The following is a 144,179-nucleotide window of genomic DNA, read 5'->3' on the forward strand; positions in this document are numbered from 1 at the left end:
ATCCTAGTAACTATAGGCCAGTGAGTCTCACTTCTGTTGTGGGCAAAGTCTTAGAGAGAATTGTAAGGGATAGGATTTATGCACATCTGGATAAGAATGATGTGATCAAGGATAGTCAGCATGGTTTTGTGAAGGGCAGGTCGTGCCTCACAAACCTTATTGAATTCTTTGAGAAGGTGACTAAGGAGGTGGATGAGGTGAAAGCGGTAGATGTGGTATATATGGATTTTAGTAAGGCGTTTGATAAGGTCCCCCATGGTAGGCTACTGCAGAAAATACAGAGATATGGCATTGAGGGTGAGTTGGAGGTTTGGATTAGGAATTGGCTCTCTGGAAGAAGACAGAGGGTAGTAGTTGATGGCAAAGGTTCATCTTGGAGTGCCGTCACTAGCGGTGTTCCGCAAGGATCTGTTTTGGGACCATTGCTGTTTGTCATTTTTATAAATGACCTGGAGGAAGGGTTAGAAGGTTGGGTGAGCAAGTTTGCGGATGATACGAAAGTCAGAGGAGTTGTAGACAGTGAGGAAGGATATGGCAGGTTACAGCGGGATATAGAGAAGCTGCAGAGCTGGGCAGAAAGGTGGCAAATGGAGTTCAATGTAGCTAAGTGTGAAGTGATTCACTTTGGTAAGAGTAATAAAAAGATGGATTACTGTGCTAATGGTAGACTACTTGGTAGTGTGGAAGAGCAGAGGGATCTTGGTGTCCATGTACACAGATCTCTGAAAGTTGCCACCCAGGTAAATAGTGCAGTGAAGAAGGCATATGGCGTACTGGCTTTTATTGGTAGAGGAATTGAGTTCCGGAGTCCTGAGGTCATGCTGCAGTTGTATAAGACTCTGGTGCGGCCGCATCTGGAATATTGTGTGCAGTTTTGGTCGCCATACTATAGGAAGGATGTGGAGGCACTGGAACGGGTGCAGAGGAAGTTTACCAGGATGTTGCCTGGTATGGTAGGAAAATCCTATGAGGAAAGGCTGAGGCACTTGGGGTTGTTTTTCATTGGAGAAAAGAAGGTTTAGGGGTGATTTGATAGAGGTGTACAAGATGATTAGGGGGTTAGATAGGGTTGACAGTGAGAACCTTTTTCCACGTATGGAGTCAGCTATTACAAGGGGGCATAGCTTTAAATTAAGGGGGGGTAGATATAGGACTGATGTTAGGGGTAGGTTCTTCACTCAGCGAGTCGTAAGTTCATGGAATGCCCTGCCAGTAGCAGTAGTGGACTCTCCCTCTTTATGGGTATTTAAGCGGGCATTGGATAGGTATATGGAGGATAGTGGGTTAGTGTAGGTTAGGTGGGCTTTGATCGGCGCAACATCGAGGGCTGAAGGGCCTGTACTGCGCTGTATTCTTCTATGTTCTATGTTCTATGTTCTATCAGTCTCTCTCTCCTTTTTTTTGGTTAGAGGTGGAGGCAAGGATGGAGACAATAATATATGGGCTTAACATTCCTTGAAACTGGGTTTTTCCTCACTCCATTTATCGGTGAGTGAGCCAACTTCTCCCAGAATGGTCTTCAGCGAAGTAACTCAGCCTTCCTCTATTAGAATTATGACCCTAATTCCAGATTCTCCAAGTAGGGGAAACATAATTTCCACTCAGGTCAAGGCCACTCAGGATCTTTCCTTATCAAGTAAGTCTTACCTGACCTTTTTAAACTCTGCAGGATAACCTGCTGATCCTTTCCCCATAAGGCAATCTGCTCATTCCAAGCTTGAGTCCAGTAAACTTACTCTGTTTCCAACACATTAATGTAAGTGTGATGCTCGGTACTAATACACAGCACTCCATATGTGGCCTTACCAAAATCCTGTATAATTGAAGCATAACCTCCACACTTTTGCATTTAATTCTTCTCCCAATAAAACATAACACTCTATTAACCTTCTTGATTACTTGCTGTGCCTTTACATTAAACTGCTGTATTTTGTGCACTAGGACACTCATATTTCTCTCCATGCCTGAGCTCTACAACCTCAACATTTAGATAATATGTCACTTCATTATTCCTTCAGCCCAAAATGGACCATTGCACCCTTTGCTACTATATACTGCATTTGCCAAATATTTCCTTTACACTTTCCTACCTACCTGTACTTCACCAACCTGATTCTTAACTGCCCTCTGGTTAATTAGGGGTGGGAAATAAATGTTGACATAGCCAGTGATGACCACATCCTGCAAATGAATGAGTTTTAAAAATTAGCAACAAAACAGGAGGACAGGAGCAGAGGGACCTCATGGTTCATATGTATGATTCTTTGAAGGTGGCCAGGCAAATTAAAACAGTTCTAACTTGTTACTAGCGTATTCATTGACTTTGATAACTCTCTGTTGTCATCATTAATTAATTAAGGAAAATTGTGGATTTAACAAATATAAGCATTAAGAGTGATGTTCACAAGCTGTTAGTTTGCTTGTGCATCTACCTTTGGAGAACAAGTGGACCAAATGGATTCTAATTCTATCATGATGGTCTGCTGCCCAAAACATAAATCAAATGTGGTCACCCTCTGAGAGAAAAAAAAATGTTCCCACCTCTCATTTCTGTCTGAAATGAGCAATACCTTATTTTTAAATTATAACCCTTTATTCTAGATCCTTCAACTAGAGGTAACATCTTTTCTACCTAAACCTGGTCAAGTTCCCTCAGAATCTTATCTGCTACTCTTTGAAACTCTATAGTATACAGGCCTAGCCTGACTAGACTTTCCTCCAAAGGTAATCTACTCATTCCAAGTATTAGTCTAGTAATCCTACGCTGCTTCCAAGATATTATCAGAAGTATGGTGACTGTACCTTATACAGTGCACCTTATACAGTCTTACCAACACGCTGTGTAATTGAAGCATAATCTCTCCAGTCTTTCTTTCAATTCCCCTTAGTTGGGTACAGCACAGGTCTGGTCAGGGTAACTCACCAGTTCCAGAGCAGAATGATCAGTAATGCATGCACTATTTCTAGGGCCACTTCCTTATGTACTCTGGGATGTAGACTGTATATTTATCATTCTGTGATCCCAACAGTTTCCCTAACGTATTTTCCCAAATAGTACTGATTTTCTTCAGTTCCTCCAATTCACTAGCCACTTATCCTGTTTTACTTTTGTGCTAAACTCAAATGAACAATTGTCAAAATTTAGCCATATGCCATTTAAATATTTGCCATTGTCTATCCACCATCCTACTCATCCGTTAAAGTAACATTTCCCAATTTATCATAGCCAGCTCATCCTTTAGATCATTGTAGTTTTATGGTTTTTAAGGTCTATGGAACAAAGGCCCTTGACTAATTAATATTATTTGATTTTTGGGAAATCTAAGGAATTGATTTAAAGAGACAAGGCATGGCAGTAGGGCTCAAGCTGTGATGTATGTTTCCTCCCCTGTGCAGATGGTTGGGCAGTGTCCAGGACCTAATGTGTGCAGATGGTGTCTCTCGGAAGCTTGTAATTTGGAACGGGAGCAGTCATTGCAGACACTGTTGAGCACCTACAAGACTGAGAGTCTCATGGGTAGCATGTACAGTGAAGTAGTCACTCAGCAGACTAAAATTCCACAGGCAGAGAGGAAATTGATGACTCCCAGGCAGGATAAGAGAGCTAGGCAGGTATTGTAGGAGTATTCTGTACACAAAGCCATACTATAGCGGAGGATATCCTGTCAGAGGAATGTAGCAAATGTGAAATTTGGTGCACCACAGCTGGCTCTGCTGCATGTGAGAGGAGATATAAATGTGGGAATGCTATTGTAATTTATAAGATGGTTGATTGTAGGGGAAATAGATAGACATTTCTTTGGCTACAAGTAAGATTCTAGGATAATATTTCACCTCTTGGGTGCTAGGATCAAGGATGTCTCAGAGTGCTACAGGACTTTCTGGAGTGGGAGGGTAAACAGCCAGTTATTGGTATACATACCAGTACCAGGTCATTAAAAAAAGGATTCTGAAAGGGGAGGATGAGCAGCCAGAAATTGTGGTACATGATATAGCCAGGAAAGGGATTAAGAATCTGAAAAGTGACTACAGAAAGCTAGGTTAGAAGCTGAAGAGCAGGTGATCTCGGGTTTGCTACCGGTGCTACAAGATAGTGAGGTGAGGAACAGTCAGCGAATGCAGTTTTAACACATGGCTGTGAGGCTGGTGCAGGAGGGAGGGCTTCAGATACCTAGACCATTGGTATACCTTATGGGGAAGGTAGGACCCGTACATGAAGGACGGGTTACACCTGAACTGGAGGGGCACAAATATCCTGGGTGGTTCAGGACAATTTAAACTCATTTGGAAGGGGGTTGGGAATCAGAGCTACATATCTGAAAGGAGGGCAGATGTAGATGGGGTTATGACAGGATGTAGTGAATCTATCGGGAATGTTTCTCACATGATGAAACAAAGGGATCCGTTAAAAGTGTGTCTGCCTTAACATCAGAAATAAGAGTGACGAACTTAGAGCATGGATCAGTACTTGGGGCTATGGTTTTGTGGCCATAACAGAGACGTCACAGGGGCAGGAATGGTTGCTTGACATTCCAGGGTTTAGAATGTTTAAAAAGAACAGGGAGGGTGGAAACAGAGGAGTGAGTATAGCATTGCTAATCAGAGAGTGCATCACAGCTACAGAAACAAAGGTTGTTGAGGAGGGTTTGTCTACTGAGTCAGTATGGGTGGAAGTTAGGAAGTTAGGAACAGCAAGGAGATTTTCTACAGAGTCCCTAATAGCAGTAGAGCAATTGAAGAACTCAGGCCAGCAGTTTTTGGAAAAATGCAGATGTAGCAGGGTTGTTGTTATGGATGATTTCAATTTTCCCAATATCGACTGGATCCTCCTAAGTGCAGATGCTTTGAATGGAGCCATTTTTGTCAGGTGTGTTCAGGAGGGTTTCCTCACTCAGTATGTAGACAGACCAATGAGGGGAGAAGCCATTTTAGATTTGGTGCTAGGCCAGGACAGGTGTCAGATCTTGTGATTTGAGAACACTTTGGTGACAGTGATCACAACTGCCTCACACTTACCATTTCCTTGGAGAGGGAAAGGAGCAGTTACCAAGGGAAGATACTTAATTGTGGAAAAGGACTTTATGATGCTATCAGACAGGTGTTGGGAAGTACAGACTGGGAGCAATTGTTCCACAGAAAGGGCACTGCAGACATGTGGAGACTGTTTAAGGAGCAGTTGTTGCAAGAGATGCATGGATTTGTTCAAGACAGGTAAGAAGGGGCAAGATTAAGGAACCTTGGATGATGAGAACAGAGGAGCTCCTCATGAAAACGAAGAAGGCAGTTTACGTACGGTGGAAGAAGCAAGCACAGCTTTAAAGGATTACAGGCTTGCTAGAAAGGAGTTCAGAAATGGAGAACCAGGTGGGTGCACAACAAAGGCTTGGCTGGAAGGATTAGGAAAAACCCAAAGGCATTTTACTCATAAGTGAGGAATAAGAGAATCATCAGGGAGAAGGTAGGGCCAAACATGTGTATTGTAGGGAACTTGTGCGTGGAGTCTGAGCAGATAGGGGAAGCCCTAAATGAGTTTTTTGCTTCAGTGATCACTAAGGAAAGGGACCTTGTTGTGAATGAAAACTTTGAGGAGCTGGTGTACAGGCTTGACCAAATCAAGATTGATGAAGTTTATGTGCTGGACATTTTGGAAAACATTAAGATTGATAAGTCCCCAGGGCCAGACCAGATTTATCCTAGGGTGCTCCAGCAAGCAAGAAAGGAGGTTGCTAAGCCGTTGGCAAAGATCTTTGCTTCCTCACTCTCCACGGGAGTCATACCAGAGGATTGGAAGGAGGTGAATGTTGTTCCTCTCTTCAAGAAGGATGATAAGGAAATCCATGGCAATTACAGATCAGTCAGTCTTACATCTGTGGTCAGTGAAGTTTTGGAAAGAATTCTGAGGGATAGGACTTATGACTATTTAGCAAAGCATAGTATGCTTAAAGGTAGTTCGCATGGCTCTGTGAGGGGGAAGGTCATGCCTCACAAATCTTATTGAGTTCTTTGAGGAGGTGACAAGCAGGATGAAAGTTGAGCAGTGGATGTGGTGCATATGGATTTCAACAAGGCATTTGATAAGGTTCCTCATGGTAGGCTCATTCATAAAGTCAGGAAGTATGGGATACAGGGAGATTTGGCTATCTGGATTCAGAATTGGTTGGTTGACAGAAGGCAGAGAGTGGTTGTATATGAAATGTATTCTGCCTGTAGGTCAGTGTTGAGTGGGGTCCCGCAGGGCTCTGTTCTTGGGCCTCTGCTCTTTGTAGTTTTTATAAATGACTTGGATGAGGAGGTTGAGGGGTGGGTTAGCAAATTTGCAGATGACACAAAGGTGTCATTGATAGTATAGAGGGCTATTGCAGGTTGCAGCGCAATATAGACAGGATGCAGAGCTGGGTTGAGAAATGACAGATGGAATTCAACCTGGATAAATGCGAAGTGATGCATTTTGGAAGGTTGAACTCGAATGCTGAATATAGGAGTAAAGACAGGATTCTTGGCACAGAGGGATCTTGGTGTTCCAGTACATAGATCCCTTAAAGTAGGTACACAAGTGGATAGGGTTGTTAAGCAAGCATATGGTGTTTTGGGCAAGCATATGGTATTAACAGGGGGATCAAGTTTAAGAGCCGCAAGGTTTTGCTGAAGCTCTACAAGACCCTGGTGAGACCACACTTGGAATATTGTGTCCAGTTCTGGTCACCCTACTATAGGAAAAATGCAGAGACTTGGAGAGGTTGCAAAGAAGGTTTACCAGGATGCTGCCTCATAAGTGCTTGCTTTTGAAGAGAGGTTGACTAAGCTTGGACCTTTCTCTCTGGAGAGAAGGAGGAAGAGAGGTGACCTAATTGAGGCATACAAGATAATGAGAGACATGGATAGAGCCAATAACAAGAGACATTTCCCCAGGGCAGGATTGACTGGCATGAGGGGCCATAGTTTTCAGATATTAGGAGAAAGAACGTCAGAGGAAGGTACTTTACGCAGACAGTTGTGAATGCCTGGAATGCGTTGCCATGGGTGGTGGTGGAAGCAGAGTCATTAGGGACATTTACGTGACTGCTGGATATGCACATGGATAGCAGTGAATTGAGGAGTGTGTACTTTAAGTTATTTTATTTTACATTAGGATTAATTCTTGACATAACATCGTGGGCTATACTTTTCTATGTTCTATGTAAGATCTTAAAAACGGGATATAGAGAATTAAGATGTAAATTAAAAAGCATACTTCAAAGGTAGTCAAGAGCAGAAATCACAGTATTTAACAGAGAAGTACATGGTGGACAAGGGAGAAGAGTTTCAGATTTGTGGGACATGGTTCTTGAGAAGGTGGAACCAGAACAACCTGGACAAGCTGCACCTGGACAGCACTGGAACTGATATCCTCGGGGTGTATTTGACAGTGTGATTGGAAAGAGTTTACATGAAAATGGCAAGGTACTGGGTGTCACAAAGCTGGGTCCTTTCTTCCTAAAAAAATCTTTTCCTTTTATCAATGATACTATGTCCTTGTTTTTTTTTCTCCAGAGTGATCGTAAAACAGTGATGGTTAGATTGGTTTGGTACAGAGATTAAAGGGCATTGAGAGACCTTTTTGTTTATGTGTAAACAGATGAGACTTCAAGCCGAAGTGGTCATGTTTTAGAAGTAACCTGTGTAAAGAAATGGTGGTCAGGTCTCTAGTTGAGCAGTTCAGCCCAGAACTAGTTAAGAGTTCAATAGTGAACTGTGTGAAAATTCTCTCCCTCTCTTTCTGTCCTCCTAGCTTCAATCTGTAAGCATCTGTTCCAGTTTTTAATTGTGTTTTCAGGGGGTTTGCTTATTGGGACTGTTGTATGTATTTGTTTTAGTATAATTAAGTCTAATTTGGATAGACTGAGTTCTGTAGGGGTTCTTTATTCTGTTCTTTGCATTTTATTGTGTAATTTTGTGAATAAATTTCTGTCTGTTTTAAAACCAATCTAGCTAGCAATCAATCTAGCTAGGTAATTCTCACTGTACACCTACCAAAACAAATTGCAAAGTTATGGTCTGAGAAGGTGGAACCAGAACAATCTGGACAAGCTGCACCTGGACAGCACTGGAACTGATATCCTAGGGGTGTATTTGACAGGGTCAGAAGTTACAAGTCACCAGGTTATATTCCAACAGGTTTATTTGAGGTTTCTGAACACTGCTCCTTTGTCAGGTAAAGTCTCTCCAAATGCAGATTGATTCTGTTCTTCTGAATTTCTTTCAACAGTCTCCCGAACCACTGAGGTTAGAATGACTGGCCTTGAGTTTCCGAATTGATCCTTTGCTGAGTTCTTGAATAAATGTACCATAGGCCTCCAGCATCTTTTCAAGTGCAAATTATACTTCAACAATATTCTGTATGTAAATGAGAGAGGCCTGTACTGAGAAATGTTTCCAACTTGTGGTTAAAATGTAAAGCAGACATTCTGTTTGGATAATTTTATGCAAAATTATTCACTTTTTATCAGTGATGTAAATATATTTATTATTATTAACTTACTTTGATAACTCTCTGTTGTCATCATTAATTTTACAAAATAAAGCTATAGATTTGGAAATTATGATCATTAAAGGTCAGAGTTCTGGTCACAAGCAGTAGCATGCTTGTCCATTTGCCCCTAGAGAACCAGTGGTTCAAATAGATTCTAAATCTGTGATGGTGGGTATGATGGATAACCATCTGGGTCTGCTGCCCAGACATAAAGCAAAAGTGGTCATCCTCTGAGAGAAAAAAAGTCCTCAGCTTAAAGAACACCACATACCTTTAAATGATAATCCCTAATTCCAGATTCTCCAATGAGAGGAAACATCTTTTCCACCTACACTTGGCCAAGTGCCCTGGATTCTATGTGCTTTAATAAAGTCATCTCTGACTCTTACAAGTGCTACAGAATACAGGCCTACGCCTACCTAGACTTTCCTCCTAAGGTAATCTACTCATTCCAAGTATTATTACAGTAAACCTACTCTGCTTCCAACACATTAACATCAGTACAGTACACAGCACTCCATATGCAGTCTTACCAACATCCTATATAAATGAAGTAGAATATTCCTCCTGACACACGTATTCAACTCCACTCAGAATAAAACGTTACACTCTGTTAGGCTTTCTGATGACTTCCTATACCTATAGATTAACATTCTGTAATTTATGCACATAGACACGCAGATTTCTTTTTACATTTCAGAGCTCTACGACCTCCCCATTTCGATAACGTGTTTCTTTATTATTCATGTGTGCCAATGGGCTGAGGAATGGCAGATGGAGTTTAATTTAGATTAAACTCCATATTTGTTATAATCTCATATCTATTGCATGTTGGTAAGGCAAACCAGGGGAGTACTTATCCAGTTCATGGTATGGTCTTCATGGTGCTGCCAAATTAAGAGACGTTGAGTTGTAGGTGCATAGTTTTTTGAAGCTGGAGTCCCAGGTAGACAGGTAGACAGGTCCCAGGTGGATGAAGAAGGTGCTTGGCTCTTCCACTTCATTGGTCAGAACATTAGAAGTAGTATCAAAAGGTTGCAGTTGCATAGGACATTGTTGAGGTCACTTTTAGAATACTGCATATAATTCTGGTTGCCCTTCTATGGGAAAGATGTTATTAAACTCGAGAGGTTGCAGAAAGATTTACATGGATGTTGCAATGGCTGGAGGGTTTGAGTTATCATGACAGGCTGAAGAGGCTGGGACAATTTTCCCTGGCGGTTGAGGGTGACCTTACAGTGTTGCATCAAATCATGTGTGGTATGGGTAGGTTGAACAGCCAAGGCTTTTTTTCTGAGAGTGGGGTGAGTCTAAAACTAGAGGATATAGGTTTCAGGTTAGAAGGGAAAGAGTTAAAAAGGACCTGACAAACAACCTTTTCTTTCGGGGAGGGGGGGTGCACATTTAGAATGAACTACCAGAGGGAATGGTGGAGGCAAGTATAATTTCAACATTTAACAAACAGCTGGATTGGTATATGATTAAAGGGATATCAGCCAAATGCTGGCAAATGGGACTAGGTCAGATTGGGACATCTGCTCAGCACGGACAAGTTGGACCAAAAGGTCTGCTTTCACACTGTATGACTCTATGACTCAATGACTTGTACAAGTGTATCACCACTTCCTTGTTTTTATACACTATGCCTTGATTTATAAACTGAAGCATCCTACAAGCCTTTTGAAGAACAGTTTAAATTTGCCTTGCTGCCTACAGAGGTTCAATTCCAGCCTCAGGCAACTGTCTGTGTGGAGTTTGCACATTCTCCCCGTGTCTATGTAGGTTTCCTTCGGTGCTCCAGGTTCCCCCAGGTGGGTTCGGTGTAGGTTAGGTGAATTGGTCATGCTAAATTGCCCATGGAATTCAGCAATGTGTAGGTTAGGTTCATTAGTCAGGGGAAATGTAGTGTAATAGGGTAAGGGAATTAGTCTGGGTAGGTTACATTTCTGAGGGTCGGTGTGGACTTGTTGAGCTAAAATGGCCTGTTTCCATATTGTAAGGATTCTATGAATCCTGAGGTTTTCTCCTGAATTCTTCTTGTTATGAAGTTGAAGGTATGTATTGTACTTTTAAGAAAGAGTGAATGCTGTTTTGCACTGAGGTCTTACAAGTACATGTTATATGATTGGTCAGCTGTCTTACAGTGTACTTGAAAACTGAAAATATGTAACATTTGGCTGTGAATACCTAAGTTGTTTTGATAGCAATTCAAATCTAACCAATTAATTTAAAGTGTGCCACAGTATGCTAAAATCCAATCAGGTTTGAATTTATTGTTTTGCCAGCCTCAAACTAATGTTTGGAGAACAAAGAAGCAAGCATTTTGAAAGTTAGACAGAGAGTAAATTGCTACCCAGACAGACTGCAATTTTGAACACTCTCTATAAAGAGTTACCTATTTCATATGAAACATCTTGCTAGTAAAAGAGAGAAGACGACACAAATAAATCTTCAGGTGAAAGAAGGAAATCACCAGAGATGACAGCCACTGTGTGGTTATGAAACTAAGTTGACGTAATTTTAATATGAGGTTTTATTGGAACAGTGTATTGTTACAGAGTTGGAGGCAGATCCTCAAACCTTTAAGAGAAAGGAGGCTTTGAGTTGTAAATAATTATTGTTTAAGGTTCACTTTTAGATTTAAAGAATAAATTGATATTTGTTCTTTAAATAGTGGAATTTAGGAGATCTCTGTCACTCATATTTAAACAGATTATGAGACAATGTGAGCTTTTCTCGGTGTTTGGATTAATTTACAGAAGAATTCACTGCCGTGTCATAACAGTTTGGATGCTCAGGTCCATGATTTGGACAGGTTTAGACAGATCCAGTCTGAGATTTGGATAGACTTGAACAGATTTGGAGTGTGAAGGATCCCAAAGATTTAAACACTTGCTGATTAGTGTCCTAGATCTTGAAATAAAATGTAGTTTGTTTAATTTCGGTTACTTGTAGTTGGTTAAATTAAAAGTGAAAGAAATGGTTCTTCAGATCACTAAAGTGATCCTGGGGTCTGAAGATGATTCCCAAATTTGCTAAGCAGGGTTAGAAAGACAAGTAGATTAGCAAGTTGATTAGAATTAGATGTATCTAAGAACAAAAATAAAGCTGAAATTGTAAAGGAGTGAAGCATTTAGGTGTGCTAGAGAAACAGACAAATGCAGTGGAGTTAGAAAATCGAGTTAGCAGATAAAGAAAGGGAAAGAAGTGCTATGAGATAAGAAAAGGAGAGAGAGAAAAAGAAAGAGAGAGAAGGTTCTTAGTTGAGCAAAGAGAGAGAGAAGAAAGAAATAGGTAGAGAGAGAAAGACAGGAAGAATAAAGGAGAAAGAATTTGAACTTCAGAAGTTGTGAATTAGTCAGGAAAGTCAAGTTAATAGGATGGAGACAAAGCAAGAATGTAGTGATATATACAAATATGTTAAAACATTGCCACACTTTGATGAGAAAGCCTTTTTTATTTCATTTGAAAAATTGGCTAGGTAAATGGCTAGGTCATTGTGAGTAACACTAGTTCAGGCTAAACTGATAGGCAGAGCTAGTGAGTTATTTGCAGTGCTGTCAGATGAGGGATCAACAGATTGTGAAGATGTCAAATAGGGTATTTTAAGTGCTTATGAATTTGGTAGCATAAATATATAGACAGCAGTTCAGAAACATAAAGAAGGAACCAGGTCAGACTTATGTTGTTTTTCAAAGAATTAAGCTTGAAAGATGGGTGTGGGCCTTAAAAATAGATAAGACCCATGAGGTTGCAAGAGAGATTATTCTGCTGAAGGAGTTTAAAAACTCACTTCCAGAGATGATAAGAATTCATGTCGATGAACAGAAAGTTTAAGAAGTGAGAAGAGCGGCAGAGACGGCAAATGAATATACATTGGTACTTAAGGCAAACTTCAGATTCTGTCAAGAATTTCATCCTGTGAGAAATAGCAATTGGGAGAAGGGAGATCCTACATGACAAAACAAAGAGTAGAGCACATTGGTAATTGTTTACCATGGGTTAAAAGTGAAATCAAAGAGGGGGAAAGGGAGGTGAAAGGCCTCAGGTGTTTTCACTGTAATGGAGTGGGATATGGAAAATTACAGTGCCAGTGGTTTAAGAAGGGCATTGGGAAAAGGTGTTTTCACTGCCAGAAGGTGGGACACATAAAGTCACTGTGCGGGTTGTTAAAGTAAGGTACTGTGGGACAGATGTAGTAAAAAGAGGCTAAGCCAGTGCCATTAGTGAAAGAAGTAAAGGAAACCCCAAGAAAAGTAGAGGAGCTACAGGAGAGTGAACAGCCTAGGCAGGAACTGGGTATGGAGATAATGCTTGATTACTTCACCTCTGTGGCTAAAGCTTACTCAGAAAGAACAGGGGGAGAAGGGAAAGAAGTTATAATTTTGAGAAATACAGGATCTCAACAATTTCTAGTAGTAAGAGATGAACACATTTGCACTCTTCCTGACCTGTTACCCAAGAGAATGGTACTTTGTGAGATAGATGGAGATAGGTTTAACTATGTAAGATCAGGCTCGAATGCCAACTCAAGACTAGGGAAGTAACAGTGGCAGTGATTGACAGGGTGTCAGTTCCAGGAACATAGCTTGTTCTTGGGAATAATTTAGTAAAATCCATAGTGGGAGTGACACCCCTTGTTGAAAAAGCGTAAGGAAGACCAGGGAATTGAATTAAAAGAAAAAAATACCCTGGAATTTTCCAGACTGTGTATTAACAAGATCCCACTATCATAAGTCACAGCACAAAGCAAAAACTAAAGAGAAAGGCGAAGGAGTTGAGGCTCAGTTAGTGGACATCCTGTTTGATGTAATGCTGCAGGAAATACCTGAACAGGCAGTGGGTCAGACAGAAGTGTTTAGTCCTGAAAGACTAATGACTTGCAACAGAAATATTACACAATAAAATACATATGCATACTCAGAAAAGGAGTCAGAATGTATTCCTGATGATTATTAGGGTGGTACGGTGGCACAGTGGTTAGCGCTGCTGCCTCACAGCGCCAGGGACCTGGGTTCAATTCCCACCTCAGGCGACTGACTGTGTGGAGTTTGCATATCCTCCCCGTGTCTGTGTGGGTTTCCTCCGGGTGCTCCGGTTTCCTCCCACAGTCCAAAGATGTGCAGGTGAATTGGCCATGCTAAATTGCCCGTGGTGTTAGGTAAGGGGTAAATGTATGGGTGGGTTGCGCTTCGGCGGGTCGGTGTGGACTTGTTGGGCCGAAGGGCCTGTTTCCACACTGTAAGTAATCTAATCTAAAAATTATCTTAAAGATGGAATCTTAAGACAAGAAAGGAGACCAGGGAAGGTTAGTGCACAGGAGAAATAGGCAGAAGTGCACCAGATTGTGTGTGGCTGGTAGTGTAGAGACAGTGTTACAGTAGCACATGAACAACCAGTAGGATGTCATCTAGGTGTGAGGAAGATTCAGGCTAAGGTACAAGAGTAATTCTATTGGCCTGGGATGCACAAGGACGTGGTTAACTTTTGATGTACATGTCATACATGCCAAATGGTAAATAAGCCACAGGTAGAAATAACATCAGCTCCTTTGTTGCCAGTTGCTGCATTCAAAGAACTTTTGATGCAGATTATTGACTGTGATTTGGAGGAGCTGGTGTTGGATAAAGTTAAAATCACACAACACCAGGCTGCAACCACCTGGTGAAGAAGCAGTACTTTGAAAGCTAGTGCTTCCAAATAAACCTTTTGGACAATAACCTGGTGTTGTCTATTTTTAACTATGATTGACTGTGTAGGTTCCCTCCTGAAAACTAAAAGTAGAAACCAGTACTTGCTAACTAGAATGGATGTGTCTCCTGAATATCCGGAGGCACTTCCATTACGGAATATTAAGGTAAAAAGGGTGGTAGAGGGGTTAATAGCTTTCTTTACATGGTAAGGGCTACCCAGAGAGATTCAATCAGACCAAGAGTCCAATTTACTGCTGGGCTGTTTAAGGAAGTCATGGATAGCTTAGGCATACAACACTTTAAATCATCCTGAATCCTAGGGAGCTTTGGAAAGGTGGCATGAAGACCATGTTAAGGATCCTGACCATGTCAGGATTACCCAAATGATTGGGATAAAAGTATTCCACTCATATTGTTTGCCATGAGAGATGCCTCAGATGGATCTACTTACTTTACTTTACTTCCTTTGTGTTAATATTCAGACATGAATTGAAATTACCTTTGAAATTACTTGAAGAGAAATTAACAGGACAAAAGTCGGAGATCTCATAATTGGATCATGTATTGGAGGTGAGGGAGAGAGTAGATTGGGTAGGGGAATTATCTAAACATAACCTTAAGAGGGCACAGCATAGAATGAAGCAGGTGGCAGATAAAAACTCTAAAATTTTCCTGTGGATTTGATGTATTAGCATTGTAATCAGTGGTAAGAGATCCCTTCAAAACCAAGTTTATTGGTCCCTATCAAATTCAGAAAAAGTTGAGTCAGGTAAACTATCTGGTAAAGATGCCAGATAGAAAAAATTATATTGGATATGTCATGTGAATATGTTGAAATCTTATTATAATAGAGAGAGGGAACTGGAGAAACAGGTGTTCATTACTGCCCTGCAGCATGAGGAATCAATCCAGATGGTGTGAGGTTTGATGTGTCTCAAAATGGGCGGTACGGTGGCACAGTGGTTAGCACTGCTGCCTCACAGCGCCAGAGCCCCAGGTTCGATTCCAGCCTTGGGCGACTGACTGTGTGGAGTTTGCACATTCTCCCCGTGTCTGCATGGGTTTCCTCCGGGTGCTCCGGTTTCCTCCCACAATCCAAAAATGTGCAGGTTAGGTGAATTGACCATGCTAAATTGTCCGTAGTGTTGGGTGAAGGGGTATGGGTCTGGGTGGTATACACTTCGGCGGGTCGGTGTGGATTTGTTGGGCCAAAAGGCCTGTTTCCACACTGTAAGTGACCTAATCTAATCTAAAATATGTTAAACAATGAGGGAGTCCTTGAGGAGTGGAACAGGTTGGTGAACCTTCTGTCTCAGGAGCAAAAAACGCAGCTGAAAGGTTTGTTGCAGCAAGATGAGGACATACGTAGGAATAAGATGAGGAGGATTAATGCTATTGTGCATGAGGTTGAAATAGGGAATGCTTTTCCAATAAAACAACACCTCTACAGGCTTAATCCTTTCAAAGCCAGACGGGTCCAGAGGGAAGTGGATACGATGCTCAACAAAAATCATTTCAAACTGAATCAGAGTGAGTGGAGCTTACCAATCGTGTTAGCCCCCAAACCTGACAGGGCTCAACGATTTTGTGAACACAATAACAAAATCAGACTCATACCCAATACCGAGATTGGAGAACTGTATCAAGAAAGTTGGACAAGCCAGTTATATCACAAAGTTGGACTTACTACATGGTTATTGGCAGCTAACTTTATCAGAGAAAGTGAAAGAGGTTTCTGTGTTTGTAACAGCAAATGGGCTATATCAATTCACAGTGATGCCTTTTGGAATGAAGAAAGCACCAGCTATATTCCAAAAACTCATGAACAGGGTTGTAGCTGGGTTAACAAACTGCAGTGCATCTGTTTGATGGAGTGATCTTTAGTGAATTATGAAAAGATCATATAGTACAGTTGGCAGAGCTTTTTGAACGAGTATAAGAAGCAACACTGGTAATAAAATTAAAGAAAGTACAATTCGTGAAGGCAGAGGTGACATTCTTGGAACCTAACATTTGTCATAGAACATTGATCCCAAGAAACACAAAGACAATGGCCACCAAAGAATTTCCATGACCAACCTCAAAGAAAGAAGTGCTTCACTTTTTGGGACTAAACGGATTCTGCAGGAAGTTTTTCCAAATTTCGGCAGCACTGTGTCACCATGAACACATTTACTGAAGAAGAGCACAAAGTTTTGGCAGACAGAACAATGCCAGGAGGCAATTGACAATGTAAAAACAGTGTTGACCTGTTTAGCTACACCGAAGTTTTTGAAACCCTTCAAATATACATACTATAGAAGGTGCAAAACTTGACCTAATCTTGAGAAATAAGGCAGGGCAGATGACTGAGGTGTCAGTGGGTGAGCACTTTAGAGCCAGCAACCATAATTCTATTAGTTTTGAACAGGTGATGGAAAAAGATAGACCTGATCTAAAACTTGATTTCTAAACTGAAGGAAAGATCATTTTCATGGTATTAGGCAAGAATCTTCAAAAGCTGATTAGGGGCAGATGTTTGCAAGTAAACGGATGGCTGGAAAATGGAAAGCCTTCAGAAATGAGATAACGAGACTCCAGGGATGATATATTTCTGTTCGGGTGAAAGGAAAGGCTGGTAGGTGTACGAAATTCTGGATGACTCAAGAAATTGAGGGTTTATTTAGAAAAAGGCAGCATATGTCAGATATAGACAGGATAGATCAAGTGAATCCTTAGAATAGTATAAAGGCAGTAGGAGTATACTTAAGAGGGAAATCAGGAGGGCAAAAAGGGCTTATGAGATAGCTTTGACAAACAGAGTTAAGAAGAATCCAAAGGGTTATTATAAAAACAATAAGGACAAAATAGTTACAAGGGAGAGAATAGGGCCCCTCAAAGATCATCAAGGCAGCCATTATGTGGAGCCACAGGAGATGGGGGAGATACTAAATGAGTATTTTGCATCAGTGTTTATTGTGGAAAAGGACATGGAAGTATAGAATGTAGGGAAATAGATGGTGACATCTTGAAAATGTCCATATTACAGAAGAGAAAGTGCTGGATGTCTTGAAACACATAAAGGTAGATAATTCCCCAGGACCTGATCAGGTGTACCCTTGAACTCTGTGAGAAGTGAGGGAAGTTATTGCTGGGCCCTTTGCTGAGATATTTGTATCATTGATAGTGACAGATGAGGTGCCGGAGACTGGAGGTTGGCTAACATGTAGTGTAGAGGACAAGCACTGCTGTGGTGGATGAGTTGTTGGAGGGAATCCTGAGGGACAGGATGCACATACATGTGGAAAGACTAGGACTGATTAGGGATAGTCAACATGGTTTTGTGCATGGAAAAATGTCTCACAAAATTGATTGAGATTTTTCAAGTAACAGAGAGGATTGATGAAGGCAGAGTGGTAGATGTGACCTATGTGGACTTCAGTAAGGGGATTGACAAGGTTCCCCATGGGAGACGAGTTAGCAAGGTTAGATCTCATGGATTACAGGGAAAACTAACTATTAGGGTACAAAACTGGCTCAAAGGTAGAAGGCAGAGGGTGATAGTGTAGATTTGTTTTTCAGATTGGAGGCCTGTGACCAGTGGAATACCACTGTGATCAATTCTGGGTCCACTACTTTTCATAATTTATATAAATTATTTGGATGGGAACATAAGAGGTATTGTTAGTAAGTTTGCAGATGACACCAAAATTTGAAGTGTAGTGGACAGTGAAAAAAGTTACCTCAGATTACAATGGGATCTTGATCAAATGGGCCAATGGGCTGAGGAGTGGCAAATAGAGTTTAATTTAGATAAATGTGAGGTGCTTCATTTTGGGAAAGCAAACCTTAGCAGGATTTACACACTTAATGCCTGAACTGCTGTGCTCTTCCAGCACCACTAATCCAGAATCTGGTTTCCAGCGTCTGCAGTCATTGTTTTTACACACTTAATGGTAAGGTCCCGGGGAATGTTGCTGAACAAAGAGACCTTGGAGTGCAGGTTCATAGCTCCTTGAAAGTGAAGTCACAGGTGGATAGGTTAGTGAAGAAGGCATTTGTTATGCTTCCCTTTATTAGTCAGAGTATTGAGCACAGGAGTTGGCAGGTCATGTTACGGCTGTACAGGACATTGGTTAGGCCACTTTTGGAATATTGTGTGCAATTCTGGTATCTTTCCTAATGGAAAGATGTTGTGAAACTTGAAAAGCTTTAGAAAAAAATTACAAGGATGTTGCCAGGGTTGCAGGATTTGAGCTATAGGGAAAGATTGAATGGACTGAGGCTGTTTTCCCTGCAGTGTCAAAGACTGAGGGGTGACCTTATAGAGGTTTATAAAATCATAAGGGACATGGGTATGATAAAGAGACAAAATCCTTTTTGCGGGGCAGGGGGATTGTTCAGAACTAGATGGCATAGGTTTAGGGGAAAGATATAAAAAAGCCCTAAGAGGCAACTTTTTCATGCAGACAGTGGCATATGTATGGAATGAGCTGCTAGAGGAAGTGGTGGAGGCTAGTACGATTGCAACATTTAATGGGCATTTGGAAGGGTATATGAATAGGAGGGGTTTGGAGGGATATGGGCCAAGTGCTGGCAGGTGGGACTAGATTGGGTGGGCCAAGTGCTGGTAGGTGGGACTAGATTGGGTTGGCTTGGATGAGTTGGACTGAATGGTCTGTTTCCGTGCTGTGCATCCGTATGACTCGAAGTTGCAATCGATGCCAGCGCTAGAGGAGTTGGATGTGTACTGCTACAGGATGATGATGATGGAATTGAACAGCCAATTGAATACTTTTCAAAGAAAATCAACACACATTAGACGAAAAAATTCCACGATTGAAAAGGAATTATTGAGCTTGGTACTGGCCTTACAACATTTTACTGTTTATTTGATGAACAATTTGTCAGAATCAGTTGTGTACATGTATCACAATCTTCTTACATTTTTGGAACAATTAAAGGACAGGAATATGAGACCATTTCATTGCAGTCTTTTGTTACAGACTCTTAATTTACAAATTGTACATGTTGTGGGTTGTAAAAATGCGATAGCAGATATGTTATCGTGGAGATAAAGGATAAGGTATAGATAAGATTGAACAGATATAATGCTTTATGTATATGTGTGCAGAAAATAATATGAACTGAGATTAATGTCCCATGTATTTCATTGTAATCAGGTTATGAATTAGAAAAGAAAATGAAGCCATCTTTTCATTATGATGGTTCATTTTGTTTTCTTAATGGGAGAGGTGTAATGAAGTTGAAGAGAGACCTTTAAGAGAGACTGAATGCTGTTTTGCACTGAGAACTTACAAGCACATGTTATATGATTAGCAGTCTTGGTGTACTGGAAAATTGAAAATATATAATATTTGGCTGTGAGCTAGATACCTGAGTTGTTTTAACAACAAATTGAATCTAACCAATCAGTTTAAGTTATGCCCCAGGGTTGAAAAACCCAATCTAGATTGAATTTATTGCTTTGCCAACCTCAAATCAATGAGACGATCCGATGTTTGGAGTATAAAAAAGCAGGCATTTTGGAAATTGACAGAGAGTAAACTGCCATCTAGAGAGACTGGCAGTCAAACACTCTTTATCAAAGGTATGGTTTTCATATGAAACACCTTTGCAGTAAAACACAGATGAAAACTCAGGGAGATCTTCATCCAAAGGAAGGAGGGCACTGGAGATGTTAAGTTGATGTAATTTTAATATGGGCTTTCATTGGAACAGTATGTTGTTATAGAGTTGGAGACAGATAACAAACCTTTAAGAGAAACAAGGTTTGGAGTGTACAAAGTTGTTGTTTAAGATTCAATTTTAGAGTTAAAGAATATATTGATCTTTTTTTCTTTAAATATTGGAATTTGAGAGTTCTCTGTCACTCATATTTTAACAGATTATGAGGCAAGGTGAGCTTTTCTGGGAGTTTGGTTCAATTAACAGAAGGGTTCATCACTGTGTTGTAACACACTTTAGTAGCTAATTTATTTTTATTCACAGGATGTGTGTGTCACTAGCTAGACCAGCATTGATTGTCCATTGCTAATTGCTCAGACAGCAGTTACAAATAAATTTGCTGATGAGGTAAAGGTAGGTCGGAAAGTTAGTTGTAAAGAGGAGATAGAAAACCCATAAAGTGTCAGAAATAGAGTGACGAACTTAAAGCATGGATCAGTAATTGGGGCTATGATGTTGTGGCCATAACGGAGACATGGGTTTCACAGGGGCAGGAATGGTTGCTTGATGTTCCAGAGTTTAGAACATTTAAAAAGAACAGGGAGAGTGGAAAAAGAGGAGGGGGTGTAGCATTGCTAGTCAGAGAGTGCATCACAGCTACAGAAACAAAAGTTGTTGAGGAAGGTTTGTCTACTGAGTCAGTATGGGTGGAGAAGGAACAGCAAGGGAACAGCCACCCAATTGGGGGGTTTTCTACAGACCACCTAATAGTAGTAGAGAGATCGAAGAATAGGCGGGCATATTCTGCAAAAATGCAAATGTAGCAGGGTTGTTGTTATGGGTGATTTCAATTTTCCCAATATCGACTGGAACCTCCTAAGTACAGATGTTTTGGATGAAGCCGTTTTTCTCAGCTGTGTTCAGGTGGGTTTCCTTTCTCAGTATGTAGACAGACCGACGAGGGGAGAGGCCATTTTGGATTTGGTGCTTGGGCAATGAGCCAGGACAGGCGTCAGATCTCACGATGGGAGAATACTTTGGTGACAATGATCACAACTGAGTCACATTTACCATCGCCTTGGAGAGGGAAAGGAGCAGTTACCAAGGAAAGATATTTAATTGGGGCAAAGGAAATTATGACGCTATCAGACAGGAGTTGGGAAGTACAGACTGGGAGCAATTGTTCCACAGAAAGGGCACAGCAGACATATGGAGACTATTTAAGGAGCAGTTGCTGCAATTGATGCACAAATTTGTTCCTCTGAGACAGGTAAGAAAGGGTAAGATTAAGGAACCTTGGATGACAAGAACAGAGGAGTTTCTCGTTAAAAGGAAGAAGACAGCTTACATAAGGTGGAGGAAGTAAGGATCTAGCACAGCTTTAAAGGATTGCAGGCTTGCTAGAAAGGAGCTCAGAAATGGACTGAGGAGAGTATCAAGGACTGCAGCACGATTTGGAAAGGATGCAGAGCTGGGCTGAGAAATGGCAGATGGAGTTCAACCAGGATAAAAATGAAGTGATGTATTTTGGAAGGTCAGACCCGAATGCTGAATATAGGAGTAAAGACAGGATTCTTGGCAGTGTGAAGGAACAGAGGGATTTTAGTGTTCCAGTACATAAATCCCTCAAAGTTGCCACCCAAGTGGATAGGATTATTAAGAAAGTATATGGTGTTTTGGCTTTCATTAACAGAGGGATTGAGTTTAAGAGCCGTAGGGTTTTGCTGCAGCTCTACAAGACCCTGGTGAGACCACACTTAGAATATTGTGTCCAGTTCCGGTTGGCCTACTAGAGGAAAGATACGGAGGCTTTGGAGAGGTTGCAAAGAAGGTTTACCAGGATGCTGCCTCAACTGGAGGACTTGTCTTATGCAGAGAGGTTGAATAGGCTCAGACTTTTCTCTCTGGAGAGAAGGAGGAAGAGAGGACACCTGATCGAGGTGTACAAAATAATGAGAGGAATAGATAGAGTCAATAGCCAGAGACTTTTCCCCAGGGCAGGATTGACCTGGGGAAAAGTTTTAAGATATTAGGAGGAAGGTATGGAGGACACATCAGAGGATAGGTTCTTTATGCAGAGAGTTGTGAATGCATGGAATGCGTTGCCATGGGTGATAGTGGAAGCAGAGTCGTTCAGGACATTTAAGCGACTGCTAGACATACACATGTATAGCAGTGAGTTGAGGGATGCGTAGGTTATTATATTTTACATTAGGATTAAACCTTGGCACAACATTGTGAGCCAAAGAGCCTATTCTGTGCTGTACTTTTCTATGTTCTATGTTCTACATTCTAAAGTGACAGCAATAGGCAAATTCCTTTGGCAAAGAAGTGGCAAATGTGCGAAAGTGTGAAATGGCTCATTTTGGCAGAAAGCAACATATTAACTAAATGGAGAGGTTGTGGAGCTCTGTGGCGCAGAGAAATCTCCATGTCCTAGTGCAAAAATTGCAGAGAGTTAGGTGTAGCAAGTAATCAGAAAGGCTAACAGAGTGTCATGCTTTATTGCAAGGCAAATTGAACAGAAGAGTAGGATGGTTCTGCTTCACCTATACTGGATGTTGGTAAGGCATGCAGTTTATAGTACTGGTGACCATGAAAGTGTTGGAGGCAGATTATGTTTACTCGACTACTACTTGGAATAAACTGATTGCCTTATGAGGAAAGGCTAGGCAAGCTAGGCCTGTATCCTGTGGAATTTGAAAGAGTCAGAGATAACTTAATTGAAGTAGATAAGATCCAAAGGGACCTAGACCAGGTATAGGTGGAAAAAAATGTGTCCATTGTTTGGAGACTCCAGTGTTAGGACTCATAATCCCAACAGAGGATGGCTATTGGGAGACTTCGCTGAGGAGCATTCTGGGAGAAGTCAGCTCAACCTTGACCAATCAGTGGAGTGAGTAAGAATCCAATGTCAAGGAATGGTAAGCATTGTGTTTTCATCCTTACCTCTTCCTCTAACTCAAAAAAAGGAGAGAAACTGTTTGAGCATTTGTTGTAGCTTAGAGGGTATTTGGTCTGCTTGTAAAATTGAACTGTAATTACAGGTATACCCAGTTTGTCTCTTTCTCTCTCTCTATTCCCGGTTCAGTGTGTTGTCTGTCTCTCTCTGTTGCCAGTTCAGTGTGTTATCTCTGTCTTTCTTTGTTTTCAGTTCACTGTATTCTCTGTTTGAAACTTGCCTTTCCCAATTCATTGTGTTGTCACTCTGTCTCTCTGTATTTCCAGTTCACTTTCTTGTCAGAATGTCTTTCTCTATTCCCAGGTGAGTGTGTTGTCTCTCTCTCTCTCCAGTATGTTGTCACACTATGTTCCTCTCTCACATCCCAGTTCAGTGTGTTGCTACCTTTTGTCTCTTTTCCCAGTTCAGTATGTTGTCTCACTTTTTTATCATTGACTAAAAAGAACCTTCTTCCTAGTTAGCATCTTGTTTTTAATGTATTTATAGAACGCTTGCAATTCTCTTTAACTCATCTTGCTAAGGCCACTTCATGGTCTGCTCTTGCTCTCCTAATTCCCTGCTTCAGTGCTTTCCTTATATTCCTGATGGTCCATGTCCGATTTTAACTTCCGAAACCTTGCATGTGCTTCTGTTCTCCTTTTGACTGAATTCATAACCTCCTTGATTATCCTTGTCCTTCTTCCTTACTGAAACATGCTGGTCTTAATCTCTCATCAGCAGTTATTTAAACAATTTCCAGATGTCAAATGTGGACTTACCTGATAATAGCTCCTCTCAATTAACACTCCCTAGTTCCTGCCTAATACTGACATAATTTGCCTTCTTTCAATTTAGTACCTTCCCGCAAGGTCCTGACCAATCCTATTCAATGCTATCTTAAAACTTAAGGAGTTGTGAACACATATTCAATCCTGCAACATCCAATATGGCTCCTCTCTAGTTGGACTATCCACATACTATTTAAACAAACCCTCTTGAATGCAGCTAACAAATTCTGCCCCATCTAAGCTTCTTACTCTCAGGGAGTCGAGTCTATATTGTTGACTAAGAGTTGGAGGAGCAGATTGCCTTATGAGTGGGCATTCTCTCAAGGTGCATGCACATGCAAATTAACTGCTTGTAAGCAACAGTGCAGCTCTTAATGGTCATAATTTCAAAAATCACAATTTTCCTTTATAGAATTAATAAGGACAACAGACAGTTGTAAAGGTGAATAAGTTAGTACCAACTCAGAACTGTTTCAATTTTCCAGGCCATCTTCAGCGAATCATGTGCACGAAAGCTGAGGTCCCTCTACTCCTGTACTCCTGTTTGGTCACTAATTTCTTTTTTTTTAAATTCATTCATTCACAGGACATGAGCATTGCTGGCTATCTAGCATTCATTGCCCATCCCTAACAGCAGTGAAGATTCGCTTTGCTGATGACAGACAGGTAGGTAGGAAAGTAAATTGTGAAGAGGATATCTGGTAAATGCAGTATAATGGTGCAAAGTGTGAAACAGTCATTTTGGCAGAAAGAAAGATAAGGAAATACATTATCTAAATGCTGAAGTTGAAGATTTCGGGGATAGAGAGAAATCCGAATGTCCTAGTGCACAAATTCGCAGAGGCGGATACATAATCAAACTACATGATTGTGAGCAAACGCACAGGATAGTGGACAGTTAAAGGCAAACATTTCAACACACAATGATAAAGTGCGACAACTTCATTTGTGTCTGGCATAAAAGTAAAACAGGAAAAGTGGCTAGTGAATCGGAGGGACTTCTGGACTTATTTTGTTCAAATTCCTACCCAACACTTCTGAAAGTTTTACTGTAACTAAGTTTCCACTGCTCTAAATCTGTAAAGCAAAAAAGGGCTAACCATTAATGGTCAGGAGTCCAGTACTCACCAATCAGAAGCTTTTCTCCCATTTTGAAGTTATGACATCAACAGATGACCACACTTTCCTGCAGTCTATCTCTTACTATGTCCCTTCCAGCACCCTGGTGGCTACTACTCCAAAGTAAAGACAAGGCCCAAATCTGTACCCATTAGATTTATATGGTTATGGATTATAGTGTCCCTCAATGGGTCTTGGTGCTGTGCCAAGCTATGTGCGCTGGAACAACAATGTGTAAATCTACACCACCTCAGATCTCAGAACAAAGATGGTAAAAGAGGGATAGGTGTGGCATTGTTAGTCAAGGACAGTATTACAGTGGCAGAAAGGACTTTTGAGAACTCGTCTATTGAGGTAGTATGGGCTGAGGTTAGAAACAGGAGAGGTCACCCTATTGGGAGTTTTCTATAGGCCTTCAAATAGTTCCAGAGATGTAGAGGAAAGGATAACAAAGATAATTCTGGATAGGAATGAGAGTAACAGGGTAGTTGTTACGGAGCATTTTAACTTTCCAAATATTGACTGGAAATACTATAGCTTGAGTACTTTAGATGGGTCCATTTTTGTCCAATGTGTGCAGGATGGTTTCCTGACAGAGTACGTAGACAAGTAAACAAGGGTCGAGGCCACATTGGATTTGGTACTGGTGTTATATTTGGAGGTAGGTGAGCACTTGGTGTTAGTGACCACAATTCTGTTATGTTTACTTTAACAATGGAAAGGGATAGGTATATAATGCAGGGCAAGAGTTATTGGTGGGGGAAAGGCAATTATGATGTGATTAGACAAGATTTAGGATGCATAGGATGGGGAAGGAATCTGCAGGGAAAGAGCACAATTTAAATATGGAGTTTATTCAAAGAACAGGAATTGTTTGTCCTTGATAAGTATGTACCTGCCAGGCAGGGAGGAAGTGGTCAAGCAAGGGAGCCATGGTTTACTAAAGAAGTTAAATCTCTTGTCAAGAGTAAGAAGGAGGCTTATGTTAGAATGAGACATGAAGGCTCAGTTAGGGTCAGAGAGTTACAAGTTCGGCAGGAAAGACCTAAAGAGAGAGCTAAAAAGAGGCAGGAGGGGACATGAGAAGTCATTGGCAAATAGGATCAAGGAAAATCCTCAAGTTTTATGTAGGGATTCATGAATAAAAAAAAGACTGAAGAATAGATTAGGGCCAATCAATAATAGTAGTGGGAGGTTGTGTGTAAAGTCGAAGGAGATAGGGGAAGTGCTAAATGAATATTTTTCATCAATATTCACAAAAGAAAAAAAAATGTTGATGAGGAGAATGCTGAGAAGCAGGCTATTAGACTAGATGAGATTGAGGTTCACAAGGAGGAGGTGGTGGCAATTCTGGAAAGTGTGAAAATAGATAAGTCCCCAGGGCCAGATGGGATTTATCCTAGGATTCTCTGGGAAGCCAAGGAGGAGATTGCAGAACCTTTGGATATCATTGTCTATGGGAATAGTGCCAGAAGACTGGAGGATAGCAAATGTTGTTTCCTTGTTCAAGAAGGGGAGTAGAGACAACCCTGGTAATTATAGACCTGTGAGTCTTATCTCAGTTGTGGGTGAAATATTGGAAAGGTAATAAGAGATAGGATTTATAATCATTGATAGAGAAATAAGTTGATTAGGGATCATCAACACGGTTTTGTGAAGGGTAGGTCATGCCTCACAAACCTTCTTTTGAAGATCTGAATCCCCGGAGTAGGGTGTCTCGGCTCCACAATCGGTCAATAAACACACCTCTAAAAGACTCTTTGTCAATCACACAAGTAATCGTTTAGTCTTTGATACTGCCTGGTTGGTAGAGTCTGAGCAGCCTAGAGGTATGAGTACTCCTAGACCACCAAAAGAATCCGATGACTTACAAAGATTGCATAGGGTTTATATACATTGTTCATAGTCTGACATGGAGCTTGATCGCATAGTAACAATCAATCAAATCCTGCGAGGATGTTGTGCCTTTTTGTGCCTCTTATTAACAACCAGTTCTTAGAAATGTATTTGTCCTGCCATGTGGTTAGGGTTATATTGTTACTTCTGCAATTAATCGGATCTACATCAGTCTGTGGTTTCTTGTTTCTGTCTGGTTCAGTGCAATTTAACAATGCAGAAGCTATTTTGTGCAGCTCCTTCAGCCATTTTGTCCTACCTCCCAGATGCCCACTTTGAGATGGTGACCAAACACGTGAATGAGTGTAAAGCCATTGATGTGGTGTATATGGATTTCAGTAAGGTGTTTCATAAGGTTCCCCATGGTAGGCTATTGCACAAAACAGAGGCATGGGATTGAGGGTGATTTAGCGGTTTGGATCAGAAATTGACCAGCTGAAAGAAGACAGAGGGATACAGGATAGCCAGAAGGGACCTGAAGAAAGGGATTAGGAGAGCTAAGAGAGGGCATGAAAAATCCCTGGCGGATAGGATCAAGGATAACCCCAAGGCATTCTATGCGTATGTGAGAAACCTGAGAATGACGAGAACGAGGGTAGGTCCGATCAAGGACAGTGGTGGGAGACTGTGTATTGAGTCGGAAGAGATAGGAGAGGTCTTGAACAAGTACTTCTCTTCAGTATTTACGAACGAGAGGGACTGTATTGTTGAAGAGGAGAGTGTGAAACGGACTGATAAGCTAGAAGAGATATCTGTTAGGAAGGAAGATGTGTTGGACATTTTGAACAACTTGAGGATAGACAAGTCCCCCGGGCCTGACGGGATATATCCTAGGATTATGTGGGAAGCAAGAGAGGAAATTGCAGTACCGTTGGCAATGATCTTCTCGTCTTCACTGGCAACGGGGGTGGTACCAGGGGACTGGAGAGTAGCGAATGTTGTGCCCCTGTTCAAAAAAGGGAATAGGGATAACCCCGGGAATTACAGGCCAGTTAGTCTTACTTCTGTGGTAGGCAAAGTAATGGAAAGGGTACTGAGGGATAGGATTTACGAGTATCTGGAACGGCACTGCTTGATTAGGGACAGCCAGCACGGATTTGTGAAGGGTAGGTCTTGCCTTACAAGTCTTATTGAATTCTTCGAGGAGGTGACCAAGCATGTGGATGAGGGTAGAGCAGTGGATGTAGTGTACATGGATTTTAGTAAGGCATTTGATAAGGTTCCCCATGGTAGGCTTATGCGGAAAGTCAGGAGGCATGGGATAGAGGGAAATTTGGCCAATTGGATAGAAAACTGGCTAACCGGTCGAAGTCAGAGAGTGGTGGTAGATGGTAAATATTCAGCATGGAGTCCAGTTACAAGTGGAGTTCCGCAGGGATCAGTTCTGGGCCCTCTGCTGTTTGTAATTTTTATTAATGACTTAGATGAGGGAGTCGAAGGGTGGGTCAGTAAATTTGCAGATGATACAAAGATAGGTGGAGTTGTGGACAGTGAGGAGGGCTGTTGTCGGCTGCAGAGGGACTTAGATATGATGCAGAGCTGGGCTGAGGAGTGGCAGATGGAGTTCAACCCTGCCAAGTGTGAAGTTGTCCATTTTGGAAGAACAAATAAGAATGCGGAATACAGGGTTAATGGTAGGGTTCTTGGTCAGGTGGAGGAACAGAGGGATCTTGGGGTCTATGTACATAGATCTTTGAAGGTTGCCACTCAGGTGGATAGAGTTTGTAAGAAGGCCTATGGAGTATTATCGTTCATTAGCAGAGGGATTGAATTCAAGAGTCGTGAGGTGATGTTGCAGCTGTACAGGACTTTGGTTAGGCCACATTTGGAGTACTGTGTGCAGTTCTGGTCGCCTCACTTTAGGAAAGATGTGGAAGCTTTGGAGAGGGTGCAGAGAAGATTTACCAGGATGTTGCCTGGAATGGAGAGTAGGTCATACGAGGATAGGTTGAGAGTTCTCGGCCTTTTCTCGTTGGAACGGCGAAGGATGAGGGGTGACTTGATAGAGGTTTATAAGATGATCAGTGGAATAGATAGAGTAGACAGTCAGAAACTTTTTCCCCGGGTACAACAGAGTGTTACAAGGGGACATAAATTTAAGGTGAAGGGTGGAAGGTATAGGGGAGATGTCAGGGGTGGGTTCTTCACCCAGAGAGTGGTGGGGGCATGGAATGCGCTGCCCGTGGGAGTGGTAGAGTCAGATTCATTGGCGACCTTTAAGCGGCATTTGGATAGGTACATGGATGGGTGCTTAATCTAGGATAGAAGTTCGGCACAACATCGTGGGCCGAAGGGCCTGTTCTGTGCTGTATTGTTCTAATCTAATCTAATCTAATCTAATTTGTGGTTGATGGAAAATGTTCATCTTGGAGTTCAGTTACTAGTGATGTACCGCAAGGATCTGCTATGGGTCCACTGCTGTTTGTCATTTTTATAAATGACCTAGATGAGAGTGTAGAAAGATGGATTAGTAAATTTGTGGATGACAGTGGAGTTGTGGATAGTACTGAAGGATGTTGCAGGTTACAGAGGGACATATATAAAGCTGCAGAGCTGGGCTGCAAGATGGCAAATGGACTTTAGTGTGGGAAAGTGAGAGGTGATTCAGTTTGGAAGGACCAACAGGAATAAAGAGTACTAAGCTAATGGTAAGATTCTTGGTCATGTAGATGAGCAGAGAGATCTCAATGTCCATGTACATAGATCCCTGAAAGTTGCCACCCAGGTTGAAATGGTTGTTAAGAAGGCATACGGTGTGTTAGCTTCTATTGGTGTAGGGATTGAGTTTCAGAGCTACAAGGTCATGTTGTAGCTGTACAAAACTCTGGTGCAGCCGCACTTGGAGTGTTGTGTATGGTCACCGCATTATAGGAAGGATGTGGAAGCTTTGGAAAGGGTTCAGATGAAACATATTAGGATGCTATCTGGTATGGAGGAAAGGTCTTATGAGGAAAAGCTGAAGGACTTGAGGTTGTTTTCATTAGAGCGAAGAACATTGAGTGGTGACTTAATTGAGCCATATAAGATAATCAGAGGGTTAGGTAGGGTGGACAGTGAGAGCCTTTTTCCATGGATGGTGATGGCTAGCATGAGGGGACATAGCTTTAAATTGAGGGGTGATAGATTTAGGACAGATGTCAGAGGTAGTTTTTTTAACTCAGAGAGTAGTAAGGGCATAGTACACACTGCCTGCAACAGTCGTAGACTCACCAACTTTAAATACATTTAAAGGTCATTGGATAAACATATGGATGAAAATGGAATTGTGTTGGATAGGCTTCAGTTGGTTCCAAAGGTCGGTGCAACAATAAGAGCTGAATGGCTTGTACTGTGCTGTAATATTCTGTGTTCTATCATTTCCAAAACAACAATTTTCCTTCACAGCATTAATGAGGACAACAGTGAGTTATCAAAGTGAAGAAGTTGGTACCAAGTTAGAACTGTTTCAATTTGTCTGGCCACCTTCAGAGAATTGTACACATGAACACTGAGGTCCCTTTGCTCTGGTACTTCTGTTTGGTAGCTAATTTATTTTCATTCACAGGATGTGGTATTGCTAGCTAGGCTAGCATTTATTACCTATTCCTAATTGCCCAGAGGTCAGTTAGGAGTCAATTTGCTGAAATTTATATTTACTTTGATCACATCAACCTATGTTGAACCTCACTTCTGTCAAAACCATCTTTGACTACTCAGCAATCATCCTGTGGGGTAGAAATAATTCTGGGTTTCTTTTTGCCAATATCAAGAACTAATTTTAAAAGTAGTTCCTCTACTCAGATATGCTGATGAGGTAATGGTCGGTAGAAAAGTGAGTTGTGAAGAGGTCAGGAGAAGCCTACAAAGTGGTAGAGATGGGTAAAGTGAATTTGGAAAGATCTGGCAAATGGAGTACACAAGTGTGTGTGCACAAGTGTTAAAAGGTCCATTTTGGTTAAAAGAATAATACAGTAACATTATCTAAATGGTAAAGTTGTAGGATCTGAGAATTTTTTTATTGATAAACTAGATAAAGCTTGGTAAATCCTGCTTTCAAAGTTTTAACATTATCTGATCACTTTTTTTTGCCTCACTACCATTTTCTTCCCGATTAAAGATCCTTTTTGTGGGATGCCCTTGGACAGATTGTGGTGTGTCATTTTCTTGTTTGTACAGAGCTACCATGTAATCTAGTTGTAAATCAGGATGGTTTTGAGGGAAAAGTACAGATTGTTCTCTTACTTGTGCTCCCCCTTATTCTTTTCGGTAATAGAGGAAGGTATTGTCTAAGGAATGCAATGGTATTAGATTCAGTTATGACTTTCATAAGGACATTGCATAATCATTTGAAAACAAATGTTTGAGCTATTGGGAAAAGGTGGAGAGATAAGACTAATGGAGTTGTTCTTATAGAGAGCTTGGCTCTCTATATAGAGAGATAGTCAATGGCTATCTTTCCATGCTTTTTATTCATTAAGTGATTCCTGCCGAAAAAGTAAGCAAAACGAGTGTAGAATCCTATGTTCTTTCAGCTGGTAAATTGTTTTTAGGAAATCTGCAAATTTTTTTTGACACTTTTAAAAAATGTTTTGTGTCTTGTGTTTCATTGTTCAAATGAATCATTAAATTTGTTTATGCAAAAAAAATCAAATTCATCTGGCTTATTTGTTGTTATACTTCCAAATTCTAGATGCTCTATTCTCCTTTCTTTCAAGAAGAAAAGGAATCAGGAATTTGCCTTAAGATTGACATTAAATTTACTCATCTATAATTCCCTAGGCATATTCTGTTCCCTTTCTCAAAAATAGGAATTATGTTACCTATCTGATACTCGCCAGGTCCTCCAGTTATCATACCTTTACAAAGGTTTACAAAATCATGAGGGGCATAAAATAAGGTGAATAGCAAAGTTCTTTTCCCCAAGGTGTGGGAGTTCAAAACTAGAGGATACAGTTTTAATCTGAGTGTGAAAAGATTTAAAAGGGAGCCAAGGGGTAACTTTTTTCACACAGAATTAGGTGAATGCTGTTTTTGGAACAGGTTGCCAGAGGATGTGGAAGAGGTGTGCACAAAAGACATTTGGACAGGTAAGGTTTAGAGGGATGTGAGCCAAACACAGGCAAATGGGACCAGGTTAGTTTAGGAAACTTGATCAGCATGGCCGAGTTGGGCTGAAAGGGCTTGCTTTCAGTGCTGGATGATTATATCTTCCAGGGTTTTATCTACCTTCTTCAGTTTGTTCAGTGCAATTTTTTTAACTTCGTGCATTATCTTAGCAAAAAATGTCAAGTCTATCTATTCTGTCCAACTTGGTAACTACAGAAACAACATTACTCAAAATTTCTACCAGTTCTTTAATTATTTGTGGTTTTACTATGTCCTTAATGGTCTTTTTCCATTGCCATCTTCTATTTTACACTAATGTAACTGTAAAGTATTTAGTTTAGTTTCACATTCCTTGATAGTTTCATACTTTCTCTTTGCTTATGTAAGTATGTGACTTTCCTCCTAATTTCATCTCAATCTCTTACCCTGTGTTCTTCTGCTGTCTTTGTTTTAATGTACACCTCGTTTTTCCTAATGCTCAGTTCTTTCCTTTGTATGTTCATTCCTTTTAGCAAAATATGTTTCTCCTGCATCCTGAACATCATTTAAATGTTGTTCTACATAATTGTTTGTCAAAATAGTTGCCTATTTATTTTCCCAAGTTCTACTCTCAGCCCCTTAAAATCAGTTTTTGTCCAATCTGATAATTTGGTTTTTGTCATACTTATATCCACTGCAGATGCTGGAAACCAGATTCTGGATTAGAGTGGTGCTGGAAAAGCACAGCCCTTCATCAGGAATAGAGGATGGAGAATGGATACTTGATGAAGGGCTTTTGCCCGAAACATCAATTTTCCTGCTCCTCGGATGCTGCCTGAACTGTTGTGCTTTTCCAGCACCACTCTAATCAGAACCTTATATCCACTCTAATATCAACATAAGAATATTATATCACAGCCACTGTTGCCTAAATGTTCCCAAGTTTCTCTTAGTTGTACTAGTTTGTTCCCCATTAACGAACCTTCCCGTGTTAAAAGTTTTTACATATTTGATGAGCAAGGAGTCAAATATACATCATTGTTTCTCCATTCTCTTTTATCCCCTTTAACCCTTTTTGTTTCTGTCCAGTTAACAGTGGAGCAGTTAAAATTCTTCATGATTAATTTGGAGTGCCTTTTACATATGTCTTCTTCCCCCTCCCTTCTCTGAATAGATAATCTTTACAATAATAATTATCTATTAACGTAATGGATCCTTTAGTATTTTTTCTCAATCTGTAAGGACACTATTATCCTGTTTTTTTCACATCTATAAGGTGATTCTAAGAAGCATCGCTATTCTAACTCTCTGTCCTTCATCTCAGTATTTTTCTAAAACTGTTTTAGTCTGTAACGTTTAACTCATTTTTACTTTGTTCAATCATCTTGTTAAACTCTAGTTCTATAGTTGCATTTCCTTGTTATCAATATCTTCCCCATGTTTATCTGCACTTTTCTCTTTACATTTGGGTGCTTGCATTTCTTGTGAATCTCTTTTTAGTACCTCCTTCTTTCTCCCTTCCATTTAGAGAATACTTTCTGTTTTTGGAGGTCTTCCTCTCTAAATATGTTTGTTCCAGCATGGATAACATGACGTGGATTTAATCTCTCCTTTTGAGTTCCTCTCCAGTTGTTGAGAAATGCTGTATTAGGTAGAGAACACAGCCTTTGGAATTCTTGTGCATGGAGTTAGAGGAAGCTGTCTATTCCCTTGATCATTGAGTCCCCTACTACTCCCATGTTTCTATTCTGCTTTTTCCCAATCTGGACAGCTATAGTGCCTTTTATCTGTATTTTGGTTATCTTCTCCTTGTCTCTTTCCTTGTCCTCAGATATGAGGCTATTGTACCTCTTGGAGAAAAGCAATATTGGTAGGATTTCCATCTCAATCTCTTTTTCAACTCATGGTACCTGGTCCTGATCAAGCACATCTCTATTCCTGAACATGTGTTTTCCAAGGGGTGTAATATCTCAGTGGAAATTCTTTCCCCTCTCTTATGTATTGCATTTCTTACTCCAGAGTAAATTGGAAACATCAAGCATTTTAACTCAGGGAGGGCACTGTCCATAACCTCCCATGTTTTGTTATAACTTGGATTTGTCTTGTTTTACTTAATTAAAGCCTTGTTTTATTCTTTCATTGGAAGGGTGTTGCTGTCAGCGTTCACTGTCCATTCTCAATTTTCTGAGTCAACTGAATCTGAATGCAACGGAAAATCAACCACACTGTTGTGGGTCTGGAGTTGCAGGCAGGCCAGACCAAGTTAGATTTTGCTTCAGAGCTTGCTTCACATTACTGAAACAGGTGTTTTTTTTTAACAACGATTGACAACGATTTCATGGTTACAATTGGACAAGCTTTTAACCCCATGTTTATTAATTCAATTAGAATTTCACTATCTGCCTTGGAAAGAATGAATCCATGTCTCCAGAGGATTATCCAGCAGTTCTAGATTGCAAGTTCAGTGACAATACTGTCTACAAATTGGTAACTACAAATTGCTACCAACTACAAATAATTCATAAATTACTTCCTGTAATAGTCAGGTTATATGTTTAATATAGTGTTTTTACATTCTTGGTCTCGGTTCAAACTAACGTAGAAATGGAAAGCAATGATAAAACCTCACCAATTCATTACCAATCCAGATAATATCGCTGGGTTTCAGCTGTAAGGACTCATGTGTCCAGTTCCCTCCCCTGAATCAGTTTTTTTTTAGTTGAAACTTTTCTATTGATTACTTCAGGCATTCTATTGATGAAATTCATTTTTGTACTGGTTAGGAAACTGTCAAAGCAACATTGTGGCCCTGGAAGCCATTTTCTTTGTACCTTAAACTTAACTACTCTAAAAATCATTATTAAGAGAAATTTGTAATAAACTGTGTCACAAGATAACTGTGCAGTCTGACATTATCCTGTAGGGATGAGATTGTTTTATCCTTAAAAAAGAAGAATTTAGCAATGATTTTGTCTGTTCTGTGTTCCTATAACAATGTGCAAGAGAATTAACTGTCTGCATTAATTAATTATTTATCTGCCTGCAGTTAGTAAATCTATTATAAACGTTTGTTAATTTGTGACTCCTAGAATAAGAAAGGTTTTAGTAAAGAATTTGGGTCCATTCCTGAGTAGCCCCTGTTTTTCCTTTACTTATGGTGCTGCCTGTTCTTATTTTAAGGTTTTATCCTTAGTTTCATTCAGCAGTTGGAGTGGGAGGAGCGACAGTGAGGACCAGAGGCTTGACAGGAAGATAAATTTTTTAAAATATAGAACCTTTCCTTGGGAGTTCAGCGTTCTACATTTTTTCAGCGGCAGTTGGGGTGGGAGGGACTTCTGGGTAAGAAAGGCTTTAGATTCAGGTGGTTACTTTACCCAAAGCACTACTCACGTCCTGTCTCCCACCCGTCCTCCTTCTCTAATCAAACTAAAAGGTTCTGTGCACCAGATTGCTAAGGTGACTAGTTTCTTGTTTTTTTTTCAGTGATCTTGTTGGGAATTTAGAATAGTGGGAATGGAGTTTAGGGCAGTTGAATGTTCCTCCTGCAGAATGTGGGAGGTAGGGTAACCAGTAGGGTCCCTGCTGACTGCATCTGTGGGAAGTGCATGCAACTCCAGCTCCTTGAAAACCACATTAGGGAACTGGATCTGGAGCTGGCTGAACTTTGCATCATTCGGGAGGCTGAGGGGGTTATTGAGAAGTCACACCTCAGGTAAACGGAGAAGATAGGTGGGTTACCATCAGGAGAAAGAAAGGGAACCAGCAGGCAGTGCATGGATCCCCTATGGCAGTTCCCCTCAACAACAAGGATACTGTTTTGGATACTATTGGGAGGGACGACTTATCAGGGGTAAGCAATGGGGCACAGGTTTCTGGTACCGAGTCTGTCCTTGTTGATCAGAAGGCAAGGGGGAAGAGGAGCAGAGGATTAGTCATTGAAGACTCCATAGTTAGGGGCACAGATAAAAGGTTCTGTGGGAATGAGAGAGATTCACGGTTGGTGTGTGGCCTCCCAGGTGCCAGGGATCGTGATATCTCTGATCATGCTTTTGGGATTCTTGATGGGGAGGGGAATTAGATTAGATTAGATTCCCTACAGTGTGGAAGGCCCTTCAGCCCAACAAGTTCACATCGACACTCTGAAGAGTAACCCACCCGGTCCCATTTTCCTCTGACTAATGTACCTAACACTATGGGCAATTTAACATGGCCAATTCACCTGATCTGCACATCTTTGGTCTGTGGGAGGAAACCAGGGCACCCGGAGGAAACCCACGCAGATACAGGGAGACTGGAATCAAACCTGGGACCCTGGTGCTGCTAACCACTGAGTCACCATGCCGCCCCTAAAAGCACCCCCAAGTTGTGGTCCACATAGGTACCAGCGACAGAGGGAGGTAAAGAGATGGGGATTAGAGGCAAAAATTCAATGAGATAAGTTGGAAGCTTAGAGCTAGGACAAACAGAGTTGTTGTCTCTGGTTTGTTGCCCGTGCCACATGCTTGCAAGACAAGGAATAGGGAGAAAGAAGAGTTGAACACTCACAGGGATGATGTAGGAGAGAGGGTCTTGGATTCCTGGATAATTGGGGCTCTTTCTGGGGTAGGTGGGATGTCTGCAAACAGGCTGGTCTTCACCTGAACCAGAGGGGTACCAATATCCTGGGGGCAGAGATTTACTAATGCTTTTTGGGTGGATTTAACCTAATTCAGCAGGAGGCATGGGAACCGAAATTGTAGTTTGAGTATATCGGAGGTTGAGAGTAGTGAAGTCAGAACTAAGATTTGAAGATTGCAAGAAGGCACCAGCAAGCAAGAAGTTGATTTAAAGGGTGTCTACTTCAATGCTGGGAGCAGTATGGGTTGGTACCTGGGATTTCAATGTTGTGACCATTTCAGAGACAGGGTAGAGCAGGGACAGGAATGGTTATTGCAGTTTCCGGGATTTAGATGTTTCAGTAAGAACAGAGAAAATGGTAAATGAGGGGTGGTTTGGCACTGCTAGTCAAGGACAGTATTAGGCTGGCAGAAGGGACGTTTAAGGACTCCTCTCCTGAGGTAGTATGGGCTGAGATTAGAAACAGGAAAGGACAGGTTACACTGTTGGGAGTTTCCTATAGGCCTTCAAATAGTTCCAGAGGTGTAGAGGACAGGATAGCAGAGATATTCCTCGATAAAAGCAAGAGTAACAGGATAATTGTTATGGCAGATTTTAACTTTCCAAATATTGACTGGAAATATGTGTGGATATATGTCAGGAGGATTTCCTGACACTGTATGTAGAAAGGCCAACAAGGGGCGAGGGTACATTAGTTTTAGTACTGTGTAATGAACCCGGCCAGGTGTTTGATTTGGAGGTAGATGAGCACTTTGGTGATAGTGATCACAATTCGGTAATATTTACTTTAGTGATTGAAAGGGTACATACCACAGGGCAAAAGTTATAGCTGGGGAAAAAGCAATTACAATGCAATTAGGCAAGATTTAGGGTGCACAGGATGGGGAAGGAAACTGCAGGGGATGGGCACAGTTGAAATGTGGAGCTTATTCAAGGACCAGCTACTGCCGGTCCTTGATAAATATGTACCGGTCAGGCAGGGAGAAAGTTTTCGTTTGCGGGAGCCGTGTTTACTATGTAAGTTGAATCTTTTGCCAAGAGGAAGAAGAAGGCTTATGTTAGGAAGAGATGTGAAGGCTCAGTTAGGGTGCTTCAGAGTTACAAGCTAGCCAAGAAAGGCCGAAAGAGAGCTAAGAAGAGCCAGGAGGGGACATGAAAAGTCATTGGCAAAGAGGATCAAGGAAAACCCTAAGGCTTTCTATTGATATATCAAGAATAAAAGAATGAGTAATAGTAGAGTAAGATTAGGGCTTAAAAATGTGTTGCTGGAAAAGCGCAGCAGGTCAGGCAGCATCAAAGGAGCAGGAGAATCAACGTTTCAGGCATAAGCCCTTCTTCAGGAATTAGGAGGGTGTGCCAAGCAGGCTAAGATAAAAGGTAGGGAGGAGGGACTTGGGAGAGGAGCGCTGGGAATACAATAGGTGGAAGGAGGTTAAGGTGAAGGTGGTAGACCAGACAGGGGGTGGGGGCGGAGAGGTCAAGAAGGCGGTGCTGAGTCTGAGGGTTGGGACTGAGAAAAGGTGGGGGGAGGGGAAATGAGAAAGCTGGAGACATCTGCATTCATCCCTTGTGGTTGGAGGGTTCCTAGGCGGAAGATGAGGCGCTCTTCCTCCAGGCGTCGTGTTGCCATAGTCTGGTGATGGAGGAGGCCAAGGACCTGCATGTCCTTGGCGGAGTGGGAGGGGGAGTTAATGTGTTCAGCCACGGGGCGATTGGGTTTGTTTGCGCGGGTGTCTCAGAAGTGTTCTCTGAAACATTCCGCAAGTAGGCGGCCTGTCTCCCCAATGTATAGGATGCCACATCGGGTGCAGCGGATGCAGTGAATGATGTGTGTGGAGGTGCAGATGAACTTCTGACAGATATGGAAGGATCCCTCGGGGCCTTGGAGGGAAGTGGGGGTGGGGGTGGGGGAGGTATGGGCACAAGTTTTGCATTTCTTGTGGTTGCAGGGAGTGGACGTTGGGTTGGTGCGGGGTGTGGATCTGACGAGGGAGTCGCAGAGGGAGTGGTCTTTCTGGAACGCTGATAGGGGTGGGGAGGGAAAGATATCCTTGGTGGTGGGGTCTGTTTGGAGGTGGTGGAAATGTCGAAGGATGATGCGATGTATCTGGAGGTGGGGTGCTAGGTGAGGACCAGTGGGTTCTGACCTGGTGGCAATTGGAGGGGCGGGGTTCAAGGGCGGAGCAGCGGGAAGTGGAGGAGATGCGGTGGAGAGCTCTTTCTTCAAAGACCACAATTTCCCCTTAGACGTGGTTGACGATGCTCTCCACTGCATCTCCTCCCCTGCCCGCTCATCCGCCCTTGAACCCCGCCCCTCCAATCGCCACCAGGACAGAACCCCACTGGTCCTAACCTACCACCCCACCAACCTCCAGATACATCATATCATCCTTTGTCATTTCCGCCACCTCCAAACAGACCTCACCACCAAGGATATATTTCCCTCCCCACACGTATTATCATTCCGGAAAGATCATTTCCTCCGTGACTCCCTCGTCAGATCCACACCCCCCACCAACCCAACCTCACTCCTGGCACCTTCCCCTGCAACCGCAAGAAATGCAAAACTTGCGCCCACACCTCCCTCACTTCCCTCCAAGGCCCCAAGGGATCCTTCCATATCTGTCAGAAATTCACCTGCACCTCCACACACATCATTTACTGCATCTGCTGCACCTGATGTGGCCTCCTATACATTGGGGAGACAGGCCGCCTACTTGCGGAATGTTTCAGAGAACACTTCTGGGACACCCGCACAAACAAACCCAATCACCCCGTGGCTGAACACTTTAACTCCCCCTCCCACTCCGCCAAGGACATGCAGGTCCTTGGCCTCCTCCATTGCCAGACCATGGCAACATGACGCCTGGAGGAAGAGCACCTCATCTTCTGCCTAGGAACCCTCCAACCACAAGGGATGAATGCAGATTTCTCCAGCTTTCTTATTTCCCCTCCCCCCACCTTTTCTCAGTCCCAACCCTCAGACTCAGCACCGCCTTCTTGACCCACAATCTTCTTCCCGACCTCTCTGCCCCCACACCTTCTCCAGCCTATCACACTCACCTTAACCTCCTTCCACCTATCGTATTCCCAGCGCCCCTCCCCCAAGTCCCTCCTCCCTACCTTTTATCTTAGCTTGCTTGGCACACCCTCCTCATTCCTGAAGAAGGGCTTATGCCCGAAACGTTGATTCTCCTGTTCCTTTGATGCTGCCTGACCTGCTGCGCTTTTCCAGCAACACATTTTTAAGCTCTGATCTCCAGCATCTGCAGTCCTCACTTTCTTCTAGAGTAAGATTAGGGCCAATCAAGCATAGCAGTGGGAAGTTGTGCATGGAGTCAGAGGAGATAGGGGGTGTGCGAAATGCATACTTTTCATTAGTATTCACACTAGAAAAAGACAGTGTGGTCAAGGACAATACTGAGATACAGGCTACTAGATGAGACAGGATTGAGGTTCATAAGGAGTAGGTGTTAGTAATTCGGGAAAGTGTAAAAATAAATAAGTTTCCTGGTCCAGATGGGATTTATCCTTGGATTCTCTGGGAAACCAGGGAGGAGATTATCTAGCCTTTGGCTTTGATCTTTATGTCGTCACTGTCGACAGGAATACAGCCAGAAGACTGGAGGATAGCAAATGTTGTTCTCTTGTTTAAGAAGGGGAGTAGAGATAATCCTGGTCATTATAGACCTGTAAACCTCGCTTCAGTTGTGGGTAAAGAGATGGGATTTATAATCATCTAGAAAAGAATTAGTTGACGAGCGATAGTCAACATGGTTTTGTGAAGGGTCGGTCATGCTTCACAAACCTTATTGAGTTCTTTGCAAATGTGACAAAATAGGTCGGTGAGGATAAAGCGGTTGATGTGGTGTATTTGGATTTCAGTAAGACATTTGATCAGGTTCCCCACAGTAAGCTATTGCAAAAAGCACAGAGGCATGGGATTGAGGGTGATTTAGGGTTTGGATCAGAAATTGGTGAACTGAAAGAAGACACAGGGGGGTGATTGATGGGAAATATTCATCCTGGAGTTCAGTTACTAGTGGGGTACCACAAGGATCTGTTTGTAATTTTTGTAAATGACCTGGATGAGGGCATAGAAGGATGAGTTGGTAAATTTGCAGTTGACACTAAGATCATTAGGGTTGTAGATAATGATGAAGGATGTTGTAGAGGGATATAAATAAGCTCAGAGCTGGGCTGAGAGGTGAAAATGGAGTTTCAAGCAGAAAAGTGTGAGGTGATTCACTTTGGAAGAAGTAACATGAATGCAGAGTGCTGGGAGAATGGTAAGATTCTTGATAGTATTGATGAGCAGAGAGATCTCGGTGTCCATATACATAGATCCTTGAAATTTGCCATCCATGTTGATAGTGTTGTTAAGAAGGCATACGGTGTGTTATCTTTTATTGGTAGAGGGATTGAGTTTCAGAACCATGAACTCATGCTGCAGCTGTATAAAACTCTGGTGCAGCCACATTTGCAGTGTTGCATACAGTTCTGGTCACCGCATTATAGGAAGGATGTGGAAACTTTGGAAAGGATTCAGAGGAGATTTACTAGGATGTTGCCTAGTGTAGAGGGAAGATCAAACGAGGAAAGGTTGAGGGACTGGAGGCTGTTTTCATTCGAGAAAAGAAGGTTTAAAGGTGGCTTTATTGAGACATATAAGATAATCAGAGGGTTAGATAGGTTGGACAGTGAGAGCCTTTTTCCTCAGATGGTGATGGCTAGCATGAGGGGACATAGCTTTAAATTGAGGGGTGGTAGATATAGGACAGATATCAGAGGTAGTTCCTTTACTCAGAGTAGTTGGGGAAGTGGCATGCAGTGCCTGTAATGGTAGTAGGTTCGACAAGTTTAAGGGCATTTAAATGGTCATTGGATAGGTATATGGGTGAGAATGGAATAGTGGAGGTGAGGTGGGATTCAGATTGGTTCCACAGGTTGGTGCAACATTGAGGGCCTGTACTGCGCTGTAATGTTCTATGTTCTGTGTACTATCCCTGATAACTCTAAATATGTTTTCTGCATGTGGAATACTTTACATTAAATCTGCAATGTAAATACAAAGTATTGATACAAATCTAAACAATGACCCTTCAGCATAATTTTTTGGCAAGTCCTCCACTTTATCCAACGAAAGTGCAAATCGGCCATGTAGTGGCTATTTTGTAGTATGGTGTCCCATTAAAGTAAATTATCAGCTGAAATCCTGTATAAGCCTCAAATTGGATTATAATCTTGAAGCAATTACTGGCTGCTTCCCATGATATATCATGAATAAAGTTAGTCAATAGTGAAAGTCTGTTTCTGAAATTTTCTTGGATAGAAGTCAAGTTGTAACTTATTGTTACCTCTTTCTGAGTAGGACATTTCTGCAATGTTATGAAGTTCAAGGTGTATACTGTACCTTTAAGGGACAGTGAATGTTGTTTTACACTGACAGCTTACAAGCACCTGTGTATCTGACTAGCTAGCAGTCTCAGAGTATACTGGAAAACTGGAAATATGTAATAGTTAGCTGTGAAGTAGATACCTGAGTTGCTGTTTTGACAACAATTCCAGTTTAATCAATCAGTTTAAATTATGCCTTCGGATACTAAAACCCAATCGAGTTTGAATTTATTGTTTTGCCAACCTTGAACCCGTGAAATGATCCGATGTTTTGGGTATTAAAAAAAGGCATTTTGAAAGTTAGATGGAGAGTAAAGCCATCAAGAGATATTGCCATTCAAAACATTCTCTATCAAAGGTACCTTCTCATATGAAACATCTTAGCAATAAAAGACAGAAGACAACCCAGGGAAATTTTCATCCGCAAGAAGGAGGACACTGGAGCCAACAGTCACTGTGTGGTTTTGAAATTAAGTTGGTGTAATTTTAATACAGGATTTTAATTGGAATGGCATATTGTTATAGAGTTGGAGGCAGTTAACAAGCAGTTAAGAGAAAGGGGCTTACAGTTGTGAATAGTTGTTGTTTAGTGTTCACTTTAGAGTTAAAACAATAAATTGAACTTTTTTTAATAGTGATATTCAGAAGTTCTCTGTCACTCATATTTTAAAAGAGTACAAGGAGATGTGAGCTTTTCTGGCTGTTTGGTTTAATTAGCAGAAAGGTTCACTGCCGTATTGTAACAGTTTGGAGGCTTGGGTCCATGATTTGGACAGGTTTAGACAGATCCATTCTGAGATTTGGATAGATTTGAACAGGTTTGGAGTACAAACGATCCCAGCAGATTTAAATACTTGTCAATTAGTGTTCAAGATCTTTAAATAAAAGGTAGATGGGACAATTTGCTTAATTTCAGTTATTTGTGGTTGCTTAAATTAAAAGTGAGAGAAACATAAGGAAGGAATCAGGTTGTGTTTGAAAGAATTAAGTTTGAAAGATGGGTGCAGCCTTAAAAATAGATAAGACCTACGAGGATCTAAGAGAGATTATATTCTGCTGGAGGAGTTTAAAAACTCCAGAGATAAGAATTCATGTGGATAACAGGAAGTTCAAGAAGTGAGAAGAGTAGCAGAGATGGCAGATGAATATGCATTGGCGCATAAGGCAGAGTTTAGTTTCTGGTAAGAATTTCATCCTGTGGGGGATAGAAATTGGGAGAAGGGGATATCCTACACAATAAAATAGAGTAGAGCACACTGGTAATAGTTTATCACAGGTGGAAAAAGAAACCCAGGAGGGTGGAAAGGAGGTGAAAGGCCTCAAGTGTTTTCACAGAAAATTACAGTGCCGGTAGTTTTAAAAAAGGCACCGAGAAAGCCATTTTCACTGTGGTAGAAGTGGGACATGTAAAGTCACAGTGTTGGTCATTAAAGAAGGCAGTGTGGGAAACGATGTGGTAAAAGATGCTATACTTCGGAGCAGCGAGAGGCGAGAGCTGGGAGGAGGTGACGTTGGTACAAGGTGATTGTCGGGAAGGCCGGTAAGTATATTTAAACTTCCTACTTCAGGCCAGTGAGGGAGGAGTGAGCAAAGGACTTCTGGGAAGGGCAAGTAGAATAGTTTGTATTTGCGAGGAGCAGAGCAGTAGTCATTGGGGATTCGATAGTTAGGGGGACAGATAGGAGGTTCTGTGCGGACGAGAGAGACTCACGGTTGGTGTGTTGCCTCCCGGGTGCCAGGGTCCGTGATCTCTCTGACTGTGTTTTTGGGATCCTTCGGGGGGAGGGAGAGCAGCCCCAAGTCTTGTTCCACATTGGCACCAACGACATAGGTCGGAAGAGAGATGGGGACTTGAGGCATAAATTCAGGGAGCAAGGATGGAAGCTTAGAGCTAGGACAAACAGAGTTGTTTTCTCTGGTTTGCTGCCCGTGCCACGTGCTAGTGAGGTGAGGAATAGGGAGAGAAAGGAGTTGAACACGTGGCTACAGGGATGGTGCAGGAGGGAGAGTTTCGGGTTTTTGGATAATTGGAACTCTTTCTGGGGTAGGTGGGATCTCTACAAGCAGGATGGTCTTCATCTAAACCAGAGGGGTACCAATATTCTGGGTACCAAAATTGTAGGACAGGTACAGAAGAGGATGAGAGTAGGGAGTTCCAAAATCAGGTATCTGACACTGGCAAGTGAGAACCTGGTTTGAAGTGTGTGTACTTCAACGCGAGGAGCATCTGAAATAAAGTGGGTGAACTGGCAGCATGGGTTGGTACCTGGGACTTCGATGTTGTGGCCATTACGGAGACATAGATAGAGCAGGGACAGGAATGGCTGTTGCAGGTTCCAGGATTCAGATGTTTTGGTAAGAACAGAGAAGATGGTAAAAGAGGTGCGGCATTGTTGATCAGGGACAATATTACAGTTGTAGAAAGGATGTTTGGAGACTTGTTAACTGAGGTAGTATGGGCTGAGGTTAGAAACAGGAAAGAAGTCACCATGCTGGGAGTTTTCTATAGGCCTCCGAATAGTCCCAGAGATGTAGAGGAAAGGATAGCAAAGATGATTCTTGATAGGAATGAGAGAGGCAGGGTAGTTGTCATGGGGGACTTCAACTATTCAAATATTGACTGGGATCACTACAGTACGAGTACTATAGATGGGTCAGTTTTTGTCCAGTGTGTGCAGGAGGGCTTCCTGACACAGTATGTAGACAGGCCTACAAGGGGCGAAGCCAGATTAGATTTAGTACTGGGTAACGAGCCTGGCCAGGCGTTAGATTTGGAAGTAGGTGAGCACTTTGGAGACAGCGATCCCAATTCTGTCAGGTTTACTTTAGTGATGGAAAGGGATAGGTGTACTCCACCGGAGCAAGAGTTACAGCTGGGGGAAGGGAAATTACGATGCAATTAGGAAAGATTTAGGAAGCATAGAATGGGGAAGGAAACTGCAGGGGGTGAGCACATTAAAAATGTGGAGCTTATTCAAGGAAAAGCTCCTGTGCGTCCTAGATAAGTATGTACCTGTCAGGCAGGGAGGAAGATATAGAACGCGTGAGCCGTGGTTTACTAAGGAAGTGGAATCCCTGGTCAAGAAGAAGAAGAAGGCTTATGTTAGGACAAAATGTGAAAACTCAGTTAGGGCGCTTGAAGGTTACAAGGAAGTCAGGAAAGACCTAAAAAGAGAGCTCAGAAGAGCCAGGAGGAGACATGAGAAGTTGTTGGCAGATAGGATCAGGGTTAACCCTAAGGCTTTCCATAGGTATGTCAGGAATAAAAGAATGACGAGAGTTAAATTAGGGCCAATCAAGGATAATAGTGGGAAGTTGTGTGTGGAGTCAGAGGAGATAGGGGAAGCATCAAATAAATATTTTTTGACAGTGTTCACTATAGAAAATGAAAATGTTGACGAGGAAGATACAGAAATACTTGCATCTAGACTAGAGGAGATTGAGGTTCACAAGTAAGAGGTATTAGAAATACTGCAGAGTGTGAAAATAGACAAGTCCCCTGGGTCGGATGGGATCTATCCTAGGATCCTCTGGGAAGCAAAGGAAGAGATTGCCGAGCCTTTGGCATTGATCTTCAAATCATCAGGAATAGTGCCTGAGGACTGGAGGATAGCAAATGTGGTTCCATTGTTCAAAAAGGGCAGTAGAGACAACCCTGGTAATTACAGACCAGTGAGTCTCACTTCAGTTGTTGGTAAAGTGTTGGAAAAGGTTATAAGAGATAGGATTTATAACCATCTAGAAAAGAATAATCTGATCAGGGACAGTCAGCATGGTTTTGTGAAGGGTAGGTCGGTGCCTAACGAATCTTATTGAGTTTTTTGACAAAGTGACCAAACAGGTAGATGAGAGTAAACCGGCTGGTGTGGTGTATATGGACTTCAGCAAGGCGCTCGATAAGGTTCCCCACAGTAGGCTATTATACAAAATGCGGAGGAATGGGATTGTGGGAGACATAGAAGTTTGGATCAGTAATTGGCTTGCTGAAAGAAAACAGAGGGTGGTAGTTGATGGAACACGTTCATCTTGGTGTCCAGTTACTAGCGGCGTACCGCAAGGGTCAGTGTTGGGTCCACTGCTGTTCATCATTTTTATATATGACCTGGATGAGGGCTCAGAAGGGTGGGTTAGTAAATTTGCAGACGACACTAAGGTCGGTGGAGTTGTGGTAGTGACGAAGGATCTAGTAGGTTGCAGAGCTGGGCTGAGAGGTGACAAATGGAGTTTAATATGGACAATGTGAGGTGATACATTTTGGACGAAGTAATCAGAATGCAAAGTACTGGGCTAATGGTAAGATTCTTGGGAGTGCAGATGAGCAGAGAGATCTCTGTGTCCATGTACACAGATCCCTGGAAGTTGCCACCCAGATTGACAGGATTGTTAAGAAGGAATACAGTGTTTTGGCCTTTACTAATAGAGGGATTGAGTTCCGGAACCAGGAGATTATGCTGCAGCTGTACAAAGCTCTGGTATGGCCACACTTGGAGTATTGTGTACAGTTCTGGTCACCGCATTATAAGAAAGATGTGGAAGCTTTGGAAAGGGTGCAGAGGAGATTTACTAGGATGTTGCCTGGTATGGAAGGAATGTCTTATGAGGAAAGGCTGAGGGCCTTGAGGTTGTTCTTGTTAGAGAGAAGAAGGTTGAGAGGTGACTATTTTAATAGAGACATACAAGGTAATCAGAGGGTTAGATAGGGTGGACAGGGAGAGCCTTTTTCTAAGTATGGGGACGGCAAACACAAGGGGACACAACTTTAAAGTCAGGGGAGAAAGGTATAAGACAGATGTCAGAGGTAGTTTCTTTACTCAGAGAGTAGTAAGGGTATGGAATGCTTTGCCTGCAACGGTAGTAGATTTGCCAAGTTTAAGTGCATTTAAGTCATCATTGGACAGGCATATGGACGTACATGGAATAGTGTAGGTGGGATGGGCTTCAGATTAGTATGACAGGGCGGTGCAACATTGAGGTCCGAAGGGCCTGTACTGCGCTGTAATGTTCTATGCCCTATGTTAAAAGTTGAGAATCGGAGGAGAGTGCACAGCCTAGGATGTTGAGATAGTGCCTGATGTCTATAAAGACTTCACTTTTTGTGATGTTTACTCAGAAAGAACGGGAGAGAAGGGAAAGAAGTTATAATTTTGAAAGATACAGTATCTAATCTGTTTCTAACAATAAGAGATGAACATATTTCCACTCTTTCTGACCCTGTTACCAAACAGAATGGTAATAGATGGACAGAAATTTAGCATTCCCTTATGTAAGATCAGGTTGGATTGCCAAATTAACAATAACAGTGGCAGTGACTGACAGAGTCAAAGTGTAGTGCTGGTAAAGCACAGTAGGCCAGGCAGCATCTGAGGAGCAGGAGAATCAATGTTTCGGGCATCAGCCCTGCATCAGGAAAGGGCTTATGACTGATTGACAGAGTATCAGTTCCAAGAATACAGTTTGTTCTTGGAACTATTTTGCAGGATCCAAGTTGGGAGTGACACCCCTTGTTGTGGAGAAGCCAAGGGAAGACCAAGGAGTTAAAAGAAAAGGTATTTTCCCAGACTGTGTAGTAACAAGATCCATTATCGTAAGTCACAACACGAAGCAAAAACTAAAGAGAAAGACAAAGGAGTTGAGGTCCAGTTAGCAGCCACCCTGTTTGATGTAATGGTGCAGGAGAAACCTGAACAGGCAGAGGGTCAGGCAGAAGTGTTTAGCCCTGAAAAGCTAATGGATCACAACAGAAAGACGAGACAATAAAAAACATATACACTGATGCATACTCAGAAATGGAGTCAAAATATATTCCTGAGGGCTATTATCTTAAAGATCGAATCCTAAGATGAAAATGGAGACCACAGCAGGTTAGTGCAGAGCAGAAATGGGCAGACGTGCACCAGATTGTTTTGCCAGTAGCATACAGACAGGAAGTGTTACAGGTAGCACATAATTTACCATTAGGAAGTCACCTAGGAAGACTCAGCCTAAGATACTTTTTGTCTTTTGTCATCGAATGCACAAGGATGTAGTTAAGTTTTGCCATCCGTGTCATACATGCCAAATGGAAGATAAGCCACAGGCAGTGATAAAACCAGCAGCTTTGTTACCAATTCCCACATTCAAAGAACCTTTCACAGTAACTGTGTAGGGCCCTATTCCAAAAACTAGAACTGGGAACCAGTACTTGCTAACCATAATGGATTAGATTAGATTAGATTACTTACAGCGTGGAAACGGGCCCTTCGGCCCAACAAGTCCACACCACCCCTCCAAAGAGCAACCCTCCCAGACCCATTCCCCTACATTTACCCCTTCACCTAACAGTATGAGCAATTTAGCACAGCCAATTCACCTAACCTGCACATTTTTGGACTGTGGGAGGAAACCGGAGAACCCGGAAGAAACCCATGCAGACACAGAGTGAATGTGCAAACTCCACACAAACCACACAATTATCGCCTGAGGCGATAATTGAACCCGAGTCTCTGGCGCTGTGAGGCAGCAGTGCTAACCACTGTGCCACCGTGCCACCCGATGTGTCTACCAGATTTCAGGAGACAATTCCATTACAAAATTTTGGATGTAGGTTTGCTCGCTGAGCTTGAAGGTTCATTTCCAAATGTTTCGTCACCCTGCTAGGTAACACCTTCAGTGGGCCTCAGGTGAAGCCCATTACAAAATATTAAGGCAAAAATGGTGGCAGAGAAGTTAGTAGCTTTCTTCATCTGGTATGGGCTAACCAGAGAGATTCAGTAAGACAAAGGGTCTGATTTTATTGCTAGGCAGTTTAAGGAAGTCATGGTTAGCTTAGGCATACAGCACTTTAAACCAAGTGCATACCTTCAAGTCTCAAGAAGCTTTGGAAAGGTGGCATCAGACCTTGAAGGTGATGTTAAGAGTGTACTGTCAGCATTACCTGAATGATTGGGATATTGTTTGCTATTAAAGATGTCCCAAATAAATCTACTCAGTTTACTCCCTTTGAGTTATTATTCCGACATGAAGTGAGAAGAACTTTGAAATTAATTAAAGAAAAATTGAATGGACCGAAGTCAGAGATCTCACACTTGCATTATGTATCTGAGGTGAGGAAGAGATTAAATCATGTAGGTGAGTTAGGTCAACAACACCTGAAGAGGGCGTAGCATAAAATGAAGCATGTGGCAGATAAAAACTCTGAAATTCAGACGTTTTCTTGTGGGATAACCTCCTTGTATTATTACCAATGGTAGGAGATCCCTTGAAAAACCAGGTTTAGTGGTCTCTATCAAATTGAGAAAAAGTTGAGTCGGGTAAACTATCTGGTTTAGATGCCAGACAGAAAAAACCTGTATCGGTTATGTCATGTGAATATGTTGAAACGTTATTATAATAGAGAAAGGGAACTGGAGAAACAAGTGTTAATTACTCACCTGCAGAGTGAGGAATCAAATCCAGATGTCATGGACTTTGACATACTTTAAAACATGTTAAGCAATGAGGAAGTCCTTGAGGATAGTCTCAGGAGCAAAAGACCCAGGTGAAGGTTTTGTTGCAGCAGCATTAGGACATATGCAAGAATAAGGTGGGGAAGACTAATGCTATTGCGGATGGGATAGAAGTAGGGAATGCTGTTCTGATAAAATAATACTCCTACAGGTTTAAATCTTTTAAAGTCACACAGGTCCAGAAGGAAGTGAATGTGATGCTCAGCGAAGATATCATTGATTCAAGTCAGAGTGAGTGGAGTTTGCTGATTGTGTTAGTTCCCAAACTTGACAAGTTTTGTGTACACTATTGGAAGGTCAATGCCATAACAAAATCAGAGTCCTAGCCAACAACAAGTTTGGAGGACTGTATAGAGAAAGTTGGACAAGACAGTTACATCACAAAGGTAAAAACAATGACTGCAGATGCTGAAAACCAAACACTGGATTAGTGGTGCTGGAAGAGCACAGCAGTTCAGGCAGCATCCAACGAGCAGTGAAATCGACGTTTCGGGCAAAAGCCCTTCATCAGGAATAAAGGCAATGAGCCTGAAGCATGGAGAGATAAGCTAGAGGAGGGTGGGGGTGGGGAGAGAGTAGCATAGAGTACAATGGGTGAGTGGGGGAGGAGATGAAGGTGATAGGTCAAGGAGGAGAGGGTGGAGTGGATAGGTGGAAAAGAAGATAGGCAGGTCGGACAAGTCAAGGAGACAGTAACTGAGCTGGAAGTTTGAAACTAGGATGAGGTGGGGGAAGGGGAAATGAGGAAGCTGTTGAAGTCCACATTGATGCCCTGGGGTTGAAGTGTTCCGAGGCGGAAGATGAGGCGTTCTTCCTCCAGGCGTCTGGTGGTGAGGGAGCGGCGGTGAAGGAGGCCCAGGACCTCCATGTCCTCGGCAGAGTGGGAGGGGGAGTTGAAATGTTGGGCCACGGGGCGGTTTGGTTGATTGGTGCGGGTGTCTCGGAGATGTTCCCTAAAGTGCTCTGCTAGGAGGCGCCCAGTCTCCCCAATGTAGAGGAGACCACATCGGGTTGCATCACAAAGTTGGACTTACCTGCGTGGTTATTGACAGCTACCTTTATCAGAAAAAGCGAAATAAGTTTGTGTTTGTAACCCAAAATGGACTATATCAGTTCAAAGTGATGCCTTTTGGGATGAAGAACATACCCACCACATTCCAAAGACTCATGATGTAGTGATCTTTAGTGAGTCATGGAAAGATAACATGGTTCAGTTGGCAGAGCTCTTTGAATGATTAAGCAAAACTGGTAATAAACTTAATGAAAACAGAATTCGCAAAGGCAGAGGTGACGTTCTTGGGACATAACATCGGTCAAGGAAGTTTGACCCCAAGGAACGCAAAGACAAAGGCCATTAGGGAATTACCACAACCAACCTCAAATAAAGCAGTGCTTCGATTTTTAGAATTAAGCGGATTCTACCGGTTGTTTGTTCCAAACTGTAGCAGCGTTGTGGCACCGCTAACAGTTTTACTGAAGAAGAACACAAAATTTCAGTGGACAAAACAATGCCATGAGGCATTTGACAATTTAAAAGCAGTATCAACCATTCCACCATTTTAGCTACACAAAAGATTTTGAAACTTTGACAAGTAGCCAATTGGCTGTTCAATTCCATCATCATCTTCCTGTAGCAGTACAGCTCCAACTCCTATAATCGCTAGCATCGATTGCAACTTTAAAGAAACTCAACAGCCATCAGAAACTCTACCATCGAAAAGGAATTATTGAGTTTGGTGTTTAGGTGATGAACAATGTGTCAGAGACAGTTGTGTACATGTATCACAATTTTCTTACATTCTTGGAAAAATTTAAAGACAAGAATTTGCAACTAGTGCTATTGCGGATGGGGTAGAAGTAGGGAATACTGTTCCAATAAAAAAAAAAGCCCCTACAGGCAGATGCTGAAGATCAGAATCGAGAGTGGGGTGCTGGAAAAGCACAACAGGTGAGGCAGCATCTGAGGAGAAGGAGAATCAATGTTTCAGGCACGAGCACTTCATCACAAATGAAACCTCTCTTGCACCCTCTCAGAAAGGCTCTACATCCTTCCTGTAGTGCAGAACTGAATACAATACTCCAAATATGGCCTAACCAAATGAAGGACTAGTGCCCGAAAAGTCGATTTTCCCGCTCCTCAGATCTGCCTGACCTGCTGTGCTTTTCCAGCAACACACTCTTAATTCTCTCCGAACTTCTATAAAGCTGCATCTTCACTTCCTGACTCTTGTACTCAACGCTTCGATCAATAAAGGCAAGCATGCTGTATGCTTTCTTTATCACCCTATCTATTTGTGTGGGCATTTTCAGGGAGCTATGGGCTAGGACGCCAAGATTCCTCTAACTCAACGCTATTAAGGATCTTGTCATTATACTTACACTTAACATTTGATCTCTCCAAGTGCAAAACCTTGATCTTGCCTGCATTAAATTCCATCTGAAATTTCTCATCCCATTTCAGCAACTGATCTATCACCAGCTTTATCCTTTGACAACCTTTACATCATCCACAACTTCCCTGATCTTTGTGTCATCTATAAACTTACGAACCCACCCACCTGTGCTTTCAGCCAAATCATTTATATAACTACAAAGATGTCTCAGTACGGATGCCCGTGGATTGCCAGTAGTCACATTTCCATCACTACCCTCTGTTGTCTATGGGCAAGCCAATTCTGAATTCAAAAGCCCAAATCACCATGGATCCCATGCATCTTAATCTTGATGTACCTACCATGAGGAACCTTGTTGAAAGCTGTGTTAAAATCCTGAGGGGCCTTAACCAAATGTAAATGGAAAATATGTTACCTCTACTCTTGACTGCCTTTGGGACGTGCTTTTTAATTTGCATTCTAACTCCCTATGTCCTGCTTTTAGAATCTCATGACCTTTGAATACCTATCTCCTTGGCCACTGTATACAATTCAGCATAGACAATCCACTTTGCCTGCACAACTTTGGACTGTGGAGGAGACTGGCACACATGGAGAAACCCACGCAGACTCGGGGAGAATGTACAAGCTGCACATAGAAAGTCACCAGAAAACAAACCTGCTCCCTGGCACTGTGAGGCAGCAATGCTAACTACTGAGCCACCGTGCCACCCTTATTGCATTTATTGCAACAAATTATTGCATTTTTAAACTTTTCCTAATTCTAATGAAAGATCATTGATTTGAAGTGTTAGTTCTGTATCTCTCTCTGCAGATGTTGTCTAACCCAAGTATTTCTTGCAGGTTTTTACTTCAGATTTCCAATAACCCCAGTATTTTGCTTTTGACTTACCAAACTCACTTTACCAGCCTAATGTCTTGTACTGCTGTAGCACTCTGCCAAGAGACAAGTCCCAGTAGTAGTCACTGGGACCCCAAAACTTTGTTTATAATATCTCAACAATGATTGATTAGCAATTCTGGCACCTGTGAAAATTGAGCAAAAAGGCAGGTATAGCAGCATCTGTGGAGAGAATGTAAAGTTAATATTTTGAGTCCACTGACTCTTGTTCAGAACTGGGAGAATTTCTTTCTACTAAATAATCCCCAGTTCACAAATTTCACCAATATTCATTGTAAGCCTCCATCTTACTGAACTGCAAAGTTTTACAAATGATAAATTGTTGTCACACAACCATGCAATTAATTGGTCATCCATGTCTAAAATATCAACCTCATTTTTAAGAATCAAGTCATTCCATTACAAAATTAGTCAAGATCAAATTTGTGGTCATTTTCATCTTTATTTATTTAACTTCTGAGTAGCCAGTTTGATAAGAACAGATGACTTCAGCACAATGATTACCAAATTTTTCTGTGACAGGGGCTTTCCATACCCCATGTTAGGGTCTGTTGTAGATTGATGTAATAGGTCCATAATTTCATTATTGCTGCAGCATGTGATTTCCAGGATTGTAGAAGGTATACTACATTAACTATAATCTTACTTCTTTCAACATTTCCCATGTTCTCGTGTGAAGGGACGCATGTGAACAATCTATGGGGAATCTGATGGCCTAGTGGTATTATTGCTGAAGTGTTAATCCAGAGACCCAGGTAATGTCGTGGGCACATGGGTTAAAATCCAGCCGCGGAAGATGTTGGAATTTAAATTCAACAAAAATCTGGAATTAGGAGTCTAATGATGACTATGGAACCTTTGTCAATTGTCAGAAAAACCCATCTAGCTCACCAATGCCTTGTAGAGAAGGAAACTGTCATCCTTATCTGGTCTGGAGTACATGTGAATCCAGACCCACAACAATGAAGTTGACTCTTAACTGCCTTATGGGTTATTAGGGATGGATAACAATGTTGGCTTAGCCAGCCATGCCCACGTACTGTGAATGAATAAAAGAAAAGTAGGCTATTTTACCTCTTCAGCATGTTCCACAAATCAATGTGATCTCAGCTGATTTGAAACTTAATTCCATGTATCTGCTTTCTCTGAGACTTTTGTTGTCCAAAGGTATCAATGATCTCAGATTTAAATCTAGTCTTGATCTGCCACCAGTTTCTATTGAAGAAGAGAGTTTCAAATTTCTATAATCCTTTGCATGTTGAATTAATATCATCCCTGATGGGTCTGACTCTATTCTCCCTAAAACTGGATGTTATATCCCAGAAAGTGAAGGATCAGATTGGAGGAAATCTTTACATGCTTTAAGAACCATTTATTTGTCAAGATACATATTACAAATATGCACCTTCCCAACTCAACGATTCAGTATGTTCTTACTTATAGGAGCACAAATGCATCCTCAGTCAATTCCTACCATCAATTAATATGCAATTAACATCTGACTCTCCAAACAGTGAAATTAGCTTTTCTGTATTCCTGTTAATTGTTCTTCTTAATAAATTGAAAATAGAATAATTTTTTTTATTCACGTGATGAAGGCATCGCTGGACCATCATTTCTTGCCCATCCCTAATTGCCCAGAGGGCAGTTAAGAGTTAACTACAATGCTGTTGGTCTGGAGTCACATGGTGGCAAGACCAGGTAAGGATGGCAGATTCCTTCCCTGAAGGACATTAGTGAACCAGATGAGTTTTTGTAACAATTGACAATGGATTCATGGTCGTCATTAGACTGTTAATTCCAGATTTTACTGAGTTCAAATTACACCATTTGCCATGGCAGGATTGAACCCAGGTCCCCAGATTATTACCTGGGTCTCTGGATTAACAGTCTATCGATAATGCCACTAGTCTATTCCCTCCCCGATTGTTGTATTTATTTCAAAATCAAAGGAAATCATCAAAATCATTTTAATATATTTACAAAGCTGATGGTTGCAAGAATAACCAGATTCCTTAGTAGACCTTTCTTATTTCAATGATCTGTGAATATTCATTTCTCCAATCATACAATTCCATCATATCCTTGAATTCCACACTTTCTCCCTGCAATTTGACAACCGAATATCAATGATTCCTGAATACATTTGCCTGTAAGAAAATCATAGCAAAGTGTCAGGCTAAATTTTCATTCTTCATAGTGACTCACAAGTGCAGGATGTATAATTTAACTTACTTTGGTAGAATGTATGAGTACACTGAAACACTATCAATTGACAAGATTTAAAAAAAAGCACTGTGGGGTATACATTTTACAAAGCTATTAGTTATCTTGACAAACATTACAGCAATGCAATTGCCAAGGCACACAAAGAGCAAGTTAAAACTTTGTCTAAAGTTTTTCTTTTTAAGGTTGACTTAGCATCAACAAAATACAATTATAGCACATCCACCACAAAAAGACAAAGCTATCAAAGTCATGAAAGATAGACCTACCATTGTACAATGAAAATAGTACAGCTGCAATGAATGTATCTCCTGCTCCAAGGGTATCGACAAGTTTTTCAGGAGGAAAGGCGTTTGAATGAAAGACACCATCAGGACCCATTGCATCAGCTCCCTGCTCAGCCCAGGCACAGATTAAGTAGGCACTAAAGGTCAAAAAGACCATCAGATCAACAGGACATGATAGTGTAATTTTAGCTTTTCAATGGTCATTTCATTTATATTTGAGTAAGGGGAGTTATTAAAGGAAGAGTTTAATCAGAATAATGGGCTGTGTCTGTGTCAAAAGCAAAGAGTTTGTTGTTAGAAAGGCTTAAAAGTTCAGGCTAATAGAACCACAAAAATTCAAAACATGCTCTTTATTTCTGGAGAGGTGGAATTTAAAAATAGAGAAGTTACTTTAAAACTGCATTAAATCTTGGTTAGATCACACCTGGAGCATTACATACCATACAGTTCTGCTTCGTATATGACAGGAGATATAGAGATCCAAAGTGTTACCCAGGTGTCTTTGATGGTGGAACTGAGAAGAAAATAAGACTGGACAGTTTTCGTATGGCAGGCTGATGAGTTTCCTTTTATTGCCACTTTTGCCACAGCTGATGTGGAAGCACCAATGCCCAGGCAGTGATGGAAAGTCTATGTGAATATTTAACTGCTCACTTTTGGGTGCTTCCAAGCAGTGGATGGACAACCCGTTGAGGGTTATGCCCAGAGCTTGGGTGTGAGGAATTCTTGCTGGTGGCTGACCTGGGGATCAGAAGCCCTCCATTGCTAATATTCCCTGTCAGCATAGGTTCTGAGGTAGGCCTATAGGCCAGCTCCTCCACAGGTTTGGCCTGGCAGCCATGTCCGCAAGTATTTTTTTAAAAATTGAATTCATCACCTGAAGACCTCTCCATCTTGAAGCACCCTCACGCTCTCCTGCCTGCCATAGCACTGCCCACCGCTTTTGATTAGGCTAACTGCAGGACAAAGCTGAAGGCTTTTCCATCGGGCTGGATGACTAATCAAATTCAGGATGGCTATTTACTAGCTATGTCTGGTAAATTCATATAGGTGGTGGCCAGGGTATGCTTTTGGTCCCAAGCTCAGAAAATCTTCAAATGTGGTAAGATTTCATTCATCGAACCATAAATTTATTACAGCACAGATGTAGCACATTCAGCCGTAATCTATGCTAACTGTTTGTTGTGCAATCTATTCATTTCCATTTCTCTCCCCATTTTCATAACCTTGCAAATTCTTTTCCTTCAAATGCCAATTAATTTCCTTCCAAAACCCTTAAACACAGTAGGTTTCAGGTCACTCTACTCTTGCATCTCAAGTCCAAAATGTTATGTAAATGGACACTAACTTTGTACTATGTAGAACAGTTGTTCCTTGACCATCTTACTCTTGTCTCAAAAAAAGAAAGTTCAGGGGAGAAGTTAATAAACACGGTGTTTTCACTTATGGGGAAGAGCAATATAAGATAATCATTAAAAATTCAAAAGAAACCTTTCATCCGAAGAATGATAAGAATGCGGTATACTCCAACACAGGGACAAATGGAACAGAGGAGGTGACCAAGCATGTGGATGAGGGTAGAGCAGTGGATGTAGTGTACATGGATTTTAGTAAGGCATTTGATAAGGTTTCCCATGGTAGGCTTATGCGGAAAGTCAGGAGGCATGGGATAGAGGGAAATTTGGCTAATTGGATAGAAAACTGGCTAACCGGTCGAAGGCAGAGAGTGGTGGTAGATGGTAAATATTCAGCCTGGAGCCCAGTCACAAGTGGAGTTCCGCAGGGATCAGTTCTGGGTCCTCTGCTGTTTGTAATTTTTATTAATGACTTGGATGAGGGAGTCGAAGGGTGGGTCAGTAAATTTGCAGATGATACGAAGATAGGTGGAGTTGTGGACAGTGAGGAGGGCATTTGTCGTTTGCAAAGGGACTTAGATATGATGCAGAGCTGGGCTGAGGAGTGGCAGATGGAGTTCAACCCTGCCAAGTGTGAGGTTGTCCATTTTGGAAGAACAAATAAGAATGCGGAATACAGGGTTAATGGTAGGGTTCTTAGTCAGGTGGAGGAACAGAGGGATCTTGGGGTCTATGTACATAGATCTTTGAAGGTTGCCACTCAGGTGGATAGAGTTTGTAAGAAGGCCTATGGAGTATTATCGTTCATTAGCAGAGGGATTGAATTCAAGAGTCGTGAAGTGATGTTGCAGCTGTACAGGACTTTGGTTAGGCCACAGTTGGAGTACTGTGTGCAGTTCTGGTCGCCTCACTTTAGGAAAGATGTGGAAGCTTTGGAGAGAGTGAAGAGAAGATTTACCAGGATGTTGCCTGGAATGGAGAGTAGGTCGTATGAGGATAGGTTGAGAGTTCTCGGCCTTTTCTCGTTGGAACGGCGAAGGATGAGGGGTGACTTGATAGAGGTTTATAAGATGATCAGAGGAATAGATAGAGTAGACAGTCAGAAACTTTTTCCCCGGGTACAACAGAGTGTTACAAGGGGACATAAATTTAAGGTGAAGGGTGGAAGGTATAGGGGAGATGTCAGGGGTGGGTTCTTTACCCAGAGAGTGGTGGGGGCATGGAATGCGCTGCCCGTGGGAGTGGTAGAGTCAGAATCATTGGCGACCTTTAAGCGGCATTTGGATAGGTACATGGATGGGTGCTTAATCTAGGTTAGAAGTTCGGCACAACATCGTGGGCCGAAGGGCCTGTTCTGTGCTGTATGTAGAATGATGTTGACGCATTTGAAGGCAAGCTCGATAAACAGAAGGGAAAAGGAAATGAGTTACACCTGTACAGTTGGATGCAGGATCAAGCTGAGCCTAAATATTGATTTGGAATGGTTTGGTCTAATGGCGTGTTAATCTGTGGATATTCCACCTAATTCCGCATGTTTTACATCAGGCTCCACTAAGGCTAATTGCATGTTCACCCTGCTACAGATGCTTGAATGTGGAGGCCAACTGCATTGGCCTTGAAGGCAGATGCTGGATTAGTGGTGCTGGAAGAGCACAGCAGTTCAGGCAGCATCCAAGTAGCTTCAAAATCGACGTTTCGGACAAAAGCCCTTCATCAGGATTCCTGATTCCTGATGAAGGGCTTTTGTCCGAAACATCGATTTCGAAGCTACTTGGATCCTGCCTGAACTGCTGTGCTCTTCCAGCACCACTAATCCAGAATCTGGTTTCCAGCATCTGCAGTCATTGTTTTTACCACCTTGAAGGCAGATGGCTGAATGGTACTAAAGCTCTAGTTACACTGAATGTTCATCTTTAAAATTCTTTTTATGGTGATGGAATGAGACAAAAATGCCAGTGAATTCATAGAGAAAAAAAAATTGCTGGAAATCAGAAACAAAAATAGAAATTGCTGGAAAGATTCAGCAGATGTGGCTATGGACAGAAAACAGAATTGACATTTTGGATTCAGTGAAATTTTTTCAGAACAGACCTCCACAGATTCTGCTGGACCTGCTGAGTTTTTCCAGCAATTTCAGTTTTTGTTGCCCTTTAGTTTAGACCTCTGCTTGTACTTACCCTGGCTTTACTCGGTTGTAAAGTCCTTTTACAGCTTCTGATGCAGAATTAAACCCAAAATGTCTGGCAACGTCTTTGCTGATGAAAACCTAAGGCATGTATATACACAAGGCAAGCATTGTTTAGTCTGATTTTATTCCTTCTTCAAATTTATACTGAATGTTTGTTTCAGGTATCGCAAGATTTATGTTATCAGGCAGCTCACAACCCAGAACGCTTCAGAACCAGAACCACTGATAAACTCCCAATGAAACAGTGAAAGATAGAAAATAGGAGCAGGGTAGGCCATTTAACCAATTGAGCCTGCTTAATGCAAGTTCAATACAAAACCGCAGGAAGAAACCTAGTCAGCAAAATTTACAGATTAATTGCTGGTTAATACAGGTGTATTTAAATGCCAATAAACAGGTTAGTTTAACATATTCATTTCATATGACAGCCTATACTTTAACATTTCTAAAGTAAAACATACGAAGTCTCCGTGCCCAAAGAGTTGGTAAAGTTCTTCTCTTGTTTTCTCAATCTCCACAGAAGTGGTAATTCGCAGCTCTGCTGACACAGTGGCATTGTACTGTTCAACTTGCTGTATCATAGCAACTTGCTCAGATGCATTTCGGCCCTAGACATCAATAACAATGATTTTAAAAATGCTATTATTGTCAACATTTTTGTAATTTTTTTAAAAAAGAGCATACTGACACACAAAGATATAAGAGGCAACAAGTAATTCCTTAAGAGTTTTGATGAGAGGAAAGGAACAGGTTATAGAGTCATAGAGTAATACAGCATGGAACATGCACTTCAACCCAAACTAGTCCATGCTGGCCATGGTGCTCACTCAGCTTATTCCAGTTGCCTGCATTTGGTCCCTTTCCTTCTAAACCCTAACCAACCATGTATCTATTCAAAAGGTTTTTAAATGTTGCTATTGTACCTGCCTCTGGCAGTCCATTCCATATACACACCACTCTCTGTATGAAGAAGATGTCCCTCAGATCCTTCTTAAATCATTCCCCTTTCACTTTAACCTATGCCCTCTAGTTTTCAATTCACCATCCCTGGGAAAAAGACTATATGCATTGATCCGGTCTATGCCTCTCATGATTTTATACACCTCGATAAGGTCACCCCTCATTCTCCTACATTCCAAGAAATAAAATTCTATCTGGCCAGCCTTTCCCTATAATTCAGGCTGACTAATCCTGGTAATATCCTTGTAAATCTTCTTCGCACTCTTTCCAGTTCAACTATGTCTTTCTTACAGCAGGGTGACCAAAACTGTACACAATACTTCCAAGTGCAGTCTCACCACGACCCGTACAACTGTAATGTAACCTCCCAACTCCTACACCCACTGCCTCAACCAAAGAAGGCCAGCATGCTAAATGCTTTCTTTATCAGCCGGTCTACCTGTGATGCATCTTTCGTCGGGACCTCTGTTCCACAACACTTACCATTTACTGTCTAAGTTCTATCTTGGTTTGACTTTTCAAAGTACAACACCTCACATTTATCTGCATTTGCCAATCCTCAGTCTAACTGATCAAGATGTCGCTCTAAGTTGAGCTAACCTTCCTCACCATCAACGATATCTCCTAATTTTGTATCATCCACAAACTTAATAATCATGCCTTGTACATTCACATCCAGATTATTTAAACACAATTTAAATTGTACATCCAGAAATAACAATTAACAAAGATCCTAGCACCCACCCCTGTGGCACACCACTAGTCACAGTTCTCCAGTCTGAGAAACAACCTTCAACCATCACCCTCTGCTTCCTACTATTGAGCCAATTTTGAATCTAATTAGTTAGCTCACCCTGGATCCCATGTGACCTAACCACACCTGCCGTGCAGGACCTTGTCAAAGGCTATCTGTCTGTCTTTTTACTACTGGAGCTCTGCAGCTCCAGTAAAGATGGAAGATGTAGAAGCAGAAAGAACTGAGGCTGGGGAAAGGTGTTATATGTTTGCATTGATAAATTGCAACTTGCCATCAAAAAAAACATAAATTCAGTAAAATTAGTTTGTTGGGGAACAGAACAGCCAGCATTTGTGAAATAAATTATGACGTGACATAGTATATTTGAAGATGGCTGGCAACTTGTGGTAAGGTAGTGATACTCAAGACTGAATGTAACCAAATTTGGCTAAGCCACATTTTAGATTAGATTTCACAGTGTGGAAACAGGCCCTTCGGCCCAACCAGTCCACACCGACTCTCCAAAGAGACCCCCGTGACTAATGCACCCAACACTATGGGGAATTTAACATGGCCAACTCACCTGACCTGCACATCTTGGGAGGAAACCTGAACAAGCCCACTCAGACACGATGAGAATGTGCAAACTCCACACAGGCAGTCACTCAAGGCTGGAATTGAACCTGGGACCCTGGTGCTGTGAAAGGCACTCTACCTGTATTCCTGATGGAAGGGCTTTTGCCCGAAACATCGATTTTACTGCTCCTCAGATGCTGCCTGAAGTGCTGTGCTTTTCCAGCTGTGAGGCAGCAGTGCTAACCACTGTACCACTGAGCCACCCACAGCTTTCTATCAAGTTTCATGGAGGGTTTCTAATCCATATCAAACTTTTTAGTGCTATTGCCCCAGACCTGGCTCATCAACTACCTATCATGTCCCAATGGCACCCCTCTTGTCCATTCTGTGTGGGTTCTAGCAACTCTTATAGCCCACACAATGACTACTGCTGGGATATCCTGGAATAGACCATCATACTTGGCACTTGCTCCATCTTTAAAAGGCTGTTGCACACCCAGACATCAGAGATGCCCTGCATGATTTGTAATATTTGCTCGAGACATAGCAGAGAAGGGGAAATTGGCATCCTATTTTGCAGACAGGGAGCTGGAAGTCCTTAAGGACAATATGGTATAGATGGGTACACCACTACCATCAGAGCTGCAGAGGAGGCCATTACACCAGATACTGCCTGCTTGGTCTAAGGTTTCAAACCAGGTCTGTGTGGTCTCAGCTGTATTTAGGTAAGCCCCGTGGATGAAGAAGGTCAATAAACATCCCCACTTTGCCAGGAAAAGTTACCACTATCTTTTCTATGCTACCTTACACTGACTCTATTTGAGTTAAAAAGCTTCTGGCTCTTAATTCCTGATGAAGAAACATCAACTCTCCTGCTCCTCGGATGCTGCCTGACAGGCTGTGCTTCTCCAGTACCACAATGTTCGACTCACTTTCTCCTCTATTAATTGTCTCTGTTCATGAGATATTAGTTAAAGAAAATTTCACAAATGGACAATAGATTTGCAGAATCTGGAATGTACTAATCCAAAATCAAAGATGCAGAATCATAAATTATTTCCTGGTGATATTACCAGGAAAGCTGTATGATCAGCAGTGCTACTATTAAGTACATTATCTGCTTTTACTGGCAAAAATGACTTTATGAAATGTTAAACTTCAGAACTATGAATTCTTATTATTGATGCACATAAAAATAATGTACCCTCAATGAAACAAATTCAATTTATCTTGTGCACAGATAAATAAAAGGTACAAATAATAAAGTTTTAAAAATATGAGGTGATGAGAAAATTGAGGAAGCATTTTCCATTCATCCAGCTATTAATCATTTCCAAAGAAGAATGATCACCAGGAATTCTTTAATCACTAAGCCTTTCGCATCATCTCATTAGGAGAAAAATTAGTCTCATTTTGGTTAAGCGTTCATTTACTGGCTGGATTTTACCACTCTTTCCAGGGAGTTTCATGGAGGGTTTCTCCTATGCAATTCTCTGCTGTTCACCTCATTACATACGCACCATGTCTCCACTGGCTAAGCTCTTGTGCTCACCAACAATGTCAGTACTTCTCTTCCATACAGCACAATAAATATACTTTAATATGACCAAACTTCTACACATCTATTTTATAACTCATTTTCTCTGTCAGCTGCAGGCACTAGTGGCATCTGCACTAGTGGTCTCTTTGAAGACAGCTGCCCCACAAGACATCATCTTCTCCTCCATTTCTGAGGAAGAAGTTATAGATCCCTCAAAGAAAATGCTAGTTAAGTTGTCTCCTGCATCTTCCAACAGTTCAGATAGTGATATATTGGGAGGTACTTTACTGAGATTAGACTTAGGAGCAGCTTGTGGTGAGCAGATTACAAGGAGATGCCTGTGGCTAGCTGAAGGGGAAATGCCAAAAGTCACTAATATTCAGAGGGCTGCCAGAGCTCAGCAGGAGAAATAGTAACTTCATTCACATGCACAGAAGCAGCAGGCAGGATTGTCCACAGACACTTGGGAAATGGGACTGAAGGTTGGAGGAGCCACGTACTGCGCTAGCTCCAGCATGTGTGTGTCTCACAGTCTTAGCAGAGTGGTTAGTGGCTCCATGGAGACCGTGGTCCAGCACACTCAGTATCTACTGAATATATGTACAGATACATGCTCCATTACTCAATCACTGGTACTCACATTCTGAGGGCACGTAAGTGATATGGGTGAAACATGACTGTAAATATATCATCATATTTTTAAATATATGTTCACTTTTCATCATCAGGTCTGTGAGCGAATGTCATTGTAGCTGTCTTTCCATAATGCCCATATGAGCATGAACTTTAGTTGGGATTGGATGGGGACCATGATGGCTTATGTTATGCAGGCTTCAATCACTTTCTAACTTTAACTTTTATTAAACTAAAGGAAAACCTTAGAAAGATTGAAGTGTTAAGTTACATTTGCAGTTGAACTTAAACAAGAAACCTCAGCAGTATCAAAGCATTTGCAGTTAGTGAAAGATAACCTCACGCAAATCATTTTTGAACAAGGTTCACAAATCAGTCCTGCCTCACATGCCTTGGCCTCAGATGCTGTACAAGGATGCTCAAGGTGCTGTTCCTTCTGAAGAACATCCTCATTGCCCTGTTGTGGATACAATGAATCCTCATTTTCCATCATTATCTCATTCTGTTAGCCAAATGTCCAAGCAAAGAATATAAGGATTAAGTAGTATCCTCAATCTGTACTATACTGCAACAAACCCCCAGATAAAACATAAGAACCTCATGTGGAGGGGACATCTTATGGCCCATTGTTGACCTCATTGGAAGAAAGTGCGATATTACATATACAGCAGGTGATGGAGAATATTTTACAAGGTCTATCCAGGTTGCTATTTATCCAAATGACATGCTAATATTCAGGAAAATGAATAAAGAGCACTTAGAGAACTTGGGCATCGTCCTTAGAAGTTTCTCCAAGGCAAGCATATGCCTTAGAAGTGATCTACTTGGGCTACAGGCCGACAAGACTGGTTTATACCTGTTGAAAAATAAAACAAGGGCAATCAAAGGTGCTACAGCTTCCATGTCTGTACCAGAGCTTAGGTCTTTCCTTGGACTGCTAAATTGTTAATTAAAATTCATACGCAACCTGACCTACATCTAGGCATCCTTACAGCTGCTATTGAAAATGGTTCAACCTTGGAAATGGTCATGTAGTGAAGACTTTAGGAAAGTGAAGCAGCAGTTATCACCGTCTAAGATGTTAGCACACTATGAATCCAGGTGAGATCTGGTGCCGATATGCAATGCCTCCCCACAGGAAAGTCCTGTACAGTTGGCTCACAAATGGCTCAATGGAGCGGAGTGTCCAATAGCTTTTGCTTCCTGGACTTTGGCTGATGCAGAGCGCAAATATGTCAGATAGAGAAGGAAAGTTCAACAGTCATCTTTGGTGTGAGAAAGTTCCAGCCATACCATTACGGACATAAATTTGTAATAGTAACAGAACACAACCCCCTGATAGGCCCACTCAAAGAGGGCAAGGTTGTGTCACCCATAGCTTCAGGTCAAAATCAATGGTGGGCTCTCTTTCTAAATGTGTACAATTACAAGGTGGCACACTGTCTAGGAGGCTAAGTAGAGCCACCACCAACTGGCAGATACACCAGTGGTGGTGCTACTACTGCAAGTGTCTATTCTGGTATTAAACTCTAGACACTCTTCCTTAGTCTGCCAATACCAGACTGTTGACACAAAAAAGATCCGATTTTGGCCAAATCAAAGTAGCTGATTGTAATCTGGGAAACAAAAGAGCCACCACAATCAAAGTTGAACTCTTTCTGGACCTAAAGATACCAGAAAATCATGGAGGATGACGTTTTATTATGGGGAGCAAAAAAATTGGTTGAACTCCACCAGGATCATCCAAGAATATTCAAAATGAAGATGTTGGTGAAAAGTTATGTCTAATGGTCAGGATTGGATGCAGACATAGCTGTAGGATGCAGCTATGTCTGCATCCATACAGACATAGCTGCATAGGATGCAGACATAGGATGTAGACTGTGCCCAGAGGGCCAACAACGACAAAAATTACTGCTGACAATAACCCTCACATTGGCTGGACAAACACTGGACTTGGTTACGTGTCAAAATGCCGATTATGCTGACTCATTGATGGGCTCAACATTCTTAGTCAAAGTAGTTGTACATGCATAGAGTTAATTTGTTAAACACTGGGATGACGATAGAAAAGCTGCGAGCATCTTTTGCTCTCGCAAGTGTTAGTCAGAGACGACTGGCCATCATTTACTAGCTGGAAAGTCAAGTATTTCCTAAAGTCGAATGGCAATCAGCATGTAAGGATAGCTCCATACCATCCATAGTCTAATGGTCTGGCAGAAAAAGCAATCCAAACTTTGAAGGGGCATGCTTAAAGAAACAGCTTATAGCTACACTCAATGTCAAAATGTCCCAGTTGCTATTTGATCATCAGACCACTCATCATGCAACAACAGAGATAGCTCCAGCAGTGTTTTTAATGGAGAGAAGACACAGCACCAGGTTAAGTCTGATCTTCTGGGACTTGAGGGAGACGTTGAAATGACATCAGAAATGCCAATGCCAGACACAAGAATCCTCTAAATGAGAGAGGCAAAGGGGACAAAATTTGATGCCAAAACCATAGAAATGGCTCAGCATCAGTAAGAGGTATAATTGACACCAGATCCAGTCCCTTGACTTACATTATTCGGGTAGCTGAGGCAGTCCTGAACAAGCACATGCACCACATAAATGCTGCAAACTTGCAAACTATCAAGGACAAAGCCTGTCAAAACAGTGGGAAAGGCTGTCAGAACCCATGGGACGTACCCCTCTATCTCGCGTCAAAGAACCTCAGAGCCTGAGATGGACATAGTAGATGTTGCTGACTCGACACCTTTACCAACTGAAGAGGATGAATTTCCCCTGGGTCACTCCAGATGCAAGAAGTGGGCTACGGTTCAGTATGTGAGACTTGGTCTGAGGCTGAGCTGGAGGAATTGGAACTCATGCGAAAATGCCCAAGGACAGGCTACAAGAAAAAGAGCAGACCATCGTCCTCTGAGTTAGTGGAGGAAAGATGTAATGATTGTAATGAGGTCAGCCAGGTGGACTCATAGAATATGAATTCCCTAATTGGGGCTGTTAGCGTGGTCAAATCAGGGAGCCCTAGTTGACAGGTGTGTCAAAGATTCTGTTCACTCTGAGAGCTGGTTCTGAGGAAGCTGGACTCGTGTCAATACTAAGTGACTTGGTGATAACATACTGGCCTCTGTGGAATTACTTCAAACCCCAAAACCCCAACTGAGAGCAAAACTAAAACCCCAGGTCTTTGTGAAACTGTCTCCAACCACTCATACTTCTTTTGTCTGATAAAAACAAAACACACAGGCAGCTCAAAGATGTTTACCCACTGCTTCAGAAGTAGACATTCAGCCACCAGTATGGCAAGACCTCTCTGAAAGAGACTTATCGGCACAGGACCATCACTCTGAAGACTGCTCCCCATAGTATTTGGGAAATGGCCTTTGCTTGAAATACATACAGTGTGTGTTTACTGCTGAAGGTGCTGACACATGTTATGTGTTAATTTGGTGGAGCATTATGTTGTACAATATGTCTACCTGCTTGACTGTGCATTTTTGGTGAACATGACAAGCAGAACTGCTGTGAAGCTGTGAAGTTCTGAATAAGGCAGTAATTTTTTTAGATTAGATTAGATTACTTACAGTGTGGAAACAGGCCCTTCGGCCCAACAAGTCCACACCGCCCCGCCGAAGCATAACCCACCCGTACCCCTACATCTACATCTACCCCTTACCTAACACTATGGGCAATTTAGCATGGCCAATTCACCTGGCCTGCACATCTTTGGACTGTGGGAGGAAACCGGAGCACCCGGAGGAAACCCACGCAGACACGGGGAGAACGTGCAAACTCCCCGTGTGCAAAAACAAGGCAGAAATGCTATAAGTAGTTATAGAGTGAGTAATGAAACAGCAAATGAAGAGGTCTGAGATGCATCCTAGCTAGTGCATGAGATGGATGCCTGTTCCTGCTCACAATGTTAGCAGCATTACAATGCAAGGTGCTGGTGCTCTCCAAAGGACAGCATTCAAGTGGAGAACTGAGTGTTGGATATATGCCACGATGATGCAATAAGGCTGGTGCCTGTTCAATGCTTAACTCCATGGATTTGGTGTATATGGTTGATGTCCATGGAGCCTGTCTTGAGATGATGGTGAACCAAGGAGCTGGAGCCATTAGGGTGTCTACTCTGATTTTCATGTCAGGAATATTTGAAGGCTGGTTTATCTGTGGTGTATGATAGAAGAGCAAATTTCATCTAACTGAGGGAAGAATATGTGTATATACATTCAAATGGATATCTTGATGCTCACTAGCTAGATTCTCATTTAGCTGTTAAAACCTTTAAAGGAAAATGAGACTTCATTTTCTTGATGTCAAGAATCTCATCTCACCATATTTATCACTGCCCATATCTTTCAGGCTGAGAAAGGGTTGGAAAAATTCCACCCACTCTGTTTAATTTTAAAGTAACAACCACCTTTGAATGTATGAGATGAACTGGACAATCTGGGATTATGAACTGGGACTGCATAACACTTAATCATGGTATTATTCCAGTGTTAAAGTGCTGCTGTGTCCTCTTGAGATCACAATGACTAACTTTAATTGTTGGTTAGCTAGGAAACTATAGATTAAGAAAGTGGTTGTAAATTTCAGTATCCGTATCAATCACAGGCTTTGTTGTGTGGGTGGAGAAATCATTTCTGAAGACTAGGAATGTGAAAAGGTGGAAGTATAATTTAATAGTGTTATGGCATGGCACCAAAGAAATGGTTTCAAGAGCTATAACCAGGATCACAGACAGGGAACTGGAGAGGTAATATTTTGAAGCAATTGAGTTGGGTTCGCATTTGGAACACACTTATATAGACAACATTTTGTAAACTGCATTCAAAGTTAGGTGCACATTGCTTGGAAAGGGGCAGATATATTTGTGTAGAGAGGGTGACATTTCAAACTTTTCAGGTTAGGTACTTTTCGTAGCAAAGAAGCTGAGAAAAAAAAAACTTTGAATTTTGAAAGACTAGCGATTCTTTTTGAAACAACTGCTCAATGTAGAGTGAGAACTCTCATGTTCCACCTGAATCAAAAAAAAGAATAGAATTACACAGCTTTTTTTTGGAAAAATGTAGTGATTTGACTTAGAACGTGGATTATGAGTAGAACTAGTTTTCATAATTATCGACTAGCAATAACCTTGTAAAGAAATATAAACTTCTAAAATGCTATACATTAGCAAATTCAGACAGCAAGATCAATATTTCAGGGATCCAAAAAAATCATTTTAAACTTTTGCAGATTACTGAGTACAAAACTAAGTCCTGATTTGAATTGGCACTTTGGTCAAAGTTAGAGTGGGAGCAAATGAATATAAAATCTATTTTTAAACAAAAAAAAATGTGCATGTTCTGTCTACTCATGGATCATAAAAATTACATTCATTGTGGCTCGTCGGCCCACATTTTGACATCAGGCCTCAACTTTTCTTTCCTACTTTGGGGGCAGCATGGTGGCTCAGTGGTTAGCACTGCTACCTCACAGTGTCAGGGACCCGGGTTCAATTCCCGCCTCGGGCAACTGTCTGTGTGGAGTTTGCACATTCTCCCTGTGACTGCATGGGTTTCCTCCAGGTGCTCTGGTTTCCTCCCACAGTCCAAAGATGTGCATGTTTGGTGAATTGGCCATGCTAAATTGCCCGTAGTATTAGGTGGATTAGTCAGGGATAAGTATTGGGGGGGGGGGGGGGAGGGATGTTTCTCTTTGGAGCGTCAGTAAGGACTTGTTGGGCCAAAAGGCCTGTTTCCACGCTGTAAGTAATCTAATCTAATTCACACATATCAAACAATACTCTCAGTCAAAGTGAAATATTTAGACATTGCAAGTTTACTCTTAAAAATATAGCACTACTATCGCTAGATAATCTTGCAGAAGTAGCTTCACATCTGTATGACATCAATGCCAGTGGCAGCAGCATTATATGCAGAATCCCACTGTAAGATATTGATACTGAAGCCACTACTTATCTGAGCTGGAAGGTTCATTTACAGATGTTTTGTTACCTTGCTTGGTAAAAATCATCAGTGAATCTCTGGTGAAGCATTCTATTCCACTTTCTATTTATGTGTTTAGGTTTCCTTTGGTCGGTGATGTCATTTCCTGTGGTGATGTCATTTCCTGTGGTGATGTCACGTCCTGCTCTTTTTCTCAGAGAGTGATAGAATCCAAATCAATGTGTTTGTTGATAGCTTTCTGGTTGGAATGTCATGCTTCTAGGAATTCTCGTGCATGTCTCTGTCTGGCTTGCCCCAGTCAAAATGGTGGGCTTCCTCATCTGTATGTAAGGATACCAGCAACAGTGTGTCACGTCTTTTTGTGGCTAGTTCATGTTCATGTCTCCTGGTGGCTCGTTTTCTTCCTGTTTGTCTAACATAGTGTTTGTTATGGTTCTTGCAAGGTATTTTGTAAATGACATTCATCTTGCTTGTTATTTGTATCTACCAGGATATATGAATAGCAACTAGCCACAAAACAACATGACCCACTATCATTCGTATCCTTACATATAGATGAGGAAGGACACCACTTTGACTGGAACAACACATCTATCCTAGACCAAACCAAACAGAGACACACACAAGAATTCTGAGAAGCCATGGCATTCCAACCAGAACTCTATCAACAAAAACATTGATTTGGATGGCATCTCTCACCCCCTGAGGAAAAGAGCGGGAAATTAAATCAACACAGGAAATGACATCACCAAACCAAAGAAACCTAAACACATAAATAGAAAGCGGACCATAACACCAGTACTTTCACCGGAGGCTCATGGATGGTCACCTAGTATGGTGACGAAACATCTGAAAATGAACCTTCCAGCTCAGCTAGCAAACTTACATCCAGAACTTCAACCTGAGCTACAAACCTTCTCCAAACTCACTACCACTACTTACCTCCCAGTGAATCCATTGGTATAGGGAAAGATCAATTTTCCTGAAATCATTTGAGGTAACATCACATAAATTCCTAAACACAACCACATTTTAAGTCAAATTTGAACAGAGATATCATGCAATTGTCAACAGTATTAAGAATTAAAGGATAATTTTTTTAAGTACACCAAATATTTGATTTATGCACACCATTTTATGGGAATGTATTTCATTACCTGGTAATTAAAATAAGGATCGTCAAATATAAATTTACACATTTAATTTACATCCAAAAATCTTCAGGATTTTTTAAATGTAAGGTTAGCATTTATTGTCCATCCTTAAATGTCCAGAAGAAAGCATAGAATCAACCACATGCTATGGTCAGCATGTTCATGATTTTGCCCTCTACAAATTATTAGTCCAATCCAAATTTAGATTTTAGACTTTATCCAAAGCTCCTCTAGCACCAAGCCATTATCATTGAACAAATTGTCCAAAGGATTTGGACAAAAAATTCATCCTGGCATTCAGTCAGTGGTTAAAGATCAGGTAATTAAAATATTCTAAGAAATTTCAGAAGCTTACATGAATTAATGCAGTTTTTGAGCAAAGTAAAATGTAATTTTGCAAGTACAAATTCACCCCACAAACTTATATGTTTATGTGTGCATGTGAGTGTGTGCTTGGGGAGGGAAGGGGGTGGTTATGAGTCTCTGTGATTACACATACTCTCTCATAGGGACTCATAATCCCCCCTCCAACTCATACACACCCCCACATGCGCACATACCCATACAAGTTTGTGGGGTGAATTTGTACTTGCAGAATTACTTTGCTCAAAAACTGCATGAATCTATGTAAGATCCTGTAAATCTGTCTTTCAGATTAGAATCTGTCTGACCATTGAGGCACAGACAGCCTCACAGGGAAGCTCACACCTTGAATACATTATCTGGGCCGAATTGTTAAAGTTCACTTGTGAATGTAACTTTTTTTTAAAAGAAGTTTTGTGAAAGAACTGAAACGATCATGGTCATTCTAAAAGATGACAGACTTACAAACAATCCAGATCTTTTTTAATATATAATTTCAGTTACATTACACTGTAAACTTTTGCTATAAATTCTGTGTCTTACAATTCTATTCTCCACAATCACCTGATGAAGGAGCGGCGCTCCAAAAGCTAGTGCTTTCAAATAAACCTGTTGGACTATAACCTGGTGTTGTGTGATTTTTAACTCCAAAGAAACTTCATTAAAACTTAGAATGTGGAAATATGAGTACAATGATTTCATCAGGATTGCTTAAGGCAGAAAGTGGACAGCAAAAGTAAGAATTGTTTGATCTGGAAACATCCTAATTAAACAATTGTAATCTAAAACATTATTGAATTGATTAATGAACATATATTTTTGTTCCAAGGTATGTATTACATGTGCCAAAGTAGAAATAATCCTTTTGAGATATTAACTGAACACGTTAAATTTATTCTGTCATTCTGTTGAAAAGGTATAGCCAGAAACCTGGGAAAGTAGCTATTTTAGCCATGTAATATTCTTCACTCCATTTTCTTTCACCAGTCATATTTAAGGGGAATGACACAGATGCACATTTTGGGAACATGAAGCAACACAAGGGTGAAAAAAAATTAAAGTGTATTTAAGTTTTGTTTTACTCATTTATTGATGAGATATCACAATTCCTAACTGAGAAGGTACTGACGAGCAACAGTATTGAATTTGTGCAGTGCTATAAGTGATTGAGATCCAGGATTTTGATCCAGTGATGATGAAGGAATAGGATTTATGCATTGCTTGGAGGAGAATGAGGATGTAGATGTATTCTCATTCACCAGCTTCCCCCACTCTTCTAGGAAGGAAAGGGCACAGGTTTGACAAGCACTGTAGAAGCAATTTCATATTCCTGCAATACATATTGTTGTCATTGTGCCCTGTTGCTGTGGAGACTGAATGTTCAAGGTGGTAATTGGGGTGCTGATCAAATGGGCTGTTTTATCCTGAAAGGACTTTGAGCTTCTTGGGTGATATTGGAGCTGCATCTATTGAGGCAGGTGAAGACTTTATACCCTTGACTTGGGGCTACATGGTGACTCTGTGGTTAGTACTGCGCCAGGGACCTGGGTTTGATTCCACCCTCAGGCAACTGTCTGTGTAGAGTTTGCACATGTCCGTGTTTGCTCTGGGTGCTCCAGTTTCATCCCGCATTCTGAAGATGTGGAAGTTAGGTGGATTAGTTATGCTAAATTGCCCATAGTATCCAGGGATGTGTAGGTTAAGTAGATTAGCCATGGTGTCTGCAAGGCTAGAGGTAGGGGTTGGGTGCTCTTTGGACAGTTGGTGTGGACTCAATGGTCCAAATGGCCTGCTTCCACACTGTAGGGATTCAGTTATTTTTGCCTTGTAAGTGTTGGCAAGACTTTGACTCACTCACCACAGAGTTCCCTATCTCTGACTGCTTTCCTGGCCACAGTATTTATGTTGCTAGACCATTTAAGTTTCAGGTTAATGGTATTTACATGCATTTGGAAAGATAAGGACTGTTTAAGGATAGTCAACATGGCTTTGTGCATGGAAAATCATGTCTTATGAACTTGATTGAATTTTTTGAAGAAATAACAAAGAGGAGGGCAGACTGGTGGCCGTGATCAATATGGACTTCAGTAAGGCATTTGACAAGATTCCACATGATAGAATGGTAAATTAGATTTCCTACAGTGAGGAAACGGGCCTTTCTACCCAACAAGTTCACACCGACCCGCCAAATAGGAACCCACCCAGACCCATTTCTGGTCTGACTAATGTACCTAACACTAAGAGCAATTTAGTACGGCCAATTCACCTGACCGGCAGGTTTGGATTGTGGGAGGAAACCACAGCACCTGGAGGAAGCCCATTCAGACATGGGAAGAACATGCAAATTCCACAAAGACAGTTGCCTGAGGCGGAAACTGAACCTGGCTCCCTGGCACTGTGAGGCAGCAGTGTTAACCACTCTGCCACCGTACCACTCTAAGCAAGATTAGCAAGGTTAGATCTCATGGAAGAAAGGGAGAACTAGCCAATTGGATACAGAGCTGGCTTAAAGTAGAAAAGGGAGGGTGGTGGTAGAGGGTTGTTTTTCAGACTGGAGGCCTGTGACCAGTGGTGTGCCACAAAGATCAGTGCTGGGGCCACTGTTTTTCGTCATTTATATAAATGATTCGGATATGAACATAGAAGGTATAGTTAATAAGTTTTCAGATGACACCAAAATGGAAGGTGTAGCGGACAGCAAAGAAGGTTACATCAGATTACAACAGGATCTTGATTGAATGAACCAGTGGGCTGAGGAGTGGCAGATAGAGTTTAATTTAGATCAATGTGAAGTTCTGCATTTTGGAAACGTAAATCAGAGCAGGACATACACTTTTACTGGTAAGGTCCTGGAGAGTGTTGCTGAATAAAGAGACCTTGGAGTGCAGGTTCATAGTTCCTTGAAAGTAGAGTTGCAGATAGTTAGGATAGTAAATAAGGCATTTGGTATCCTTTCCTTTATTGGTCAGAGCATTGAGTATAAGAGTTGGCAGGTCATGTTGCGGCTGTGCAGGTTAAGCTACTTTTGGAATATTGTGTGCACTTCTGGTCTCCTTCCTATTGGACTGATGTTATAGAACATGAAAGGGTTCAGAAAAGATTTTCAAGGACGTTGCCAGGGTTAGAGGATCTGAGCTACAGGGAGAGGCTGAATAGACTGGGGCTGGTTTCCATGGAGCATCGGAGGATGAAGGGTGACCTCATAGTGTTTTATAAAATCATGAGGAGTATGGATAGGTTAAATAGGCAAAGTCTTTACCATGGGTTGGGGTGGAGTCCAGAACTAGAGGGCATAGATTTAAGGTGAGAGGGGAAAAATTTAAAAGGCAGCTATGGGATAACTTTTTTCATGGAGAGGGCGGTGCACGTATAGAATGAGCTGCCAGAGGATGTGGTGGAGGCTGGTACAATTTTGACACTAAAAAGGTATCTAAATGAATACATGAATAGGAAGAGTTTAGAAGGAAATGGGCCAAGTGCTGGCAAGTGGGACAAGATTAGTTTAGGATTTCTGGTCTGCATGGACGAGTTGAACCGAAGGGTCTGTTTCCGTGCTGTACATCGCAAAGACTCTACAACTAATTCCCCTCCCCCATACCCTGTAATTTTGATGGTGGTAGAATCAATGGCGATAATGCCATTGAATGTCAAGAGAAGGTGGTTGGCAGAATTGCTAGTTGGTACTGAGCATCCCAAGCAAGATGTTGTCCAGGTCTTGCTACTTGAATGCATACTTCAGGTACTTCAAGTACTTCAGTACTTCAGTACGTGGAAAGTTGGGAATGGAACTGAATATTATGCAATCATTCAGTGAAAGAACTCACTTATAGGAGGCAATCTTTTTGTGGGCACAGATGGCACTGGCAGGGTGTTAAAGGGCTGGAAAGTCAGATTAATTTGGATAGGTCAGCACAGACTTGATAGGCCGAAGGGCCTCTTCTGTGCTGTATGACTGGATGATTAATTTTAAAACATCTATTACAATTTATACTACATTAAAACAGCTCCCATTCATGAAAGTCTATTCTTAAATCTCTTATGAAAAAAAAATGCTCATTTCCATACATCCCAACAACTACTAATCTCTGTGAAGTGTCAATCAAGCTGTGAATTTAGAAATCCATATTGGGATCATAGAATAATACAGCTCCTTCTGAGAGCTGGCTCTGAGGGATCTGGATCAGTGTCAAGGACTCTCTATGTGTAAATAATGGATAACTTGGTGATAAGACACCAGCCTCTGTGGAGTTATTTCAGGATGTTTTGAATTACCAGGGAAAGGATGGAATCAAAAGATTAAAATATGCATGGAGCCAGTGGATGTGTGTGAGGTCCTGAATGGATTTTTCTCATCTGAATTCATAGAAGAGAAAGACACAGAAGCTAAAGATTTAATTTGGGTTGGTAAAGTTTTGGAAGATGTTAAAATTAATGAAGAGGTGTTATCAGATGTTTTAGTGAGCATATAGGTGCACAAGTCCCCAGGGCCTAATGCAATGTATTCTAAGCTGCTATGGGAGGTAAGGGAGAAGATTGTTGTGCCCTGGCAGACATATTTAATATTTTGCTGAAAATGTGTTGCTGGAAAAGCGCAGCAGGTCAGGCAGCATCCAAGGAACAGGAGAATTGACGTTTCGGGCATAAGCCCTTCTTCAGGAATGAAGAAGGACTTATGCCCGAAACGTCGCTTCTCCTGCTCCTTGGATGCTGCCTGACCTGCTGTGCTTTTCCAGCAACACATTTTTAGCTCTGATCTCCAGCATCTGCAGTCCTCACTTTCTCCTCCATATTTAATGTTTTGTTGGCCACAGGTGAAGTGTCAGAAGACTGGACAATAGCTAATAACGTTCCTTTGTTCAAGAAGGGCACCAGTGATAGGCCAGTTAATTACAGACCAGTTAGTTTGACATCAGTGATATGGAAATTATAAGATAAAAAAACTCTGAAGGCTGGATTAATCAATAGTTGTAAAGGTAGGAAGTGATCAGGGATAGTCAGCATGGATTTCTTAATCCTATCTGACTAACTCAATTGAATTTTTTGAAAAGGTGGCTTCATATATTGATGAAGGTAGTGTAGTTCATAAGGTTTACGTGTATTTCAGTAAAGCCTTCGACCACTAAGGTCCTATGTGGAAGGCTGATCCAAAAAGCTGTTGACAAAAATTGATCCAAAATTGGCTTACAAGTAGGACACAAAAGTGATGGTGTAATTGAAAGCTCTGACCAGTGGTGTACCACAGGGCTCGGTGCTGGCACCCTTACTGTTTATAATGTATACTAACACTTTGAATGTAGAAAGTATAAATAGTAAGTTTTCAGATGACATGAACATTAGCAAGGCTGTTGATCATAAGGAAGGGTCTCAGGGTACATCCTGATATTGACCAGCTGGTAAATTAGGTAGAGCAACTGCCGATGGAATTTAATCCTGGGGAGTGCGAGGTTAGGCCACAAATAGAACACTGTGTGCACTTCTGGTCGCCACACTATCAGAAGAATACAAGTGCAGTGGAAAGGGTGCAGAGGAGATTCATCAGGACGTTGCCTGGGATGGAAAGTCTCAGTTTGATTGACTGGATAGGATGGATTTGTTTTCCTTGGAGCAGAGGAGGCTGAAGGGGGATCTGATTGAGGTATACAAAATTATGAGAAGTAGACAGAGTGAATCATGAGAATCTTATCCCCATGACAGATATATCTAAGACAGGTATAAGGTTAGGATGAGAAGCAGGTGTTTAGAGGAGTGCTGAGAAAGGCATTTATCACCCAGAGGGTGTTAGAAATATGTTCCATGCTGTCTGAGGGGGTATGGAGGCAGATAATCGTGTAACATGTAAGGGGCACCTGTATAAGTAATTAAAATGCCAAGGTATAGTAGGCTATGGACCAAATGGAGCTAAATAGATTTAGTGTAGTTTAGTGTTTGTGGTTGGCGTAGACATCGTGAGCTGAAGGGACTGCATCAATGCACTACGACTCTACGATAATTAGGAAAGTGGATTACAAGATTACAGACAATGGCCTGGAGTTACAGTCAGCAATAAAATGATAATATTTCCCACTGGTCTCAAAGAAAAATTATCACAACAATTTCTGAATTTCATCTTTTCTAAACTCAGTTTGAATCATGGGATCCCTACAGTGTGGAAGCAGGCCATTTGGCCCATTGAGTCTCCATCAATCTTCCAAACAGCATTCCATCCATACCCAGCCCTGGTAACCCTATATTTTCCTTGGCATATCCACCTAGCCTGTCATATCCGCAGACACGCTGGGCAGTTTAGCATGGCCAATCCATCTAGCCTACACATCTTGGCACTGTGGGAAGAAAACATAGCACCCGGAGGAAACCCATGCAGACACAGGAGAAGGTGCAAACTCCACACAAACAGAGGTGGAATCAAACCTGGGTTCTTGCGCTGTGAGGTATTGGTGCTAACCACTGAGGCAGCAGGCTACAACTCTGACATTTAGACAAAGGAATCTGAAGATGCTCGCAAAAGTGATTTCATGTGACAGAGTAACCAGCCAATAACATTGAATTATTCCGACAGACAGTACGCCAAAAACTAACAGGTACACTTTTCATTAGATTTTACAGAGTGGAACAAATCATTGGGACATAAACACTAATAACACTAGAAGTTAAAAAATCATGAATAAGATTTAGAAATATGTCACATCCATTATCATAATTGATCAAAATGACATTCCACAAACATAAAATTAATTTTCCAGGATGATGTAGAATTTTCAAAATAATTGTATTTTTAGTAAAGTGTGAAAAATGTAGTTACAACTCAGTCCACAAGTTGTTAAGTTTTAAAGATTTTTGTGAAGTACCAGTCATGTCAAATCCACCAGTTGCAGTTTGCTCAGTAAATTTGCATGATTTCAATATGACTGGATCTTCTTTGTCCCATATAGCTCAATGATAATCAAGTGCAGTATTTATTCGTGAAATTAGTATGCCACGTTACCTGCAACTTAAAATGCTAAAAGACCAGCAAAGGAATATTTCTGCATTGACACTTGTTAAATTATATGTAATAAAGATTGAAATGCCCACAATCTTACATGTCAGATACTATGACTGTCCGAGAGCCACTGGAAAGGTTCACGATACAGCAAGCACTAGGTGTGATTCCCGCTTGTTGCCAAACAATATTCGATATGTTGATATCTCTGCTTTCAAAATCATCTGTTATGAAACTTTGCCAAAAGAAATGACAAGGTCAGGAGACAGAAAGGTTGAGAAAATCTGAAGTTATGTGGCAGTTTTTGAAATAAAAACAGAAGTGCAGGCTTATGCAGTTGGTTAAAAAAAAATGCCCTTACCATTGAGGAAATCAGTTCTCTTTGTCCAAACACTGATGCTGACGATAAAAGGCAAAATTAATGTTAGTGGTAGTTAATGCCTCACCTAGTTTCTGGTACCCACATCAGTCTTAGTAATCTGTGCACATAACCTTCAGTCGAAATGTTTTTAGTTTTGCCTTAACTCTTCACTTCCTTCTGGAAGTGAGAATCTACACTATATTAGGTTTGTTTCAACATCATCTTGCATTTATATGCAAGTAAAACACAGTAAAATATTGTTTTCTATAACTAAAAAATTAACAACCTGTTTTTGATGTTGTAGTATTTTAAAATATAATTGGATTTGGAATATTATACATAAGTGATTGATTATGAGAATGGAAACTTTGTATCCATCTTCCAAATTCCCAACCATTTATAGTCAATAAGTGGAAGACTAAATAAATGCTTGCCAGTGAACAACTTCATGATGATGAAAAGACAACATGAATCTGAACTGATTGTAACCAGATTGTCCAGGTGGATATCATAGAATATGAGTTCCCTGATTGGAACTGTTAAGCTGGTCCAGTCAGAGTGTTCCAGGCTGACAGATAAACAGGAGTGGTTAGGCCATAGTCCAGGGGAAAAAGAAAAAAAACAGGAGCGTCAAGGATTCTGCCCTTGCTCTAGGAACTGGTTCTGAGGAAGCCATATTTGTGCCTTTGTATTATGTACGATACATATAAATATAAAAGGTGACTTGGTGGTAAGATACCAGCCTCTGAGGAGTTATTTCAATAGCAATGAGAGAAAAATAAAATGGTCCTGAAGAATTTTGCTCACAACAGTTGTCTTTGAATTGGGGTAAGTGTTTCTCGCATCATGGTGTTATTTGGGAAGCTTCATTTATTTGATCCTGCAATCAATGATTGGGCCAAGTATAGGTTATTTTCTCCAGGCAAACAACATTGGGGCAGATGAAAACCAACGAATGATTCTCCGGATAGCTTATGGATCCACAGCTTTTTTGCTTATTACAAGCCTAATGTTCCCTGAGGCACTGGATACTAAAACCTTTCAAGAGTTGACAGATTTAGTTAAGGAATGTCATGACCCCTAGTGTCCTCTAATTCTGAGACACCATTGGTTTTACTTGGCGCTTTGATAACCACAGGATTTGGACAATTAACACTTCATCTGATTCTAGCAACTGCTATAAGTCAAGGTACAACTGATAAGCACTTAGAAGTGCATCCACGTTAACCAGCATACATTTACTCAACTCTAATTATGTTCAATTAACCTAAGGGTTTCTTTGAAGAAGGATGTAATTGGGTTAATGTAAAGAATGCAGGTGATGAAATATATGTGGACTTTCAAACCATGGTTGTTGGGATCTGTAAGAAGAGAACCATCAGAAATATGAAGGTATGTAAGAGAAAACATGGGTAGAAAGGTAACAAATTGGCTGACAGATGGAAAGCAATAAAATTAGGCTAAATTGGAACAGTTTGGATTGGAGGTGGATTGGAAGCAATACACACTAATGATGACAATTAGGCTCACTGTCTTCAATAACGACAACAATCTATCTTTGTACTTGTATGACTCCAGCCAGCAGAGAGTTTTCCCTCCAATTCTCACTGACTCTAGTTTTGCAAGAATGTTATGATGCTATACTTGATCAAATGTCAAATTCGAGTTTCGTTAATTATGGCATTGCCTAAGAAATGAACCAGAGAATGGTTCTTATATATTGTATCACTTATTGAAACAGATGGAGTGCAATAACAATTTTGCTGAAAACAATCACCCCACAAAAACAGGCCTTTTACATCAATTGTCCCACGCACCATTGATATTGCACCCAAAGAAATGAAAAAGACTCCAGAAGAGTCTGTTTTAACACCTACAGCAATCAGTTGCTCTTCAAAACCCTGCAGCAATTGCATTTAGTCCAGCCCTTAGAGAAGTCCATTTGTACAGATTTCCCTCTGTGAGAAAACTAGTATTTCAGAATAAACTCCAAATATTTTCCAACTACCTAATTCTCTTTGTTTTGCCTTTCTTATTAGTTTTTAGCCAGCAAAACTTCACAATGACAAAGACTTTGGCATCAAGTTCCTTTTTGTGACTGTTCCATGATCTTATAGCTATGTCATTCATAATATTGCAAGAACACTCTCTTGCACAACTGAAGAGTCTTTCTGTGATACGTAACTGGTTTCTGATACTTCAGTCACTTCTTGACTCTAATGATTACTCATTATCACTATCCAGACATTGATCTATTTCATTCCATTGCTGCAGACCTACATCACAAAATATAAGAGCATTTCTATACAAGATGCCTCACTGTATTTTTATCAGCTGCTTGAATTCTGAGATTTTGTCAATGATTCTGATTAATCATGATTGCTTGGTTTTATCATGAAGATCCTTTACCAAGATCTTTTCATGACTTGGAACTCTCTCTTTTATAATATATCAGATCTCCTGAATTAATTACTGTCTCAGATGGTATTAAACCTGAGAAGTCTCCAAACTTTCTCCAAACTTTCTCCAAGATCGCAACCTTGATGAAGTGCAATGTACATGCATACAGAGTATTTATTTGTTTGAAAAACAATGGAAAGAAGAAGGCTAAGGGGGACTTGATAGAGACATACAAGATGATCAGGGGAGACAGTGAAAGTCTTTTTCCTTGGATGATGATGTCAGCTTGTATGAGGGGGCATAACTACAAATTGAGGGGTGATAGATTTAAGCCAAATGTCAGAGGCAGGTTCTTTATGCAGAGAGTGGTAAGAGCGTGGAATGTCTTACCTGCTAATGTCCTACCAAAAGTATGTGTACGCTTTGGAGAGGGTGCAGAGAAGATTTACGAGGATGTTGCCTGATATGGAAAATGCTAGCTATGAAAAGGGGTTGAGTAGGTTAGGATTGATTTCATTAGAAAAAAAGGAGGGGGGAGCCTGATTGAGGTCTACAAAATCATGAAAGATATAGACAGAGTGGATAGAGATTAGCTTTTTCCCACAGTGAGAGGTTCAATAACAAGAGGTCACACATTCAAGATGACAGGAGAAAAGTTTATGGGGGATACACACAGAAAGTACTTTACCCAGAGAGTGGTAGGTGCCTGGAACCCATTGCCAGCAGAGGTAGTAGAGGCAGACACGATAGATTCATTTAAGATGCATCTGGACAGATGTGTGAGTAGTTGGGGAAGCAGAGCAATATAGATCCTTAGGAATTGGGTAATACGGTTAGACAGTGGATTTGGATTGGCACAGGCTTGGAGGGCCGATGGGCCCATTCCTGGGCGGTAAATTTTCTTTGTTCTTTGTTGTATTCCATACTCTCGGGCTGAATCCTAACTTCATTGTCGAATGGAAAGTTTGAAGCTTATACTGGAATAGTGCAGGGATATGACAAACCAATTTATAAACTCCCCCAATTGTATGAGAAAGAAATGCTAAGGACTGAATCTTATGCTAAATCTCTCACAAAACAAAGCATTCCAATAAGTCACTGTTCTCCCAGGTGACAACAATGAGTGAGACTCATGGCTCCTCAGAAGGTTGCACTCAATGTGCATCGAACATTTACTTACATCATGGCCTCTCCGCATTGTCTGCAATGACAATTCTGAGTGCAAAAGTGATATATTTAATTAAACAGTAGTGTTGTACATACATTTTACACACACACTCCCAATTTGATTTCAAAATTCTTTCATCTTCCTTGTTCTAATGTTACAATGACGTGTCACCTCAGTGGCTGCAGCTGAGCTTCCGAAAGCCTGTAGAAATGACATCATCTTTCCTCAGATGATATTTATGAGCAGCCTCTATTAAGTCCAGAGCCTAGCGAGCCTAATACTAGAGGTTCCTGCACAGATATGTACAGGTATGTTACCCCTTGAGCTTGAGCTGATGGAGATAAATGACTCATTAGCAAAGGGAAGATGGTGTCAGGGCACCTCCAGTGTGACCTGTGATGATAATCCTATGTGCTTATTAGTCACTCATCCTTCCTTGAGTTTATGATGTACTTCACTCATTTCTTCTGGAGTTGAGGAACGTGAGGGAGGTCAAACTCATTTAGCCCCCTCTTGCTTTGCCAAAAAAAGAGATAGATTCAGGCCAATGAGGCAACCATGCACTCACAAGCCAGAGCACCAATATTAGATAAAAACTGCACACTGTTCCAGACTAGGTCTCCAGTTTTGTCAGATGTTCTGTACTTGCCAATGCAGCTCTGTCAACTAATGTATGGCTCAAGTTCAAAGGCTCATCAAGTACACTGGCCTCAACAGCAGTCTGTTCTCCAGAACACCACCAAGTATCAGAGATTTTATCTACTTCTTCCTGCTCTGCTTGTCGTCCTGTGTCAGTGTGAGCTCACCAATGTGAAGCTACTATAAATAAATTAACCACCAGCGCTAAACTGGTGCAGGATGGTGTGGAATGACTTGACAATGCATCCTCTGAGGGACCAGGCTATTCTTCCTCATCGGATTGCTCTCAAAACAAATAAGCCTGGGTACTCAGATTCTCCAAAGGCCATCACTCTTCTTTATCTTTATATTGTGGATCCTGCATAAAGATCATACGTAATGCCAAGCTTAACCAAAGTTTAAATTAAAATAGCTCCTTGATTGGTAGCTCCTATTAGCTGCTTGGAGGATATCTCACATGACAATCCAAAATTTCCAATTTCTGATACAGTACAAACTAGCTCCCATGTTCTTCAGCTATCTCTGCAGCTTGTTCTGCAAAGATCATGTGGACCATAAAATTGGGGATTCTACTGGTTATGTGTGCATTTTTCTGTTGCAAAACGACAAATGAATTAAGTGGCATTAACTTTCCTTGCTAAAGATACAAATCCCCATTGCTGTGACTACCCATGTGCAGTAAGTGAAAGAAGAATGTGGTATTGAGGTAATTGTGAGTGTAAGACTTTTAATTACAGGTGGTTCAATGTGGTCAAAGAGGTACAGTTGATGGAGATTGATACATAATGTGATTTTGTATGAGTTGCTGCCTAATGTTTGTGTGAGGTGTTTGGGCCCATAGCATATTTTGTGCTGTCTTTTCACTTTTGGTAAGTTCTGGTGGAAGCTCTTTGATGTGTATTTTCACTTGATTGCACTGAAAGGTGGGTGAGCTAGTGGTGCTTGAGGTGCTGAGGCCAGCAATTCAGTTTCTGTTTGAAGTGTGACCTCTGGCAGATGGGAGGGGCAGCAATACCCCACTGCAAGTAGAGTGAAGTCCTGTGAAGTGAGAAACAAATGAGAAAGATGGATGGCACTCAATATTTTATGTTATAGCCTAGTACAGAGACAAATTAACTACACTGAGTGAAATAGATTGAGGCATTAAGCATTTTGTGTACAGTGGCACTAATGTTTGAAATGTGCAAGAGATCATTCTTTGGTTGTAGTATTGCAGCCAGTCTCATGCCTGGGCACCAGTACTACTTACAATCTGTATGGACTGTAACCACCTCAGTCCATGCAGCCCTGTCGCTCCTGTGCTAAAGATTGGTCTGCAGTATCAAGCTTGATGATGTGATGCTAAAGCTTCCTGTCTTGTCTCAGGTACATTCAGGGTTCAGTCGGGATCTACAGAATTTTCTTGGTTGATAAGAGTGAAATTTAGAGGAGGTGATGCCCTTGTGATAATGTCACTGGGCTGTTATTCCAAAGATCCAGGAAATGATCCAGGTATGAATCCTGACTTCAAAAATAAGAAACAAAGCTGGAATTAATGATGACCAGGAATCAATTGCCAATTGTCAGAAAAACATATCTGGTTCATCAAGCCACCTGCCATGAAGGTTTCGCCTTTAAACCACACAAAAAGACTTGAACAAAATTGCACAAGAAAATCCACCCTAACCCCATGTGGATGTTCTCCTACTTTTTGAGTCCAGCTTCACACTTATGCTCAGAAATGAAAATTCCACCTGTGGAGTCTGACTCAGTAATGGGATTATAAAATTACATCAGTACCAAGAGGTGAGTTTGTGTAATTGGTTATTTATTTTGATGTGACAACAAACAGTGCAGGTGAGATTAAATATCACTACTGATTTATAGTTTTCTTGCAAAATAACCCTGTTTGTGTTTCATAATTAACATCAGTTTATTGGAATGTTCAGCAATTCCATGTCCGAACATAAGAAAAAAGCAAGCATTTGAGATTACAGTATCCAGTACACACAAGGACTTCCATTGTTAGAACCTACATGTCTTGCAATTGCGTGATAATGTATTGGATGGAAACAGTAAATTACTCATTGTAAGTGATGTTGAGACAATTACAGGAGGTTGACAATGCTGAACCGAAGGGAATTTCTAAAGTAGATCATCAGGACAAAAGCATAATTTTTACAGAAAAAGATGATTGTAGTTTTCCCAAATGTGAAGGTACAAGGCTCATTTTACATTTTTAAAGAAAGATTTCATCCTTGAACATGTTGACATATTTCAGTTTTTAGAATGTATTGCAATTCAATCTAATTGAAATCAAAACTATTCATTTTGTTTACAGAACCCTTAAATTATAAAATTAACTAGCTCTCATTAGCTTTACAATATATTTTGATTGCATTTAAATTTGACAACATCCCTTAATAGCACATGGGAATTGTTTGAATACCAAAGTATAGGTAAAATTATCATTGAACTTTTACCAGCCTATCATTTGTTGCATTTCTGTTCTCTTTACATTGACCTGTCAATCTTACAAACAGGATTAGTAAACTAGAAATGGTTTTACTTATTTGAAGACTTGAACTAATATATATTTATTTGTTACGGAACAGCTCAGAAAGTCAGGCTTCTCTCAGGGATCACCACGTAAGTGCAACATATCAATAACAACTAAAAAAAAATGCAGCTTTAGATCCTGGTAGTATGACAACATTTGTGTTCAGAAGCATTAAATCATAGAGAACAGGTGCAGGAGTAGGCCATTTGGCCTTTTGAGCCTGTATCATCATTCAATATGATCATGGGTGATCATGCAATTTCAGTACCCGACTCCCGCTTTCTCTCCAGACCCCTTGAACCATTTAGCCACAAGGGCCAAGACCAGCTCGCCTCTTGAATATATCGAACAAACTGGCCCCAACAGCTTACTGTGGTACAGAATTTCACAGGTTCACAATTCTGAGTGAAGAAATTCTTCTTCATTTCAGTCTTGAATGGCTTACTCCTTTTTTCTTCCCCAATGTCAGGAACATTCTTTCTGCACCTAGCCTGTCCAGTCCAATCAAATAAGGATTTTATATGTTTTTGTGAGAATCCCTTATTCTCCTAAATCCAGTGAATACAAGCCCAATCGATACAATCTTTCTTTCTGTTAGTCCTGTTATTCAAGAAATCAGTCTGGTGAACCTTCGCTGAACCTCCTCAAATAGCAAGAATGTCCTTCCTCAGACTAGGAGACCAAAACTGCCCACAATAGTCAGGGTGTGGCCTCGTCAAGGCCTGGAATAAGTGCAACAAGACACTCCTATACTCAAATCCTCTTGCTATGAAGGTCAGCATGCCATTAACTTTCCTCACTGCCTGCTGCACCTGCCTGCCAATATTTAGTGACCGTTCAACCATGACACCCAGGTCTCATTGTTCCTCATCTTTTCCTAAACTGTCATCATTCAGATGATATTTTTCCTATTTTTAACAGCGGAGTAGATAACCTCACATTTATCCGTATTATAATGCATTTGTCAAGTATTCACCCATTCAAACAGCCTGTCCAAGTTACCCTGCCATCGCTTACCCAGTTTAGTGTCATTTTCAAAATTTGGAGATACTGCATTCAATTCTTTTGTTCAAATTATAATGTATGCTATAAACAGCTGGGGTCCCAGCACTGATTCCTACAGGACCCCACTTGCCACGGCCAAGCACTCTAAAAAGGACCTGACTATTCCAACTATCTGCTTCGTGTCTGCCAACTAGTTCTCTATCCATGAACTAAATGGTATAAGATTCATAATATTAATTTCTATTATAAAGTTAGTTACGTGCAAAGTTTTAAATTTACCTCTACTGTTAGTATCCTTTACCTAATGACTTGCAAACATTAGGTTGTTCTTACAGGATATGCCAGGCAAGATTAACTGTCACATCTATATTTGAATCTTTTCCCCTAATGCGTTTTAGTCATCAATGTATCATGTTGTGTTTGCATTTATAATTACATTGGAATCTATAATTATCTGAAGAATGTTTAACTAGAACCTATTTCTTAATATTGCAAATAAAAAACTAATTACTGCAAAATAATTTTAGCTGCTGCTTTCACAACTGTATGATGAGTTAGGCTGACTATCTTCTGGACCAACATTTATTATTCTTATTGTTGCTGATTCTTTTCAGCCATTAGGACAACATCCTTTCATTAACGAGGTTGGAACCAATCACTTGTCATAGTTTAATGAACTTGTTTGATCGCTCAGATTTTTATAAGCCATAATCCCACTCGTTCATCTGTGCTTGTTCTGGCAGAAGTTTATCTGCTCTTCCAGTGTTTGTTGCAAATCTTCAGACTGTTTTTCCTTGGCTATGTCTTATCATGACTGTCGGTACCAACACTCCTTCCAACTGTATGTACACATAATGAACCCGTTTGCCTCAGAATAACTCCTTCATAAAGGCACCATTGTTTTAGTTAAATGCTGAAGCACACTTTTAATTCTGTTTTAAATGCTTTGTCAGCCATTTTGTATCTCTCAAATATGGATAGCTCCATAATATAGTAGAATTCTTGCACCACAAGGTCGCCAATTAATCCTCTCTCATTACACAGTACCCAGTCTGGGATGACCTGCTCTCTAGTTGGTTCCTTGACACAATAGTCAAGGAAACGATCCCTCATACATTCCAAGAAATCCACCTCCATCGTATTGCTCCCAGTTTGATTAGTCCAATCTATATGCAGATTGATGTCACTCAGAATAACTGCTGTACCCTTACTGTGTTCATCTCTAATTTCCTGTTTGATGCCATCCCCAATCTTACAATGACTATTTGGTGTTCTGCACAAACTCCCGCTTTTTATTCCCCCATTGGTGTTCTGCAATTCCACCCATACAGATTCCACATTGTCCATACTAATGTCCTTCCTTGCTATTGTGTTAATCTACTCCTTAACCAGCAATGCTACCTCACCTCCCTTTCCTTTCTTTCATTCCTGAATATTGAATACTCCTGGATGTTCAGTTCGCATCCTTGGTCACTCTGGAGCCAGATCTCCATGATCCAAATTGCTTCATATCTATTAATAACTGGCTGCACACAGTTAATTCATTTGATGAAGCGCTTTTGCCCGAAACATCGATTTTCCTGCTCCTCAGATGCCGCCTGACCTGCTGTGCTTTTCCAGCACCACTCTAATCCAATTAATTCATCTCTCTAATCACAAATTTTCTTTGCATTGAGACACAGAGCCCTTCGGCTGTTTTTTGACATTTTTTGCCTTTTTACAATTATGATGTAATGTGACTTTCTTGATTTTTTTGTCTTTTGTTTCTCTGCTTTCCACTTTTTCCCTTGCTACTCTTCTGGCCCCAATTTAATTCCCTGCGACTCCTTGCAATGGCTCCCATCCTCCTGTCATACTAATTTAAACTTCATTGTAATTCAATGTGGTATGATGGTCACAGGCTTCCAGTCATAAAAGCACCCTATGTCCAGTGACAAATCACAAGGTTCAGTGCTAGATCCCTTGCCGATTGTAATGTATATTAGTGATTTCGACATGAATGTAGGGGGCAGTGAGAATCATGCAGGATAGGTAAGCTCACACATGGTATGAAAATTGAAGATGTGGTGAATAGGAAGATGTTGTGAATAGGACAACCTTAGACTTCAGGTCAATATAAAGGGCTGGTCAGATGGGTTGAATGGTGGCAAATGGAATTTTTGAATTCCTACAGTGTGGAAACAGACCCTTCAGCCCAGCAAGTCCACACTGACCCTCCAAAGCGTATCCCACCCAAACCCATTCCCATATGACTCTACATTTACCTCGACTAATGCTCCTAACCTACACATCCCTGAACACAATGGACAATTTAGCATAGCCAATTCACCTAACCCGCCCACCTTTGGATTGTGGGAGGAAACTGGAGCATCCAGACATGTGGAGAATGTGCAAACTCCACACAGGCGGTCACCCGAGGCTGGAATCGAACCTGGGTCCCTGGCGCTGTGAGGCAGCAATGCTAACCACTGAGCCACTATGCTGCTGGCCAGATGAACATAGTGAGGGGATACATGTCAAATGGTAGGAACCTAGGAGGTGTATAAAATCAGAGGATGGATGAATGAATGAATAATTTCATTATCACGTACTTCACAGTGAGGAAAAACAGTAAAATACAAGAAAAACCTGTTCCACTGTCATTTGATCCAGCGCCATTTTGAATAGTTTAAGGATAAGAAAATGAACAGCAAGATATAGCTTGAAGAAACTCCATCATGCCTGAGCCAGCTCATCTTCAGAGATGCCTGCGCCACAATTCCACCTCCACTGCCTCGCTGCCATCTACACCAGACTCAACCAATGTTGAAGTCATCACTCTTCAGGTGTCATCTTCCGCTGCTAGGCTGATTCTCCTCCACTACCTCCGCATCACAACCAAAGCCAGAAATGTCAGAGCCAGACCTTTCACCACTGGGCTCACCTTGTTGACGTTAGCCTTCCACCATTGCTTCAACGCCTCCAGAGCTGGACCAACCAATGATGAAGTTGCCGATTATCAGGTGCCAGCTCTTGCCACTCAGTCTACTGAGCCAACATCACCTCTGCCAATGTAGCAACTGCTAATTACAATGCCATGTTCATGCTCACCCCAAAATGTATGCAAGGGCTTACTAGAGTATGCCGTGGGCTCAGTTACTGCCAACATGTGTTCTACCTGGGCCCCCTTGGGTCAGCACTGGGCTCACTCACTGCTGCCATGAGTCTGCATTGGGATCCCTTGCCACTGCTGATGCTGTTCAGGTAAGTAAAGAGAAAGAAAAAATAAAATGAGTAAAATGAAAAGAAGAGAAAAAAAATAGCAGAGTGCTCAAACGCCAACCTCAGATGCCTTGATGCCTCTGGAGGTTGACCAGATAGATTCCTGGGATGGCAGAGCTGATAAGTGAGGAAAAACTAGGGGGCAAACCTTTAAAATTCTCAAAGGACTGGGTGAATACAAGAAGGATGTTCCCAAAAACTAGGGAGTCCAGAACCAGAAGTTACAGTTAAAGGATACAGTGCAGGCCATTCAGGACTGGGATGAAGAGTGGATTGAACTTGTGGAATTCTCTGCCACAGAAATCTGTTCAAGTCAAAACAATCAGTATTTTCAAGAAGGAACTTTTTAGGGCTAAAGAATCAAAGGGTATGAGGTGAAAGCAGGAAAGGGTACGAAGTAAAATGATCACGCACGATCACACCAAAAGGTGAAGCACGATCGAAGGGCCAAATGACCTACTCTGTTGCTAGTGCTGTTTCTTTGGAACTTATTGCCCAAGAGAGAGTGACAGAGCTGAGAATCTTCAAGACTTTTAAGTACTATTTAAATGAGAACTGGAAACGCACTCGAGGTCAAGTGCTGGAAAACGAGTCATATTGGGCACTCTCGTGACTTGGGCAATTACTGAGCTCAGTATGCAAAGAACAGTATATGGATATGCCTCAAGAAATGATAATTAGTATGTATGCTGGATTGCAATTCTGTTGAAATTAACATTTAGTTTCCTCCATAGTCATTCTTTCCTAACGTGTGAAAATTGCACACCTATTTTCTTTCCTCATACCTTTAAAACCCAAATGTATACTAAAGGTTGTGTAAAAAAGCTTTAAAAGTTTGATTATTATCTTCTGATTTACTTTATATTCCCTTTAAATTTGCAAATCAATTGGTATTCTGCATGACAAATCTTAGCTTTTCACATCAGCATTGCAATTTAGTAACTAAATCTGGGAAATAGCTTGATAAAAAACAAAATGATTAAAACTAAACAATTCCATTCAGGCTTTGACTTCAGTTTAACTCAATCTATTTCTATTCAGCATCAATCCGACATTATATATTGTTTTTAAAGCATCTTTCCTGTAAAATAAGACAATATCGTAACTTTCTGATTATCTCATTTTGCTTTGAAACCTGTACAAAAAGATTAAGATGGATAGATTTAGTGGATTAAGATCATGTTGATACATGTTACCATGGTAGTTGTCCATCCATTAATTTTAAACAAAGTAAATATCAAGTAACTGAAAAAGTAAAGTACCTTAAAACATACAGAAACAATTTCAGAAGTATATAATCAAATATGTAAAACCAGAGTGACACAAAAGAGAAAAATGATTTAACTTACTCTGAAACATGCCCAGGTGCCAGGGAGCCCAGGAATCCACATGGAGCACCAAGTAATGCCAGAACTGTGCATGAATTGGAAGCATTCCCACCCCGTTGCCATATCTGAGACAGACATCTAAAAATTAAATTCACGTGAGATAGCTTTGGCTGAGAAGACTAGGGTGAATCCAAAGAAATTCTTTCAGTATATTAAAGGAAAATGAACATATTGAGTATAATATATTAAAGCATATTAAAGGAAAAAAGAATAACTAGAGAGAGAGTAGGATCCCTCAAGGACCAAAGTGGACATGTGTGGAACTGCAGGAGATGAATGAGGTCCTTGATGAATATTTCTCCTGTGTTTACCGTGAAGAAAGACATGAAGATGTGGAAACTTGAGAAAGTTAGTGGTGATATCCCGGGGACAGTCCATATTACATTACAGGATCTATGAAGGTGGAAAAGTCTCCTGGCCTGAACCAGGTATATCTAAGAACTAGCGAAGAAATTGTGGGGCCTCTGACTGATATATTTGCATCATTGTTAGCCACAGGTGAGGTCCCAGAAGAATAGCTATATCGTGGACAGTGAAGAAGGATCTCAGAAGTTGCAGCAGAATCTTGATCGGCTGGCAAACTGGGCCAAGAAATGGCAAGTGGAGATTAATACAGATAAAGTGTGAGATCTTGCATTTTGGAAAGTTAAATCAATTTCATGGTGAGTGGTAGAGACCTAAGGAGTATAGCGGAAGAGGGATCTTGGAGTTTAGATGCTCAGTTCTCCGAAAGTATAGTCATAGGTAGACAGGGCAGTGAAGAAGGCTCCTTGGCACACTGGCCTTCATCAGTCAGGCACTGAAAAGTTATGTTGCAGTTATACAGGACGTTATACAGGCCAATTTTGTCGGTATTAGGCAAGAATGTTCAAAAGCTGATTGGGTTGGGGGGGGGGGGGGGGGGGGGGGAAAGAGATGTTCGCAGGTAAAGGGACGGCTAGAAAATGGGAAGTCTTCAGAAATGAGTTTACGAGAATCCAAAGAAAGTATATTCCTGTTAGGATGAAAGGAATGGCTGGTAAGTATAGGGAACGCTGGATGACTAAAGGAATGGAGGAGTTGGTTAAGAAAGAGAAGGAAGCATATGTCAGGTATAACAGGATAGATCGAGTGAATCCTTAGAAGAGTATAAAAGGTAGTAGGAGTATACTTAAGAGGGAAATCAGGAGGGCAAAAAGGGGACATGAGATAGCTTTGGCAAATAGAATTAAGGAGAATCAAAAGGGTTTTAACAAATACATTACGGACAAAAGGGTAGGGCCCCTCAAAGGCGGCCTTTGTGTGGAGCCACAGAAAATGGGGAGATACTAAACAAGTATTTTGCATCAGTATTTACTGTGGAAAAGGATAGTGAAGATATAGAATGTAGAGAAATAGATGGTAACACCTTGAAAAATGTCCATACTACAGAGGAGGAAGTGTTGAAACGCATAAAGGTGGATAAATACCCAGGACCTGATCAAGTGTACCCTGAAACTCTGTAGGAAGCTGGAGAAGTGATTGCTGGGCCTCTTGCTGAGATATTTGTATCATCAACAGTCACAGGTGAGGTGCTGGAAGACTGGAGGTTGGCTAATGTGGTGCCACTGCTTAAGAAGGGTGGTAAGGACAAGCCAGGGACTATAGACCAGTGAGCCTGATGTCAGTGGTGGGCAAGTTGTTGGAGGAAATCCTGAGGGACAGGATGTACATGTATTTGGAAAGGCAAGGACTGATTAGGGACAGTCAACATTCCTGAAGAAGGGCTGATGCCCGAAACGTCGATTCTCCTGTTCCTTGGATGCCGCCTGACCTGCTGCGCTTTTCCAGCAACACATTTTCAACACTGATTAGGGATAGTCAACATGGCTGTGTGTGTGGGAAATTATGTCTCACAAACTTGATTGAGTTTTTTGAAGAAGTAACAAAGAGGATTGATGAGGGCAGAGGGGTAGATGTGATCTATATGGACTTCAGTAAGGCGTTCGACAAGGTTCCCCATGGGAGACTGATTAGCAAGGTTAGATCTCATGGAATACAGGGAGAACTAGCATTTGGATACAGAACTGGCTCAAAGGTACAAGACAGAGGGTAGTGATGAAGGGTTGTTTTCAGACTGGAGGCCTATGACCAGTGAAGTGCCACAAGGATCGGTACTGGGTCCTCTACATTTTGTTATCTATATAAATGATTTGGATGCGAGCATAAGAGGTACAGTTAGTAAGTTTGTAGATGACAGCAAAATTGGAGGTGTGGTGGACAGCGAAGAAGGCTACCTCAGATTATAATTGGATCTTGACCAGATAAGCTAATGGGCTGAGAAGTGGCAGATGGAGTTTAATTCAGATAAATGCGAGGAAAATTTTGGGAAAGCAAGTCTTAGCAGGACTTATACACTGAATGATAAGGTCCTTGGGAGTGTTGCTGAACAAAGAGACCTTGGAGTGCAGATTCATAGCTCCTTGAAAGTGGAGTCGCAGGTAGACAGGATAGTGAAGAAGGCATTTGGTATGCTTTCCTTTATTGGTTAGAGTATTGAGTACAGGAGTTGGGAGGTCATGTTGCAGCTGTACAGGTCATTGGTTCAGCCACTGTTGAAATATTGCATGCAATTCTGGTCTCCTTCCTATCGGAAAGATGTTGTGAAACTTGAAAGGGTTCAGAAAAGATTTACAAGAATATTGCCAGGGTTGGAGGATTTGAGCTATACGGAGAAGCTGAACAGGCTGGAGCGTCAGAGGCTGAGGGGTGACCTTATAGAGGTTTACAAAATTATGAGGGGCATAGATAAGGTAAATAGGCAAAGTCTTTTCCCTGGGGTCAGGGAGTCCAGAACAAGAGGGCATAGGTTTAGGGTAAGAGCGGAAAGATATAAAAGAGACCGAAGGAGCAACCTTTTCACACAGAGGGTGGTACGTGTATGGAATGAGCTGCCAGAGGAAGTGGTTGAGGCTGGTACAATTGTAACATTTAAAAGGCATTTAAAAGGTATATGAATTCGAAAGGTTTAAGAGGGATATGGGCTGGGTGCTGGCAGGTGGGACTACATTGGGGTGGGATATCTGATCGACATGGACAGGTTAGACTGAAGGATCTGTTTCCATGCTGTACATCCCTATGACTCTATGGCGTTGAAGAGACTGCACTTGGAGTATTGTCAGGACTCAAGGGACTGAGCTATAGAAAGAGGTTGGACAAACTAGGACTTTTCCTTTGCAGGAGTCTGAGTGGGATTTTCTAGAAGTGGATAAGACCATGAGAGGCATGGATAGAGTCTTTTTTCCCAGGATTGGGGTATTGAGGATGAGAAGGCATCAGTTTAAAGTAAGTATAGCAGATAGGTGAGAAGTAAGATGGACATGTAGGACAGGGCACAAGGGCCCTGAGTTGGAAGGTTGGAACTGGGATAAGGAGGAGGGAGGGGAAATGAGGAAACTGGTGAAGTCTATATTGATGCCATGTGGATGGAAGGTCCCAAGGGGGAAAATGAGGCATTCTTCTTCCAGGTGTCAGGTGGTAAGGGTTTGGCGATGAAAGTCGCCCAGGACCTGCAGGTCCTTGGCAGAGTGGGAGAGGGAGTTGATGGTTCGGCCACGGAGCAGTGGGGTTGGTTGGTGCGGTGGAGCACTTCAGAGACTATCTCTGGGACACCCGCACCAACCAACCTTTCATGACCCTTTTTTGCCCTTCTAATTCTTGTTTAAGTCTTTCTTACTTTCTTTATATATTTCAAAGGCTTCATCAGGTCATTTTTCTTTCTGACCAAAGTCTTAACCGCCTTGGTCATCCAAGGTTCACCTAACTTGCTATACCTTTCCTTCATTCTTGCAGGAATGTAGAAAGTGACAGGTTATGAGGTGTCAGGAGGTAAATCACTCACTGTAGGATTCCTAGTCTCTGACTTGTTCTGCTAGCAACTATATTTATGAGAGATCAATTTCTGATCAATGGTAACTTCCAGAATGCTACTATTGAGGGATTCAAGATGGTAATATAAGGGCACCATATCAAGGGATGACAGTTTGATTCTCTCTTGTTGAAAATGTTAATTTCTTGGCACGCAGGAGAAAGTAAGAACTGCAGTTGCTGGAGTTCAGAGTCAAATTGTGGTGCTGGAAAAGCACAGCCAGTCAGGCAGCATTAGAGTCAACATTTCGGACTAGCCCAAGCCCATGAGCAATCAGATACTCTATCATTAAGGGAATTCTGTATTGTTAAAGGTGAAAAATTAATGCAAAAGGTATTATGATAGTTTTTTTTAAAAAAACAGAAGATCATATTAAGTTCTTGCAGTGTCCTGCACCAAACCAATAAGCCTGCTGGACACACTTTCCTCATTCCTGAAGAAGGGCTGATGCCCGAAACATCGATTCTCCGGTTCCTTGGATGCTGCCTGACCTGCTGCGCTTTTCCAGCAACACATTTTCAGCTCTGATCTCCAGCATCTGCAGTCCTCACTTTCTCCTCAAAACCGATACCCAGCCAACATCAGTGAAATAAATTTGGACAGGCCATTTTGTGCTCGAGGTTGTACCGACATGTGAACTGATCTAAGCCCATCACCCTATACTATTCCATCATCATCTATATGCTTATCTAAGGACTGTTTAAATGCCCCTAATGTGGGTGAGTTAACTACATTGGCAGGCAGGGAATTTCACGCCCTTACCACTCTGAGTAAAGAACCTGCCTCTGACATTTGTCTTAAATGTATCACCCCTCAAATTGCAGCTATGCCCCTCCTTCAAGCAGATGTCATCATCCTAGGGAAAAAAAACTCTCATTGTCCACCACATCTAATCTTTTAATCATCTTCGATGTCTCTATTAAATCCCCTCTTAGCCTTCTTCTTTCCAATGAGAACAGACCCAAGTCCTTTCCTCATAACAGCTGCCCCCCAGACCAGGCAACATCCTGTAAATCTCCTCTGCGCCTTTTCCGATGCTTCCACATCCTTCCTAATGGGGCGACCAGAACTGCACCTCCAAGTGAGGTCGCACTAGTGTTTAGTATAGTTGCAGCATAACATCATGGCTCCAGTCCTCAATCCCTCTACCAATAGAATTCAACACACCGTATGCTTTCTTAACAGCACTAGCAACCGGGGTGACAACTTTCAGGGATCTAGACACATGGACACAAAATCCCTCTGCAAGTCCACACTACCAAGAATCTTTCCATTGACCCAGTATTCTGCCTTCCTGTTATTCTTCCCAAAGTGAATCACCTTGGGCGGCATGGTAGCACAGTGGTTAGCACTATTGCCTCACAGCGCCAGAGACCTGGGTTCAATTCCCACCTCAGGCGATTAACTGTGTGGAGTTTGCACATTCTCCCTGTGTCTGCGTGGGTTTCCTCCCACAGTCCAAAAATGTGCAGGTCAGGTGAATTGGCCATGCTAAACTGCCCATAGTGTTAGGTGCAGGGGTAAATGTTGGGGAATGGGTCTGGGTGGGTTGCGCTTCAGCGGGTCAGTGTGGACTTGTTGAGCTGAAGGGTCTGTTTCCACACTGTAAGTAATCTAATCTAATCTAAACCTCACATTTATCTGCATTGAACTCCACTTGCCACCTCTCAGCCCAATTCTGCAGTTTATCCAAGACCCCCTGCAAGCTGCAACATTCTTCCACACTGTCCACCACTCCACTGACTTTCGTATCATCTGCAAACTTACTATCTCATCCACCTATGTCTGCTTTCAAGTTGTTTATAAAAATGCCAAACAGCAATAGTCCCAAAACAGATCCTAGTGACACACCACTTGTAATCGGACTCTAGGCTGAATATTTTCCATCAACCACCCCTCGTTGCCTTCTTACAGAACGCCAGTTTCTAATCCAAACTGCTAAATCACCTTCAATCCCATGCCTCTGCATTTTCACCAGTAGCCTACCATGTGGAACCTTAAATGTATGTGGAACCTTAAATTAATGTAGTGGACATGAAGTCCATGTCCTACTTTCATTTCCACGCTTGGTCACTTTCTCAAAAAACTCAATGAGGTTTGAGAGACACAACCTACCCTTGACAAATCTATGTTGACTATTTCCAATAAAATTGTTGCCTGCTAGATGATTATAAGTCCTCTCTTATAATCCTTTCCAAAACCTTTCCTACAACAGACATAAGGCTCACTGGTCTATAATTACCTGGGTCATCTCTTTTGCCCTTGTTGAACAAGGACACAACATCTGCAATCCTCTGGTACTAAACTAAACAATGACAACTCAAAGATCAAGCCCAAAATCTCCGCCAGCTCCTCCCTAGTTTGCCAGAGAATTCTCAGAAAAAACACATCTGACCCAGGGGACTTATCAATTCTAGAGGGTGTGAAAGTAGATAACACCTGTTCCTTAATAACCTCAAATCAATTCAAGGCTCATAGCCCATATCTCAGTTTTCTCCTCCACAATTATCTGGTCTTTTTTTCACTTATGCCAATATATTGGATACAAAACAAGAAATAACATGTTCGACTGAAAGGAATGATCAAACAAAATAAAACATTGCTGGATTTCTAGAAAGTTTATGGGAAAGCAGTTCCCTAACTGTTCACATATGAAGTAATAAAATTAGAATTCATTTGAAAAGTTAGCAAAAACGATTACAATAAAATTACAAAAGGTTGCAAAAATGCTTTGAACAGTTAGCACACAAATCATTGATGACATTATTTACCGTGTGTCTGTGTCTTCCACTGGAAATTTATCAACCACATTAATTACGTCCAAACAAACTAACCCAACACAAAGGATCTGCTTCTTTTTCGTTGTCATTCTGTAATGACAATATTGTTCCATATGTTATTAATTGACACATTATACAAGCAAAGTTGTGCAAAGCAATCACTGGTAATCCAAAATCAATACACAGCATTTATCATGATATAAAATGAGTCAATATTTCAGTAGGTACTCTTGCATTTTCAAAAATTTCTGCTTGAAGACAAATCACTAAGGCTTGCTGTGTCATAAGATCAATTATTATTTTTTTGTGGAAACAATACTTAAAAATATACTGCCTTTACAAAATAACAAACTTTTTCTCAACTGCAAATAGAACAGCAATGAGAGTGGATCACAAATACAGCTCGCATGTGACTTTGTTACAATGAAGAATAATGCATATTCCTAATCTGTACTTTCGCTTTGAATTTTCTTTTTACCCATGCAACAGAGGACAGTGTTGATGGGTAGGCCAGCATTTATTGTCCATTTTTAATTGACCAGATGGCAGTTAAGAGACACCCACAAAGCTATGGGTGGGCGGCACGGTGGCACAGCAGTTAGCACTGCTGCCTCACAGCGCTAGAGACCTGGGTTCAATTCCCACCTCAGGCGACTTGACTGTGTGGATTTTGCACATTCTCCCCGTGTCTGCATGGGTTTCCTCCGGGTGCTCCGGTTTCCTCCCACAGTCCAAAGATGTGCAGGTCAGGTGAATTTGCCATACTAAATTGCCTGTAGTATTAGGTAAGGAGTAAATATAACTGTAGGGGTAGGGGTATGGGTGGGTTGCGCTTCGGCGGGTTGGTGTGGACTTGTTGGGCCGAAGGGCCTGTTTCCACACTGTAATGTAATGTAATGTAATCTAATCTAATCTATGGGTCTGGTGTCACATATAGGCCAGACCAAGTAAGAATGGCAGTTTCCTCCCGTAAAGGACATTAATGAACCAGTTAGATAGATTAGATTCCCTACAGTATGGAGACATGCCCTTCAGCCCAACAAGTCCACACCGACCCTCCAAAGAGTAACCCACTCAGACCCATCCCCCTCTGACTAATGAACCTAACACTATGGGCAATTTAGCACAGCAAATTCACAATTCATCTTTGTGACTGTGGAAGGAAACCGGAGCACCCAGAGGAAACCCATGCAGACACGTGGAGAATGTGCAAACCCCACACAGTCAGTCACCCAAGGCTGGGATCAAACCTGGGACCCTGGTTCTGTGAGGCAGCAGTGCTAACCACTGAGCCACCGTGCCATCCTAGTTAGGGTCTTTTTTTTGACACTTGACATGTATTTACATATTAGGCTCTTAATTCAATCTTTTTATAAGATTCAAACTTCATCTTAGACTCATCATTCATCATTAGACTCTTAACTGCAGGCTTTTTAAAATTGAATTCAAATTTCACCATAGGCTGTTGTGCTACTCAAACCAATTTCTCCAGAAAGTTATCTGGATTTCTGGATAACAGCCCAGCGATAATGCCACTAGACATCACCTCCCACAGTTAGATTACCAAGCAGTAATTATAACATCTGTGTATGAGTAAGAGACACTCTCCTTAAGAATATGCTTCTTGTCTTCCAGCAATTCATTCACATAAACGCTAAGCAACTCATAGCATCAGATCGTTTTTTTATGGGACGTCAGCATCACTGACAAGGCTAGCATTTTTGTTGCTCAACCCTAAATTGCCCTTAAGAACTTAGTGGCAAATTGTCTTCTTGGATGACTGAAGTCATCTTGTTATGGTATTCCCACAGTCCCATCAGGTTCTTCAACTCCGTGAGGGTTCAACAATGACATTTCTAGTCACAATGGTGTGGCCTGAAAGGAACTTAGAGACTTGATGTGATTTGATTACTGTTACATATACTGAGATACAGTGAAAAGTATTGCTTTGTGTGCTATCCAGGCAAATAATACCATACATTGTACAGCAGGGCAATGGAACAAAACAAAATGTCGTGCTACAAATACAGAGAAGGCGCAGAGAAAGATCAACTTTTATATATATTGAAAATGTCTGATAACAGCAGGGAAGAGACTTTTTTAAATCTGTTGTTATATTGTCAAACCTTTGTGTCTTCTGCCCAATGGAAGAGAGTGGAAGAGAGTGTAACCAAGGTGGAAGGGGTCTATGATTATGTTGGCTATTTTCCTGAGGTAGGGGAAAGTATCGATGGCTGGTTTACATGATGGACTTGGTTGTGTTCTCAATTCTACATAATTTCTTGTGGTCTTGGACAGAGCATTTGCCATACCAAGCTGTGATACATCAGGATAGGATGCTTTCTATGGTGCACCTATAAAAATTGGTAAGAGTCATGGTGGACGTACCAAATTTCCTGAGCTTTGAAGAGGTACAGGCATTGGGGGGTACTTTCTTAACTGTAGGATCTGTGTGGATAGATCAGAATGTTGGTGATATTTAATCCTGGAAACTTGACGCTCTCAACCATCTCCACCTCAACACCATTGATAGAGTCAGGGTTGTATCCTCCATTCCACTTCCTGAAGTCAATCACCAGCTCCTTCATTTTCCTGACATTGAGAGAGATGTTGGCTTTACACCATGCCATTAAGCTGACTTTTTTTTTCCGTACTCTGTCTCATCATTATTTAAGAACTGACCCTCTACATCAGTGTTGTCAGCAAACTTGTAAATGGTGTTACAGCAGACTTTGACTACAATTGAGAATGTATAAGGAGTATGAGATGGTACTGTGGATCAGTACCTCACACTGCTGCCTCACAGCTCCAGCCTCAATCTATGTGATGTTTGCACAATCTCCCTGTGTCTGCATGGGTTTCCCCGGGTGCTCCAGTTTCTTCCCATGGTCCAGAGATGTGCAGGTTATGTGGATTGGTCATGCTAAATTGCCCATTGTATCCAGGATGTCCAGGTTAGGTGCATTAGTCATGGGAGATGCAGTGTTACAGAGATAAAGTAGAAGGATAGTTCTGAATGGGATGCCCATTGTTGTGTCAATATCGACTTGATAGGCTGAATGGAGAAAGTGAGGACTGCAGATGCTGGAGATCAGAGCTTAAAAATGTGTTGCTGGAAAAGTGCAGCAGGTCAGGCAACCATTCCTGAAGAAAGGGTTATGCCCGAAACATTGATTCTCCTTCTCCTTTGATACTGCCTGACCTACTTGATAGGCTGAATGTCTTACTTCCATGCTGCAGGAACTCTATAATATAGTAAGGGCACAAGTACAGCCTTGTGGGTCACTGGTACTGAGGATCATTGTGGAGGAGATTTTGTCACCTATCGTTACCGACATGGTTCGGGAGTCATGAATTCAAGGATCCAGTTGCAGAAGGGGTGCAGAGTCCTAGGTCTCAGTTTGGAGTTGAGATGAAAGTACTTCTACATGCTTGCTCTCCATGTTCCATTTGGTAGAATATACAGGTTTGGAAAATGCCGAAAAAGAAACCTTGTTAAATTTCTGCAGTGTAGATACCCATTGCTACTACTGTACATTAGTGAAGGGAGTGAATGTTTAAAGTAATGGAGCAATTCCTGATGAAGAGCTTATACTCAAAATGTCAACTCTCCTGCTCCTCAGATGCTGCCTGACTGGCTGTGCTTTTGCAGCACCAAACTTTTCAAGGGTAATGTAGCAAATTCCAAGCATACAGATTACTTTATCCTGTATGAGTATTGTAGAAGCCACAAGCAGAGAATTGGTGTGTATTCAACACTCCTAACTTGTATCTAGTAGATGGTCAACAGGCTGTAGGGAGTCAGAAAATGTGTTATTTGCCTCTGAATTCCCAGTCTCTGACCTAAGAATGTGTGAATTAGGAATGGGAGTAGGCCATTTGCTCTGCCATTTAATAAGATCATGGTTGATCTGATTATTCCACATTCCCAACTTCCTACAAAAACTTTTCACTCAGTTGGTTATTTAAAATCTATCAATGCCTGCCTTAAAAAGATGAAAAGGACCTGGTTCTAACACCTTTAGAAGGAAGTGTTCCAAAGACTCAAATCTCTGGAGAAAAAAATTCTCATTTCCATTAAACAGGTGGCAACTCCTGCCTTTTAAACAGTGACCCCGACTTCTAGAAACTTCCATGAGAGGAAACATATTTTTCCATTAATATCCCGCAGAAGCTTACATTTTAAATGATTCACTTCTTACTCTTCTAAACCCCAGTGGATAGCTGAGGCTATCCAACCTTTCATCATAACACAGCTAGCCCATTCGTGGTACTTGTCTCATAAACCTTCTGAACTGCTTCTACTACAGACATCACTGTTAAATAAGGAGACAAATAGCATACACAGTTCTTCTGACATGGTCTCACCACTGACCTATTTAGCTGAAGCACAACTTCCGTACCTCTGCATTCAATTTGATTTGCAATTATTGATAACATTCTATTAACTCTCCTAATGACTTTTTTTTTAAAAACCTGCATACAAACTTTCTATAATACCTGGGATGCAGTTTGGTTCAACCCATGAACTGGGCTATGTGACAGCTTACAATGATCTTTGCTGGTGAAGCCCTAGATCCAGCACTGAAATGCAGAAGCATCTTGTAAGTGGAGCGAAGAGGCATTATAAAGTTAGAAGCTGGCACATGTTAGATGTTAATGTCCATGGGGTTACGTGCGGCCAGTGCCCATGAAATATGCTCTGAGAGGTTAGTGCCCAGTTTCCAACATGTTTGGACAAAGTGGGGATCTGAAACTTCCAGGTGTTCACTCTGGTTTCCTTGTCAGGTTTTCACATTAGAGAACTCATTTAAGTTCAGTGAGATGAGAACTGACCATTGATGAGGCATGTTATGTTACTTGCAAGGTGGTTAACAAGCAATAATTCCTATTAATCAGCATCTCACCATTGCCTAGCAAGAATCTTGCTATGCCATGTCATGAATGAAAACCTTAAATGATGGCATGAGCTACTCCTGCTTTCGAGCTTGTCACTTGATTCTGCCACAAATCTTACCATAACTTCTGTCACTTCCACAACTATAAGACTAAGTTGTCTATCCAGTTTTACATCTTTTTTCACTTTTCTGTAGCAGTTTGGTACAAAGTGGCTAAATTGTCTATTTTAGATGGCAGTTAAGAATGAACCACATGGCTGAGAGTTTGGTGTTACATATAGGCCATGCCAGGGGAGGACAGCAAATTTCCTTCCTGGAAAACACTCTTAAACCAGATGGGTATTTACAAAAACCATTATTTTATGTCACCATTACTGAGACTAGCTTTTCATTTCAAAATTCTGAAAATTAAAATCTAAATTCCACTAGCTGCACTGGTTAACTCTGCACCCATGTCCTCATGATATTAAACTGGACCTATATACTTTTACTGCGCTATGAATTATCATTAGTGTTGTCCAGCACTGACTAAACATAAACCTCTTGTTCATTTAGACCATTCATAATAGCAAATTCTGAACCCCATGAACATTAATGTGCTAAAAATTGTAGTTGTCCAATTTTACACTTGTCCTCCTTGCTACCAAATACATTTTTAAACAACAATTTGCATTACCAATGCTGAATTGCTCCTTCCCACTTTGGTACATCACAAATTTGCAGAAAAATGTGATTACATTTTTTCAATAATGCCTGTACACAATCTTCTCATAGAATTACTTCTCAAGCGATAGTTTATTTTTTCTCTTTAACTCATATGTCAAAAATACACCTAATTTTCCAATACATTTGCCATCTAAATGTATACTTGTTATTTTAGATTAGATTAGATTAGATTATTTACAGTGTGGAAACGGGCCCTTCGGCCCAACAAGCCAGACCGACCCACCGAAGCACAACCATTTACCCCTTCACCTAACACTACGGGCAATTTACCTCGGCCAATTCACCTAACCTGCACATTTTTGGACTGTGGGAGGAAACCGGAGCACCCGGAGAAAACCAAACGGGGAAAATGTGCAAACTCCACACAGTCAGTCGCCTGAGGGGGGAATTGAAGCCGGGTCTCCGGCGCTGTAAGGCAGCAGTGCGACCGTGCCGCCTATTGGAAGTTTGAGAGCATACTGTATAACTACTTTGTAAAAATCACTTTGCAAGACAAATGTTTGCTAGAGTTGATGAAAGACCAGACGCCATAGCTCATTGTGCACCTTTAATTATTCTTATCAAAAATGGTAAAGTTCATGAATATCAATCTGCTGTGAAGCTGCAGAATGTAATTCAATATTTACTCTGAAACAAACACCATCTCAAAGTCCATCTACTTAAGATATTTATTTTCCCAATAATGATTTTCTCCCCCTTCCCAAAGCTTAACTATGAACATGACAATCTGACAACATGGCAGCGTGCCCAGTTAGTAAACTATTGCAAAACTAAGACATAAAAACATAAAAGGTCCAAAGTTTGTTCAATGGCTGGGGTTACGTTAGCTGACTTCAGCTTGTCTACTGTACAAGAATTAAAATCACTGCCAGCCTTCCTGCCTAAGAATAGGAATCAAATTTATCATTCTTGTTCCTAACTACAGCAATCCAGATGGAAAATGTTGGTGACCTGTAAGGTCAGAATTAGGCTGGAACTTATTAGAAAAAAAGGGAAATAACAGCTGCATTCCAGGGTGCACTGTATAATGGTGACAACGAAGGCTTCTTAGCTTCAACAGTTACGAAAGATACCACGGACATTTATTTAAATGATTTAGTATACATGTTAACATAAATCTGCATCAACCACTGATCTTGTTGCTGATTGTGACAGAAATATTCATGGACTGATAGAAGTGTTTTAATCAAAACATTAACACATTTAAAACTAATTTAATTTTTTCCCTAATGAGTAGATTTCTTACTCGCAATTCACATATAAATATCTAGTTATCCTCAAAATCTTTAATGTTGCTCTGCAGAAGAAAATGAACAGAACTTAAACAATTAGTTCCCAACTATTTGCTTTGGCAAGAAACATCATCTCTAACAGATTTCCAAATATATAATCAGATTTGTCTAAAACCTAAAATACGTTCTGCACTAAAATAAATTGTTTCTTGTGTGTTAAACGATAGTTAAACAGTGAGAAGTTGAAAACTTTTTTGCAGTCTTATCAACTGAAAATTTCTATTAGTAACTTTGTTTGTTATAGTTTAACATGTTCCATGATCGGGTTGTTGATCTCTTAAAAAAACCTGTAAATCAGGTGAGACTAGGGAAATATAATAAAATTAGAACATACATAAAATAAAGATACTCACTGATTTAAAACACATGATAATTATCTCCAGAAGAATAATAACATATACAACACGCACAAAATGGCATGCAACAAAAACTCACCTTCCGTCCTAACAGCAGACACCTTGCTTTTATTACAGTTGATACAAACAATAAAAAGTATAATGAACAAGAAGGGATATAGTAACAACTGAAATTTCTTCATAACTCCCAAACTGCACCATCTACTGGTGAAAGCCCTACACTTCTACTGAACGATTCTCACTTTTGAGGTTGAGTTGATAAATATTTTCCTTCAGAGTACTTTTTCATTTGAGAAGAGTACAGAGAGTCTCTTCCTGTTTATATTATCACAGGAAGTCTTAGAATATTTTTTTAAAAGCATTACCCAAACAGAAAACAACTACAGGGTGCAGAGTGTCTATGTGCAATAATCATAGAATCCCAACAATGCAAAACCATTTGGCCCATTCAGTCTGCACTGAACCTCTGAAGAGTATTCCTCATTTACCATGGCTAATCCACCTAACCTACACATTCTTTGGACTGTGGGAGGAAACTGGAGCATCCAGTGAAAACCCACACAGACATGGGGAAAGCACACAAGCTCTAGCCAACAGTCAACCAAGGCTGCAATTGAACCTTAGTCCCTTATGCTATGCGGCAGCAGTGTGACCATTATGTCACCATGCCATCCAGCATTGTTCTAGTGTTTGAATCACAAAATGTTAATATGCAGATCCAAGAAGTAATTATGAAGACTAATGCAATACTATGGTTTTGTGATGAAAGGAATTTAATATAAACATATTAGATGTTATGTTACCGTCCTATAGGGCATAGGTCCTATATCTCAAATATTATGTGTAGTTTTGCTCTTTCTATTTAAGAAAGTGTGTACATTTGTTGGAGAGATGTTTTACTAAATTGATAGCTGGAATGAGCAGCTTGTTTATGAGGGTAAGTTGAAGAACTTGCTTTCAAACAAGATTAGAAGAGTGACTTGTGAATTTATTAAGTTAAAAAAAGCTCCTGGTCAGTCTTGGAAATTACATTTCCTCTTGTGATTGAGTTCAGAACCAAAGAGTTACTGTTTTAATATTAGCGGTCACCTAACATTAGTTCACTTTTGGACAAATGAGGTGAATTTTGCCTCAGAGGATGGCGAAGATGGAGCCATTGAGTATTTTTAAGGTGAAGGTAGATTTTTGTTCAGCAAAGAATATAAAGGTGGTCAGGGTTAGATGAAAATGTGGAATTCAAAACACAATCAGATCAGCCGTGAACTCATTGAACAGCAGAGGACGTTCAAAGGGACAAGTGGCCTACATCAGTTCTTAATCTATATATTTTAACATACTTGTTATTTAATTGTAATTTTCAAAATCTAGTTAAGCTGTCAAGATAAATTCTTTACACCACCATTTCAGGTTCCAGCCAGGCAGAACTTCATTTACATTGCCTTGGTTACACTTGTAATTATTGTTACAATACAGTACTGATCCCTTCTGTTAATTAAACCAAACACCCAGAAAAACTCACCTCGCCACATAATCTGTTAAAATATGACAGACAGTGAATTCCCAAATGCCACTATTTAAAGAAAATAATAAGTCTAAAACTGAATATTAAACCACAACTATTCACAACTCTAAGCACCCCTTTCTTTTATATGCTTATTAACTGCCTCCAACTCTATAACAATATACTGTTCCAATAAAACACTTATTAAAATTACTTCAACGTAATTTCAAAACCATACAGCATTTGAAGTCTTCAGTGTCTTTCTTTCCCCAGCTAAAGATTTTCCTGGTGGCACAGTGGCAAGCACTGCTGCCTTCTAGTGTAGATGCCCAGGTTCAATTCCTGCCTCAGGCAACTGACTGTGTAGAGTTTGCACATTCTCCCTGTGTCTGCATGGGTCCTCTCTGGGTGCTCTGGTTTCCTCCCACAGTCCAAAAATAGGTTAGGTGAATTGGCCATGCTAAATTGTCCATAGTGTTAGGTGAAGAGGTAAATGTAAGGGAATGGATCTGAGTGGGTTGCACTTCGGTGGGTCAGTGTGGACTTGTTGGGCTGAAGGGCTTGTTTCCATGCTGTATGAAATCTAAAGAATCTTCTTTCTTTTTACTGTGAATATGTTTCATATAAAAAGGACCTTTGATTTTCTTGGATCTGTGTTGATGGCAGTTGCTCTGTCAAAAATCTTTAAACTGCCTGCTTTTTTTTAACATTCCCAAGATCGGATCATCTCATTGGTTCAATATTGGTAAAACAATACATTCAAACTCAATTGGGTCCTGGGCATAATTTAAACTGATTGGTTAAATTTGAATTGTTGTCAAAACAGCAACCAACTCAGGTTACCCATTTCACAACCAAATCTTACATATTTTCAATTTTCCAGTAGACTCTGAGACTGCCATCTAATCATATTGCACAGGTGCTTGTAAGCTCTCAATTCCAAACACTCTCCTTTAAATGTAGTGTACACACCTTCAACTTTATAACACTATATTGCTCTGGAAAAACCACATTCCATGGAATGAAATGTGAGCAGAGTTCTTGCCAGGGACTTAAAAATGTTAGGGGAGATACTCTCTTGTCTGTTAAAACTTAAACAAAAATTAGATAAGGTTAAACATCCATAAACAGACATGACAAACTGAAAAAGTCAGTAAATCTGACAGATCCATATAAACAACTTTATAAGGAGTACACAAATAAAATAAATCCCTGAATTAAAGCCATTGCTCTCTTTTGCCAAAAAATCAAATGTTACAAACTTGTGCAATGACTTACAAAATGACCCAAACTATATACTTCTCATGTTGTAGCGCACTTTCCCTTCTCATAAATCTTTAGATTTCATCTCCCCTCCCTGTCTTTTGTCACTAGCGGTTCTTCTCTTCTGTGCCACACAGGCCCAGAGGGGGAAAGGCATCTTTGGCATCTTTGGCCAATCAAACCTTTTCACATGTATATGACAAATGCATCATGCAGTCCTTAGCCAAACAGATGGTTGTGCACCTGAGCAATACCCACATGAACACCACAGCAGTTCTAAATCTGTCAATCTACAATCTAACACAGTATAAAGAAGCTGTGTGACTTCAATAATAATCTCTCTCAATCTACACTCTTACACAGTGTAATAAAGCTCTGTTACACCAGTCATAATTCCCATTAATCCACACTCTAGCTCTGCGTGATAAACCTCTGCTACACCAATAAAAAACCCTATCAATCCCCCTCTAACTCAGTGTAATAAAACTGTTACACCAGTAACAAACCCTAACAATCTAGACTCTAGCACAGTGTAATAAAGATCTGTTGCACCAGTAACAATACCCTATTAATCTACATTCTAAAACAAGGTAATAAAGATCTGTTTTACCAGCAATAATCCCTATGAATCTAAACTCTAAAGTAGTGTACAAAAGCTCTGTTACACAGGAAATAAATGCTACCACTCTAACACAGTGTGACAAAGCTCTGTTACACCAGTACTAATAACTAACAATTCACACTCCAACATAGCTGTATTGCATCAGCAATAAAGTCTATCGTTCTAAACTCTCAGACAACGTAATAGAGCTCTGTTGCATCAGTTAAAACTCTATCAATCGATACTGTAACACAAGGTAATGAAGATCTCCAACACCAATGATAAACACAATCTACTCTCTAACAATGTATTACAGCTCTTGCTACACTAGTAATAAACCTTACCACTCTACACTCTTACACCTGTGATAAAACTCTGTTACATCAGTGATAAATCCTATCAATCTGCACCCTAACACAATTGAATTAAGCAATCTTACACCAGTAAAAATCCCTAAAAGTCTACACTTTAAAATGTTAAATACAGCTCTGTTCCATGAGCAATAAACCCTGTCAATCTACACTCTAACACAGGGTTATAAAGCTCTCCTACACCATCAATCCACACTGTAACACAGTATAATAAAGATGTGTTCCATCAATAATAAACACTATCAATCTACACCCAAACATGCTGTAATGAAACTCTGTACAAATAGACAGACAACACACTGAACTGCGAATACAAAGATACAGTGTGGTACCACCCTGAACAAGGAATAGAGGAAGAGATAGAGTGACAACAGACTCAAATGGAAATAAAAACAGAGAAACAACAAAATGAACTCAAACAGAGAGAGAGACAAAGTGAAAATGCACAGAACGTGGAATAAAGAGAGACAGAGTGGCACCACACAGATTTGGAAGAGAGACAGAGAGACAACACACCAAACTGTGTATAGGAGGAGATAAACTGACAGCACACTGAATTGGGAAAGATGAGAGAAAAACAAACAACACAACTCAAGCTAAGTTTGTCCTGCTCAGTGGGGAAGCTTGGCCAGTGCCCAGGATTAGAACATGCGCAGGTGATTTCCCCTTAAAGTTCTTTTTTTAACTGGAGTAGCAGCTGGGGACACTGTGAAGCATCCTCGAGACTGCAAGACTCCTGGATAGCATATAAAGAGAAGTGTTCACCTTGGACTCTCTGAGAGAAAAAATGTTTCCTAACCTCTGTTTCAAATGAGTGACCCCTTATTTTTAAACAATGTCCCCTAATTCTAGATTATCCAAGTCGAGGAAATATTTTTTCCACCTAAACTTGGTCAAGGCTCCTCAGGATCGTATCTGCATCAAATAAGTCATCTGACTCTTTTAAACTCTACAGGATGCAGGCCCAGCCTGCCTAATCTTTCCTCATAAGACAACCTGCTCATTCCAAGTATTAGTCCTACAGTGCTTCCAACAAAAATGTTAGTATGGTGACTGCAACTGTAAACAGCACTTCATATGCGGCCTTACTAACAACCTGCATGGTTGAAGCATAGCTTCCACACTTTTGCATTCAAGTCCTCTCACAATAAAACATAATACTCTATGAGCCTTCTTGATTACTTACCATACCAATATATTAACCTTCTGCCATTTCTGCCATTTTTGCATCTCTGAGCTTTTCCACATCAGCATTTAAAATCATAGAATCACTATAGTGTGGAAACAGGCCATTCAGCACAAGTCCACACCAACCCTCTGCAGAGTATCCCACCCAGACCCATTCGCCTACCCTATATTTACCCCTGACTAAGGCACCTAAGACTATGGGCAATTTAGCATGGCCAAATCACCTGACCTGCACATCTTTGAATTGTGGGAGGAAATCGGAGCACCCGGAGGAAACCCATGCAGACACAGGGAGAATGTGCAAATTCCACACAGACAATCACCAAAGACAGGAATCAAACCTGGGTCTGTGTTCTAATCAATGAGCTACAATGTCATCCCAAATATTTCATTATTATTCTTTCTGCCAAAATGGATCCGTTCCACACTTTTGCACAATATACTCTATTATGACCATTAACATAGAACAGTGACCAGTTATCTTAATCTAAGATCAACCTAACCTACATACCTCTCTATTTACTGCCATCCGTGTGCTTGTCCAGCAATCGCTTAAATGTCCCTAATGTCTCTGACTCCAAAACCACCGCTGGCAGTGCATTCCACACACCTACCACTCTGCGTAAAGAACCTGTCTCTGACACCCCCCTATTCTTTCCTCCAATCATCTTAAAATTATGACCCCTCATGACAGCCATTTCTATCCCGGGGAAAGACCTCTGGCTATCTACTCTATCTATGCCTCGCAATAACTTGTACATCTCTATCAAGTCACCTCTCTTCCTTCTTCTCTCCTGTGTGAAAAGCCCTAGCTCACACAACCTCGCTTCTTAAGACATACCCTCCAATCCAGGAAACATCCTGGTAAGTCTCTGCTGCACCGTCTCTAAAGCATCTACATCCGTCATATAATGAGGTGACCAGAACTGGGCACAATATTCCAAGTGTGGTCTAACGAGGGTTTTATAGAGATGCAGCAAAACCTCACGGCTCTTAAACTCAATACCCCAATTAAAGAAAGCCAAAACACCACAGACCCTCTTAACAATCCTATCAACTTAGGTAACAACTTTGAGGGATTTATGTACGTGGACCCCAAGATCCTGCTGTTCCTCCACATGGCCAAGGATCCTATTTTTAACCCTGCATTGACCATTCAAATTCAACCTTCTAAAATGAATCACTTTGCATTTATCCAGATTGAACTCCATCTGCCACCACTCAACCCAGAAAGCTAGAGTTTTGCTCAAAAGCAGGTAGTTTGATTATGCATCCACTTGTCTGAGATTTGTGCACTAGCACACCCAGATTTCTCTCCATCCCCGAGCTCTTCAACATCAGCATTTAGATAATAAGTTTCCTTTTATTCTTTTTGCCAAAATGAGCCATTTCACACATTGCCACATTACAATCCATTAGCCAGGAGTCCTCTTCACAACTCACTTTCATGCCTACCTTCATCAGCAAATTGACTCTTAACTGTCATCTGTGTAATTAGGGATGGGAATAAATGCTGTTGTAGCCAGTGATGCCCACATCCTGTGAATGAAAGAATGAAACAAAAAAGCTACCAAACGGAAATAAAGGAGCAGAGGAACCTCAGCCTCATCCGATAACTCAAACTCTGGGACTGGTGCTCACTGAGAGCAAGAGGCTTAGACAGTGCAGGATTTGTTAGGTGCATCCAAGAGGGTTTCTTGAAACAGCATGTGGATAGTCCAACTGGAGGAAGGCCGATGCTGAACATATTATTGACTAATGAGTCTGGCCAGGTGATTAAAATTTCAGTGGGAGAGCATTTTGGAAAGAGTGATCATAACTCCTCAAGTTTTAAGATAGCTATAAACAAGGATTAGTTAGGATCTTGCTGGAAAGTACTAAATTAGTGGAAGGCAAATTTGTCAGTATTAAGCAGGAGCTAGGAGGTGTTCATCGGGAGAAGCTGTTATCAGAGAAGTCCACATTTGACATGTGGGAATTGTTTAAATAACTGATGATGGAAGTTCAAGACCAAAGTGTTCCAGTAAGGAGGAAAGACAAGGATTGCAAAGTAAGGGATCTTTGGATAACAACAGAGATTGTGAATTCAGTCAAAAGGGAAAAAAGAAATGTAAGGTTTAGGAAGCTAAAATTGTATAGGGATCATCAGGATTATACAGAAAGCTGGAAAGTACTTGAGTAGGGAATTAGGAGATCAAGAAGGGACCATGAAATTACCTTGGCAAGAAGGGTTAAAGAAAATCCCAAGTCCTTCTGTTATAGACCAGGTCAGACCCCCTCAAAACATTTCAAGAAAGTTGCCCCAACCCTAACTTTGCTGATTGTTTTAAGGAGGTGGAAAGTAGATATTGCAAGAATGATGCAGCTGGTCAAACCATGTAGTTTCAAACAAACAGAGTTCATTTACAAGATTACCGAATGAAACACAAACGAAAGAGAACAGAATACAGGAAAACCTAACCTATCTGAAAACTCAACAGATTATACCAACTTAATGATGCTGTTCCAAATACTAGCAACAATCCCCATAAACACCCTTTTGCACAAAAAGTAAAATAAAATAGGAGAGATGACAGTGGAAAAGGAAGATAACATGGACCTACTTCTTTGCGTCCAACTGCTTGACTGCTCACAGTGAAAGGCCAGACCAAAATCAAACCAGAGTAAGGCTGAGGTGGGAGAACTGACAATGTCCCTTTCATTGTACAAGTGTTTTGTTTTATACTTAAAAGCCTTTTGTCTGAGGCAGTATCCATTAGCTATAATCAAATTGGCATGAAAACCCTTCAACTGAGACTTTTCAGAGTCTATGTCTTTTATGACGTCTATATAAAAAGTAAAGGACACCATAACCTTGTTAAAGGTGCAGCAACATTACTTCTCCACCCTTAAAGAAAGAGAACCATCACTATCCAAAGATGACTTCATTTTAAAACCCCTTAAATTCAAATTGTTAGTACCCTATAACACACGTATTGCATTGACTATAAACGTGCAAACGTGCACAATGACATTCTGTTTCAGTGTATTTCGCTCCAGCTACCGAATGCCTCCATTTCTCATTCAAGTCTCGACAATGCGTTGGCAATCACACTCTCTCATCCTGCCACCTGCCATCTTGAATGGCTGTAAAAACAAGCTCCATTGAAACAGTCTGACATTTTTATCCTTAAATTTCTCCACAAACGTCAGTGGGTTATGGTCAGGGTATTGTTTCAGATACGTTACTGGTAACATAAAAATTGAAATGTTGTAACTCCAATACCAAGCTCAAAGTCTCCTTCTCAACTGTTGAATATTTCTGCTGATGAATATTCAATAATTTCATCATATTCCTGCATTCACATCATTTGCATTGATAGCCACCTTGAAAGGCTTTGTGCAATTAGGTATGGCCAAGATTGGGGCAGTGGTTAACACAGATTTCAGGCTGTGAAATGTCTTCTGACAGTCTGCTGTCCACTGAAACCTCTTGACTTTCTTTAGCAATTCTGACTTTATGGAGCAACCACACTGCTAAAATTTGGTATGAATTTTCAATAAAATCCACTCAATTCCAGGAACTGTAGTACTGCTCTTTTTGTCAATGATATGGGAAGCTCCCCAATTACCATTTGTCCATGTGCAATAACATGGTCCAGGAAGACAACTTAGGTTTTGGCAAATTCACTTTTAGCTAGGTTTATCATCAAGACTGCCTTCCAAAGTGAAATGAACAACTCTGATAAATATTGCAATGTTCCTTCAATTTGTGGCTTAAAATCACCAGGTAATCTCTTTGTATGATACAGTTGGGTAATACACAATGACCTTATTGGTCAGTATCTGAAATGTGGCAGGTACATTTTTCATACTTTTCATTCTGTGTTACGAAAGCCAAAATTGCTTTCTCTCTTTCTGACAAAGTATCCTCTGAGCAAGTCCAACTTGGAAATATAAGCTGTTTGTCCTACCTTCTCAACACTGTCTTCTAAACATGGAATCAGATATACATCAGTCTTTGTTACTACATTGACTTTGCGATAGTCCACACATAACCATTGGGTACCATCTGGTTTTAGTGCCATTAATATGAGTGAGCTCCAATCACTGTAACTCACTTCAATTATGTTGACTTGGAGCATGCATTCAGTCTGCTTTTGAACCTGTGCCAACTTTAGATGGTTATGCATATAAGGATGTTGCTTAATCAGAACAGCATTTCCTATAGCCACATCATGCATAATTAGGTTTGTACTTCCCAGCTTAATCACACATATCTCTCCATGTGATAGTAACAAGTCTTTCAGGTCATTTTGATTTTCCTCCTCAATAATTTATTCCAATTTTTGACAACTTCCTCATTGTCCAATTTAATTTGAGGAATGTCCAATTCAGAATCCTCTGAACTTGGTTCTTCCCTCGGCATTGTAACCAATAACATAGTCTTCTTTGGCTTTCCTTCCAAGTCAAAGTACCTTTTGAGCATATTCAAATGACACTCAGTGAGATTTCTTTCTGTCTGGAGACCTTATCAAATACTTCACTTCACTCAATTTCCTTTTTACTTGAAAAGATCCACTAAACCGTCCTTTTAAAAGTTCACCTGTCACTGGAAGTTCACCTAACACCTTGTTTTCAGGGTTTTTGATTTCTTGTTTGCTTCCTGTTTCATTGTATGCTGTGATACTTTTAAATGCTGTTTACCCAACTCCCCGCTCTATTTAATCTTTCTCTAAAATCATGGACCAAATATGACTTACCAATTTCTCCTTGATCAATGTTCATGTTTCCCTCACTTCATGCCCAAAATCTAATTCAAAAGGACTGAATTTGGTCCATTGATTTGGTGCAGCTCTGATTGCAAAAAGTACAAACTGAATTCCCTTATCCCAATCATCTAGATAGTCTTGACTATAAAGCTTGACTATGTGGTCTTTAATGACTGATGCCACCTTTCTAATGCTCCCTGCAACTCTGGATGGTACACAGTAGACTTGAATTCTTTTATTCCTAAAACTGTGCATAACTTCCTTGAATAAGTTTGATGTGAATTTTGACACTTGATCTGACTGTTTCTGTGGGTGGTCTGTATCTAGTGAAAAATTGAATAACTCTTCTATGATCCTTTCAGCTGTGCTATTGCATAATGGAACGGCCTCTGCAAATATGGTGGATGCATCCATTATTGTTAGCCACGTTTTGTTTTATGTAGGCATCCTACACAATTAATTAAGGTTCCTCAAATGCAGGAATAGGTACTAAAGGTGCTATAGGTACTAAAGGTTTGATTTCTACCTGTGGTTTTGCAATTACTTGGCATGGATGACATGTATGGTAAAATTGAACTACATCCTGTGCAATCCTGGCCAATAAAAATAATCTTGTATATTTTAGGGTGGCACGGTGGCACAGTAGTTAGCACTGTGGTTAGCTTCGTAGTGCCAGAGACCCAGATTCAATTCCCGCCTCAGGTGACTGTCTGTGTGGAGTTTGCACATTCTCCCCGTGTCTGCATGGGTTTCCTCTGGGTGCTCCGGTTTCCTCCCACGGTCCAAAAATGTGCAGGTTACGTGAATTGGCCATCCTAAATTGTCCATAGTGTTAGGTGAAGGGGTAAATGTAAGGGATTGTAATGGGTCTGGGTGTAATGGGTCTGGGTGGGTTGCACTTTGGCAGGTCAGTGTGGACTTGTTGGGCCAAAGGACCTGTTTCCACACTGTAAGTAATCTAATCATCTTTAGCTTGAGTTTTTCTCACTTCTAAATGCCTCCCTAGAAGTAGCTCATGTGCCACTTGCAACACTTCCCTTCTGTAATCCACTGGCAATACGAGCTGATGAACTTCTGCCCATTTCTGATCTGCCTGAATATGTGATGGTCTGCATTTCCTCATTAAGACATCATTTTTAAGATATTAACATTCAGAGGTACATTTGGATTTTTGTTTCGTGTATGCCTTTTGATACAATTGCTTTAAGTTTTCATCTTTCTGCAGTAACTAAGTTAATTTTTCTGAGCTAAAGCTGTCTGTTGTGTCATTTATCTGCTCTTGGTTTACCTCAACCATTTAATCAAACAAGGTCTCTGCTAATTCCACTTCAACTTTCTTATGTGTACTCTGTGAGCTCTCTTGTTTCAACTGGTGACTTTGTGACCCTGTTACCACATAGTCAGGAAAAATCCCAGGATATCTGCCCTACAATAGTTCAATTACCTCAGTTTCCAATGGCATTTCAACCACAGTGGGCAGAGCTCCTACCTGTGAACTAGCTGTATCATTAGCAAGGACCAACTGTATTCCTGGAGTAAGGGTTTGTCTAGTACTCCTACCATGACTTCTCCACTCTTCACTGGACACTCTAACTTCAAAATTAAGTGCTTATTTTCTCACCACGAATTCCCATTAGTAGTACTTTTTCTGGCAATAGTCTTTCAGAAGTACATATCTCATCATCTTTCAACATCAAAGATTGAAAGTATCCTTTATCTCTTAATATTGTGATCTCTTTACCTGTTGCTCTTGGCCTATCCAAGTAAATTTTACCTTCACAGGTATATGGTTTCAGAAGATCTGGTGCTTCCTCCGTAGCCAACCTCCAACCAGCTTGTACATTCTGGTGCAGCTTTTTAGCCTCCATTGTGCTTTCTATTACCACTCCAACAAAATTCACTGGCTTATCCTGTTTTCCTGCATCTGGTTTCACAGTGCTTTTCATAAACCATCAACAATGTGACTTCATGCGACCTACTTTATTGCAGTGAAAATACCGGATTTTTTTGTTAACTTCTCTTTCCCATTCAATGGTTTCCTTTTTACCCTGTGGTAAGTTATCTTTATGGGAAAAAGTGAGGACTGCAGATGGTGGAGATGAGAGTCAGGAGTAGTCCTGATGAAGGGCTTATGCCCAAAATAGTGATTCTCCTGCTTCTGTGATGCTGCCTGACCTGTTGTGCTTTTCCAGCACCACACTCTCAACTACATTACCCTTATGATTTTCACCGAGATCGATCTTTCCCTTTCCACGTGAGGATTTCTCTTTTCCCCAATTTTTATCCCGCACGGATTGAAATTTATTTTGGAAGCCAAACTTTAATTTATGGACCAACTCAATCATCAGTCATTTCTGCTGCTAATCTTGCTGTTTTAACTTTCTGCTCTTCCATGTGAGTTCTTACTAGTTCAAAAAGTGAATTTTTGAATTCCTGTCTAAGTGCCAATTTCTTACATTTATACTCCCTCTCTTTCTTCCTTTCCTCTCCTTCCTTTCCGTTCTCTTCTCTCTCTCTCTTTTCTCTCTTTGTTCTGCTAAAGCGATTCATTCTTTTTCTCTATCTTCTGTTTTTAATCATAGTTCCTTGATTTTTGCCTCAAACTCAAGCTGCTTCATTTGCAATTTAATTTTAGCCATCTCTAAAATTTCTGACGGCATTTCCAATGAATGTAAATGTTAAACTATTGCTGTTGAAGTGGGAGATGCACAGGGCAGAGTGACACTAGGCACACGGACACACAAGACGGCCACTAGCCATCAGTTGGCTACTTGACACATAAGATAGCTGTTGGGCCACAATATGGAGAGAGACAGCAGAGCAAATACAAACACTGCCTGGGGCCACCAGAATGCCAGCACAATGCACTCACAACCTAGTTGATTAGTTTAAGGCTGGTGGGGAAGAGAATACATGAGTAACGTACACTGCCTGCGAAGTGTCTGGGTCCAGCCAACAGCTTTGATAGAAATGCTAACAGCTTGATACAGTCTCAATACAAAGTGCCGATAGTCAGAGCTGCAATAATTGACCTTGCCAGGAAGAGCAATGGACTTCCGCTGAGACATTGAAACTGACAATGTCTGCAATGAAACTAACAACAACCGTGCTGGAATTAACAAAGGCTACACTGGAACTGACAATGACTATATTGAAACTATCAATGATTCTGCAATGCATTTCATATGCAATGCATAGCACCACCTGCTATGCATTTCCAGCACCACTCTAATCTTGACTCTAATCTCCAGCATTTGCAGTCCTCACTTTTGCCTGCTTTTAGTGAACAGTCAGACCAAAACCAAACCAGAGTAAAGCTGAGCTGGAAGAACTGGTGTTATGAAGATGTGGATGTACTGTACCCTTAAGAAAGTTAAAAGCTAGCAAAACTACCTGACAGCACCAGGTGTTCTCAACAAGATACAATGCAACATGTGGTCCAGCTGTTAGTGTGGCTGGTTGCCTGGGGACAAAATTAGATTCAAATTAGGCCAATCAGTTTAAATTATACCCCGCAAAAAAACAAATTCCAATCAAGTTTGAATTTGGGTATATTGACAATCATCAAAGCCAAGGACACAATCTGATGCTTTGGGGTATAAGACTGGGGGAAACTGAAGAGTTGGGAAGAGAGCTGCCAAACCACCAGCCTATAGAAAGCTGCCACAAGACCAACAGATGTAGACTGCTAGCCAGAACTGTCTGCGAGGCACCTGTCTAGAGAAGGTGTTTGCACAGAGAAAGACATCGACACCAACCTGGAGAGCAAATCTGCAAAGAGAAGGTTCGACGGCTGACTGATTTTGAAATTTGAATTTTTCAGTAAATCTTAATCAGGAGTTTTATCAGACTAGTATTATAGAAGAAAAAGTAAAAGATAGGTTAGAAGAAGGAGTTGTAAATAGTTGTTAGCTAATTATTCTCTGCTATACTTTAAGAAATAAAGTTGTTACTTTTACTTTAACTAGCTCTTGGCCTCTCGAATTTTCACAGATTACTGTACAGGATAAATCTCTTCTATGTTGCTGGTTTAAATTAAGCAGGAGGGTTTACCTTGTAACACTGGCCACTTCCCTTTCATTGTATTAGTGGTTTTATTTAAAAACAAAGTTAAAAATCACACAACACCAGGTTATAGTCCAACAGGTTTAATTGGAAGCACACTAGCTTTCGGAGCGTCACTCCTTCATCAGGTGGTAGTGGAGGGCTCAATCCTAACACACAGAATTTATAGCAAAAATTTACAGTGTGATGTAACTGAAATTATACATTGAAAAATTGATTGTCTGTTAAGCCTTTCATCTGTTAGAATACCATGACAGTTTCATGTGTAAATCACAAACCTTTTTTTAAAAAAAGTTGCCTTCTCAGGTTAACTGGTAATAATGGTGATAGCTAGACAATATGTTGAAGGTGTTAGCCCCCTGTGTTCTCTAGGAGAAAGTAAGGACTGCAGATTCGATGACTGCCCTTCTTCAGGAATGAGGAAGGTGTGCCAAGCAGGCTAAGATAAAAGGTAGGGAGGAGGGACTTGGGGGAGGGGCGTTAGAAATGCGATAGGTGGAAGGAGGTAAAGGTGAGGGTGATAGGCCGGAGTGGGGGTGGGGGCGGAGAGGTCAGGAAGAAGATTGCAGGTTAGGAAGGTGGTGCTGAGATCAGAGCTGAAAATGTGTTGCTGGAAAAGCGCAGCAGGTCAGGCAGCATCCAAGCCAAGCAGCAGGGTAAGATGCCCAACTCACCCAGTCCAACACCGGCATCTCCAAATCATATTTAAAAACAAAGCATTTTGCCTGAGTCAGTATCTGTTAGCTTTAATTAAAATGGCCCTAAAATCCTTCAATTTAGACTTTTCAGAATCTGTGTCTTTTACAACCTATCTGAAAAGAAAGCCAAGGATACCATAATATTTTAAAGGAGCAGCATCATCACAATGCATTAAAAGCAAAGGGATAACTAGGGAGAAAGTAAGACCATGCAAGGATAAATAAGTGAGATGACGTACTGGACTGGGAATAGAGAGAACACGTTGAACTGGGAAGCAAGAGAGACACAGTAACAAGACAGCAAACTGGGATTAGGGGGAGGTGGAGAGACAACATATTGTAGTGGAAATAGTGAGAGATAGAGTGAGAAGATAATGAACTGTGAATAGGGAGAGACAGAGTGACAATACACTGAACAGAGAGAGACAATCAGACAACACACTCTGAGAGATATTAGCTCAGTCACCACGACTGATCAGCAGAGTACTAAAGAGCCTATTGTGCAGGAATGATACGGCCAAACATTACATTGCTGAAGTGTTTCCATCCTTCCCTCCTTCTCTAACTGAAAGAAACGAAAGAGACAAAGAGAGAGAGAGAGACTGTTAGGAAGTTGGTTGTAGCCTGGAGGGTATTTAGTCTGCTTATAAAAATTACACAACAATTATACACAGTTCAGTGTGTTGTCACTTTGTCTCTCGCTATTCCCATTTCAGTGTGTTGTTTTTCTATCTCTCTCTATTCTCAGTTCATGGTGCTGTCACAGTATTCGCAGTCTGTTTCGCAGTTCACCGTATTGTCTCTCTGTCTCTCTATTTTTTCTGTTCAGTGTCTTCTCATTCTATATTTCTTCATTCCCAGTTCAGTGTTTTCTGTTTGTCTATTACCTTTCTCAGTTAAGTGTGTTGTTTGTTTGTCTCTCTTTAATTACAGTTCATGCTAACACAGTGTAAGAAAGCTCTGCTAGACCAGTAAGAAATCCTATCAATCTGCACCCTAACATAGAGAAATAAAACTATGAGTCACAGTAATAAACACTAGTAATATACACGCTAACAGAGGGCAATAAAGCACTATTACTCCAAAAATAAATGCTACCCATCTACACCCTAACAGAATGCAACACAGTTGTGTTAGCACGGAGTAATAAACTTCTTTGAGGCCAAGAGTAAACCTGAAATATATGCACTCTAATATAATGTAACAAAACTCTGTTACACCAGTAATTATCTCTATCAATCTACATTCTAACAGAGCATGATGCACTTCTACTACATCAATAATAAACCCTATCAATCCAAACTCTAATACAGTGTAATAAAGTTCTGTTACCCTATCGATTTACACTATAACACAGGGTTAAAAAAAGCTTTGTTACACCACTATTGATCGACTATCTAACCCACACTAGTAAAGCTGTTAGACCAGTAATAGTCATTATCAATCCATAGTCTAACAGTGTAATAAACCGTACCATTCTACATTCCAGAATAGGGTAATAAACTTCTCCGAAACCAATAATAAACCTTAAAAATCTGCACTCAAATATAGTGTAATAAAGCTATGTTAAACCAGTAATCAACTCTATCAATCTACACTCTTACAGAATGTGATACACATCTGTTACACAAGTAATAACTCCTATCAATATAAACTCTAACACAGTGCAATAAAGCTGTTACACCAGTCATAATCTTCTATACTATCACAGTATCATAAAGCTCTGTTACATCACTAATAAACCCTATTGATCTCCTCCTAACACAGACTAATACACCATTAATAACAACTACTAATCCATGGTCTAATACAATGTAATGAAGCTCTGTTACATCAGCAACACCCACTTTCAATCTACACTAGCACATGGTAGTAAAACTCTCCGAGATCAATAATAAACCCTATCTATCCAAACTCTAACACAGTCTAATAATGCATTGTTACACCCATAATAGATCTTAGCAATCTACATTTGAACCCTGTGTAATATCAAGTTATAGTCAAACAGTTTTAATTGAAAGCTGTGTAAATGGCTTCAGGCTGAGCAGAAGCTGTTAACAAAGTTGTGTAACCATGGGAATGGCCTCAACCGGGACCTTAGGTTCATGTCACACAACAGGTGACCCCACTGCATGATATACTGTCTCTCTCTCACACACACAGACACACACGCACACACACAAACACACGCACACTCCTACATACTCACACACCCACGTAGACGCTCCCTCATACACAAGCTCTCTCCCATATGCACACACTTACACCCCCCACACTCACACTGACACACGCACCCTCTCATACATACCCCATCACACTCACACACATACATGTACACTCATACCCACATTCACACATTCCCATGCACACTCAATTTGTTGCTCCTGCATGTGCACACATATAAAAAGACCCAAAGACACATACACCAAACACCACTAACTTCATCAACAAGGACAATATCATCAAGCTAGTGGACCTATGCCTTACCACACACTTCATCTTCAACAATAAAACCTACAGATAAACCAACGGATTACCCATGGGATCTCCAATATCAGAGTTCTTAGCAGAGGCAGTAATGCAGAGACTTCAACAAACAGCTCTGCCAACCATCCAACCCAAACTTTGGATCTGCTACGTCGATGACACCTTTGTCATCACTAAATGAAACAAATTAGGGGAAACCTTCAAGACCATCAATAATTCCCTTACTGGCATAAAATTCACGAAAGAGGAGAAAAACAACAACAAACTGCCATTCCTAGATACCACAGTAGAGCGACAGCCAATGGGGAACTTCAAACCAGCGTCTACAGAAAACAATACAAACAGACCAAATATTGAACTACAGAAGCAATCACCCCAACAGCCACAAATGAAGCTGCATCAGAACATTATTTCAATGCGCCAACACACACTGCAGCACAGAGGAACTACGCAAAACAGAGAAAAATTACCTATACTGTGTATTCAAAAAGAATGGGTACCCAATGAACACAGAAACTCTAGCCACTCTCCCCTACATCAAAGACATCCCAAAAATACTGCCAGACTACTCAGTCCCCTTGGCAACATGGTAACCCACAAACCCACCAACACACTAAAACAGCAGCTAATGAACTTGAAAGACCCTATAAAGACAACGAGCAAAACTAATGTCATTTACAAAATACCATGCAAGGACTGTAACAAACGCTACATTGGACAAACAGGCAGAAAACTGGCCACCCGGCTACATGAACACCAACTAGTCACATAAAGACATGATGCTTTCTCACTAGTATCCTCACATACAGATGAGGAAGGACACCACTTCGACTGGGACAACACAACTATCCTCGGACGAGCCAAACAAAGGCACGCACAAGAATTCCTAGAAGCATGGCATTCAAACCAGAACTCTATCAACAAACACATCTACCACCCCCTGAGAAAAGGAACAGGAAGTGACTTCACCACAGGAAATAACATCACCACCGGAAATGACATCACCAACCCAAAGAAACCCAAGCATATAAATACAAAGCAGGAATTTTCAGCATTGCTTCGCCTAAGGCCCACTGAAGATGTTACCTAGTAGGGTAACGAAATGTCTGGAAATGAACCTTGCAGCTCAGTGAGCAAACCTATATCCAAAACCTCAACCTGAGCTACAAATCTTCTCAAAACTCACTAAGCACATATGTTCTAAGTTTATGGGGTGAATTTGTTTTTGCAGAATCACATTTTATTTTGCTCAAAAACTGCATGAATCCATGTAAAATTCTGTAAAACTGTACAGAGGACTTGTCAATCTGACACAATATTGGGATACAGGCAGACTTCACGCCTATTGTTTAAAAAGCTGAGCCATTTTGAGAATGTAATTTAGAAGAAGCCCTCGGATTTACACATCAAAGAACAGAAACCAGCATATCCCATTATAAAAGATGAAAGTTTTAATCTCAGATTGTTGACTGTATCACATCTCCATGACACTGGACTCCTTTGGCTGTGAGCATGATCTTAACCTCCACAACCACCTGATGAAGGAGCAGCACTCCAAAAGCTAGTGCTTCCAAATGAACCTGTTGGACTAAAACCTGGTTTACGTGATGTTTAACTTTGTCCATCACAGTTACAGTGGATTAAGGTCTGTTAGATCAGCAGTAAACTTCATTGTCCTGTGTAGATTGATAAGGTCTATTACTCTAGAAAGAAATCCCATCAAGCTACACCCTAACACAGTCAAATAAAGCTCATTAGACCAGTAATTAACCCTATGAATCTACACTCTAACACACTGTAATGAAGCTCTGTTACATCAGTAATAATTCCTATTAATCTACAATATAACACATGCAATAAAGCTATGTTACCCTAGTAATATCCCTTCTCAATCTACACCCTAAAAAAGGGCAATAAAGCTCTGTGTTACACTAGAAATGAACCCTATCAATCTGCACCCGAAAACAGTGCAATAACCGTCCTGTTACATAAGTAACAAGCCCAATCAATGTACACTACAACACAGTGAAATAAAGCTCTGTTACAGCAGTAATAAACTTGATGAATGTACAGCTGAATACATAAAGTAATAATGCTCTGTTTCACCAGTAATAGTTGCTGTCAATCTACACGCTGTGACAATGTTCGATCAATGTTAGAACATAGAACATACAGCACAGAAAAGCCCATTGGTCCACGATGTTATGCTGAGGTTTAATCCTAATTTAAAATATAATAACTTAACCTACGCACCCCTCAACTCACTCCTATCCATGTGTATGTCCAGCAGTCGCTTAAATGTCCCTAATGACTCTGCTTCCACCACCACTGCTGGCAATGCAATCCATGCATTCACAACTCCGCTGCGTAAAGAATCTACCTCTGATGTCTCCTCTATATCTTTCTCCTAACATCTTCAAACCATAACCCCTCATACCAGTTAATCCTGTCCTGGGGAAATAGTCTCTGGCTATTGACTCTATCTATTCCTCTCATTATTTTGTACACCTCGATCAGGTCTTTTCTTTTCCTCCTTCTCTCCAGAGACAAAAGTCCAAGCTTATTCAATCTTTCTTCATAAGGCAAGTCCTCCAGTCCAGGCAGCATGCTGGTAAACCTTCTTTGCACCCTCTCTAAAGCCTCTGTATCTTTCCTATAGTAGGGCGACCAGAACTGGACATAAAACTCCAAGTATGGTCTCACCAGGAACTTGAAGCAAAACCTCATGGCCAAAAACACCATATGCTTGCTTAACAACCCTATCCACTTGCGTGCCTACTCTGAGGGATCCATGTACTGGAACACCAAGATCCCTCTGTTCCTCCACACCGCCAAGAATCCTGTCTTTATTCTTATATTCAGCATTCGAGTTCAACCTTCCAAAATGCATAACTTCGCATTTATCCAGGTTGAACTCCATCTGCCATTTCTCAGCCCAGCTCTGTATCCTGTCTATGTCGTGCTGCAGCCTGCAATAGCTCTCTATACTATCAACGACACCTCCAACCTTTGTGTCACCTGCAAATTTACTAACCCACCCCTCAACCTCCTCATCCAAGTCATTTATAAAAACTACAAAGAGCTGAGGCCCAAGAACATAGCCCTGCAGGACCCCACTCAACACTGACCTCCAGGTAGAATACTTTCCATCTACAACCACACTCTGCCTTCTGTCAGCCAACCAATTTTGAATCCAGATAGCCAAATCTCCCTGTGTCCCATACTTCCTGACTTTATAAATGATCCTACCATGGTGAACCTTATCAAATGCCTTGCTGAAGTCCATATACACCACATCCATTGCTCAACTTTTGTCGACCTGTCTTGTCACCTCCTCAAAGAACTCAATAAGATTTGTGAGGCATGACCTGCCCCTCACAAAGCCATGCTGACTGCCTTTAATCACGCTATGCTTTGCCAAATAGTCATAAATCCTATTCTTTCCAAAACTTTGCTGACCACTGGCGTAAGACATCTGTAATAATCCCTATCAATCTACACTGTAACACGGTATTATAAAGGTCTGTTACAGCAGCAATAAACACTAAGATACACCTTAACAGAGTATAATAACAGCTGTTTCATGAGTAATAAAGCCTATTAATCTATACTGTAACACAATGTAATAACGCTCTGTTGCACTTGTAATAATTCCTTTCAATCCACAGTCTAACAGATTGTTAATGCTTTAATCCATCAATTGTAAGCCATATCAGTCTAAACTCCGATAGAGTATGATAAAGCTCTGTTACATCAGCAATGACCCCAATTATCTGCATGCTAAGACAATGTAGTAAAGCACTGTTACACCAGTAATAATTCCTATCAATCTACACTCTAGCACATTTAACAAAGCTTTGTTACCGTCATAAATATTACCAATGTACAAACACGGTTTAATAAAGTCCACACACCAGAAGTAAACCTTATCAATTAACAGTCAGCCAGAGTAATAAAGCACTGCTGCTATATTAATAAACCCTATCAATCTACTCTGTAATACACGGCAATAAGGTTCTGTTACACCGGAAATGCATGCTACCATTCTACACTCTAACACAGTTTAATAAGGCAGTGTTACATCACTAACAATCCCTGTAGACCTAAACTCTAAAATAGGGCAATCCACCTCTGTTACATCAGCAATAGCCCTTATCAATCTACATTCTAAAACAATGTAATAAAGCTCCATTACATCAGTAAGATCTCTTATAAGTCTACATATAACACAGAGTAATAAAACTCTGTTACAACAATAACTTGCCTTATCAATCTGTACAGTGTGATAAAGCCCTGTTACACCAGTAAAAAGTCCTACTTATCTATACTTCATTACCCTGTGTTAACTGTAGATTAATAGGGTTTTTACTGATGTAATTGAGCTGTATTACACTGTGTCAGAGTGTAGATTGATAGCTTTACTGCTGATGGAACAGAGCCTATCATTAAGATTAGATTACATTACAGTATGGAAGCAGGCCCTTCGGCCCAACAAGTCCACACCAACCCGCCGAAGTGCAACCCACCCATTCCCCTACATTTACCCCTTACCTAACACTACGGGCAATTTAGCATGGCCAATTCACCTGACCTGCACATCTTTGGACTGTGGGAGGAAACTGGAGCACCCGGAGGAAACCCACGCAGACATGGGGAGAATGTGCAAACTCCACACAATCAGTCGCCTGAGGTGGGAATTGAACCCGGGTACTCTGGCGCTGTGAGGCAGCAGTGCTAACCACTGTGCCATCGTGTCGCCCACATTTATCCTTCATTGCTTGGTGTTAGAATGTTGGTTAATGGTTTTTCTTTCTAATAAAGTTCTGCTGCATCAGAAATAATCCTTATCAATCCATACTTTAACACAGTGTCATAAAGTTCTGTTACATCATCATAACCCTATCAATCTTCATGCTAACACAGTGTAATAAAGCTTTGTTATATCAATAATAATGACAACCAATCGACACTGTAACAAAGTGTGATGAATCTCTGTTACAATAGTAATGATCACAACCAATCTACACTCTAACACAATGCAATAATGATATGGAGGTATCAGTGTTGGACAAGGGTGGACAAAGTTAAAAATCATGCAACACCATATTATAATCCAACAGGTTTATTTGAAAGTACAAGCTTTCGGAGCGCTGCTCCTTCATCAGATAGATGCTGGGGCAAGTACATAGCACACAGACTTTATAAGCAAAAGACCAAATTATCAACATCTGATGCACTGTATTAGACAAACCTAGATTGCTGTTAAGTCTTTAATCACTTAGAATGGAGATGCAGTCTTCAATTGATTAATAAGTGAACACATTAATTTATTTCAACTCACAGCATTGAGTAACTTAAGTTTTATCAGTGGATAAGAAATGGTGACATCTCAGCTCAGACAATGCATTAAAGGTGTGAGTTTAAAGTCTGTCTGTATCCCAACCTGTAGTCAGACTGGTCTTATTTGCAATGTAGGAATTTATAAAACATCACATTGACTAACTGCCTACAGTGTGTGTGCTTTTTGAACAAAATAGAGTGTAGTTGCAAATTCAAAGCTGAAGATGCAAATTCACTCCAAAAATGTATGTGGTGTGTGAGTCTGTGTGCTTGTGTGTGTGGAAGAGAGAATGTGTGTAAGTGTGCATATGCTTGATAGAGTGCATGCACGAGTGTGACAGATTATACGCATGTAAGAAGGTGTGGGCGTGAGTGAGAGCATGTGTGTATAAGAGAGGATCTGTGTGAGTTTGTATTTGAGTGTGTGTATTGGAGTGTATATTGTGGTTGATCACATGAACCCAAGATCCCGGTTAAGGCCATCCTCATGAGCGCTGAATTTGGCTGTCAGCCTCAGGTCAGCAACTCTGCATTGTTACACATCCCAAGGTTCACCTTGGAGGACATTCACTTGAAGATCCAAGGCCGAATATCCTTGACCACTGAAGTATTGCCCCACTGGGAGGGAACATCATTGTCTGGTGATTGTTGTACAGTGTTGATTCATCCATTGTCATAGCCTCTGCATGATTTCTCCAATACATCATGCCTCAAGCCATTCTTGCCTGCAGTGTATGAGATTGACAATGTTGGTTTAGACACATGAATACTGCTATGCACATGGTGGTTGGTGTTCCCACATCTAATGTTAGTACACATGTTGACACTCTGATATGTCTTGCCGTGGTTGCCATGACAGGGTTGTAATGTGTTGTCATCAATGTTGTCCTGAAGTCTGGGTAGTTTGCTGTGAATAATGGTCTGCTTAGTATTTGGTGGACAAGCAGGAGGCTGGAAGAACACAGCATCAGCACACTCCTCCTGATGTTGCCTGGCTTACTGTGCCCTTCCAGCCTCCTGCCTGTCTATCTTGGATTCCAGCATCTGCATTTTTTTTTGTCTCTGACTCTGTCTAAGAGTAGGTGACTGTTTAAAGACGAGGAGTGGAGGCTAGGACTTATTACCTACCTGACCAAAGAACAGTGCTTTGAAAGATTGTACTTTCAAATGAACCTGTTGGACTATAACCTGGTGTTGTGTGATTTAAAACTGTGTAGTAAAGCTGTGTTACACCAGTAATAATACCTAACAATCTACATACTAACACAAGTATAATAAAGCTCTGTTACAGTATTAGCAATTCACTATCAATCTACACCCGAAAGAAAGAGCAATAAAGCTCTGTTACACTGATTATAAACCCTACCATTCTACACTAACACATTGTAAATACAGCTGTGTTATACAAGTATTCATCCCTATCAATCTATACTCTAACACAGTGTAATAAAGCTCTATTTCACCAGTTAAGAATTTTATCAATCTATACTCAAGCACAGTGTAATAAAGCTCTGTTACACCAATAGTAAACCCTGTCAATCGATATACTAATACAGTAAAATAAAGCTCCATTACACTAGAAATAAACCATATCAATTTGTAGTCAAATATAATGTAATAAAGTTCTGTTACATCAGTCATCAAAGCTATCAATCTATATGGTATCACAGTGTTATAAAGCTCTGTGACATCCTGATCAATCTGCAGCCTAATACAGGACAAAAAAACTGTTAAACCAGAAATAAACACTACCAGCTTACACTGTAACATAGTTTGATAAAGCTGTCTTACAGTAGTAAGTCTCTACCAATCCTAGCACAGTGTACAACAGCTGCATTACATCAGTAATAATCCCTGTGCACTAATACACAGTGCAATAATGCTGTTACTGCAGGAACAAACCCAATCAACAACCCTTATACATTGTAATAAGTCTCCAAAACACCAAAAATAAACCATAACAATTTATAATCAAGCATAGTGTAATAAAGCTTTGTTACAACAATAATAAAGCCTATTAATCTAAAGCTTATTACAGGACAATAAAGCTCTGTTACACCAGAAATAAATTATACCAGTCTACACTCCAACATATCAATAATAATACCTATCAATCTACAAACTAACACAGTGCAATACAGACCCATTGCACCAGTAATATACCTCATTAATCTATACTCTAACACAGTCATAAACCCAATCATTACCCTGCATTCCGGTGTAAATTGATAGAGTTTATCATTGGTGTTGGAGAGCTTCATAACTGATCCTAAGAGTGCAGATTAATAGATTTTGACTGATGTAATGAAACTATATTACACTGTGTTAGCGTATCAATTGATAGACTCTGTTACATCAGTAGTAAACCTATCAATCTCCCCTTCATTACCTTGTGTTAGAGTTTAAATAGATAGGGGTTTTGTGTCATAAAGCTCTGCTCATCAGTCGTAAAACCTACATGGTAACACGGTAATAAATATCTTTTATAGCAATAATGATACCTATCAATCCACATTCTAACACAATGTATTAAAGCTGTCCTACACCAGTAATTATCCTGATCAATCTACACTCTAACAATGGGCAATGCTGCTCAGTTAAACCGGAAATAAACACTCAGTCCACACTCTAACACAGCGTTATGCATCTGTGTTGCACCAATAATAATGAGGATCAATCCACACTCTAAGAAAGTACTATACAGTTGTGTTATACAAGTGTTATTCCCTGTCAATCTATACACTAGTACAGTGTAATGAAGCTCTGTTACACCAGTAATAAAGCCTATCAATCAAAATACTAACGCAGTGTAATAAAGCTCTGTTACACCAGAAATAAACCATATCAATTTACATTTGAATGCTGTGTAATTAAACTCTATTAAATGAATCACAAAACCTACAATCTACACGGTATTACAGTGAAGTACCTTATCAATCTATGCTTCGTTACCCTGCATTTGGGTGTATATTCATGGGGTTTATTATTGATGTCAGAGAGCGTCATTACTCTGTCTGAGAGTGCAGATTAATGGTGCTTTGACTGATGTAACAGAGCTGTCTTACCCTGAGTTACAATGTAGGTTGATAGGGTTTTGTGTAATACAGGTCTGTTAGATTAGTAATAATCACCGATGAAGGGCTTTTGCCTGAAACGTCGATTTCAAAGCTACTTGGATGCTGCCTGAACTGCTGTGCTCTTCCAGCACCACTAATCCAGAATCTAGTAATAATCACTGCCTATCCACACTCCAACACAGTTTCATAAAGTTCTGTTACAGCGGTAATTATGCATATCGATCCATATTCTAACAAGTGTATTGAAGCTGTGTAACAGCGGTAATAATCAAGATCAATCTACACTCTAACACAGGACAATAATACTCACTTACATCAGAAATAAACATTAACAGTCCAGCCTCTAACACAGTGAGATGCAATTTTTTTACATTAGTATATGACTAGGAAAGGTTTGGAGGGATATGAACCAGGTGCTAGCAGGTGGGATATGGGCCGGGTGCTGGCGGTGGGACTAGATTGGTTTGGGATATCTGGTCAGCATGGACGGGTTGGACCGAAGGATCTGTTTCCATGCTGTAAATCTCTATGACTCTATGACTCTAGAATATTGATGATCAATCCACTATCTAAGACACAAGTATTACTCCCTGTCAATCTATGCACTAGCACAGTGCAATAAAGCTCTGTTACACCAGTAATAAAGCCTATCAATCAAAATACTAACACTGTGTAGTAAACCTCTATTGCACCATAAATAAAGCATCTCGATTTACAATAGAACACAGTGCAATATCAGTCATAAAACTTACCAATCTACACAGTATCACATTGTTATAAATCTCTGGATACCAGTAACAAACCCTATCAATCTGCATCCTAATACAGGCTAATAAACCTCTGTAACACCAGAAATAAACATCACCAATTTACACGTTAAAATAGTGTAATGAATCTGTCTTACACCAGTGATAATAACTAGCAATCCATAGTTTCACACAATACAACTATGTTACACCAGTAATAATTCCTATCAATCTACTTGGTAACACAGTGTAATGAAGCTCCGTCAGAGCAGTGATAAACTCCATTAATCTACACTCTAACACAGGACATAAAGCATGAGTACATCACTAATTATAGCTGTCAATCTATACACTTAGCAAAGAGTGAGAAAGCTCTGTTACACCAGTGGTACATTCTATCAATCTATACCCTAAAACCTGGCAATAAAGCTTTATTATACAAGAAAAAACACCCTATCACTTTAAACTTTAACACAGTGTAATAAAGCTCTGTTATGACAGTTGAGAATCTTATCAATCTACACTCAAGCACGATGTAATAAAACTCTGTTACGCTGGAAATAAATGCTACCAGTCTACACTCTAACACAGTAGTGTTATATCAGCAATAAGCCCTATCAATCTACACTCTAACACAGTGTAAGAAAGCTCTATTGTGTTAGTATTAACTCTTAATACACTTAACACAGAGTAATGAAATTCTGTAACGGCAGTAACAAACCCTACCCAATCTACAATGTAACACAATGTAGTAAACCCCTGTTACACCAGTAATATAGCCTATTGGTTTATACTGTAATGAAGTGTGATGAAGGTCTGTAACACACTAATGAACCTTATCAATCTATGTTTTGTTACCCTATATTAGAGAGTAGTTTAACAGGGTTAATGTTTGTGTCAGAGAACTTCATTACCCTGTTTTAGGGTGCAGATCTAAAGTGTTTTGACAGCTGTAATGGAGCTGGATTACAGTATATTATAGCATAGATTGATAGGCTCTGCTTTGTTAGCAGTAAACCTATCAATCTACCCTTCATTTCCCTGTGTTACATTGTAGATGCATAGGTTTTTTGTCATAAAAATCTGTTACATGAGCAATAATTGCTATCAATCAACACTCTAACACAGTATCATAAAGCTCTGTTATATAAGTCATAAAACCTATCAATCTAAATGGTAACACAATATAATAAATGTTTGTCACAGAGAAAAAAACCCTATCAGTCCACACTCTAACACAGTGTATTAAAGCTATGCGACACCAGTAGTAATCATGGTAAATCCACACTCCAACACAGTGTATTAAAGCTGTGCTACACCAGTAATAATCACGAGCAATCTGCACTCTAACACAGGGCAATAATGCTCTGTTACACTGGAAATAAATTATTTGGATGTGAGCATAAGAGGTATAGTTAGTAAGTTTGCAGATGACATCAAAATTGGAGGTGTAGTGGACAGCAAAGAAGGTTACCTCGAATTACAACAGGATCGTGATCAGATGGACTGAGGAGTGGCAGATGGAGTTTAACTTAGATAAATGTGAGGTGTTGTGTTTTGGGAAAGCAAATCTTAGCAGGATTTATACACTAGGGACTGTTGCTGAACAAAGAGACCTTGGAGTACAGGTTCATAGCTCCTTGAAAGTAGAGTTACAAGTAGATAGGGCAGTGAAGAAGGAGTTTGGTATGCTTTCCTTTAATGGTCAAAGTATTGAACACAGGAGTTGGGAGATCATGTTGCGGCTGTACAGGACATTGATTAGGCCACTTTTGGAATATTGTGTGCAATTCTGGTTTCCTTCGTATCGGAACAATGTGAAACTTGAAAGGGTTCAGAAAAGATTTACAAGGATGTTGCCAGGGTTGGAGGATCTGAGCTACAGGGAGAGGCTGAATAATTTGGGGCTGTTTTCCCTGAAGCGTTGGAGGCTGAGGGGTGATATTATAGAGGTTTATAAAATCATGAGGGGCATGGATTGGGTAAATAGACAATGTCTTTCCTCTGGGGTGGGGCAGTCCAGAATGAAAGGCCATGGGTTTAGAGTGAGAGGGGTAAGATATAAAAGAGACCTAAGGGGCAACCTTTTCACACAGAGAGTGGTGCATGTGTGGAATGGCCTTCCAGAAGAAGTGATGGACGCTAGTACAATTGCAACATTTAAAAGGCATTTGGATGGGTATACGAATAGGAAGGGTTTAGAGGGATATGGGCTGGTGCTGGCAGGTGAGACTGGATTAGGATGGGATATCTGGTCAGCATGGACAAGTTGGACTGAAGGGTCTGTTTTTGTGCTGTATGTCTCTATGACTCTATGACTCTATAATAAATACTAACAGTCAAGCCCTAAAACAGTGAGATGCAGCTCCACTATATCAGTAAAAATGATGATTAATCCACATTCTAAGACAGAGCAATACAGCTGTGTTACACAAGTGTTACTCTCTGTCAATCGATACACTAATATGGTGTAATAAACATAGAACATAGAACAGTACAGCACAGTACAGGCTCTTTGGCCCATGATGTTGTGCCAAGCATTTATCTTAATCTAAGATCAACCTAACCTACATGCCCCTCAATTTACTGCCACCCATATGCTTGTCCAACACCCACTTAAATGTCCCTAATGTCTCTGACATTACTACCACGCTCCCACGACTCTGTGTAAAGAACCTATCTGTGACATTTTCCCATTCCTTCCTCCAATCACCTTAAAATTACATACTCTCATGACAGCCATTTCTGCCCTAGAGAGAAGTCTCTGGCTATCTACTCTATCAATGCCTCTCAATACCTTGCACATCTCTATCAAGTCGCCTCTCTTCCTTTTTCTCTCCAGTGTAAAAAGCCATAGCTCACTCAACCCTTCTTCATAAGACATGCCCAATCAATCCAGGCAGCATCCTGGTAGATCTCCTCTGTACCCTCTCTACATCCTTCCTATAATGAGGCAATCAGAACTGGACACAATATTGCAAGTGTGGTCTAACTAGAGTTTTATAGAGCTGCAACAAAAACCTTGTGGTTCTTAAACTCAATCCCCCGTTAATGAAAGCCAAAACACCATATGTCTTCTTAACCACCCTATCAATTTGGGTGGTAACTTTGAGGGACCTAAGTACATGGATCTGAAGATCCTGCTGCTCCTCACACTGCCAACAATCCTGTCTTTAACCCTGTATTCAGCATTCAAAATCGACCTTTCAAAATGAATCACTTTGCATTTATCCAGGTTGAACTCCATCTGCCATTTCTCAGCCCAGCTCTGCATCCTGTTGTAGCATTCAACAGCCCTCAACACTTTCTATAACAACATCTGCAAACTTACTATCCCACCCTTTGACTTCTTCATCAAGTCATTTATAAAATCTGCAAAGGTCAGAGGCCTAAGAACAGATCCTTGTGGGAAACCTCTGGTCACCAACCTAGAGACAAAGGTCCATCAACGACCACTTGCTGTCTTCTTTCGGCCAGCCAATTCCATCTCCAGGCAGTCATATTTCCCTGTATCCCATACATCCTAACTTTCTGAATGAGCCTACCTTGGGGAACTTTCTCAAATGCCCTACTAAAATCCAGATAAACCACATCCATTGCTCGACCTTTGTCACCTTGTCTCTTCACATCCACAAAGAGCTCAATAAGGCTTGTGAGGCATGACCTGCCCCTCACAAAGCCATGCTGACTACCTTTAATGAAACTATGTTTTTCCAAATTGTCATAAATCCTAACTGTCAGAATCCTTTCCAGTACCTTGCTTACCACAGATGTAAGACTGACTCCTCTGTAATTCCCAGGGATTTCCCTATTCCCTTTCTTGAACAGAGAAACAACATTTGCCTCCCTCTAATCATCCAGTACTCCTCCTGTGGAGAGTGAGGATGCAAAGATCATCGCCAAAGGTACAGCAACCTCATTCCTCACTTCCCATAGTCACCTTGGATATATCTAGGCTGGCCCTGGGGACTTATCTATCGTGATGCTTCCCAGAATTTCCAGCACATCCACTTTCTTAATATCAATCTGTTCAAGCCTATTAACCTGGTCCACAGTGTTCTCACTATCAACAGGATCCCTCTCTCTTGTGAATACTGAAGCAAAAAGACTCATTTAGGACCTCCCCTACCTCTTCAGACTCCAGGCACAAGTTCCCTCCATTATCCCTGACTGGCAACACCCCCCCCCCCCCCCCCCCCCCCCCCCAACCACCGTCTCTGATCATTCTCTTATTCCACACTTAAGTGTAGAATACCTTTGGATCTTTCCTAATCCTTATCAATCCACCCTCAAGCACAGTGTAATAAAGCTCTGTTACACCACTAATAAACCCCATCAATTGACATTACAACAAAATGGAATAAAGCAGATGTAAAGCATACCAATTTACAGTCAGATAGAGTATTGAAGCTCTGTTACAACAGTAACAAATCCTCTCAATCTACACTCTATCACAATATGGTAAAGCTCTGTTACATGAGGAATAACCATTATAAATCTACATTATAACACAGAGTTATAAAGCTCTGTTATAGTGGTAACAAACCCTATCAATCTACACTCTAATACAGGAAACAAAGCCCGGTACAGCATTAATAATCCCAATCAATCAACACCCTAATACAGGGCAATAAAGCTCTGTTACACAAGAAAAACCCTATCATTCTAAACTCTAACAGTGTTATAACAGTGCTCTATTACAACAATAATAAATGCTATTAACCTACACCCTATTGCAGAGAAATAAAGCTTTGTCACGCTGAAATAAACAATACCAGTCTATACTCTAATACAGATTAATACAGCTGTGTAATATCAGTAAGAATCCCTATCAATCTACAAACTAACACAATTGAATAAAGATCTGCTTAGTAGTAAAATAAACCCTATTCAATCTACATTCCGTTACATCAGCAATGAGCCCTATCAACCTACATCCTGTATCACACATTATGATACAGCTCTGTTACACTAGTAATAAGGGCATTCAGTGCCCCCCTAACAAATTACAATACAGCTATGTTGCACAAGTATTAGTCCTTGTCAATTTACACTCTAGCACAGTGCAATAAAGATCTAATATACAGCAATAAAACTGGTCAATTGGCAAACTAACACAGTGTAATAAATCTCCCATATGCCAGAAGTAAGCATAATAATTTACAGTCCAACGCAGTGTAATGAAGCTCTGATACATCAACCATAAAACCAATCTACATGATAACACAGTGTAATGAAGCTCTATTACAGTAGTAATAATTGCTATCAATTTACACTCTAACAGCGTGATAAAGCTTTGTTAAACAAACAAGAAATCATAAAATATAGAACGTAGAACAGTACAGTACATTACAGGCCCTTCAGCCCTCGATGTTGTGCCGACATTTTATTCTATTCTAAGTTCAAACCATCGTATATACTCATCATTTTACTATCATCGACGTGCCTATCCAAGAGTCGCTTAAATGTCTCTAATGTATCTGACTCTACTAGTACTGCTGGCAGTGCATTCCACGCACCCACATAGAACATAGAGCATAGAACAATAGAACAATGGGCGACTTCAACTTCCCAAATATTGATTGGAAGCTCTTTAGATCAAGTAGATTGGATGTGGCGGTGTTTGTGCAGTGTGTCCAGGAAGCTTTTCTAACGCAGTATGTAGATTGTCCAACCAGAGGGGAGGCCATATTGGATTTGGTACTCGGTAATGAACCGGGACAAGTAGTGGGTTTGTTAGTGGGTGAACATTTTGGTGATGGTGACCACAATTCTGTGACTTTCACCTTGGTTATGGAGAGAGATAGGTGCGCACAACAAGGTAGATTTTATAATTGGGGGAAGGGAAATTACGATGCTGTAAGACAGGATTTGAGGAGCATACGTTGGGAGCATAGGCTGTCAGGGAAGGATGTGGTGGAAATGTGGAACTTTTTCAAGGAGCAGGTACGACGTGTCCTTGATATGTATGTACCTATCAGGCAGGAAAGAAATGGTCGTGTGAGGGAGCCTTGGTTGACGAGGGAGGTTGAATGTCTAGTAAAGAGGAAGAAGGAGGCTTACATAAGGTTGAGGAACAACTTGAGGATAGACAAGTCCCCCGGGCCTGACGGGATATATCCTAGGATTATGTGGGAAGCAAGAGAGGAAATTGCAGTACCGTTGGCAATGATCTTCTCGTCTTCACTGGCAACGGGGGTGGTACCTGGGGACTGGAGAGTAGCGAATGTTGTGCCCCTGTTCAAAAAAGGGAATAGGGATAACCCCGGGAATTACAGGCCAGTTAGTCTTACTTCTGTGGTAGGCAAAGTAATGGAAAGGGTACTGAGGGATAGGATTTACGAGTATCTGGAAAGACACTGCTTGATTAGGGACAGCCAGCACGGATTTGTGAAGGGTAGGTCTTGCCTTACAAATCTTATTGAATTCTTTGAGGAGGTGACCAAGCATGTGGATGAGAGTAGAGCAGTGGATGTAGTGTACATGGATTTTAGTAAGGCATTTGATAAGGTTTCCCATGGTAGGCTTATGCGGAAAGTCAGGAGGCATGGGATAGAGGGAAATTTGGCCAATTGGATAGAAAACTGGCTAACCGGTCGAAGGCAGAGAGTGGTGGCAGATGGTAAATATTCAGCCTGGAGCCCAGTTACAAGTGGCGTTCCGCAGGGATCAGTTCTGGGTCCTCTGCTGTTTGTAATTTTTATTAATGACTTAGATGAGGGAGTCGAAGGGTGGATCAGTAAATTTGCAGATGATACAAAGATAGGTGGAGTTGTGGACAGTGAGGAGGGCTGTTGTCGGCTGCAAGGGACTTAGATATGATGCAGAGCTGGGCTGAGGAGTGGCAGATGGAGTTCAACCCTGCCAAGTGTGAGGTTGTCCATTTTGGAAGAACAAATAAGAATGCGGAATACAGGGTTAATGGTAGGGTTCTTAGTCAGGTGGAGGAACAGAGGGATCTTGGGGTCTATGTACATAGATCTTTGAAGGTTGCCACTCAGGTGGATAGAGTTTGTAAGAAGGCCTATGGAGTATTATCGTTCATTAGCAGAGGGATTGAATTCAAGAGTCGTGAAGTGATGTTGCAGCTGTACAGGACTTTGGTTAGGCCACAGTTGGAGTACTGTGTGCAGTTCTGGTCGCCTCACTTTAGGAAAGATGTGGAAGCTTTGGAGAGGGTGCAGAGAAGATTTACCAGGATGTTGCCTGGAATGGAGAGTAGGTCGTACGAGGATAGGTTGAGAGTTCTCGGCCTTTTCTCGTTGGAACGGCGAAGGATGAGGGGTGACTTGATAGAGGTTTATAAGATGATCAGAGGAATAGATAGAGTAGACAGTCAGAAACTTTTTCCCCGGGTACAACAGAGTGTTACAAGGGGACATAAATTTAAGGTGAAGGGTGGAAGGTATAGGGGAGATGTCAGGGGTGGGTTCTTTACCCAGAGAGTGGTGGGGGCATGGAATGCGCTGCCCGTGGGAGTGGTAGAGTCAGAATCATTGGTGACCTTTAAGCGGCAATTGGATAGGTACATGGATGGGTGCTTAATCTAGGTAAGAAGTTCGGCACAACATCGTGGGCCGAAGGGCCTGTTCTGTGCTGTATTGTTCTATGTTCTATGTTCTATGTTCTAATACAGCGCAGTACAGGCCCTTCAGCCCTCAATGTTGTGCCACCTTGTGAAACCAATCTGACCCCCACCTAACCTACACTATTCCATTCTCTTCCATATGCCTATCCAATGACCATTTGAATGATCTTAAACTTGCTGAATCTACTACTGTTGCAGGCAGTGCGTTGCATGCCCCTGAGTAAAGAAACTTCCTCTGATATCTGTCCTCTACCTATCACCCCCAATTTGAGGCTATGCCCCCTCATGCTCACCATCACCATCCTAGGAAAAAAGGCTCTCATTGTCCACCTGATCGAACCCTCTGGTTTTCTTATATGTCTCAATTAAGTCACCTCTCAACCTTCTTGTCTCTGACGAAAAAAGCCTCAAGTCCCTCCACCTTTCCTCGTAAGACTCCATACCAGGCAAAATCTTATTAAATCTCTGAACCCTTTGCAAAACTTCCCCGTCCTTCCTCTAATGCAGTGACCAGAACTGCATGCAATACTCTAAGTGTGGCCACACCAGAGTTTTGTACAACTGCAGCATGACCTCATGGTTTGAAGCTCAATCCTCTACTAATAAAGGCATGCCTTCTTAACAGCCCTATCAACCTGGGTGGCAACTTTGAGTGATCTATGTACATGGACACAGAGATCTCTGCTCATCTTCACTACCAATAAACTTACCATTCACCTAGTATTCTGCTTTTCTTACTCCTTCCAAAGTGAATCAATTCACACTTTTCTGCATTAAACTCCCTTTGCCACCTCTCAGCCCAGCTCTGCAACTCATCTATGTCCCTCTGTAGCCTATAACATCCTTCGGCACTGTCCACAAATGTGCTGACTTTAGTGTCACCCACAAATTTACTAACCCATTCTTCTATGCCCTCATCCTGGTTGTTTATAAAAATGACAAACAGCAAAGGACCCAAAACAGATCCTTGCAGTACACCAGGCATAACTAAACTCCAGGATGAACATTTCCCATCAACCACCACCCTCTGTCTTCTTTTAGCTAGCCAATTTCTGATCCAAACACTAAATCACCCTAAGTCCCATGCCTTCAGATTTTGTGTAGTCGCCTACCATGGGGAACTTTATCAAATGCCTTACTGAAATCCATAACACCACGCTTTACCCTCATCCACCTGTTTGGTCACCTTCTCAAATAACTCATAAGGTTTGTGAGGCACGACTTACTCTTCAAAAAACTGTGTTGACTATCTCTAATCAACTTATTTCTGCTGAGATGATTATAAATCTTATCTCTCATAACCTTTTCTAACACTTGACCCACAACCGAAGTAAGACTCACTGGTCTATAGTTTCCAGGGTTGTCTCTATTCCCCTTCCTTAACTCTCTGTGTAAAGATCCTATCTCTGATGTCTCTCCTAAACCTTCCTTCAATTACCTTAAAATTATGCCTCCTTGTGATTGTCATTTCTGCCCTGGCAAAAAATCTCTGACAATTCACTCTATCTATGCCTCTCATCATCTTATACATCTCTATCAAGTCACCTCTCATCCTTCTTCACTCCAATGAGAAAAGCCCTAGCTCCCTCAACCTTTCTTCACAAGACATCCCCTCCACTCCAGGCAGCATCCTGGTAAATATCCTTTGTACCCTCTCTAATGCTTCCACATTCTTCTGATAAAGAGGCAACCAGAACTGAACATAAATGTTCCAAGTGTGGTCTAACCAGGGCTTTATAGAGCTGCAGCTAACCCTTGTGGCTCCTTAAATTCAATACCCCTGCTAATGAAAGTCAACACACTATATGCCTTCTTAACAACTCTATCAAGTTAGGTGGCAACTTTCAGGGATCTATGGACATAGATCCCAAGATCCTCTGTTCCTCCACACTGCCAAGAACCCTGTCTACAACCCTGTAATCTGCATTCAAATTCAACCTTCTGAAATGAATCACTTCACGCTTTTCCAGGTTGAACTCCATTTGCCACTTCTCAGCCCACCTCTGCATCCTGTAAATGTCCCGTTGCAACCTTTAATAGCCTTCCACATTAACCACAACTCCACCACCTTTTGTGTCATCAACAACTTACTAACTCTCTGCATACAGAACCTAGCTCTGACGTCTCCTTTATACCTTCCTCCTAATATCTTCAAACTATGACTTCTTGTACCAGTCAATCCTGCCCTGGGGAAAAGTCTCTGGCTATTGACTCTATCTATTCCTCTCATTATTTTGTACACCTCAATCAGGTCTCCACTCTTCCTCCTTCTCTCCAGAGAGAAAAGTCCGAGCTTCTTCAACCTTTCTTCATAAGGCAAGCCCTCCAGTCCAGGCAGCATCCTGGTAAACCTTCTTTGCACCCTCTCCAACACCTCTGTATCTTTCCTATAGTAGGGCAACCAGAACTAGACACAATGTTTCAAGTGTAGCCTCACCAGGGACTTGTAGAGCTGCAGCAAGACCTCGTGGCTCTTAAACTCTATCCCTCTGCTAATGAAAGCTAAAACACCATATGCCTGCTTAACAACCCTATCCACTTGGGTAGCAACTTTGAGGGATCTATGTACTTGCACAACCAGATCCCTCTGTTCCTCCACACTGCCAAGAATCTTGTCTTTAATCCTATATTCAGCATTCGAGTTCGACCTTCCAAAATGCATCACTTTGCTTTATCCAGGTAAAACTCCATCTGCCATTTCTCAGCCCAGCTCTGCATCCTGTCAATGTCGCGCTGCAGCCTGCAATAGCCCTCTGTACTATCAACGACACCTCCAACCTTTGTGTCACCTGCAAATTTACTAACCCACCCCTCAACCTCCTCATCCAAGTCATTTATAAAAACTACAAAGAGCTGAGGCCCAAGAACACAGCCCTGCAGGACCCCACTCAACACTGTCCTCCAGGCAGAATACAACCACTACAATCACTCTCTGCCTTCTGTCAGCCAGCCAATTCTGAATCCAGATAGCCAAATCTCCCTGTGTCCTATACTTCCTGACCTTATGAATGAGCCTACCATGGGGAACCCTATCAAATGTCTTGCTGAAATCCATATACACCACATCCACTGCTTGACTGCCGTCAACCTGTCTTGACACCTCCTCAAAGAACTCAATAAGATTTGTGAGGCATGACCTGCCCCTCACAAAGCCATGCTGAATGCCTTGAATCACACTATGTTTTGCCAAATAGTCATAAATCCAATCCCTCAGAATTCTTTCCAAAGCTTTGCTGACCACAGACATAAGACTGACTGGTCTGTAATTGCCTATTACCCTTTTTGAAAAGAGGAACAACTTTTGCCTCCTTCCAATCCTCCAGTACGACTCCTGTGGAGAGTGAGGAAGCAAATATCCTTGCTAGCGGCTTAGCAATCTCCTATCTCACTTCCTGGAGCAGCCTAGGATAAATCTGGTCTGGTCTTGGGGACTTATCAATCTTAATGTCTTCCAAAATTTCTAGCACATCAACTTCATCAGTCTTGATCTGGTCAAGACTGTATCCCAGCTCCTCTAAGTTTTCATTTATAACAAGTTCTCTTTCCTTGGTGAAAACCAAAGCATAAAACTCATTTAGGGCTTCCCCTATCTGCTCAGACTCCACGAACAAGTTCCATCCGCTATCCCTGATCATTTTCCTTTTCCTCACGTATGAGTAAAACGCCTCCCTAATCCTTCTTGCCAAGCCTTTATTGTGCCCCCTCCTGGCTCTCCTCAGTCCATTTCTGAGCTCCTTTCTAGCAAGCCTGTAATCCTCTAAAGCTGTGCTAGATCCTTGCTTCCTCCACCTTCCATAAGCTGCCTTTTTCCTTTTGATGAGAAGTTCCTCGCTTCTCATCATCCAAGGTTCCTTAATCTTACCTCTTCTTACCTGCCTCAGAGGAACAAATTTGTGCATCACTCGGAACAACTGCTCCTTAAATAGTCTCCACATCTCTGCTGTGTCCCTTCTGTGGAACAATTGCCCCCAGTCTATACTTCCCAACTCCTGTCTGATAGCATCATAATTTCCTTTGCCCCAATTAAATATCTTCCCTCGGTAACTGTTCCTTTCATTTTCCAAGACTAAGCTGAATATGAGGCAGTTGTGATCACTGTCACCAAAGTGCTCTCCCACCACGAGATCTGACACCTGCCCTGGCTCGTTGCCGAGCACCAAATCCAAAATGGCCTCTCCTCTCGTCAGTCTGTCGACATACTGACAAAGGAAACCCTCCTGAACACACCTGACAAAATTGGCTCCATCCAAACCATCTACACTTAGGAGGTTCCAGTCAATATTGGGAAAGTTGAAATCACCCGTAAGAACAACCCTGCTACTTTTGCATTTTTCCAGAATCTGCCCGCCTATGAGATCTTCAATTTCTTTACTGCTATTAGGTGATCTGTAGAAAACTCCAATGCAGTGGCTGTTCCCTTGCTGTTCCTAACTTTGTTTCTGTAGCTGTGATGCACTCTTTGATTAGCAATGCTACACACCCTCCTCCTTTTCCACCCTCCCTGTTCTTTTTAAACATTCTAAACACTGGAACATCAAGCAACCATTCCTGCCCCAGTGAAACCCACGTCTCCATTATGGCCACAACATCGTAGTCCCAAGTACTGATCCATGCTTTAAGTTCGTCACTCTTATTTCGGACACACCTTGCATGAAAGCAGACACACTTTAACCGATCCCTTTGTTTCATTGCGTGAGAAACCTTCCTTTTAGATTCAATATATCCTGTCACTGTCACGTCTGCAACTGACCCCCTCTTAGACATATGGCTCTGATTCCCACCCCCCCCTGCCAAATTAGTTTAAACCCTCCCTAATCACACGAGCAAATCTCCTAACCAGGACATTTGTACCCCTCCAGTTCAGGTACAACCTGTCCTTCATGTACAGGTCCCACTTTCTCCAGAAGGTATCCCAATGGTCGAGGTATCTGAAGCAAGTCCTCCTGCAGCAGCCTCGCAGCCATGTGTTAAACTGCATTCGCTGAGTGTTCCTCATCTCACTATTTCGTGACACTGGTAGCAAACCTGAAATCACTACGCTATTTTTCCTGCTCTTCAGCTTCCAACCTAACTGTCTGTAGTCACTTTTCAGATTCTCAATCCCTTTCCTGGCTATATCATTGGTGCCAATATGTACCACGACTTCTGGCTGCTCCCCCTCCCCCTTCAGAATCTTGTAAACCCGATCAGCAACATCCCAGACCCTGCCACCAGGGAGGCAACATATCTTCCAGGAGTCCCGTTCCTGACCACAAAATCTCCTGTCAAACCGTCTAACTATTGAGCCCCTACCACTAGCTCTTTTCTATTTTCCCCCCCTTTCCTTTCTGAGCCACAGTGTCAGGCTCAGTGCCAGAGACCTGACAACTGTGGCTTACCCCTAGTAGGTCGTCCCCACTAGCAGTATCCAAAATGGTATACTTATTGCTGAGGGGAACAGCCACAGGTTTCCCTGCTCTGACCGTCGGTTCCCTTTCTTCCCCCTGACCATAACCCAGCTGTCCTTATCCTGTGTCTGGAGAGTGACCATCTCTCTGTTCATCCTCTCAATTTCCCCCTCAGCCTCCCGGATGATCCATAGTTTATCCAGCTCCAGTTCCAGTTCCCTAACTCAGTTTTCGAGGAGCTGGAGTTAGGTGCACTTCCTGCAGATGTAGTCGGCAGAGACATGTGAAGTGTCTCTCACCTGCCACATTCTGCAGGAGGAACATGTAACTGCCCTAACGTCCATAACCCGCTACTCTGATAGCCCGCACAGAACTAAACAAAGGAAGAGAAGGAAAAACAAAGAAACCTGAAAACTTACCTAGTTTACAGACTCTTAGTAACACTCTTAGAGGAGGTGGGTGGGATGGAGGCCCGATGGTGTAGGGTCTCGGGTTTAGATCTCACAGACTTAAAAACCTTAACAGAAGTCCTTTGCTCCTCCCTCACACCTCTTGGCAAATGGAGGCCTTAATGCCTGAAGTGAGTCTTTTAAGACTCTTAAGAATGTTTTGAGTTCACTGGCCTAGTCCATAACAATATGCACCACACTTTGAGTGAAAAAGTTGCCCGAGGTCCCTTTTAAATCTTTCCCCTCTCACCAAAAACATTCGCTCACTAGTTTTAAACTCCCCTATCTGGGAAAAGACCTTACATATGCACCCTATCTATGGTTCTCATGATTTTATAAACTTCTAAGGTCACCCCTCAGACTCCAACATTCCAGGGAAAAAGGTCCCAGCCTATCCAGCCTTTCCTTAAGACTCAAACCTTCCATTCTTGATGACATCCTTGTACATACTTTTTGCACCATTTCCAGTTTAATAATATATTTGTTTTGACAGGGTGACCAGAATTGTATGCTGTATGCCATATGTGGCCTTATCAATA

At 41.1% G+C, this 144,179-nt stretch overlaps 1 protein-coding gene across 5 annotated transcripts; it reads right to left on the minus strand.

Moving 5' to 3' along the window:
- Window positions 1-53,438: 53,438 nt before the first annotated feature.
- On the minus strand, window positions 53,439-104,313 carry khk (ketohexokinase). Of its 5 annotated transcripts, none has more exons than XM_072577861.1 (10): window positions 104,208-104,313; window positions 96,848-96,946; window positions 90,152-90,268; window positions 77,791-77,828; window positions 77,530-77,653; window positions 69,876-69,915; window positions 58,987-59,133; window positions 58,515-58,603; window positions 54,965-55,119; window positions 53,439-54,619 (listed from the first exon to the last, which is right to left on the minus strand). In XM_072577861.1, exons 2-10 carry the CDS (start codon window positions 96,943-96,945, stop codon window positions 54,534-54,536), a joined length of 894 nt encoding a protein of 297 aa, XP_072433962.1. In that variant the 5' UTR covers window position 96,946; window positions 104,208-104,313; the 3' UTR covers window positions 53,439-54,533. The 5 variants fall into 5 exon arrangements, with proteins under 5 accessions (XP_072433962.1, XP_072433958.1, XP_072433959.1 ...); XM_072577857.1 differs by having other exon boundaries at window positions 69,876-69,948; XM_072577858.1 differs by lacking the exon at window positions 104,208-104,313 and adding an exon at window positions 104,126-104,197 and having other exon boundaries at window positions 69,876-69,948.
- Window positions 104,314-144,179: the final 39,866 nt, after the last annotated feature.

The sequence above is a fragment of the Chiloscyllium punctatum genome, chromosome 9 (assembly GCF_047496795.1).
Source record: "Chiloscyllium punctatum isolate Juve2018m chromosome 9, sChiPun1.3, whole genome shotgun sequence".
Classification (NCBI taxonomy): domain Eukaryota; kingdom Metazoa; phylum Chordata; class Chondrichthyes; order Orectolobiformes; family Hemiscylliidae; genus Chiloscyllium; species Chiloscyllium punctatum.

Coding starts and splice junctions, on each gene's coding strand:
- khk (XM_072577857.1), bottom strand. CDS start 96,945: ATGACAACGAAAAAGAAGCAGATCCTTTGTGTTGGGTTAGTTTGTTTG. Junction 59,134..69,875: donor ACCAATGGATTCACTGGGAG/GTAAGTAGTGGT, acceptor ATTGATGTCTAG/GGCCGAAATGCATCTGAGCA. Junction 54,620..54,964: donor ACTATTTTCATTGTACAATG/GTAGGTCTATCT, acceptor ATTTTCTTACAG/GCAAATGTATTCAGGAATCA.